This window comes from Colias philodice, chromosome 6 (assembly GCF_061535455.1).
Source record: "Colias philodice isolate Cphi_HAF_F1 chromosome 6, ilColPhil1 Martin Lab GWU primary, whole genome shotgun sequence".
In the NCBI taxonomy this organism is placed as follows: Eukaryota; Metazoa; Arthropoda; class Insecta; order Lepidoptera; family Pieridae; genus Colias; species Colias philodice.
In genome coordinates, this window is record NC_143091.1 from 12,893,030 (window position 1) to 12,996,471 (window position 103,442).

General features: G+C 33.4%; 1 protein-coding gene across 1 annotated transcript; it reads left to right on the forward strand.

The window, feature by feature from the left end:
* The first annotated feature begins 1,079 nt into the window (after nt 1-1,079).
* Nucleotides 1,080-90,562, forward strand: Corin (corin serine peptidase). Its single transcript, XM_089696859.1, has 16 exons — nt 1,080-1,158; nt 26,180-26,258; nt 36,285-36,486; nt 38,673-39,293; nt 56,450-56,590; nt 63,683-63,877; nt 67,630-67,762; nt 68,681-68,833; nt 70,744-70,962; nt 72,423-72,570; nt 73,162-73,373; nt 82,158-82,338; nt 83,700-83,853; nt 84,189-84,312; nt 87,005-87,153; nt 90,359-90,562. Exons 1-16 carry the CDS (start codon nt 1,143-1,145, stop codon nt 90,560-90,562), a joined length of 2,931 nt encoding a protein of 976 aa, XP_089552985.1. The 5' UTR covers nt 1,080-1,142.
* Nucleotides 90,563-103,442: the final 12,880 nt, after the last annotated feature.

Here is a 103,442-nt window from a genome sequence, read left to right on the forward strand (position 1 = left end):
ATTTGATACAAAAATCAGTTCGCCACAAAACGGACGGGAGGAAATGAAACGTCGGCCCATTTACACGAATGCCTCGATTCTGTTGAAATCTCATCATATTTCGGTTTGTTTATACTTTTCTTACATTTTATAGCGTCCTTGATAGGTTACCTAGGTACCTATGTGTTATTCAATTTCCCTAAAGATATGAAACTCGTAATATCCTTGAACGTGAAGCCTCCGTCGTGCCTAATATCATTTGATATGTTAATGTATTTGTAAGACCGTATAAAAAGTAGGACGACGTGAATTTTTGGAATTGTAACGTAACGTTTTATATTACGCTTAATATATATCTGTATATAATAAAGAAACGTGAATATTTGGCAATATTTACAACTACGAGCAATTCACTGTCTTCTTTATGAAACCTAGAGCCGTGTCTATCAACTTAAGTTCTAGGTTCAATGCCGGTAGGCTAACAAATATCACACGTAGTAACCAGAATGCGTAGGTAACTGTTTCAAAATATAATAATAAATAAATAAATAGTAATGTAAACAATATAACTAGCCAAGGGCGGGTTGATATTGCTCAGGCCAGTGCATTCAGATTTTTGCGAGATCTATATACCTACTTTCATAATAAAATTAAATTTTCATATAATATAAATTAACAGAAGCAGGTAATTAAAATTCCCATGAATAAAATGCCAATCGGTAAGCTTTTTCTACTTAAATGAAAATCATTTAAATGTTAACAAAACGGAATATAATAAACTGTTTGTTAAACGAAACATTTGATACAATAAAAACCGCAAGTCGAACTTATCTTTGATTTCATTTGTATTGTTTTCGAGTTCTCTTTTGTTATTTAATTTAAGCTCTATTGCTTGTAAAGTTCGTACCTGTTCTGTTATATTGTTGAGGCTTTGTTTTATTTTTCTCTTACTACCACCTTGGCCTTTGAATGTAACAAATGAGAACCTTTTATTGTACTTTTGTGTACAGAACATTGGACATTGAATATAACTATGGTTTATACATAAACAATGATGATTTATTTCCTCGCAGGTAAACAAGGTCGCTAGTCCACCGCGACTCAAGCTCAACTCGGACCGCCCGCACGTTTTCAATAGATGAGATCTACGGGGCCACAACAAGATGGCATCTTTCAAAGGTAATTAACTATTCTTTGCTCTTTACTCTTTATAGTATTGTCCAGTGGGATAGGGTAAATTAACAGCTATTAAATACATTAACTTTGCGGACAAGCTTAACTTGATGATGATAGATGTCATGCATATCAAAGCTTTCTAGATTTTCAGAGGAACTAACAGGATCGTTCAATTTTTACCAGAAAATAAAGTAAAAAGCAGGTCAAATATTTAGGCGTTTACTATAAAAACAAACACAACATACAGGCGAGGGACTAATAAGGTATTAGCTAATTAAGAATTGTGTCGAGTTTTGTGACAGGATGATAGCCAGCTTACGGCATCAAGCGGGTATCGTGGAATATTCCCACTGCCTACTTACGGTTGTTTGACCCGTGATGAAATATTACACTAACTTTATCGTAGGCCTTGTGATTGATAACTAAGATGGTCTAAGCTTAGTATACGATCGTAATTCTTGCCGGTTTTTTGTGGGGGAAAAGTTTTTGTGCTGATGCAATAATAATTTAGCGGTGAAGCTGTAACAAATGAACGATATTATCTTTAAGAATTTTTTAAGAATGGAAAAATATCGATAACGAGGCGGGATTTAAACGTACTACGGCACACTACGGCGTGGCAATGAAATTTCTTCTACGCTTTCAGTTTTATGTACCTTTTTTATTCTTTAAAAAAATCTCATTTATAAAGCATCTAAATGCTATGAAACTGAAATGAGATAATTCCTTTAGTTTTACTAGACACCTTCAATGTACTAGGTAATTATAAGATCCAGGACGCGATTTATAAAAGGGAAGTTTCCATTAAGATTGTAATTCAGATTTAGCGCAGATCAACAGACAGTGAACATTTAAATGATTAAGTTTTTGTTTTGCGATTACTCTGTGCTTCTTTTAATTGCTGTTAATTTGTTATCATGTACGGAAATCTACGTTTTATCAATAAAACGAGGAAATTAAAGACAAATGACTTTACAACAAATTGGTTAATATCAAAGATTGATAATGTTTGAGATCAAATAGCCAAATTAATTTGATTGGACGCCAACGAAGCGATGTAAGACGATTTAAGTAACTTCCCCTGTTAGTTTCGTAACAAAATACACAAGTTTCAAGTCATTAACTTTGATAGATTATATTGATAGGCTCTTGTTTTATACCGATTGAGAGCGGTTAGTGACATATCACACTAGCGGATTGCGAGCGGTTTCAAAGCGGAGCGGGTGCGCAACGAATACGTTGCGGGCGCGCAACGAACACGCCGCGGTTGCGCAGCGAATTCGTTGCGGACGCGTCATTTTGTATACTCTCGCACAAAAGCCAGCCCTTCCGCCTTGCCTAACTTCCATTCAATATTTCCATCGTTTCTGTAGCACTCAATTTTTTAACCGTACTGTGGAAATGCACTTACTTAACAGTTAACTAAAGATGTAATAACAACTGGAGTTGTTAAAAAAAGGTGCTATAAAATTGAATTACTAGGACTTTTAGAATGTACCATACATTCCAAAAGTATGTAACGACTGACCAGTATAATCTCTCCCATAGCAACGTATGTTATAAAGAGATTTTGTGAACCTAATTATGAGCAAAGTGATAGTGAGTTGCTGGTTGCTTGATAAAATTTTCTATTCACTGCTATTTATCTAATAATAAGATAGCCCTGTTTTAGTTAAGGAGCTTTAACATTTATTTCACTAATGAACTTTCTTAATGAGCAATTAAGTTATCTGATTGCATTTCGACCAAGATTTAATAGATAAAACAATACCCTAAACATTAACATGTTATGAAACTCGTAAAAAATAATGATCTCATAATTATTATACTATCACAAGTTATAAGTAACAACCAGCACGGATTCCATTTTGTTAATGAGTGTACATGACTGCGACGTAAACGTTGCGCATCTGCCACGCGTCCGCAACGAATTCGCTGCGCAACCGCAACGTATTCGTTGCGCACCCGCTCCGCTTTGAAACCGCTCGCAATCCGCTAGTGTGATATGTCACGATTATGATGGAACATTTTCTCGCGATTTACGAATTTTTTTACACGCTTTATATTAGCTTCACCTGTATGTTTGTAACCACAGACATGTATATACATTATACATGTCTGTGTTTGTAACCGACTTCTTTGGGCGCGATTTTGGCCCACTTTAAACGGCCAGATTTCGTTCAAACTTTGTAGATTTATTGAGGACCGATGACAATACACTAATTTGATAAAATAAATAATAGTTAAAAAAAAATAAAAAAACACGCTTTTTATAGAAAACCGACCTAAAAGCGTGTTTTTTTGTTTTTTATAAACTATTATTATTTTTATAATATTACAGTCTATCTTTTGCTACGTGCATTTTATGACTTGAAACTGTTTAACTTTGACTTATGATACCTAATTATGAAACAACACATAATTTAAATAATTCGTTATTTAATAATAAATTACATTACGTATACATTGCACTAACCTGCATACTTTTCAAAAATAACACATAGTACATAATATAAAAAAGGCTTAGTCAGTAGTTTGTGACTAGAATACTCGTAATACATGATACTAAATTTTACACATATCTTGCAGATGCCTACAACTTTTAAACTCCACCTATACAAATTATAAGTACCCCGTACTATCTCTATATAGTCTTGTCTTCCACATGGTCTGATATTCAATATCTACATCAGATATTATTCTGGCGCGCCGCCAACCTTGCATCAAGACATGCACTTTTGCTTCACTGTCACGAATCAAGATTTCAGAGGCGAAAATTTCCACATCACCGGTTTCTGATTTGGTCTGATTTAATGGGAATTCTGGTCTTGATTGTGAATATATAGATGTAATATGTAGATTACAATAACTGATGAATAATAGGAAATGTTACAGTAAGTATAGAGATTCTGAAGTAGCGATAATGAAAAATATGTTTTAACCAGAACAAATATAATCATATTGACGTGTCTTTTCATGAATATATTCAGAACAAGCTACTCGTAGTAGGCCAGTGGAAATTAACATTAAATTCGCAAAGCACGATGTAGATTTGAATTTTTGGTATGTTGTTTGGATCAGTTAGGGTGATGTAAATCCCAATTTGCAACTTCGAAAAAGTTGTGCTCGCTGCGCACCACGTGATAAACTGCGAAAATTTTGGACTTTTTTCACTTTTTGCTCTAAAAGTCATAAACTATGCGTTTCCGACAAGTATGATTCAGTACATAAATTAAGGTTATTAAATTTGCAACAATTTAAGCCTAACCGCAGCTCTCTAAACCTTATAACGACTAAACTGTGGCCATTCGAAGATGGTTCATTTTTCCCGAAATATTGAAATTTTTAGTTTTGCTCCCGTTTGAAGCAAAATATTGGCAAAAACCGCTCGTTCTATGAGAAGTTCGTATAATAAAGTTGTAGTGCATTTAATTTTCTTTCATAAGAGCATAGAACAAAGTCTGTGAGACAAATATTTCACACACAATATCTGAAAAACAAAAAGAAGGTAGAAATAGATTTTTAAAGAATTGAAACTGAGAGCATATAAAATCATAAAAAGAATAATACTTTTTCATTTGCAGGATAGGTAATTAACAAAATTACAAAATTTGGGAAAGTAGGAAAAAATATTATACGCAAATAATAAACTGCGAAAATTTTGGACTTTTTTCACTTTTTGCTCTAAAAGTCATAAACTATGCGTTTCCGACAAGTATCATTCAGTACATAAATTAAGGTTATTAAATTTGCAACAATTTAAGCCTAATTAAAGCTCTCTAAATCTTATAGCGACTAAACTGTGGCCATTCGAAGATGGTTCATTTTTCCCGAAATATTGAAATTTTTAGTTTTGCTCCCGTTTGAAGCAAAATATTGGCAAAAACCGCTCGTTCTATGAGAAGGTCGTATAATAAAGTTGTAGTGCATTTAATTTTCTTTCATTAGAGCATAGAACAAAGTCTGTGAGACAAATAGTTCACTCACAATATCTGAAAAACAAAAAGAAGGTAGAAATAGATTTTTAAAGAATTGAAACTGAGGGCATATAAAATCATAAAAAGGATAATAATTTTTCATTTGCAGTATAAGTAATTAACAAAATTACAAAGCTAATTAAATTTGCAACAATTTAAGCCAAACCGCAGCTCTCTAAACCTTATAACAACTAAGCTGTGGCCTTTCAAAGATAGTCAGTTTTTCCCGAAAATTTCAAATTTTTAGTTTTGCTCCCGTTTGAACCAAAATATTGGCAAAAACCGCTCGTTCTATGAGAAAGTCGTATAATAAAGTTGTAGTGCATTTAATTTTCTTTCATTAGAGCATAGAACAAAGTCTGTGAGACAAATAGTTCACTCACAATATCTGAAAAACAAAAAGAAGGTAGAAATAGATTTTTAAAGAATTGAAACTGAGGGCATATAAAATCATAAAAAGGATAATACTTTTTCATTTGCAGGATAGGTAATTAACAAAATTAAATTTTCTACAACTTTATTTTATGACCTTCTCATAGAACGAGCGGTTTTGCCAATATTTTGGTTCAAACGGGAGCAAAACTAAAAATTTGAAAATTTCGGGAAAAACTGACTATCTTTGAAAGGCCACAGCTTAGTTGTTATAAGGTTTAGAGAGCTGCGGTTAGGCTTAAATTGTTGCAAATTTAATTATCTTTGTAATTTTGTTAATTACCTATCCTGCAAATGAAAAAGTATTATCCTTTTTATGATTTTATATGCCCTCAGTTTCAATTCTTTAAAAATCTATTTCTACCTTCTTTTTGTTTTTCAGATATTGTGAGTGAACTATTTGTCTCACAGACTTTGTTCTATGCTCTTATGAAAGAAAATTAAATGCACTACAACTTTATTATACGAACTTCTCATAGAACGAGCGGTTTTTGCCAATATTTTGCTTCAAACGGGAGCAAAACTAAAAATTTCAATATTTCGGGAAAAATGAACCATCTTCGAATGGCCACAGTTTAGTCGTTATAAGGTTTAGAGAGCTGCGGTTAGGCTTAAATTGTTGCAAATTTAATAACCTTAATTTATGTACTGAATCATACTTGTCGGAAACGCATAGTTTATGACTTTTAGAGCAAAAAGTGAAAAAAGTCCAAAATTTTCGCAGTTTATCACGTGGTGCGCAGCGAGCACAACTTTTTCGAAGTTGCAAATTGGGATTTACATCACCCTAACTGATCCAAACAACATTCCAAAAATTCAAATCTACATCGTGCTTTGCGAATTTAGGGTTTTTTAGTGTCGATTTCTACTGGCCTATAGGTGTAACAGTGCGCTTTAAAAAATTCAGCGGATTTTAAAGTTATTTATGCACTATATTATTTAACCAGCGTTGAACACTTTATAGCGAGCGTGGTCACAGGTAGATTAAGCGTTTGCATGTTTTAATTTTATCCTTATATTTATTATATTTGCCACTTTGCGTTTGATTTTTTTGAGGTTTTTGTTTAACGTTTTTTGAACATATTTTTTTGTCTATGACAATTGAGTACACAAGCGTTATGATCAAGAAATCCTGAATTCTGTCCCCGACAAAAACTAATAAAAATGTCTTAAAGGAATATTATCAGATGTTTCTTTACATTATAACTTTCTTTCCTAATCTTTTTCCTGTTGGTTTTCAATTCAATACATTTGTCCCATTTCCCTTCAAGTGACTTTAAGTGACTTTTTACGCTATCATTTTAATGAAGATTAATTAATAATAATAACAAAAACATTCTGAAGTTGGTATGTTTAAAATTACGAGTAAAATTAACAGTACACAGTAAACTAAAATTCAAATTTTACGATTCTTAAATCTATTAAATTTGAATAAAACTATTTAATACCCTAAAACACTGGAATTTGAAAATTGGGCACTTAAATAATTTTCTTCTGTTAAACATTTGAGTGGAATATTCGAGGAGCTTTAAATTTAAGACAGGCCTTGTTTCCCAATTTCAAGTAAGAGTTACACTATAAATATAATTGTTTTACCTCATATTATTCAAAACAATAGAAAGACAGATGAAATTATAATTCCTTAAACTATCTACTGTATAATGTATTTGACTGTTTCTCTGATAAATGATTTCTTATGGTAAGTCCATAAAATGGACTAATAATTATTTTTACTTTAACATGATTCAATGAATATCGTCCATATGAATACTTTTATACGGTAAAAAATAATTTTATTATTAGTATTGATAACAAAGAGTTAGCATTTTATACATACCTTAGAAACGTAGCGAGTTAAAATTAATTTATTCGCCCATTCAATTCCAATTCTATTCCGTTAACAATAAAATCGAAAATCGACCCGCCTCAGCTTACGTAAGTCCCATTTAAATATTTTTATAAGCTCTTTTGATAAGTCCTTTTTGTACGTGTACGTAGCATCGGCTCAAAATTGCTTTTAGTAAACATAATGTTGTCGTAAAATAAACTTTAATCCCAATAAATACGAGCGATTGTTGTGAAAACAAATTACTTGATATAAACATAGATGTTTCAAAGTTTCGGGTTGTAGATAATGTGTGATGAATAAAAGAATTTCTCGTTCGTTTAGAAGTTCCAACTGGAACTTTCTGAGGGTATTAATGGATTTATTAAGCTATTGCATAGCTTCTATCGTGGGCCTTGAGCGCGGGGACCGAATCGAGAAATTCCGTAACGAAAAAACTTCACGGTCCCCACTCAGACGGACACGGAGGTGTGGCTTGAAGGCATGCTATGCAATAGCTTTACCGCGGCAGCCCCCGAGTGCCACACGTCTTTTTTTATATTATAGTGTCTGAATTTAGTTACAAAAGCAGATCTTTAGCTGATAGAACTTTTTTTCAATATTTTACTATAAATATTTCAGCATACACGTAAGAATAATCAATTTATTTATTGAACAATTAGTTTGCGTCACAAAGTAATAAAATTAAATTCCTAAAGACGAAAATTGACCATAGCTTTATAATAAACGAGCTTTCCGCTTACGGCTTCGCTCGCGTTTTCAAAGAAAAACCCGCATAGCTCTCTTTCCCGTGGGATTTCCGGGATAAAACCTACCCTATGTGTTAATCCAAGTTACCCTCTATATGTGTGCTTAATTTAATTGTAGTTAATAGGTTCAGTAGTATTTGCGTGAAAGAGTACCTAACAAACACACACACATCCTCACAAACTTTTGCATTTATAATATTAGTAGGATTATTATACAACTATATTTTAAACCTTTTGCTTCTCTCCATCTTCCCTCATCTATGTGTTTAGTTTGTATTTCAGATCTTCAGATGGTAATCATACATAATATATGGAAAGATGCTTTATATAGCCCATGTTTCTAAGGACAAAGGTTACATTTTATTGCGAAAGCAAAACTGAAAGGGGTGAAATATGAATCCGAAAATTATGAGCGCAATGACGTCGTAGTAATTATGAAGTGCATACGAGTGCAAACTTGAAAAAACCAAAAAGCTTGAAAAAAAACAGAACAAATATAAACATGAGGAACAAAGAAAAGGCACAGCGAACATGTTGAGTCTATATTGTAACTACGTAATAATATATGCGAAGAATTTAAATAATTTAAATAGACCGTTATTAGTAATGTTTATATTCACTTATCACGTCTTTGTACATTGTTAGCAAATTAACAACGCTTTGTTGAACACGCTTCAAACGCGACTGTGTACAGTGCTGGCCGTGTTCATGGAACGCACGGACTTTTTTTTCAAATATGATTAATTTATTTAGCAAGTAACTAGTCATTTTTTTAAGCTTAATTTCAAGTTCAAGAAACATAATATAGTTCTTATCGATATATTATTATAACTTTTTATTTGTGATTGGATTGTAAATTGTAATATTTTCAAGTAAATCATTTTATCTATAGCCATAACACTCTTTGACACCCTTCTAAATTCCTCGAATGAAATTCAAGCACGATTCCTTGAGGTTATTCATAAGGCATTTAAATAATTTCAAATGAAGATGTTATTAAAACGGCTATATCTATAAACAACTGAAATGAACATATTGTAATATTAAAGAAAACGTATATTTTAAGAGCTTCACCGAATTTTTCGTCCGTCCCTCTACATACACGTTCGGGAAGACTACGAGATAATCGCCGCTAATCTCCCGTCATCGCACGCGATTCTCGCCTTTATGTCAAATAATCGCATAACGCTTTTGTATAATTTCGCTTGCGTTTCGCTTCGTGGGCTCCGGAGATGTTATGTAGCTAAAGTTGATTAAGAATATAATTGAATAAAGGGAAAAACGTTTAAAGAGAAAAAAGTTGAGGTAATGAAGGTTCGCGTTCGTTTGTGAATAATTTATTTTAAAATTAATTACTATCTAGTATTTGATTACGATTTTAACGTTGGTATATTATTAATGGAATTTTTTTTTGTATTTATTTATATCGATGATTGTAATGGATATTTTTATTTCGATAATATATCTCCTATCTGGATATCTCCGGGCGACGCCGGAGGGTTACACCGTTTACATATTAACTCATCAATTCCCTAATCATTAATTAAATGGATTCACAAATAAATATACTTTAAACCTGAAGTTATAATATAATAATTGTATTCATTTGTATAAGAACTGATAAATTACCTCTTGTCGGATATTGGTCGAAATAATAGCTCAACATTTCAATCAAATAACACAATTGCAAGGAAAATAACGTTATAATTTGAGTAAACGCTTCAATTTGCTAAGTAAATACTCAAATCTGTATTTAGTAGTAAGTGCGAACACTGAGTTAAATTGCTCCGTCGATTGCGGGGGAACTTCTGTAAAGTTTCATTGTGTAGACTGTAGACTGTAGAGGGAATATACGCCTGACCAAGAGGAAACCGAACTAGTTGTAACAATGTGGTATTAATCATTTACAAAGATTCATATTGGTCTAGATTATGATTTTGCTATATTTGTTTTAGATTAATTCAAGGTAATTTTTTGGGGTGATGATAATGAATATAGTTCATTTTATGTGTATTCTGATTTCATAATGTAACGGGTGTATCATTATTTTATTTTATAACACATAGAGACAAGAAGTATTGCTGAAAATATTGAAGGCCTCGAATTGAAAAAAATTGTTTTTGAAAGTCTTAAATCAGTATCTAAAAGTTTAAAATAAACTCGTTATTTATTTTTCTATATGTTGAGGTTCTTATGCTAACTTGCTAAGCTTGAATAACAGAAAAACTATTAAAATATCAAGAACATTCACGAGGCATTTCAAAGTTTTCCTCGGTCAGCTAGTTGAACACAGTAAAAGACACTCCGAGTTCAAAAGCAAATAGAAATTGACCGAAAATTACAAAATTATTAGGAAGGATGGTTCAGTAGCTTATCTGCTTCATTATAAACTATGTTCAACACAAACTGTTATATTAAACTGTAAAGCTATTATTGTTTAAGTTTGAAGTGTTAATACCGCAACCTTTTACTACCGGCCTCGTTGTAAAAAGTTACATTGTGAGCACCTCTCTTAGTTTGTATGTGTTCAAAACATAATAAAATGAATAGTTTTATTTAACTATTTAGTTTATAAGGGGTTTAGATAGTTTAGTTTATTTGCATTTCCTTGAGTCAGATAATATTTAAATAAATACATTTTGTTGTGGTGTTAAATTGTTCAACAGCGTAATTTGATAGAAGCAATTTTAAGTCATGTAATTATTTTTTTAAATATCTACCTGTATGAATTGCTAAATTAATCATCAATACACTTGATATATCAAATTTAAAACAAAAATTGAGCTTTCGCTTTGATAGAAATTAAGTTGTAAAAATATAACACATACATAGGCACTGATATATATAAAGTTGCATATACTCATAAAAAAACTACGTTAAAATAATAATAGTTTAAAAAAACTAAAAAACACGCTTTTAGTTCGGTTTTCTATAAAACGCGTGTTTTTTATTTTTTTTTAACTATTATTTATTTTATCAAATTAGTGTATTGTCATCGGTCCTCAATAAATCTACAAAGTTTGAACGAAATCTGGCCGTTTAAAGTGAGTCAAAATCGCGCCCAAAGAAGTCGGTTACAAACATACAAACATACAGGTGAAGCTAATATAAAGCGTGCAAAAAACCGACTTCAAATACGGAAAAGTAAAATATGAAAAGGATTTGACATTATTAATTACTACATAATATTATTTAGACGTGCTATTTACTTAATAGGTTTGAAGTCGGTGCCTCCCGTTTTTTGAAGTCGAATATAAACATAACAAAATGATTTTACGCGCGGGTTTTGAAAGGTTAGAGGTTAGATCAGCCGCCATAAATCCTCGACATTGTCATTAAACTAAATTAATGTTCCGATTTACGGCAGTATTTATTGCAGGTGAGGAATTTTGGATATTTCATACTATTTGCTTTTGTTTGGGATTTTCGAGATAATAAACTATGGTTTGACAATAATGTTTACTTGCTCTTGATAAAATAAACTTTTTTATGTATTGATAACGTTATCTACTTATTCAGGATATTATGTATGTGTGTATATGTTATGTAGGATACTAGCGACCCGCTCCGGTTTCGCATAGGTACTATTATGTACTTTATAATATGATACAGCTTCCTCTTGAATCATTGTATCTATAAAAAATTTTGCATACATAATATGGACAGGCATTGAAAAGCGACTTTGCTTGAATACTATAAAGTGATAATTAAATTAATTTCTATTTTCAATATGCTGTGTTCATGTATTCTTAAAAATCTCTCTTTTTTTAAAAGTAACAAACGATCATTAAACTCTTGGAGATTCCCAGTGTCAGTAATTTGGCCACCCTTTGAACTCCTTACTCAATTAACTTCCATTTTCACTTTAAATTCCCACAAAGTACATTTCTTGATGGACTGAACGGGATAAGTCGATTTATATCTATTAAAAACATAATTATTTTGTTCAAAGACAAAGAGGAATTATTTATTTCTACAAAAAGATATAAAATGTTTGACCCACTTAAAATCTTTGAGAGAACTAAGTCTAAAGTGTTTGCAAAGTCTCTTTGATTCCCCGAGTATTCTGTCGAGCAATTCCTACATACCGTCCTTGTCTTACACGTGCCGTTTGATATATCTATCTCGCTTTAAAAGCTGTTTATTTAGGGAGATAGACGCAATGGAGCGCGCAAAAATGTTGTTTGACAACAAATGAGAGATGACCGTTTTTTTTTCGATGTTAATGAGTTTGTGTGTGTGTTTGATTAAAAAATAAGATTTAAATTGTTCTGTGAACAATAATATCAAAGCGTCTTTAAAAAATATGAGGAAATTGTCGTTTCGTGATAATTTAAAATGAATAATTATGACGACTCTTCTTGCGTTTGCTTGTGGGCAGGAATGAGTACCTACAAGCAAAGTAAAGTGTCTAAAAAGTATCTAAAATGTGTAAATCAATTTAAATTATGGAAGGACAGTGTACAATACATTAATTAAAATATAAGTGCACTCGAGGTCTAATGTTATTAATTATTGATTATAATATAATATGCAATAGAGCCTTATAGTGGGTGAACGAGCAATTTCATTAATTATAGCTTAATACTTCCTCTATTATAAAATAACTATCTAATGGTCAAATACAATAATGGCGTTCTACTGTTAAAAATATATTCACATAATATACAATATATGTATTATGTATTTATAATATTATATAGTTGAAGGAAATTAATACATTAGGCATTAATATTTTAAAGAAATGGAAACATTACCTACAAGGAAAAATTCAATTTGTTTTATTATTGTGGATATATTTGTACATTTAAATATTTTTGAAGCAATTCACACTCTCTTTGCAACCCAATATTCACCCAATATTTTTAAATGACTTTTGAAATAATTTCGTAAAAAGATCCTAAATCTTTAAAACGACAGGCACCTGCAACACCTAGTACAGTGATGAATTAATATTACGTGATCGGAATAATGCTTGTGTTCAGAGTAATTCTTTATATTTTATCATATATTTTCTTACAATGACAACGACCATTAGATTGGATCATTCAGCATCTAAGTCTGACTCTGAAATATGTTTTTCCCTTTTACAAAAAATCTAGCTCGTTGAGAAGATGTAAAAATGTGTGATGAGATGTAAAGATGTAAAAATGAATAGGTCAATATTAGCTGGCAGTTATGGGTGATTAAACGCGAGCTTTTATCTACCTAGAAGGGTAATTTCTATGGAAGTATTCAAGGCATATTTCATGCAAAATATTTTTATCTACAGTTAAACATTTTTAGCCCTCAAGGGACTTAGCCCTTCAGTCTTATAAAGATTATGATTTGAAAAATAGGCAGAAAGCTGCTTTTGACCTTAAGTCTGATCGCAGCACGCGTTTTCAGGGGCTGGAACTGGGTCAAGGGTACGTAAATGATTATGGGCTTTATTTCATTGAAAATATGATTTATTTTCCGTTATATTCGCATGAGCGGGACGAATTCGTTTTTCTTCGAAGTTTGGAGAGGTAACAATTTTAAGACGTTAACTCTCTCCGGTATATTATGTTTGTTCTTTATTTTCAATGTAATTTCAAACTGAGTCGTCAAAAATTTCCTTTTACGAGCAACATTTTATTTCATGGTAGGCATCGGTAGAGACTTTGTGTATGTAAGGTTTTGCTATGCATTTATTATTATTATCGATTTGTTGATAAAATTTTGTATACAAGAATTTATTTTTACACTTTTCAGGTATTTAATTTTGTTCATGTAGTTAATTATCTTTCCAAATCTGCGCCGTTGACCAAATACATCGTCCTGCGTGTAACAATAACCATGTAATTACAAAACGAAATGGCACATACAAACGCATAAATTTAAACCACTGACAGTTAAATAATATATGTTGATGATCGCAAAATGATAACATAAATTCATTAAATCCCGAATATAATTGCTTTTGGTCTACAGTAGATGATATTCAATCACAAGCACATTATTAATTTCAATTATGTTATCTCGTACAACTATTACATCTATTCCGTAATTTGGTAATGCTTACGAAACATTTTATTACCGTAATGTATTACCAATAATGTAATGATAACATTATAATATTATGGTATTGGTTTTTGTTAGCCGAGTTGCTTGTTATTCTTTTTTGAAGAGACTAGAAAACATAAAAATGAATTTGTATTATAGATTTATAATGGATTAGAGATGAATTTAAAAACATTTTCATAAATTTTTATTGGACAGTTATTAACTTGTGCACCTTCAGGTTTGGTGAAAAGTTATTACTATCACCATATTGTTATCAAGCATTATTTAAATTTTTACACTTCTTTTTTTGTAATAAAATGTTCTTGTAGCGGAATAGAGCTACGTAGCTTCGGAGCTACGTTTGTGCTACGGAGTCTGCTACGAAATTGGCTACGCAACAATCATACATATTATGGTTTTTATGTGCAGTGGGATGAATGTCTGTTTGTTACATTTAAACATAGCGATATATTATTCTCGTTAATAGATTGCCACTATTAGGGCAAAATATTGAGAAAAATATTCAGAGAAAATTTTGACTAATATCCAAATACCTACAAGGTTTATCCAAATGAATTCACTATATTATTATGTTAAAAACACATTTAGCATATTTAATTTTAATACGTATAGAATGTAGATTCAATTAAATTTATAAAAATATAATTGCTATTTATCAAGCTGTGCTCTTCAAAAATATTTTATTAATACATTGTACATGTATAATTCTTGATATAAAATGTAAAGTACCTGTAACATAAGCGAAGGAGCGTTCCCTTTAATAAACTTCGAATACCTGATACATATACACATACCTAGGTATATAGAATTACGTCGTGTATTGGAGTCGAGTCAATTACTGGATCGTCTTATTAAACGTCTCATGTCGAATGTTACAAATTGAAATGTACATATACTTTGAATTTTTATATTATTTGTTTGCAATTTCTTTTAGGGTTTAATATTTGGTATTAAATACGTTTGTTAGTATATATAATTTATTTCACGGCGATCTATAACTTGGTTTATTTGACTTAATATTAGAGTTCATTGTCCTATTATATACTCCTCACAATACTATTAATATATAAAATTACAAAATTACTAAATAAACAGAGTAACAATATTATTATGTATTGAGGTTATTTCCAGAAAATAGGTCTTGAACATCCAATAAAAGAAATTTAAAGTGGTAAAGAGTGTAAATGTATTTTGCGTTATATTAGTTTTATCCCCAGTCTATTTGTTGTATAACCTCTACGTATCTGAAAATATAGTGTGTGTTTCTTGTTAAAGTTAATAAATAAATTTAGAATTTATAAAAAGGGCGAAAAGATTGATCGTGAACCGAGATTTAAAGTTTAATAAATATTTTAATTTCATAATATAAAGTTTCTAAATCCTAAAAGCTTTTTCATATTATTTGTATCCACAATGTTATGTTAGCAGAAAAGTTTTAACAACTTATATTGAATAAATGTTTCGACGAATTTTTCAACAGAAAACGACATGTAAGTGGTAAGCACAACTTTGTATTATGTATAAAGTATATATACAGATGTCTGTATATCATAAAATACTCTCACAGTAATAAACAGAAGTTTTCAATGTATCTACAGTTGAACGAAAATGTTTTGTAAATATAATTATGATTTAATATAAACATGGTACACCTCAAAAGTAGATGACTAAAGCCGGCTTCTCACTTACCTGCCGCAGGGGCAATATTGGAATAATCTCTTTTGATCGGAGCAATTTCAGAAGTTCTCTAAAATTCTAAATTGCCCCTGCTTGCCAATGCCTATACACATAATATAACAATTAAGGAGCTAATTAAGTGTGCAATTCCAATATTGCCCCTGCTGCAGGTAGGTGAGTAGCCTGTTAATAAAAGATGTGACGTGAAAACAGCAGCCTCCAAGCCTCCAAGCAATCAATGACAACATCCCAAACCAAGATCATTAAACCAAGTACCTATATTAGGTAACTTAATTGATACCCAGTCGATTCAAAGCCCACAAACCTACGAATGAATATTGGATTTGAATGGATATAGCAATAAATCACAAGGGCATATTTCTCATACGTCTGCGATATAAAGATGGTGCAATTTAGATAATATACAGTGGTCTACGGCTATTCAACCCTTTACGTGAAGGTCGCTCGTGGTACAAGTTACGGGAGACGCAATTTGTATTGGAAATAAGAAGATTCAATAACGTTAGATTTGTGTTAACCAACATGGTATGCACTAATATTATAAGGCGCGGGACAGACACAAGCGGCGCGGCGCGCATCGGGCGCACTGCCGGCGTGCATCGGGTGCGCTATTGGCTATTTCCAAAGTTCTTTCATACAAAATGTAGAAGGACGTGGTGCAAAACAGGTTGAAGAGGTGCGCTTATGGCACGCCCGCGCCCGCGCCGCTTGTGTTTGACCTGCGCCTTAAGAGGAAATAAATGATTGTTTATTTATATTAAAAAGGCTCCGAAACTACTGAACATATTTAAAAAATTCTTTTACCTGATTAAAACATAGGCTATATTTTACGATTACATAGATGTGAGTGAAAATATGATATCAATATGAAAAATTAAAAGATATAGAAATTATAAAAAAAATGATTCTTTATATATGAAAATTATGGTCACCTCTCATACTGCACGTAAGTTCATGCCATGTACCGTACAGATGAAGGCCCGTGATAACATATACCTATTATTCTTGGTCGGGACTGATACGGTGACCATTATTTATGCCAACGTGAGACTGTTCCGGATATTAGGATTTGTAACATGTATTATTGCGTGTACATGTTATGTTGCATAGGCACTAAATGGTTTCAATTGATTATATTCAACCCGCGCAGCGGCCAGGCTCACATGCATTTAGCAGATCTAATTGACAATATAAATTTAGATTAGATTTCGATAAAATTTAAAGGAAAGATGAAACAGTTCTTTTCACTCAGAAAATTATATAATACAATAATATAATGTTTTCAGAGCATGACCAATAATTCAATCACATCACATTTTTCATTTAATCTATCATTTTAAATGGTTGATTCTTTTAAAGATAGACATTTTATTTCTAAAATATATTAAAATATCAAAGAATAATTTTCTTATTACGTTAAATCATTGTACTGATAAGTCCTTCGTCAAATGAAGCCTTCTTATTTTATCTATACATATAATAAATCTGTAGAAGGGTCAATTCTGTACATTGAAAATATTGAAAAAATAAATAGCAGGGGGTGTTACTGGATCGATACCAAACCCAAATATGTGATTAAAAAAATTTTTGTCTGTCTGTCTGTCTGTCTGTCTGTATGTGAAGGCATCACGTAAAAACTAACGGTTCGATTTCGATGAAACTTGGTATAATTATACCTTATTATCCTGGGCATAAAATAGGATACTTTTTATCCCGGAAAAATACGTAGAAATAAATAAATCTTAATTTTTCCGCGCGGACGGAGTCGCGGGCGGAAGCTAGTTATAAATATGAAAGAAGATCTAATAATTACAGTAATAATCAGATTGAGCAATCTTATATCAATACGTCAACGTCACAAAAGTAAACATTGGATGCGCAAAAATCATTAATGTAAATATAGTTTTAGTGCACAAAAGTGAGATATTTTTATTGGATATTGTTTATAACTGTGTGATTTTCCTCTGAAAGTGTTATCACAAATCAAATCAATGGAATTATTCAGCTTTTAGTGAATTAATACTCACGATAAAACTCAGTGTTAACACAAACAATCATTGTGTTTTATTTAGTAATAACAATAAAACTTTTAAACTTTTAACTTCAGTGATCCGGAACAGTGTGAAACAAATGCAAACATTGAATAAATTACTTAACTAAAAATAGACAATCTAGTGTGATATTGTGTGTAATTTGAAATAACTTTTACCCTCTCGCTAATTTATGAGAACAAAGTAGTGATCAACTTATGAACTTTAATTTCGTACTATTGAGTAAAACTTAATTGGCATAGTGCGTAGATTATCTCGGCTTACAACCGAAGTGACCAAGATCGATCCTGGGCCTTGTCAAGAACTACATAAAAAGATTTTTTTTTTTTTTTTGTTTTCATATTTTACACTAAAAAGAACAAGGAAGTTAGTGATAGGATTACATAATACATATAAATAAACATATATATATTTTTTTTCTTGCATAATTTTTTGTCATGGCGTCTAAAGTTAAAGGGTTTACATGCGCCGGTTGTCCAAACACAATCAAAGGAAAAGAATTTTTATCATGTTCGTATTGTAATGATCGTTACGACTTATTATGTGCTAATGTTTCTCTAAAAAAATTCAATGCAATGTCCGAAGTAAACAAGACTGCATGGAATTGCCAGACATGTCGTAACAAACACATTCAAAGAGGTGATAATACAAATACTCCAATAAGAACAAATTTACAAACACAAAGACACTTGAGCTCGTCCGATGATGAGGAATGTCAACACCATAACATTACTCAGCGCAAAAAATCTGCAAAGCTATCAAATTTTGCCGATGTTGAGAATAATGACCCCAATTTAATGTCATTTATTAAAAACGAAATTCAATTGGCGGTACATGAGGCCGTCAAATCTGCAATTCAATCTTGCATATCAAAAGAATTACATGAAATCAGAGAGCAATTGACAGTTTTTAAAGAATTTAAAAATTCTCTGGATTTTATGAGCGCAGACTATGATAAAATTAAAGGAGATTTAATAAATCACCAGGAAATTCTTTTAGGCTTGAAAAAAGAGAACTCCTTGCTGCAAAACAATCTCAACGATCTGTCTATGCGTATTAATTTGCTTGAACAGCACGCCCGTGAGAACAATGTTGAGTTAAACGGTCTGCCAGAGAATAAATCTGAGAATTTAATATCAGTTATGAAACAGCTATGTGCAGTCATATCATATCCTATTCAAGAATCAGACATTATAACTTGTACACGTGTGAGGAAACTAGATGACACCAACAAAAGACCCAGATCAGTTATTTACAAATTGCGAAGTACTCATATCAGAGATGGAATTATTGCTGCAGTATCCAAATTCAATAAATCTTCACAGAACAACCGAATTAATTCCAGTCATTTAGGTTATGGGGGAGCTTTATCGCCGTTATATATATCAGAACATTTATCCCCATTTTATAAATCTCTGCATGCAAAAACTAGAAATGTTGCAAAAGAAAAAGGTATTCGCTTCGTGTGGGTAAGGAATGGAAGGATTTTCACTCGTAAGGACGAGTATTCCCAATCTGTTCAGATAAAGAATTTCGAGTGTCTTGCAAAAATTCAATAAAGATTAAATAAAAAAAAGAAATCAAACTAGACCTATTTTTTTCTGTATTAACATTCAATATTTACTATCAAAATTTTCGGGGTATGAAGACGAAATTGGATCACATAAGACTTATGTCACTACAAAACCACTACGAAGTAATAATTGGCACTGAAACATGGCTCGATAATTCTATATATGACAAAGAAGTTTTTAATGAAAATTACATATTGTATAGAAGAGATCGAGAATCTACAGAATCTTCAAAAATCAAAGGAGGTGGAGTTATTATAGCTGTATCCAAATCTATTCATTCTGTTCGATTTCGACACTTTGAAAGTCCCCACGAAGATCTTTGGGTATCACTTAGGTGTAAGATTAATGGTATGGTAAAAGATATTTTAATATGCGCGGTTTACATAGCACCGCCAGTGTGTCCCGATATTTTGAACTGTGTTTTAGATAATATCAATAATGTAATTCAATCTAATTCTAGTGAAGTTTTGGTAATTGGCGACTTTAACTTAGGTTTCATTGATTGGGAGTTAGAAGATGACTTATTACGTCCTTGTAATTATTCCAATATTTTAGGGACATCACTGATTGACTTTATGTCTCAAAATGATCTTATTCAATTTAACAGTATTAAAAATTTTAAACAACGGACGTTAGACTTAGTTTTTGGACGTTTTTGTAACATTAACGTCTCAAAGGTTACTGTTCCCTTATCAAAACTAGATCCTTACCACCCCGCAATCTGTATAAAAATAGCTTCGATTACATGTAATTATTTGAGACACAAACCGCTTGAAATTCACAACTTTTTTAAAGCCGATTTCAGTGTTATTAACTCTGAACTGTCTAAAATTGAATGGGAACAGGAACTTTTGCCTTGTGATGATGTCAATATCATGGTTTCTAAATTTTATAAAATTATCTATAAAACTATTGATGCTCATGTACCCAAACGGATTATTAAAAGTAATAAATACCCAATTTGGTATACAACTGACCTTAAGAAACTAATATCTGAGAAGGAAAAAATTCGCAAGAGGCTAAAAATATATCACAATCCGAGGGACAAGCTAGAGGTAGGTATCTTAAACAAAAGGATAAGCGATCTAATTAAGATCCGTTACAAGGAATACATTTCTAGTATTGAGTCATCTATTATACAAAACCCTAAGAAATTTTGGGCGTTTATAAATAACCGAAAAGGTTGTTCATCAAATATTCCATCCGAAATGAAACTAGGCAATGTAACGTCTGATACGGGGCAGGGTATTTGCAAACTTTTCGCTTCTCATTTTGAGTCGATTTATTCCAAGAGTGATAAGAATTTTATTTCTGATACTGAGGATAAGTATCCCCAATTCTTTATCCACAATATCGCCTTGAGTCAGGACTATATAGCAAAATTACTCCAATCTCTTGATTCTAGTAAAGGTGCCGGGCCTGATGGTGTACCACCCTTGTTTATAACTAGAACATACACAAATCTGTCACTTCCTCTGAAAATTATATTTCAAAAATCTCTTGATTCTTCACTCTTTCCTAAACAATGGAAACTTGCTAATGTTATACCTATTCACAAAAAAGGAGATAAGAATGACACCAAAAATTACCGTCCTATATCTATATTGAACACGTTTTCTAAAGTATTTGAACGCTTGGTGCTTTCCACTATTATGCCATACTTCAATAATCTAATTAACGATTTTCAACACGGTTTTTGTAAAAACCGCTCAACGGTCTCAAACTTGCTACATTATGCTTTTTACATCTGCAATAATCTCGACAGTGGCAGTGAAGTAGATGCTGTATACACTGACTTTAGTAGTGCTTTCGATAGGGTGGATCATTTCACTCTCTTACAAAAATTAAAAAATTATGGATTCCACGGGCGTCTTTTGGATTGGTTTCGTTCTTATCTTCACAATAGAATACAAAGAGTTACCGTGGGGGGTTATACGTCCCATGAATTTGTTGCAACTTCTGGTGTCCCTCAGGGCTCGCATCTAGGCCCGGCCCTTTTCTTGATTTTTATTAATGATATTTCAGACTGTGTAAAATATAGTCAATGTGCAATTTTTGCAGATGATTTAAAATTGTACAGGACGGTAAATAGTTTAGCAGATGCATTTTTACTTCAACAAGACATAAATGCTGTTCATAAATGGTGTATTGATAATAGGATGGAAATTAATGTTGACAAGTGTTTACATATTAAATTCTCTAGAAAAATTAAAAAATTGAATTCAGATTATTACATTAACATGGAACTTATCAAGGAAGTATCTGTTGCTCGCGATTTGGGTGTATACTTTGACTCTAAACTTACTTTCTCACATCACTTTGAGGATATTATTTCAAAAGCATGGCGTATGTTGGGTTTTATCAAAAGGAATACTAAGGATTTTCACAGAACTGCGCCTTTGGTTATTTTATTCAATTCTCTCGTCCGCAGTGTGCTGGAATATGCTAGTGCAATATGGAACCCTCACTATCAACGACACATTGCACGAATAGAAAAAGTACAAAAGGCATTCACAAAATTTTTAGCTTTTAAGGATGCTCACATCAACTATAGGGCCCCATACAATGATAGGTTAGAGCATTTCAAACTTATTTCTTTGGAAAATCGTCGTCACCTTTTGGATCTTTATACTTTGCATAAAATCGTAAATGGCAATCTAAACACCAATCTTTTAACTTATATTAATTTAACTGTTCCCCGTTCAATCCCACGTTATGCGATAGTTAATACCTTTTCTGCCTCTTCGTCTCGTACAAACTTAAAGAAGTATAGCCCCATGAACAGACTAATGCGTGCTTTCAATAAGATTAATATAAATAATGATGTTGACATCTTTCACGACTCATTTTGGTCCTTCAAGAATAAAATTATCAAAATTATCTCTATGGACACTGTTATTGAATTCCTGTAAAAATGTAATTGAATTCCTATAATTATTTTTGACAATATTGTTTTCACATTGCTCTATATCTGACATTTTTTTTTCTGTGTATAATTATTTAAATTAAATTCAATCCAATTCTCAAGTAATGCTGTATGTACCTATAATTAGTAGCCAATTTAGATTAAGACTTTATGTACGATTACTTATATAATGTTACAAATTGTGTTACTGTTGGTGCATCTATAAATAAATAAATAAATAAATAAATCTTACAAAAACACACATTAAATTCGACTAAGAAAGAGCTAGAACTTATTATTTGATTTTATCGAAATACCTAAATAAAATATTATTTTATCTTTGACGATAAGAAACTGGCTTTATATTAAGAAGGACTTAAACAGAATACTGAATAGCTTAGCATGAAACTTTGTTTTTATAAGCTGCTTATGAAGTCTGCGATTAAACACATTCTACAAAGGAATAATTATGATTTTAAACAGACTAAAAGGAAATTATGTTTTAAAACAATATTAAGATTCATTTTGTTATTAAAATATATGGAAATTTGTACGACCCCTTATGAGTAGGTACTTCACTTGTACTTCATTATAATTTATGGACATCTATTTGTAAATAGAGTTATCGGTAATCCGATTTTTTTAAATTACCGTTCTTGAGCACCAAACAACATAATTGAGAACATGGACTATAGAATCACGTAATGGTGGTATGGGCACCTAAGATTTCTGGGGTAGTCATTTTATTTCTGAGGGACTTTAGTAAGCTATTTGAACTAGAAGTAAGACACGCTCAGGCGAGGTTGCGAAAACTACATGAACTACTATTTAGACATACACTGTAATAACATCACGATTAAAATCCCTCACGGATAAAAATTAGAAAGCTTTCGTACCGTACTTCCAAAGCCATATCAAAATAACAATCACACGCTCGAACAATTTAAATTAAGGCTATTTCCTCATAACTACGGGATCCCAAAAACAAGACAAGTTGCGGCCTGATAAATTAGACACACGCAAAAACTACAGTCACCCGCAGACCCTCGTCAGAACATACGTCAACTTTACATAATTCAATCATACATGTGATGCGTAAATGCTATATTTTTAGTTCCTAAATGTTAATAGAAGTATAGGTAAACTGTTTAATAGTTTAGATGTCTTAAAAAAAGTATTAGTTAATTATGACTTTTTTGCGAACCTCATGCATGCAATTAATTTATTTTAATTGGATTATAATTCGCTAATGCGGAAGTAAAAATGGTCGAAATGATTCAAATATGTGTTTTGTTAAATTGTGGTAGCCATTTTTAAACTTACTCTTATAAATAATACTATAAACATAGAACACGTATTATAATATTAAATAAATAAAAAATATTATTATGATTCAAACACACGAGCAGTTTTAAAATATATTTCACTAAATAAATACCTACTTTCAAACAATAAAATATTTCCTTAAAAGATTGTCTTATTTTTAATGAGTTAAATAAGGCAATTTTATTCTCTGGCCAATATTAAAATGCGGATGATTTAGGGGTCGTTAACTTTTACTCAATTATGTAAAAAACCGGTGAGATGGTATTTTGAAGAATGGATTAGGCGGAAGGATGGGGTTCTTAATTTTATTTACTTTTGTGCCCTTTACTTATACACAATTGCGTATATTTAGAAGACAAAGGAAATTTGGTTTACATTTTAGAGCTGTATAATTATTGATAACGGAGGAAATACTTTTTCGATACCTACGTTTTATTTATTCAATATCGAAAAACACAATCACTCTTAGCATAAATTTATGCAGACCTAATAAGATAAACTGTACTTTAATTAAACTTCCTACTAAAAAAATTGACCACAAAATGAAACAATGTCCTGAAAATTATATTATTAAGTGGTCCACAGGAAATTCGACTGTTACATAAATAATGAACGACAAAACAATTTCAAAATTTAGTTTTACGTAACAATTGAAATGTAGAAGTTCGTAACTACCATTATTAATTTTCAAATTACGACAAAACAATAGTTACCCTCCTTGGTACAAAACTTTAGCATCGTAATATTTTGTGAGCGACTCAGATAGCGTGACTGGCAATTATTGTAAATGATAACGAGAATATTCAGGTTTCTTTAGGTATTTTCCCGGTTGTCATGGCAACAAAGATGGATGATATGCGATATGACGGGCCTTGGGACGCGGAGCGAAAGAAAAAGTTTAACAAAACATCTTTATAAAGTTGGGGGTAATATTTTATATTATTTATTTATTCAATATCACAAATGTTATTCGAAGTTTTAATATTTCTTTAGAGATAATGGAATGAAACATCAAACTAGATCCGTACCTTCAGTTTCACGTTGGTTATTTGATTTGATATCTGTTGATACTCTATTTAAGCTCTAATTATTATCTAAGTATTCGTATGCTTTGAGGTGGTCTTAGAGGAAGGGGCGTGGATTTCTTGCAGCGCTAACGAAGGATTAAAAATTATTATTAAAATCCCTCTCCTTGGTTTGTTTTGATTGTGATTATATTAACTACTAGCGGTCCGCCCCGGCTTCGCCCGTGGTACATGTTTACGTTTTCTCTACATAAAAACCATCCTCGTACTTCAAGGAATATAATAAAAAAAGAATTATCGAAATCGGTTCAGCCGTTCTCGAGTTATGCGCTTACCAACACATTTTGCGATTCATTTTTATATATAAGATTATTATTTAAGTATAAGAAATGCGAATGAAAGAATAAATATAATAGTTAGTGTCCTGGATATTTGTTTTATAACTTATAATTATTCGTGTGGCATCTTGATTAAACTAATCTATATTATAATCTATCTCTAAGCGAAATATCATGCAGTCTGATCAACCGTTTTAACGCTTCACTTTAGAGCAGAAACAAAGTCACAAACTTTGTCCTTTTTACTTAGCAATATTAAAATAAAGCTTACTACTTACTACTTGTGCAGAAATATTTCTCCAGCTTGAACAAATTGCTTATAACTTTAATTTGTACTTGTACTAAATAAATACCCATATAATAACTCCCGGAGACTCAAGTAAAGTACCGTCGAGCCCAGAATTCACGTGCTGTATCGATTTATACACGTTTCCCAACCTCTTTCTGATCGTTGATTGCGTTAGCCAAAAATTGTAAGGAAAACTTGGGAGAAACGACGTTATGTAATTATTGTGTACTATAACAACTTGTATTTGAATTGGGAATTGATTTAAATTTATTATTTTGATTTCTTTATTTATTTGACTACCAATGCATTTAAAATTTTAGAAAGATTTTATTTAGTTAAAACGCATCGTCCTCATTTTTATTATAACAACAACAACAATTTACCACAACAATTTCATATGGATTCTTGTGAAGGCTCATGAGCGGTGATAATCGCACGCAACCGTGCGACCTCACAGTTCAATGTCATTTGACCGCTTTCTTTTTATAAAAAAGGCATTTTCGAAAATTTCCATCTCCAATCTTTTATATAACATAAAAAGTTTAAGTACCTCCAGTTAGGCATGGTATAAAGTGTTGAAAAAGAAGAAAAAGAGTTATCACGCTATATTACTATGCAGCTTTGGTTGTCTGGAACCGCCAATTGTAGGTACTTAGTTTAAGCTATCTGTAAGTTAACTGTTTAATTTTTTCCTCTCTTGTATAGAATAGTATGTATATTAAGTAAGTGCAATAAAGAAAAAAAAACTTCATTTGTATTGTTGCAGACTGGCTCACAGTAACCTGGGCCCAGAGCGGGATGCAGCTTCAACCAGACGCAGAAGGAGACGACTCGCTCAGGGGACGGTGAGGCTTTCATCTATTTCTTATACTATGGATGTGAAAATAATGATTTAGCAGTTCTGGATGAATATTTATCCTACCATATTTGCATCTACGATATCATGTTTTTCATGAAATGACCTCCTATTTGTATTAAAAACATTTAATTTTGAGTCTACAAACAAAAATACAAATAGAAACATGGTATTAGAAAAACGCTTTCCTGCGTACTTTCAAAAAATTTTCATTTATGAAATTTTTGCGAGGAAAAATACAACAATTTACATTTATTTTAACATACACGTTTGTACAGTTTTTAATATGAAATAATAACGAAATTTCGCGTGTTTTAATTACGCCCGTCAGGAATGCAATAAAATATGTCGAGCAAGCAAATACGGACTATGGAACTAATAAAGCGAATGTTTGTTAACGACAGCCCGTTTCCGGGCGAGCGCTTTGCGGGGTTTTTAGAGATCACGATATGGTTACGATACGATTGTCGTGTCCGGTTCTTGATATGTGATTGTAATGATAGGATGCCAACAAGTGTAAATTGGATGTTAGTATGTTTCTATAAAAATCATCCGCGACATTAAATCCTCAACGTGTTTTATTAATAATTACACCTCTAATTCTTAACATCACTTTTCATGTATTCAAATTCCATTTCACTGTATTTTTTTAATAACAACACCAGCAATTTATTGGTATTTGGGGAAGGTACTTATTTTAATTATAAGACCGACAACAATTTCACATGGATTCTTGTGAAGGCTCATGAGCGGTGATGATCGAACGCAACCGTGCGACCTCACAGTTCAATGTCGTTTGCCCGCTTTCTTTTTATAAAAAAGGCATTTTCAAAAATTTCCATCTCCAATCTTTTATATAACATAAAAAGTTTAAGTTCCTCCAGTTAGGCATGGTATAACTAAGGTTTCCCCCAAAAAGGCATATAATGCGGATGGTTACATAGGACGATCACCTAGATAAATAAAATGTGTCGTAATCGTAATGTGTAAACGACTTTTCCTTTCTAAGGCATATAGTTCTCCAACTCGCTGTACTCACATTGAAAGTTGTGAATTTGAATAATGACCTTATTCAGTAAGATTAATTAATGTTGTCCAATAGCAAAATCGACATTATACCGAAAAGTAAAAGGTAGTTACTTTTTCATTAGAGAATACTTTGGTGCTAACTATTCCTGTTACTTACTAAATTAGTCGAAAAATACATTACATCGCTACTTATGTTTTATTAAATCGTTGATTTTAACTCCTATTATATTGATTAATCTTTTAATTTATAAAAGGATAAACTATTTATATATTTCACTACTATAGTTTCACACATTACGTACAATGTACATGACGAATATCTTGTCATACTAATTACTCCTTGTATGGAGTAATTGTTGAATAATGTACTTAAACCTTGAAATATGAACTGTAATATTTAACCGAGTAAGTCTATTTAAAACTTTCAAAGATGATAAAAGTTCCATGGACTGTAACCTAAAGGTAAATAAAAAAATGCTTCCAAATGAGATAGAATAAATTGTATAAGGTGCTATAAGAATTAAAAAAAAAATTAATATGAAAAGTTGCTGAAACCAAAAAAAAAGCTTACTAAATTACAATTAGTAGTTCCATTTGCTCCATGTATGACCTGTATCGATTTTTATCAAGGTCATCTAATAACACTGATCAGCATATTTTACCTTTTTCTTGTCACACAGATTGCCTCGTTGTTATTATTATAGTTATTCTTAACGATTTTAAATTTAACCTAGAAAAGTTTTATTCCTTACAAAATGACTTTATATGTCTACTTTCAACAATAAAATAATAATCGACTCAAAATAATTATTAACACAACTAAGCACAACCAAAACGACCGTTACGTCCGAGAGCCCAACGCAAAGTGTGTCAAATCCGCTGTTCAGCTCATTTTTATAAACACCCACTCGGTTCGGGTTGCCAGTTGGGAATTAATTTATAACACGGCCGTTCCTGACAGTGCGGCGTCCTCGACCGCAGCATGACTTCTACCACTAGCAAGTAACATCAGATCCATCCAACCTGCTTGCTTCATCCCTTGAAATCTACTCAACATCGCCTTAGCGCTGTCTCAGGAACATAAAGGAAACTTGTTAGCAATCAACCTAGTTTCGCGTTATAGTCTGAAGCGTATATCTTATGCAGGGGAATGAAAAATGACCTTCATCTCTATTTTACCATTACCAGTGCCATGGACGCAAGCGTGCACTCAAGCGGCCATAGACAAGGTGTATTAAAAAGCAAATACTTATTACAGAATTAGATACCTTCAGACTTAACACGAATATAGATAAAACTCAAAATGTAATACACCGTCGTAACGACAGTGGCTCCAAGTGCTCTCATAAGCGACAACCTGTTAAAAAACAGAGACCCATACATTTTGCATGTTCTCTAAGTGTTAGTGTCTCTGTGTGTTTAGGCCACACATTAGCACCACAAAAATTTAAAACAGAGAGACCCATACCTTTTGTACGTTCTCTAGTGGTCTATAAACAATAGCACCACAAACTTTCAAAACAGAGAGACCCATACCTTTTGTACGTTCTCTAGTGGTCTATAAACAATAGCACCACAAACTTTCAAAACAGAGAGACCCATACCCATGTATGTCCTCTAGTGGTCTATAAACAATAGCACCACAAACTTTCAAAACAGAGACCCATACCCATGTATGTCCTCTAGTGGTCTATAAACAATAGCACCACAAACTTTCAAAACAGAGACCCATACCCTCATATGTTCTCTAAGTGGTCTATAAACAATAGCACCACAAACTTTCAAAACAGAGACCCATACCCTCGTATGTTCTCTAAGTGGTCTATAAACAATAGCACCACAAACACAAAGTCTTCGACAGCAGCGGTGAGTGGCTACCGTCGTTCCTCGTTCACGCATGCATCCCGGCGCCGTAGATTGGTTGCAAGCAGCCCGGAAGCCCGTTGTCAGCAACTGCAGCGGCGCAGTGGATGTACAGCGCACGTGCCATTGCCAGCGCACAGCACATCGTACCACTGGGAACCCTTGTTGCCTCCTTCAACACGTAGCATGTTGAGAACTGTCCCGTAGCACCTGTTATTATCATAGCAACTAGTTATTTTCTTAACAACTTTGCTTCCCCGACTCGGCCTAACCTGACCATGACTAATCAATAACCCCAAGGTACTTAATGACTCCCGCTCACAGGACGCAACGGATGTTATTTCGCTACGGTTGAGATAATGTTCTTTCAACACTGAACAACTGAACTGAACAACAACTAATAAGCACTAAATTTAGATGGCAAACGGTCTAAAACGCGTGGCAATCCCAATTCTGATCTTAACGATTTTAAATTTAACCTAGAAAAGTTTTATTCCTTACAAAATGACTTTATATGTCTACTTTCAACAATAAAATAATAATCGACTCAAAATAATTATTAACACAACTAAGCACAACCAAAACGACCGTTACGTCCGAGAGCCCAACGCAAAGTGTGTCAAATCCGCTGTTCAGCTCATTTTTATAAACACCCACTCGGTTCGGGTTGCCAGTTGGGAATTAATTTATAACATTATTATAACAAACGAATAATATCGTGATCAATCAGTCATACAAGCTTTGTAAAACACTAATAAAAAATAATATGTAGTTAAAAAAAACTAAAAAACACGCTTTTTATAGAAAACCGAACTAAAAAATAGAAAATTTTTATCAAATTAGTGTATTGTCATCGGTCCTCAATAAATCTACAAAGTTTGAACGAAATCTGGCCGTTTCAAGTGGGTCAAAATCGCGCCCAAAGAAGTCGGTTACAAACAAACAAACATACAGGTGAAGCTAATATAAAGCGTGTAAAAACACAGAAGTATGTTTATTACTAACCGATTTGTTCAAAGGATATATGAAAGATGAAAGATGTATATGAAAGTTTAATGGAACACACAAAACAAAGAATCATAAAATAAATTTACAATGCCAACCAGCTTCAAAATCGACAAAAAAATTAAGAAAATAATATCATTGTTTGCAGTTTATAGCTTGCCCATCTTTTGGAGATAAAAATATTTAACTAGATTCTATTTCTCCGTAGAAATAGGCAGTATATAATCCATAACCCACTAGACATTACGGTAATTAATTCAACGGGTAATTATACTCCTACCAAATAAAGATGACAAGCGTGATACAGCGCACTACGTAACGTCGGATAATACCGCCCGACGGGAACACACCTGCGCCCGGTTCGATCATACAAAATTAATTATTAATTTATGGATATTAATCTATTGAATTATGCAATGCGGAGAGGATATTTAATTAATTTTAAATAATTAGCGTTAACTTTATGTGAGAAAAAAAAATGTTAGTAAAAAAACTAAAATGTTTAAAACAACTTGAAAATGGCTTGTAAATTGTACGATCGATTACTTCTTAGTAATCCATCATTTTATTGTGCTTGTTACATTCTCTTTAGTGTTCATAATAGTGGGTTTACTATTGCTATAATGAATAAATTATCACTATCACTACATAGTATAAAACAAAGTCGCTTTCCCTGTCCCTATGTCCCTATGTCCCTTTGTACGCTTAAATCTTTGAAACTACGCAACAGATTTTGATGCGGTTTTTTTTAATAGATAGAGTGATTCAAGAGGAAGGTTTATATATGTATAAAAACATCCATTAAATAGTGGAGAAGTACTGTTATTTTTGAGGTTTCTAATGTGATGTCGTAAAAACATTACATTTTTTCCGCTTAAATTGCAGACGCAGGCTGAACCCTACGAATTTTATCAAAATAATGTACTAAGTATTATAGACATTGAAAAGGTCTACAGAAAAGTCCGCGATGGTATATGTCTATCTCTTATGGATAACCCACAATAACTTTTTTTTTGTCATTTACTTTTTACGACAAATAATGGCTAATTTTCGATGCGATTTTAACCAATACAGCATTAATCCTTAACCAATTAAATACCTTGAATACATTGTTCATTTAATATAGATCTATATAGCCCTTTACACCGTATGATTTAAGTGAATATTTTCGAAGATATTACAGATTTAAAAATTGCGGGACGTAGCGTTTGCGGCGGTACCGGCCGGCCGCCCGGCTATCTATTTTATACCCGTGCGAAGTCGGAGCGGGACGCTATGTTTTTATATACAACGTTCACAGTTTCAACGTTCACAGTTAGTATCAGCATTGCACCCGTGCGAAGCCGGGGCGGGTCGCTAGTATTTAATATTTAGTAGTCATTTAGTACCTACACTACGACCCACAAAGGACTGTAATGGTCTTAAGCTTCATGTATGTGACTGGCTTTATTTCATACATTTACATATTATAGTACCTAGATACCCTTAGAATATAATAGACCCTTAGAATTTTATCGATGAAATCTTAAATTTATATATATAAGTTGACGAACTGCTTCTATTCTTTCACAATAAATTTTGTTTATTAAAAATTATTAAATTATTATTTATATTTGCATGATTAATTAACAACAATCCAACCGCAAACGTCAACGGTTTTGGAGTGGAAATAAAAGGTCGACTTATTTCATGAATTTAAGGTCTACCACAAACATTATTCGATAAATAAATGTGCATTAATAAATTAATATTTTCAATGTGTTTATTTCAAAATGCTTATTGAAAACATTTGAATGTAGGAAAAATAGTCAGATTTAGAGTTAAGGTGCAATCCATACTAATATTATAAATGCGAAAGTAACTATGTCTGTCTGTCTGTCTGTTACTCAATCACGCCTAAACTACTGAACCAATTTGCATGAAATTTGGTATGGAGATATTTTGATACCCGAGAAAGGACATAGGCTACCTTTTATTGCGAAATATGTACCACGGGCGAGGCCGGGGCGGACCTCTAGTAAAACATAAATAAGAGCTTTAAGAGCTTTAGAAGCAAGAGTCTTCAGGAATCTTTAGTACTAAACATTCAGATTTTATTCCACCAGGCACACGAAACCATCACGATATCATGTAGAACCAATAACTAAAAAGACACTAAAGAAAAGAAATACGTGTCTTTATCCTAATTGAACTGCACTGGAGCTGACAAAGCATATTCTTTAATTAAAAAGCGTTAAAAGAATCTGCCTTTTGCCGCGTTTAATCCGCTTATAATAAGAAGTTAAAGGAGGGAAAATATTAAGCCTGTGTTCGCGAACACGTCCGCTCAAATTTTCTGCATAAAGTTACCTAATTTGAAAACCTTTCTTTATTGCGTTCATATTTTATACGTTGTTTTAATTTGGTCTTACACGTGGTATAACTTGAGCAAATAAATTTATATCCCACTAACGTTTGAGCTGTGTAATATACATATTATAATAAATTTATAGTGTATTGTAAAAGTAATTGCTTTAAGTACCGTATTAATTCCTGTAATTTAACTAATAATTAGAATTTATTTAGAGCGCTACATTAATTTAATGCATAAAGAAATGATTTGTCTTTTGTAGAGATGCTTTTTATCTTCAGTTCACTTTCCTTGAGTTGAAAAAAATATTTATAAACGCATGTTCAACACCTCATTCCGTATTTCTGTGAGGGATTTTATCTTCAGAGCGATACAATTAATAATATTCAATTTCAAGCGGGGTCAGGTTAAACAGTAGTATAATAACAGCAAAGATCCGATTCACTCGATTAAAGCAATTTGGTCAACAGAAATCGGGCCCACTAGCCGCTCAATCGCCTCCGATTAAATGCAAAGAATTTATTTTTTATTTTTCCAAAGTCCCACCCGTTTGGAAACTACGGAAACCGAAAAAGAAACAAAAATCTATTGCGTTCCATTTAATCTGTTGCAATTTTTACTGGTTTTAACGACTGAGATTTCGTAGTTCTTTCTCTGGCTTCATTTTTGAGTACATTCCATTTTGTGGCAAGAATATGATGCCAAATGTATAAATTGATGGGTCGCTTTATTTTTAACCGACTTCAAAAAAAAGGAGGAGGTTATCAATTCGGCTGGTATGTTTTTTTAATACGTGTACACAATACTTTATAAAATATATTTTCGTAAAACTCGATGTTCACTAAACTTATTGATAATAATTTTATATTTATGAAAATAATTAGAATTAGCTGGAACATGTTAATTTATTCTACTCGTTTTTAATCACTAAAAATGTTTCAACGCATAGTTTCCTACAATTTTTGTAAAGTTATATTATGGTATTTAGTACGTATAAATATAATGGACTAAATCGTAAAGTACAAAGAACAAAGAAGGCAATATGGAATAAATGACTATTGATTATTTTATCAAAGGAACTCCGACTCGGTAATTATAGTTAACTAGCGGTCCGCCCCGGCTTCGCCCGTGGTACATATTTACGTTTTCTCTACATAAAAACCATCCTCGTACTTCAAGGAATATAATAAAAAAAGAATTATCGAAATCGGTTCAGCCGTTCTCGAGTTATGCGCTTACCAACACATTTTGCGATTCATTTTTATATATAAGAGAAGATATCTTTTCACGAACAGTATCTTTTCATTAGGTTTAGTTAATTAAACATTTGTAACAGAAAAATACTAAATTAACCCATTGACCACCGTAAGCCCCGATCGGGGCGCGACACAATAGATTTTCTATTGTGTCTGTGATTCCGAGGACTGATGGATTAAACGACAGATTATAGGATGAAAATATTAAAATACTAGATTTCCGCCCGCGGCTTCGTCCGCGTTATCAAAGAAAAACTCGCATAGTTCCCGTTCCCGTGGGATTTCCGGGATAAAACCTATGTGTTAATCCAAGTTACCCTCTATATGTGTGCTAAATTTCATTGTAATCGGTTCAGTAGTATTTGCGTGAAAGAGTAACAAACACAATATATATACATCCTCACAAACTTTCGCATTTATAATATTTGTAGGACGTTACTTCTGAGAAACATGATATAATGGATATATTTTTCTCGTAGAATACATTACTTATAAGAATTGCATTTGATATGTTTCATGCAATTTGTTCAGTTTTAGTCCTATTGTGCTAGTCGGAAGGTCAATTTGCATTGCGAGATTGGAGAAGAGCTCAATTTACCTATGATCTTTCTAATCGTTAAAATATTACGTAACTAAATTAAATAGATAATAACATTAAAAATTATACATTCAAATTAAGAAACATCTTAATATATATAAATCTCGTGTCACAATTGTTTGTCCTCAATGGACTTACCAACCACTTAACCGATTATAATAAAATTCGCACACCATGTGCAGTTCGATCCAACTTGAGAGATAGGATAGGTTTTATCCCGGAAATCCCTCGGGAACGGGAACTATGCGGGTTTTTCTTTGAAAACGCGGGCGAAACCGCGGGCGGAAAGCTAGTAATATTATATGGACTCATACTGCCTTTCAAGGCAGTCCAAAAAATAAACTGATTTCTCCATTGAGCACTTTATTTTCAAACAAATCTTTTTACAGCAATTGGAGCAAGAACTTAAAATAACTGTCAGAGGTCAAAATTTTATTCTAGGCCTATATTTTCGTAGCAACAATTTGTTTTGGAATATCTTGACGTCAACTTACTCATTATAATTGAGAAATATGTTTGTCTTAACGCGCCGCTCCTCTGTCTCCGTAATGTCATAAGCTGACAGTTTATTAATTTTCCTTCCCTCAGGATCCGAGGCATTTTGTATAATGTGTTCTTAAACTTGATGAGATTTTTATTTGAACCGTTTTGAACGGTCTTTGGAAAATATGATCTAATTTCTTAGGATCAAGGTCGATAATATTTCTGTGTTATTTACGAACACGTGCCAGTATTTCATTGTGTTATGGATTATCTATTACGAGGATTCGATTGTAAACGATATAATATATTCGACATGAACATATTAGCATAGGATTTTTAATCTTATTGTAATATTAATGTATCAACTTATGTGTCCTTCATTATGTATAATACTTTTCTATGTTTATTCTTTCTTCTTTCCTTGTCTTACTCTACTCTTTAATTCTTGCTCACTGTATCTTTATCTACATCGAGTTGCTTGGAAGAAATCGCTCACGAGCGATAAAGCCGCTCTTTGTACATCTCTACTATAAGCTATCTTAACTATGTAACTTTATCACTGTGTATAATATGTACAATAAAGAGTATTTCATTCATTTCATTCATTCATTCATTAGCATTTAAAATATTACTAGCACACCCGGAGTGAATGATAAATACGTTTTATAAGTACTGTAATCAAAATTATGCTCATCCTCTATTACCTAAAAGTTTTTCATAATTTTTCAATACAAGATGACATCACATGGCGCCTAGTATTGATAGTTTAATTTTTGTGAAAATAAGAAAATATATCAAGTGCTACTACTACTCATGTAGTCATCTCTATAAACTGTTTACCCCTTCATTATAATGGATGTTTGTTCTTGCTCTTTGAATTAAGTTTGTTAGCTGTATCTCAATCAACACATTATAGTTTCCTTTTCTACTAGTGATTAATTCAGGGCACATTGTAACAAAACGCATCCATCATTGAAACTTCCATTGAACACCAGATGGCAGTACTTGAAAGCGGGAACCGATGTTGCTAATCAAACCCCGGTAATTACTTGTCAACGTAATGAATAGGCCCTGAGCAGTACCTAATTGTACCGGGAACACAATGATGGAATTATTTTTAATTTATTTAGTATCGTGACGGTGTGGTTTGAGAATTGTTTCGGGTGAGCGAAATGATGGGAAACGAATTTGCAAGTAATTTCTCGATTTAATTATGCTTGTTAAAAACTTTACTATAAAGACTAATGCCCTTATTGAATATATAGATTTGTTAATGATGATTAGTTTAATGATAACAAAGAAAAAAATAAATCTCCTCTAATTTTATATTAATATTAATAACAGGCATACCTACTAGTCCCTACCACTATAGTTAAAAAAACCATCCACGATAAAACCATCAACAATATTTAAACTATAACATTGTCGTAGGTACGGTCGCGCCGGCAGCCTAGCGGCGACCCCTGGTGAGAAGCTGATGGAACTGCTTCGTCCGAGTGTGGGCACCCCTCGGCGGCACTCCACGGCGGCCTGCGCGTCTGCTCAGCCACGGCCCTCGGGCTTCGTCTACTGCCCGTCGGATGCGCTGCCCTACTGCCCGCCCTCGCGGCTCGTGCCTCCTAGACCTGTTAAGGTATGCAATAAGGTAATTGAACCTTAAGAGATCTTTCGGTTGGTTGAACGATAGTCTCATGATCTTCATCATCATCACTAGTATAAAATAAGTAGAAGAAGGTGATGAAACTTATGTGTTAAAATTAGCATTGGTTGTACGCGCTAATCTTTAAGAAATACTAGATTAAATTATAAAATAATTGTAGTATTGAACAGTTCCTTCATTATGGGGCATTTCTCGGCTATAAAATATTGCGCTACAAATAAAAATAATTTGGAAAATCCAAAAGTGCACGCCTCATAATTTTTTTTTAATAAATATTTATTAATTATTATTTTTGTTTATTTAATAACAATTAAACCACATCGAATCAGACCCTGAAAAATGAAAGGGTTCTATTCCTGAGCATACTCAAGCGTAAGAGAAAAAAAAAGACTCGATTAGTAAAGTATTTCGGTCGCTATCGTGTTAACAAGAAAAAGGATCCGCACATATAGACACACGGACGTCCAAGACAGAACTTTTTTAAACTGTTTTTAACTAGTTTAAATAACAAAAATGACATCAAAAATATCATGAACGTTAAAAATAGTGTTTTTTCTTAATATGTGTGTGTATGTATTATCTTACAAGTGCAATGTATGATACATAAAGACATTTTAAGTTTGAAAAATCAGATGTTTTGCGCGAAGTGACAGTAGTACCCACCTCAACGCTTCGCTTATGAGGCGTGCAATATACATAGTATGAATGTAGAATCGCACCAAGCCGAAATAGCGGGTGGCTTCTACTACATTAGGGAAAATTACGTTAACACAAATTCGATGTTCAGAAATAGTGAGCAGCAAAAACAATGCACCACGTACCTTTGAGATGCTGCAGCTCTCGATGAATTTACGTCAATTATCCGATTGCGATACACGTGTTTCCAATGGCCGCCGCGCGCGCACAGCAGATGAGCGGCCCGATCGGAGGCGGAAGTACAAGTGTCGACTGTCGTGGTGCATGACAGTTGCAAAATAATTTGACAACCTTTGTTTCCATACTCTATGCCAAACATCGATAATAGACACCACGAACAATTACACGGTAACGAAACAATGAAAGTGTAACAAACGAGGTGGGAAGATCCGCGTGTAATCAACTCCCATACATTTCTAGAGGAAGCACTTTTGCATTGCCTTTAGAACTATTTAAGGACTTAGAAAAATGGGCATACATTTCATGTACTTAGTATTGGAAATTTCTATTGACTTATTCAGACATGGAAATAATAATTTCTATGTTTAAAATTAAGTTTCTCGTGTAAGTGACTTCATGTCTTAATGAGAATAAATGTCTTTAAACCTTATAATTATGAGTTTTGCAAAGGCTTGGCTTAATTCGTCAATATGAAATACTTTGTATATTGATAATCGCATATTATAAGAATAAACTTTGTATACAAAAAAGGATGTCAATGCCTTATCAAAACAGTTACAACTACAATCACAACATTTACCTAGCTACATCGCTAGTAAATTCAAAGAAATATTTGAATGGCTTGCCGATAATACTATTATGAACGAAATACTTTTTCTGATTTGGCCCTTAGTTTATGTGGTTTGTATACTCGGAAGTTAAATTGAGGTTATCTAAAAGAGCCACGTACAAAAACTTTTCACACGTGCCCTGCGTCATCAATACCGTAGGATCCTCCGCTTTTTACGAGATTTACAATATGAACACATTATACGAAAGTTTCTTCGTAATACGGCATGCGTGTACTTAATATCTTTCTTTGTTCGCCTCGTTATAAACAAAAAATTCTTAGCAAAACTTCACAAATCGATACTTCGACGAATAATTATTACTGAGGAATAAACCATTGTTGTCGGACAATGTTTACTTGAGATTTATTATAACTACCTATTAATTACCAATAAAATACACATTCTATATTTTCGAATAATTAAATTTTCGTAACATTAACCAACTAATTTATGCCTTAGATTTATACAGCCTTTCTTTATGACTTCATTTAATACTTCAAGAGCTTTTATTTCATTATCATCTGCATTTCGATATACTGCATCAACCGCTTAAATTTACGTCAATATCTAATTAGTATGTAACAATCGAATTAATTACGCACGTAGAGAGCCGATACATCGAGTTCCTAACGCAATTAATTCCCTCAAGTTAGTCAATTTCCCTTGTTACAGTTACCGCCGCCGATCCAGCCCGTGCCGCCGCCGCAGCCGCCGCCGGTGCCGCAGCGGACCGCGCCGGTGGTGACGCCGCTGCCGGTACCGCCCGCGCCGCCCCGTAGGTCCTCACCTCAACCGCCGAAGCGTGTCCCTCCACCTACACCACCACGGCCGATATCAAATGAAACAACCGGGATCCGAAGGAACCCGCCTCCCCGAATTGACTGCAGCCGCAACCCACCACCACCACAGCAAGCGCAACCGCCGCTGCCCAGAAGACCGCCGCAAAAAATGCCAGACAACCCGCTACCGCCACCGCAGCAAAACCAACAAATAAAGCGGTCCCCGAGCTCCGGGTCTAACATAAGCGTGCGGCAAGACTCGAACGTGTCGTCGGACTCTTTCAGTCAGACTTCCTCCCCATCGTATACGACGAAAACGATGGAAGCACCATTGCTTCCTCAGCAGCATTTGAATAAAAGCCTAAACGCGAAGATAGCGCGTGGCCTCTTGTTGAAGGAACAACAGGAGAAGGAGAATGCAAATTCGTCCATTACCAAGAGCATGTCGACGCCGGCCTCGCTACAGACTATTGTGAGATTTCAAAATGGCAGCAACATGTCACTGCATCATCGGGTAAGTTTACACTTTAATAATTTTTAATGGTAAAGTTGTGCATTGTGTTTATGTGTGTATTTTAAATACTACTACTTAAACGTATCATTATTCTTAGTTATAATTATATTGGAAATCAACTGCATATTACCGAAGCGTATGCTCTCAAGTAGTTAAGATTAAACTGAAACAGACTACGAATTTCTTCCACTTATAAATTAAAAACTTATGCAAATACGAAACCTTTAATATGTGTGTAAACCTTTAACAAGTTATAATTGAGGCACTAACTTTAACTCACGGGCACGCAATTCGGTACATTAAACCGAAGCACAGTATTTTTTTGACCCTTCTTTTGCGACAGCCTAATTTTATTGAATGAATGTATGGATATATACATGACAAACGCAAGAGTAAAACTCCCATGAAGCTCACTATCATACTTTTCGAAAAAATTCAATCTGAATAAAAAGTACCGGTATTTTATATAATTCAATTTTAATTTTTTATTAATTTTTCTACCATTATAACACATTTTTTTGCATTGCGAGCGTCAAGGCTAGCCATAGGGCCAATTTTCGATCCATTCGGGGAAGAGCTGTGACTTCGCAATTTCGAGATAATCGCATAAATAACAAAATTTCATTTCTTTTTTTGTGACTGAACTTTTAAGAATAGGCAAATTATTTTTACTTCAAAACATAGTTATATGTATGGACTACTTCCACAAAAAAAACCGATCGCGAAAAGAGCGGGATTCGCGAGATATTAATTTCTGAAAAAGTACCGGTTCTTTAACGATTTTTTTGTATAAAATCCTAAATCACACTTTATCAATATTTTTATTTCATACTTTCATATAAAGGTAAGTAGGTACCCCAATTACTATTTCTTTTCTTTATTTATATACTTATACCACATTATACTATGAAGAGGATTACATAAATTTGTAAGTTTCCTTGTTTGTAAAATTATTAAAATAAACTTGACCTTGGATTTGGCAGGAAAAAATATGTAGCTAAGGGAGTGAAATGAAATGTGAAAATGTCTAAACTAAAAATACGTCATTTTCATTTGTTAGAATGAGTGAACTGTCTTCAATTTCAGTACAATATGATTCTTCTTCGTTGTGTTCATCTTCTTCTTCATTAAATTGAAATGGTTTCAACATTTCGATAACAGCAGAGGGCAAAGGCAATTTTTTCATACTGTTTTGGCGCATACTCAAACGTGTATTCGATATAACTGGATCGGACGATTCCAATGCCCTATGAAATAAGTCTTCCATTGTGTGTTTTCTGTCGTCTTTTCGGCTGTGATGTTCGCGGTCATATCGCCAATATTTATTTCTGGACTCTCCAGCTTGTTCGGATAAAACACCTACGGGCAGTACCGAGTTTTCTATAATTTCTTGGCCGTGAATAAGGATTTTGTGCATTGTCGTCGTCATGGGGTGCCAGTTGTAATTAGCTACATATTTTTTGGCTAAATTTCTGCAAAAAATTCCGAACTTCGTTGAGTCTACCGGTAGACCGCAGTTAATTGCCACTAAAATTACGTGTATGTCATCTACAAGCCATCTACTTATTCCTAATATGTCTGCAAATATGCCGCGACTTTCCTCATTAGCGAAAACTCTTCGAGCAGTATTTCCGTCATTAGTTGTTCCAGAGTTCGGACGTACAACATCTACTAGTATACCCAGACGATCCCGTATTTGCGCCTGAATTGTTTTTTTTCGGTCTTCAGTAATTATGCCCGCAGGTGACAACTTTGAGACTCGCCACTGTCTTACTCGGGGGTCATTTTTGTATCCCAAGTGGAGTAAGAACTCTAGAAATCTTATAAATGCATGAAGAGGGCTCAGACCATTTTTTATAGCTTCTTTATTAATTTGTGTAGAGAACGCCAAATCCAGGTCATTGAATTTAGTTGCTGTCAACCCGCAAATTGGACACCTTAGTTGAGAAAAGGTATTGTTGATGATATTGTACACCTTGCCATCTATTATACTTAATGTAAGATTACAAATAGTTTTTACTATGAAGCCTTTTGATGTGGCTGCTGCGATAGGGGACAAATTTTTTAATTGTTGTTCAACGTACTGTTTTTCTCTGAGAATAAGAGACTTTGACTCTTTTCTATATTGAATATGTAGAGGCCTGCAAGAGCGATATGATTGAGGTGTTGGATTTACCCAGAGAATTTGACTGCTGCACGTTTCCATGACCTTTAATGGTACGAAGGTTGTGGCAAATATAGTATTTTCATCATACAAAGGATCTTGGGGTGCCTTCTGCTTATATAATGATTGGCCTGTGCTGCCGTCAAAGCCCCAAGAGCCTTCAAATTTACAAGACAATTCGTCCAAATCCATTCGTTCGCAATACGCATTAATGACATCATCACAGAGACTTACAATTCTTTTAAATGTGTGTGCAAGCAGACCTTGTAGCGAAACAGAAGCTTCAACTTCATTTGCCAAGACTCCATCCTCTGGGTAACACTCCAGTTTTGCTTTTGCTACAAGTCTGTACGGTGGAAAAGCTTTAAAACCTCTTTTATTTAAATCTTGTTGTAAAAATTTATATGTTTCGACACTATATTTTCGGTCAATAAGTATACCAAGCGCTTCTTCTGGAGAGTATGGATTACTGTACTGATTTATTTTTGCCAACACTTCAGTTGATTTATTTGCAGACTCCAAACATATCTTTATCACAGCTTCTAAGTCATGGGCACTTTTTTTGCTTAGTTTTTTGTTGTCATGAGATTTAATGACTTTAGTAAATGATGAAATCAGTTTTGCTGATGGTTCATTCTGAATCAATAATTCTAGTGATTTTTGTTTTCTAAGTTGCGTTCGTTTATGAAGTTTTGCATATTCTTCATCTTTATTACAACAGGCAATTTCACGCAAGACCAAGCGATGAGGATCGGGAACTATTGGGTGTTCATCGGCTACCTCAGATGGCACGTCCAAAACCATAGGCGATACATCCAAGACGGCAGGTGGTACATTCACAACCTCAGAAGGTTTCGAAATGACATCTTGAGGAAGATCATTTATAAAAGGCTTATTCAACCAAGCGTTATTTTTTTTTCGAAATTGTGACAAAATTCTGTTGCTATCGTTATATCTTTTCTCAACTTTGTTGATAAAACGGTTTATAGCAATGTTAAAATTTTTCTCCTGTGGTTCTGAAAGGGGTGTATTTAATATAGTTGCAAAAATCGATTTTACAAAAATATTCCTTTCCGATTTGGATAAGTCAAACGGTTTTCCATAGCGACCATGGAGTTTTTTACTCTCTTGATCCAGATATATGTATATATCATATCGAGTTAGTGTATGGCAGCCTGTTTCTACATCTAGCCTGTATGAGGCCACCTCCGAAGGATAAGAGGTTCCAGCTACAGCGTTATCCATAGCCTTTACGTATACAAAACTGTATGAATGGCAGTGAAAGTATTTAATCAAATAAAATAATTGGATTAAAGAAATTAAAAAACAAAGTAAAAAAGAAAAGTCAAAAATCAACAACCAATAAATGGCTTTACAAAACGAAATAGAAGATTTAATTAGGGTTTTGACCCACAACCAACCAACTGAAACGGTTGGACCGATAAAACCAACCGATTTTTCGTTTAAAGCGGATAAAACGCTAATTCAACCAACCTTACTTTTCAAACTACCAACTTTACTTTTTTTTACTTATTTCTCCAAACCAATTAACCCAACTCATGGAAATCAGCTTACATCTTATATGTAACTAACAAAACATTTCAATAGCGCGATTCAGCGCGCAAAAGCGCCCTCTAGTCTGGATTGCGAAAACTCCACACACCCCGATAATGTCAACTAATAAGTTGAAATAAATAGTCGTAATCTTGATATCTAGTGCCTAGAGAAAGCAATTTCAATTGATGGATGAGTTGAATAAAAAAAATTTGAACTATTTATTTTTATTTATCTAATTAAATGTCATCCGACCAAACAAATAGAGAATTTATTGAAAGTCTTTTAAAGCAAAAACATTTTTATTATAACACCTTATGTCGCGATAAACGCTAAATAACATCAATAAAAAAATAATTAAGATTAATTTGTAAATGATGTAATTTTACTGCATAAAGAAATTTTGTTTAATTTTAACTCAATTTTTTTTATAACTTTTTTATTTTTTATATTTTGTTATAGACACTTCAATTTACTAACAATATGTCTCATCAAATTTTCTGTAGTATTCCGTCATCTGAGAAACGCAACTCTATATAAGTTCAATTTATATTGTGGATTTTATACAAAAAATTCGTTAAAGAACCGGTACTTTTTCAGAAATTAATATCTCGCGAATCCCGCTCTTTTCGCGATCGGTTTTTTTTGTGGAAGTAGTCCATACATATAACTATGTTTTGAAGTAAAAATAATTTGCCTATTCTTAAAAGTTCAGTCACAAAAAAAGAAATGAAATTTTGTTATTTATGCGATTATCTCGAAATTGCGAAGTCACAGCTCTTCCCCGAATGGATCGAAAATTGGCCCTATGGCTAGCCTTGACGCTCGCAATGCAAAAAAATGTGTTATAATGGTAGAAAAATTAATAAAAAATTAAAATTGAATTATATAAAATACCGGTACTTTTTATTCAGATTGAATTTTTTCGAAAAGTATGATAGTGAGCTTCATGGGAGTTTTACTCTTGCGTTTGTCATGTATATATCCATACATTCATTCAATAAAATTAGGCTGTCGCAAAAGAAGGGTCAAAAAAATACTGTGCGAAGTTTTAACGTGGTGCGAAAGTTTCACATGCCGTACAGATCTGGTACAGCCGTGCCCGGATATGACACAATGGATTTATATTCTCTACGTAAATCCAACTTTTATGAACGGCGAGAATTCACGGAAGTTCGCGAATGCGGAAGGTGTTTTTGTATTGCTGAATGCTTAATTTGTTTTCGAAATGATGCAATTATATGTATTTGGAGGTGTGTGGCAATGATTACAGGATTCTTTTTTTATCTTGATTGATTTTGCAAGAGTAAATGTATTTTTGAAGTGAAACTTCTTTATCGGGGGTGGACAAAAATTTTGTGAGACATTTTTTGCGTTACGCCGCGCGCGTTACATTTTTTGCGTTACGCCGCGCGCGTTACATTTTTGCGTTACGCCGTACTCGTGACATTTTTTTTCTTATCCCTACCACGCGTGATTCGACGTATACTTTCTCCAGCGGAGTAGGGATATCGTATCGTTTTAACGTACGTCCTACCACTTTACTTGACCGTTTTTCTATTGCACTCGTATTTATTTCCAACGCTCTATGGTGACGTGATAATATTATATTAAAGTGATCAGCACAATCAAAGTGTTTATTTTAATTATTCTAATTCCAGTGAATTTAAAAAAAAAGTAAGTAATTACATATCTTTTTCTAATACTTAGGTGTAATTATGGTATTTATTTTTCTAAGTTATTTAAAATTAACCTCACTTTTTGATTGTATTTTTCAATTTTTTCAATTTTATTATAATATGTATAGATAATATGTATAGATACACTAGCACGTGGGTGGAATTATGTATAAATTTTTTCTAATACTTGAATGTTATTGTGGTACATATTTATTTTTCTAATTCTAAAATATTTACAGTTATTCTCAGTTTATGATTGAATTTTTTAAAACACCAACACGTGGGCGTGATCATGTTATTTATTTTTCAAGTTATTTAAGCTTAACCTCTGTCTTAATATGTATATATTATGTACTATGTGCGTCATTAATTTCTGACTGTTTCGAGATTTGGTGCAAAATAAAACAGTGTGTAAATAAAATTAAACAATTGAGTAAAAGTATAATTTCATAGTTAACACGTTGAGAAGTTCCCTGTATAAATATATAATATACATATCTTGTATAAATACATACATAATATGCCTATAGATCTTTACTCAATTATTTTATTTTATTGATTTTTTACAAATTTTATTTACACACTATTTTATTTTGCACCAAATTTCGAAACAGTCAGAAATTAATGACGCACATATTATATATACGTTTTAATATAGAATATTTTTTATTTTACAACCTTTACAACTTGATCATTAGGAATTTATTACCTCTATTGTTCGAACAAAAATAAGTTACCGACTTTAAGAACGTGCCGAAAATGTAAGTACACTATTGTTTCTTAGAAAACATTTTAGGAGTATACGATAATAAATCTATGACTCACGTAAACACGTGTTTGCTTGATTGGTGTCAGGTGTTCAATTATAATTTTATGAATTCAAAATTTATAAGAATAAACCTCAAACTCTCTGTCCAATCAAAATCCGCCTAAGTCGAAATCCTTTATAAGCTGAAAACGGCGTAAATATTCAAATAGGTAGCGAGGAGCGAAGTGACGAGTATCTTAGGTTAACTTTTGAACTACCGCACGAGCCGAGCGAGCGAAGCGAGCGAGTTGCAGCAGCGGCCGGTGTAAATATTTAAATAGGTAGCGAGGAGCGAAGCGACGAGCATCTTAGGTTAACTTTTGAACTACCGCACGAGCCAAGCGAGCGAAGCGAGCGAGTCGCGGCAGTGGCCGGCGTAAATATTCAAATAGGTAGCGAGGAGCGAAGCGACGAGCATCTTAGGTTAACTTTTGAACTACCGCACGAGCCGAGCGAGCGAAGCGAGCGAGTTGCAGCAGCAGCCGGTGTAAATATGTAAATAGGTAGCGAGGAGCGAAGCGACGAGCATCTTAGGTTAACTTTTGAACTACCGCACGAGCCGAGCGAGCGAAGCGAGCGAGTTGCAGCAGCGGCCGGTGTAAATATTTAAGTAGGTAGCGACGAGCGTGTGACTAACGTATTTCTTTAATATTGTATATAGTAAATTATTTTTTGAAAAATAAGGACATAAAGAAGTTTCACTTCTTACGTGTGTACTCTAGTACACGCACACATTTTTTTTTTCTTCAGATTTTCAGTATTTAATATGAAAATTTGTACGCTCTGATAGAGTATAATGCCTTTAAATTCTAATAATATCGAAAAAGCAACACAAAAGCATATTAAATTATTTTGTGTTGATTTTCTGACATTTATTGGAAATATCATCTTAATAATATATTATATAAATCTCGTGTCACAATGTTTGTCCTCACTGGACTCCTAAACCACTTAACCGATTATAATAAAATTCGCACACCATGTGCAGTTCGATCCAACTTGAGAGATAGGATAGTTTACAAATGTAGGTACCACGGGCGAAGCCGGGGTGGACCACTAGTATTTTATATAAAACTAGCGGTCCGCCCCGGCTTCGCCCGTGGTACATGTTTACGTTTTCTCTACATGAGAACCATCCTCGTACTTCAAGGAATATAATAAAAAAAGAATTATCGAAATCGGTTCAGCCGTTCTCGAGTTATGCGCTTACCAACACATTTTGCGATTCATTTTTATATATAAGAAGATATGTGATTGCGGTTTCAAAGTAAAAACGCAGAACTTACTGCTTGTAAAGAAATAGTTTAGTTTTTTTACAATTTGGGAATCATGGTCTGATAGCAAAATAAAAATCGTTATTTAACCCGGCGTCATTGAGGTTGGGTCAAAATGACCCGGCTCGTTTATAATTTCCAATATCTTAGTAATTACGTGCACGATTGTGCTGTTCTTTGTAGTAGCTAGAGCTAACAATTTACATTAAACGTTTTGGAAGTGAAATCCTTTCGACGTCGAGTGTACTGGGAGATACACGCGTGTATTTTCGAAAAAGGTAAATATGACCCATCCTCACAATTGATGTAACAATTTCGCGCCATAGCTAAGTTATCGATTTTTACTGTTGTGTATGATTTCTTGGTGTCTGCAAACATTTTTTTTGCTTATTTCTGTGAATTTAATGTTTTTGTTTGTCCATCAGGTACTTATTATAAAATAGGTACTATAAACGGATAGAATAGAAAATTTCACGTATCATGGCGGGTTTAGACTCTTGTCTTACTAGGACTTATCTTATTATGATGATGAAGTTGAAGAAAAGGATGATGTTAGAGTGCGGAGTGTGTTTCAAGCGGAGAAAAGCGAAAACCCGAATTCAATACCTTTTACAATAAAACTAAATATGGGGTTGACGTCGCTGATGAACTTTGCGCCTCATATGATGTGAGTCGTAACTCCAAAAGGTGGCCCCTGACAATTTTTATGCCATGTTGGACACACAGGAATTAATGCGCTTATAATACGTCGCATAAATAAAATTAAACCAAGCGGTAAGCGACGTAATTTTTGAAAAACTTAGGTCTTGCTCTGGTATTAGAACATTTGAAAATTCGCCAGGAATTGAATCGATAGCAACGACAAATGGGCAAAAGAATCAGAGAATTTATTGGTGGATCATCAGAGGAGCCACCTGCAGTTCCGCAAAAGATGTTAAATGTGTCAGGAAAAAAAAATAGTAACTAAAACAAAACATTTTTGTCAAGCTTGCCCTAAATTTATTTGTCCTGAACGCATCATGTCTTTCTGTATTGATTTCATTCACAACAAAGATTCTAATTAGCTTTGTTAAAGTTTTTTTCTCATATATTAGACTTAAGTTTATAAAAATGCTATTTGTAACCAAAAATACTGGTTAATAGCATAGTATTGATATGAAAACGCAAGAGGTCTATATTTTGTTCCTATTTTTATGAGTTTATGTCAAAGTTGATTAAAATGAATAAAACGTTGATTAATTATTATTTTTATTTTATAATATCAAAACCAGAATACCTTTATCCTATAATAATAACACATAATACTAATTTTCTTAAAAAGTTTAGAAATACAAACTATAAAATATATGGGTAATATTGACCCACCTCAACGTTCGCGTATCTGTTTTCTACCACAATGACGCCGGGTTAAATATTAAAACCAATCTTTGAAAATTTTAACTAAAGATAATTTAATGGACTGTTATAAAATCATACAATTTTCATTAGGAAGTATGAATTTCATAGTTAAGTATGTCAAAAAATTCTGATAATTTTTGTTATAATAGTTGTGTTGGCTCCACCCGTACTAGTTATTATTCTGTGACCCGGGTAAAAAAAAACAAGGTATTATCCTGTTGTTCGGTGACACATGGTCACAAGTAGCTTTCAAATACAAAAATAATCTTAAAACTTTAAAAAGTACAAAACGTAGTTAGTTTTTAGGGTTCCGTAGCCAAAATGGCAAAAACGGAACCCTTATAGTTTCGTCATGTCCGTCTGTCCGTCTGTCCGTCTGTCCGTCTGTCACAGCCGATTTACTCGGAAACTATAAGTACTACAGTGATGAAATTTGATGGGAATATGTGTTGTATGAACCGCTACAAAAATATGACACTAAATAGTAAAAAAAAGAATTGGGGGTGGGGCCCCCCATACATGTAACTGAGGGATGAAATTTTTTTTTTCGATGTACATACCCGTGTGGGGTATCAATGGAAAGGTCTTTTAAAATGATATAAAGTTTTCTAAAAAACATTTTTCTTAAAGTGAACGGTTTTTGAGATATCAGCTCTCAAAGTCGTAAAAAGTATGTCCCCCCCCCTCTATTTTTATAACTACGGGGTATAAAATTCTAAAAAAAATAGAGGTGATGCATGCTAATTAACTCTTTCAACGATTTTTGGTTTGATCAAAGTATCTCTTATAGTTTTTGAGATAGGTTGATTTAACTGTAATTTATTATATTTGCTGCTACGGAACCCTTTGTGCGCGAGCCCGACTCGCACTTGGCCGGTTTTTTCATTTAAAAATAACGTTCATTCTTGGAAGTATTCATGAGATTCGCTAGGATATTAATTTCTATTCCTTTTCCATTCGATTCCTAGGAACCGTCTTTAATAGAACCATAATAATTTTGTTATATCAACCCCAGGTTTATATTATTTGATTTTTGTTCCCTTAGTTATTTATATAATTGTAAAACGAAACATTTTTTGCTCGCGGTATGCTTTAAAATTTTATCTATATTCAATTGTTTTCAATATCGCTTAATCTTTTCCGAAGCTTTTTTTAAAGATTTTTCGACCAGTAGAAGAAAGACCAAAATAATAAAGAACTACTTAATTCTTGTAATTACCTTAAACGTTATGTTGCTAGAACCGTAAGTACAACAATATCAGAACAGATTTAGATTCAAGATTCAATTTGTATTTTGCAGTACAAATTCATAAAAACTAAGAAACGGCTATATAGGACAGAAATCTCATACTCCGCTTGCAAAAAATAAAAAAAATAAACGCTCGTAAATTTCATTTTCATTTCCTCATAGAGCCATGGTGCATATTCCAATGTTTATTTACAGAAAGTGCACATTCATCATTGATAGTAATCGTAAAACAAATACAAAGTCACGACCAACAAGTTAAAACTCAATATAAACAAGTTATAATCGAGAATGTGGAAAAGGAAATATTTAGAATAACAAATAAACGTAGCGAACGTTTAAAACGTAAACCGTGGAGTAAAATAAAATGTCACACGCAGCGCGCTCGCTGTGCAATTAAAATAAAGTGTAGTATTACTAACACGTGGCGCTGACCATGCAGCGGAAGGCATAAGCGACAGCGGGTATAATAGTGGTATGAGTTATGAGCGGTAGCGGGGTTTAGATAGTAATTAGTACTGTTGTAAGCTTCAACAGCTTAAACTGTTTTTATAGTGTCTGAAAAAGGTTGCACTATTTAGTATGTTATATTCCTCCTTATGTCCAAAATTTTGCCGTCCAAATTTAGCCTAAAAAGAACGTTCACAATCGATTATTTTGTGGATGACTAATGTATAAATTACACCACACACCAATCCTATTTCGTTTCAACAGTCGCTAGTATCTCACAACTCGTCAAAGAACATATTTTTATTTCACACTTGAAATGTACCGTAGATTGCAGTTCAATTTGATCTCGGGCCACGATCGCAAACCGAATCAAATTGAAAATGCGGACTCATTCAATTAGAACATCGGATTTGTCGGTAAACGGCCGGAGATGGCCTCTGTTCGGGATTTACTTTAATTGTTAAACATTCAATTTATATCGGCGATTGCACGTGGAACGCATTATGATGTGGACGCTGATATGACATAGTTTAGAAGTTATATTGTAGGCTGTTAGATGGATTGTTTGGTTGATGTATGAAATTGGACTCAAACTTTTGAATCGTAATAAAGTTTTACTATTTGGTATCGGTTCGGAAAGCAGTTTTTAGAGAAGAGCTGGCAAGAAACTTAGTTACGATATTCAACTTAAATCAAGTTCAAACGTAATATTAAGTTCAAAAGTAATAGTACATATTAGTGAAATTTTAATCATAACTTGAACTTTTTTGTTAATTTTATTGAATTGTTGGTTAATAAATAATAAAAACACACACATACACTTTTGCAATGAAATTAATATACATTGATACGTATATAAAGTTTTGCTAACAAATATTTAATATAATTTATCTACCTACCAACTTAATATTTGGAGATTATAAATCTCTCAGTTGGATAAATTATTAGTTACCAGAAAACTATAACGATAAAGAGAACCTAGGCCACTACTAGGGCTTCTTATATAGATTAACTCTATAATTATTATCATTGTAAGAAACCTTAATCCAATTAATAAAATGATAATTAAAGGATTACATTTAGCAATTTCTTGCTCAACGGGGAAAAAGAAACGGCAAATAACGAGAGCACAGAGCATGTACTTACACTGATTACAAACATGACTATTTAGTATAGTTAGTTTTGCTTGGATAATATTTTTTCATAGATTTCTCTTTTATTTAATTTTTGGATTTCGGTTATATATTTTAACGACTGAGAGGGGATTTTACGTGCTATTATTACATTATGTGTATTAAATACAGTTTTTTCTTATTTTTTTGTTTCGTCTCTTAGTTAGTTTTTATTGCAATGTAGATTTGTCAAATGTATATTTTATCGTGATACCTGCAATGAAATTTGCAAAAACTGTGCGAAACTAGTATTTTAAATCAGACTTCTCTTAGCTTTTCCTTATGAATAGAACAGTCGTGCCTCATTCCTAGACAATTTCTCAGATTTTAAGATTCCGGCAGGCAAACTTATTAAGCAAGTAAAACAATAATTATAATGATTATTTATTTATAATTATATAGAATAATTAATTTAGACTTAAGAAAACATAGAGCTAAACGATTATATAGTTTGAAATCCAAACAGACAAACTCAATTTAATATCTCCTAAACATGGCGTAGGTACCTATATAAATACTTGAGCATCGAGCACGTTGTATTAATTATAGTGACAAAGGAAGGGTTCGAGACGGGAGTTTCACGAGAATTAAATGGATGATAAAAATATTTTACAGATAGTTAACGTTTAAGATCCTTGAATTGAAGGAATTACTTGTTTATTCTTGAATTTAATTTACTGTAACTCTGTTTGTTTATGCTTTATAAAGGTTTTTGATAAGTAAATAATATAAACTACGGTGTAGTAGGTAGGACAGGCTACGTTTTCCTGGAAAATATAAGACTTAAAAGGTGAAACAGAAAATACATTGAATGGTCAAAGTATATCGCGCGTAAAGGTGGAAAGTATTCTAGTAAACCAAGGATAAATACTTCCTTGAAAAATAAAATGCATTGCATTTGAGCACACTTATTGTTTTGATATAACTCAATAAGAAATGATTATGAAGAATTCCTTCCCTATTTTGCTTCCAATAACAGTTTCGTTGTTTTTTCTCAGTTAAAGCTTAGTTCTTTTACTCGTTTATTGGGACAGGTTATTAGTTATAGACCATTCTCTGGAAGCCAGATTTGACCAAGTGATTATTGAAATTGCAATTAAGCGCTCAGGCACAGTTTAGATAATAGCTCAGGGTCCCCGGCGTTAGCAGTTGTCTTTCTGACTTATGTCCTTGCGACATACCTAGATTAATTTTTACATTCCATAGATATTTCTAATCTGCTTGATCTTGCAAAATAAACATAACCAGTTATGGATTCATAGCGAGAAGAAAAGGATTTCTATAGCAAAGCAAACAGTAGTAATAGATAATATTATATCGCTCGCACGTGTCGAGCGGAGCAACGAACCGCACTGGAGTAAATAGCAATATGCGATGGAACGGGGCCGGGAAATGAAATTTTCTTCACTTTTCTTAGCTACCGTACCTAGTTTCGAAATTTAATACACGTTATTGCATTTTAATTTTAGTCACCGTTTTGTGTATGGAATGTTTGTAGTTGTTTGTCAAATGAATTAACAAAAGGAGGTTTTGTTTGTTGCCCCAGAACGGATGAACCAATTTTTATGATATTTTTTTTATTGAAGTGAAACTTCTTTATCGGGGTTGGACAAAAATTTAGTGTAACATTTTTGCGTTACGCCGTACGCGTGACATTTTTGCGTTACGCCGTACGCGTGACATTTTTGCGTTACGCCGTACGCGTGACATTTTTGCGTTACGCCATACTCGTGACATTTTTAAGGTCATAAAGAAGTTTCACTTCTTACGTGTGTACTCTAGTACACGCATACATTTTTTTGAAAATGGTGTCTCCCGTGTGTTCCAATTTAAATTTTGTTTAGTTCTGAAAATTAGGTACAAGTTTGAGTTTTTTGTTAAAAATAATTATCAGAACTGATCTTAATGTTCGATCGTCGTTGTTGGAGCAATTTTCGACGACTGCCTGTTGTATGTAGTGTAGTTATTTATAAAAATAAAATAATATAGGTTCTGCATTATTCAAATCAAAACAAAACAAGTCTCAGCGCCACTTGATTCCTAAATGTTCTAAAAACTATAACGAAAACTTGCTAGCTCACACTAACACACCTCCAGCGCTTGATCGCTGCACAATGTTGCACTAGCGCACCTGAACCACTTTTAGAAAGCGCTTTTTAGCTTTCAAAAAGGCGCTTTCCTTACAATCCTTTGAATGCTTAGTGGTCTCTTCAAGGAACGTCGCTTGAAGTTTCCGTGGATATAGTAACAATGGATTTTAAGGAACTTTTCAAAACTGTAAGGTAATTTTTGTACAGTTTTAGTGTTCATTACTTACTTGATTGAACGCTTTGTTTTATGTGTTGTTTAAAGTTGAAATGTATGAAAGGCCACGATATAGAAATATATTAAATTTACTACAAACGGAAACAAAATGCTATTTAAGAAACCAATATTGAAGAAATATTATTTAACAACTTGTTATGAATTACCAACTAAAAAGTACATTTTATTTTATACATTAGAAGATGGAATTGTTTCGTAATGTTTAATTTTAATCAATACGTTTAAACAAATTTACCTACCTATAGAATAAATAATGATCATTGAAACACCTAGTTTTTGCGAATGAAAATTTAAAAAAAATAATTAAAAATAATTATGTTTACTTTTCCAAAATCCTAGTATCAAAGGCCTTTTTCCTGTAAATTTGCTTTTCCTTGTAACAGTTACGAGTGCGAATCAAATATCAAAACTATTTGTATTCTCTCGTTGTTTCTGATGCAGCATTAAATAAATAATTTGATGTTTTATTGAAGTAAAGCTAGCTAAGATCCAAAATACTTTACTAAAATAAAATTAGGAGTATTAAAAAAAGTCACCGTATATTATATTTTATATCAAAAAAACGAATGTGCTATGTGTCGTGTGTAGCTGCGATAAATTGATTTTTCCCTTCGAAATGCCTATTTGTCGATTGTTAACTATCGTCCACGATTCGATCGCCATCGATTGTTCCACATAAATACCATAAATTCAAAAATACATATCTACTCATATTGAAAACGATGGTACATCTTTGAAGATGAGATCACCTGACACACATCATATTGTCTTCAAAATACAATTATCTATCCTATCTATCCGCAGTGAAAACTATTTTAATTACAGCATTGTCATTCAAAAAGCAAGCCATTGAATACGCAACAACGTAAACCGTATACCTATATAAATGGAAAACACGTTACCAAAACAAAATACAGAACGCAATCAAAACGCATACAATAGGAATGAATGAACAATGAATGAATATTGTCTACCGCTTGCAGCTATTATTACCCTTTTGTTAATGAAGATTATTCCCGGAACAGCTCGAGCGGTAAAGATATTTCTGCATTAATCCAGAATAGTTTGCACAAAGCGAAGGAGCTTATCATTCACTCGAAAACATGCATTGTTTTTTGTTCCTTCATTTAGTATGCTCAAGTATTCTAAACGTTTCGTAATACGTTGTATAGTTATGAACTAATATACTGAACATAGGGGCTAGAAATTTGTTCAGATTAAGAAGATTAAACATTAAAAAATTATAGGTAATCTCATTATGGTTTTAAAACTTTATTCACTGCTACCTCATCAGATTATCCAACTCTTAGTCAAAAAGTAATAAACATGCCGACAAATATCTACCCGCAAATTTTACCCGCTATTTAATATAAATAATTTGGAAAATCCAAAAGTGCACGCCTCATAATTTTTTTTTTAATAAATATTTATTTATTATTATTCTTGTTTATTTAATAACAATTAAACCACATCGAATCAGACCCTGAAAAATGAAAGGGTTCTATTCCTGAGAATACTCAAGCGTAAGAGAAAAAAAAAGACTCGATTAGTAAAGTATTTCGGTCGCTATCGTGTTAACAAGAAAAAGGATCCGCACATACAGACACACGGACGTCCAAGACAGAACTTTTTTAAACTGTTTTTTAACTAGTTTAAATAACAAAAATGACATCAAAAATATCATGAACGTTAAAAATAGTGTTTTTTCTTAATATGTGTGTGTATGTATTATCTTACAAGTGCAATGTATGATACATAAAGACATTTTAAGTTTGAAAAATCAGATGTTTTGCGCGAAGTGACAGTAGTACCCACCTCAACGCTTCGCTTATGAGGCGTGCAAAAAAAATCATACGTATATATCGTAATAGTTAGATCGATAGCACACTGTCTGGCGTATAAGGACTTAATAGCTAACCCTTCTAACCGTTAGATCTGCCGTTGTTTTTCATGTTACGCATCACGACCCATCCAGACCCATCACGACTTCAGCTATTTAAAGGTTGTAATCAGATGTTCGGGTGCTTGTTATTGTTATTAATTCTTATACATATTCGGTCTGATCATAACACAATAGCTAAAAAATAATCAAAAGTTTCATACGTGTTTCCTAACATACAAGAATCTCATACCTACTGGTAAAGCAAAAAAAAATTATAGCTGGTACAAATACATAGAATAGCGATATTACATTTTCATAAAAGTACCTACCTTATAGAATATATTTCATTCATAATATTTAATACAGGACGATGTATTTAAGATAGATACATAGAAGTAGGTACATGTACAGTAGGTATATTCTATACCTAATGAATTTATTTTATAATTATTAAAGTTAACAAAACAACCGTCACTACAATATACTACGAAACAACAACAATGCAACAATTGACAAGCAACCCTTGATAAATTCCCTTATGGATTGATGTAATCGGTTTAACCTCGTTATAGTATGAGCAAGGAAACAGCAAACGTTATGTCAAGGAAATTAAGCTAATAGGAGGGTTTGAGCTCAGCTGCTTGTGATTGGATCTTTAAATTCAGATTATCTTTGTCGAAGGTTTCGCTTTGAAAAATAAGATGGTTGTATAATGAGTTGTTTAATTATAGGATTGAATGAATAGTTGGAAGATATGTATAAATATGTTGAATTTTAAGAAATAGTATGTTAGCGATCAATTACGTTATTGCAGCTTATTATATAGAGGACTAGATTGCCTGGGTTTTGCCTGGGTTGACGATGGCTCTGGTTTAAAATAAAAGAGATATAGGTGAACTGGTGAAGCATTCCAATGGTACACGAAAAATAAAAATATTTTTATATCGATTGAGTAGTTTTTGAGTCAACTGGTAACAAGCAAACAAAACTCTTTATAATATTACTATTAAGAGTATACATAAATTAAATATACTTAAGTATAAAAACTAAAAACTAAAATCGGTTATACTTAACCGATTTTAGCTTTGGCTCTTATCCATAGTTTTTGAGTTGTACGTGTGATATAGGCACAAAAAACTTTCCTCTTCGAATATAAGCGTAAAAATCACGAAAAAACAACGATTACAGTACTATTTACTTCCAGATGCTTCGCGACATGAGAGGGCCGAGCACAGAGAGTTCTGCCCATAGATTCAGAATGATGCAACTGGCCCTCAACGCAGTAGCCTTACTGGCTATCACTGGTGCCCTCTTCGCTTACTTCCGAGCGAACCCGGCTGTACAGGTAATGGTAAGGTATAACATGTTATTACGTAGCACATGTAGATGTAGAATAGCTATTCTACAGTTATCTGCATTCTGCGCTTAAGGCTGCTTCGTTTCCACCAGAGATGTGCAAGGATGCGTTGCGAAACTATGAAATGTTATTTTGCTCAAAATTAAAAATATCATACACATTTTTCGCACACAAATCACGCTTGTTTTGTATGCGCAAAAACCTAGCACCACTGAGCCGTTTCCATCAGAGCTGTGCTGAGCGAGACGAGTTAAATGAAACGATACTATTGGTTCTTTACAAACGCATCTCTCGCTACGCAGCCTCGCATATCTCTGGTGGAAAAGCAGCCTAAAACTGTAACGTTGATAAAGGTAAGTTATGACATTTTTAACTCGTCGTCGCTATGTCGTATTTGAATTTTGTTGTGCATAAATATTTTGCTACATTAAAAATATTTGTTGGAATTCATAATACAAATTTGCATAATGATAATAGCAACAGACTTCTTAATGTAAAAATTACGGTTCAAGTATATCTTACAATGTTTTACGACATCTAAGCTCTAAGCTTTAGATGTAATTTTAATCTTTATGAAAAATTTTCAAACATTTTTAATAAATTAGGATTGTAATATGAAGTAGAATAAATATAATATCACATTTCATTTCTTTTTAATAACAAGAACAAATATTAACCACGGATAAGCATAATTGTTTCGATTCTTCTTGTCTATTATTTGTGATAAGAATTTTAACAATTCCTATAACTAAGACTTCTGTTGCTTGAAGAAACGTAGACATATACGTATAACATAGACCTATCCATAATGATATAATTTCGTAGTACATACATTTTATAATTTTGGTGGTATTACTAAAGTGATAACCAAGAGCAAACTATCTAAAAATATTCTTATTTTCAATCAATTCTATGTTACAAACCAAGTAATTTAAATACACAAAGACCCTTACCAATATGTGGAAATGCCTTAACTCTCGGGCTTCATCTATTTACGTGTGCAATGTAAGTCCAATGTCGAACTAAACTTGAACGAACATATTTGTAACTAGCTGCTCCGCGCGGTTTCACCCCCGTGGCTCCACCCCTGTTGATTGTAGCGCAATGATATATAGACTATAACCTTCCTCGATAAATGGGATATCTAACACCGAAAGAATTTTTCAAATCGGACCAGTAGTTCCCGAGATTAGCGCGTTCAAACAAACAAACAAACTCTTCAGCTTTATAATATTATTAGTATAGATTGTTCTTGTACATTAAAATAATCTATTGTTTTAACTGAAGAAAAACAGTTGCTTAAATGCAGAACAAAAGAATAGTGACTTTTCCATTTTGAAACCTTAAAAAATTCCTCTTTACCGCGCAGCAAAGAAAAATGGCAGTATACGCGTCAGTTTAACAGATGCAACGAGAATTTTAATTTAGAACGGCCGCCATTTATAATGGTTTGTCTTCTGGACGATTGTGACGGACTTTTGTAGGTAAGAATGAAGTGTTTAAAGAAAACGTATTTTAAGAAGAAGCCTGCGAAGAAATGGTACCTATCGCCTATTCGACGCCTTAAAATTCAGTACATAAAATTAAGGTACCTAGTAGTATACACTTTGCATAATACCATCCTTAGGTAAGAAAGAAAGAAAGAAAGAAAGAAAAACATTTATTTGACAACACAGCGTGACACATCAAAAAAGTAGACAATAAAGAAAAGAATACATACAAATAACACAAAAAATTCAACACGAAAAAAATAAAAAATATTAAAACAAATTGTGCCCGCAGTACCGCCAAAAAGGACCTAGTTCAGCTTGTGCCAGGCATGAGCCTAGCGCTGGTTTTCAACTAGAACCTAGTTTCGACTCACGGATGTGAAGCGACGCAATAATAATAATTAATTAAAAATAATGTGATAAACATAATATTACATACATATATATCATACCGTGAAAAAACGTACCCACACAAATATCCAAATAAAAAGTTCTATAAAATAAATAGACTTAAGATAGGATTGACCCATACCAATAGATAAAAAAAAAACAAAAACGAAAAAATAAGCATTGGACATTAATCTAACCTTCGCTGTTCATCGATTAAGTAGTTCTTAAGATGTTTTTTGAATGTATTAATGTTTAACAATAACCTAATCGGTGGCGGCAAGTCATTCCATATTTTCGATGCTGCATAGCGGAAGCTGCCTCTAAAAGTGGAAGTACTATGTTGAGGAATGATAAGTGGCTGAGCACAGCTTCTGCATGCAACATCTCGACTGCTCGTTGTCCAGCTGAGCTTTTCGTACAGATATATAGGCATACGGGTCTTGGCAATACCGAACATGAGACAGGCCAGATGTAGTTGGCGTCTTGCTTGTAGTTTAAGAACACCCTGCTTATTTAGGAAAGGTGTGACATGTCTACGTGGTGGTATAGTGTAGCAGTACCGTGCACACGCAGGTACACATCGAACTAAACGAGGAAAATGTATCCTTTGTTTAAACAGCCTCGTGTAAACGCAAATACAGAAATACGGCCCACTGCTTATAATTGTATGGTCATAACTTTTATATTTTCGAGTTGTTATATCGAATGAATACACAACAATGTAGTGTTCTACTTTCGGCCTGTTTAAAAGTAATTGTAACATTAAAATATAATGAAGCCTAAGACGGTAATTGTCGTATTCTCCACAATAGTGGAGGCCCTGGAGGCTTTCCACACGTTGTTCAATGTTTTGTTTTCTATTTCATTCCAACTTCACAAAGAACAGAGTAATGGATGTTGTTTCGCGAAGCTTTGTTTTATACGTCAATGAAATACTTTGGGGCATTTTCCCTTGAAGCCTTTTGTTTTTTTGAATATGTACGCATTGGATTTCGCCGCTTTGTTAACGTTGTTGCTCTTCGGCGTAGAAACTGAACCGGTCGGTGGTACCTATGCCATATATAGCCATGTAACAGGACTATTCTAAAGCGCTTTAAAATACATCAATGTGCTTATCACTACATAGTATAAAACAAAGTCGCTTTCCCTGTCCCTATGTCCCTATGTCCCTATGTCCCTATGTCCCTTTGTACGCTTAAATCTTTGAAACTACGCAACGGATTTTGATGCGGTTTTTTTTAATAGATAGAGTGATTCAAGAGGAAGGTTTATATGTATAATAAGATCCATTAAGTAGTGGAGAAGTACTGTTATTTTTGAGGTTTCTAATGTGATGTCGTAAAAAATTACATTTATTCCGCTTACATTGCAAACGCAGGCTGAACCCTACGAGTTTTATCAAAATAATGTACTAAGTATTATACACATTGAAAAGGTCTACAGAAAAGTCCGCGATGGTATATGTCTATCTCTTATGGATAACCCACAATAACTTTTTTTTGTCATTTACTTTTTACGACAAATAATGGCTAATTTTCGAAGCGATTTTAACCAATACAGCATTAATCCTTAACCAATTAAATACCATGGATACATTGTTCATTTAATATAGATCTATATGGCCCTTTACACCGTATGATTTAAGTGAATATTTTCGAAGATATTACAGATTTAAAAATTGCAGGACGTAGCGTTTGCGGCCGCCCGGCTATGTATTTTATACCCGTGCGATGCCGGAGGCTGGAGCGGGCCGCTATATTTTTATACCTATACAACGTTCACAATTTTTCTGTAGTGTATTTAGTATCAGCATTGCACCCGTGCGAAGCCGGGGCGGGTCGCTAGTTAACTTATAACAGGGGATTATTCATTTAAATTTATTCAATATACATTACTGACACGCCAATTGATATTATTGGTACTACATAGATGATTTTTTTTATTTAGCGTCATTATTACCTAATTATTGTCATCAAAAGGATTAATAAGGAAACATAGCTATTTTTTATCATTTGACCCGTTTAAAATATACCCAAATTTATAAAGTTCAGCCAACGGGATCAGAGGACAATTTTAAAGATGCCAATCTGTACGAAATTAAAATGAAAAGGTAATCCCTTCGGGTGTTCTTGGAAGTGGGATTAAAAGCTGACTTCGTAATTTGGGTCTACGTTTGCAGGTCTGACTCAATTATAAGGTTTCCAGGACTTATCAAAGGCTACTTTGTATAGGAGATACGTTACTTACTTTTGTGTGACTTTGATTACAATATGCTGTAAGCGTATAATATATTCTGTTGATTAACTTGTTTTAGATACTGTTGTATACTGGTTTATTGGAATTATTTCTTGGATAATCTTAATAAATTTTACACATGTGTTTCTTGACAGTATTTATCAACGAAATAAATTACAAACTGCTTTGTTGAAGTTATGTATTGTAATATAACTGTATATTTTAATAATATATGTTATAAATATAAAATACATATTATTAAATTCAAATCGCTAACATAAACCATGTTACGACAAAACATACAAAAGTACTGAAAACGTCCTTTTGAAAGGACGACCAAAAATAGCAACTCGGAGGCGATAATCATATTGACAAATATTCATTGCATGAGAAAATATATCGTGTAAACATCATTAAAGCAGCCCAATTATATTTGATCCCGTCTATTTTTGTACCTTCATAGATTATTTATATAAATTTATCATGCTAACTGAATTGTATAATGGTTGTACTAGTATTTTTGAATACACAAATTATGCATAGTTAATCGGATTTCATTCAATGTAAAAAGTCGCTTTCCACTGTTTCTCTGTTTTGGTTTAGGTTTTTACTTTTTTTAATATATAGAATGGTGCTAGAGGAAAGTATATAATATGCATAGTTGCTTTCGCTAGTAATTAATACAATTTTAACTACAGCGAATGAGTTTTAATTTTAAATTTGTTCATCACTACATAGTATAAAGCAAAGTCGCTTTCCCTGTCCCTATGTCCCTATGTCCCTATGTCCCTTTGTACGCTTAAATCTTTGAAACTACGCAACGGATTTTGATGCGGTTTTTTTTAATAGATAGAGTGATTCAAGAGGAAGGTTTATATGTATAATAACATCCATTAAATAGTGGAGAAGTACTGTTATTTTTGAGGTTTCTAATGTGATGTCGTAAATTTTTACATTTTTTCCGCTTACATTGCAAACGCAGGCTGAACCCTACGAGTTTTATCAAAATAATGTACTAAGTATTATACACATTGAAAAGGTCTTCAGAAAAGTCCGCGACGGTATATGTCTATCTCTTATGGATAACCCACAATAACTTTTTTTTGTCATTTACTTTTTACGACAAATAATGGCTAATTTTCGATGCGATTTTAACCAATACATCATTAATCCTTAACCAATTAAATACCTTGAATACAATGTTCATTTAATATAGATCTATATGGCCTTTTACACCGTATGATTTAAGTGAATATTTTCGAAGATATTACAGATTTAAAAATTGCGGGACGTAGCGTTTGCGGCGGTACCGTCCGGCCGCCCGGCTATCTATTTTATACCCGTGCGAAGCCGGAGCGGGCCGCTATGTTTTTATATACTACGTTCACAGTTTTTCTGTAGTGTTTTTAGTATCAGCATTGCACCCGTGCGAAGCCGGGGGGGGTCGCTAGTCGGTATATAAAACCGTTCAATAGAGCATATTTTGTCATAAATATTTGTAAACAAGTTCTTTTTTCCATTTTTAAGGTTGTACAATTTTATTTATTACCACACTAATTTGTACAAAAATTAATAACAAACTGATAATACGCAAGGAACGTCAGATTCACTTATTCAATCGATCCACAGGCAGGTTTTCAAAATTAACCATCAAAGACTACCCAGTTTCATTATTCTTAAAATATTACATCGCTATTCGGAGCTCACAGAGGCAAGGTTAGGCAAAATTAAGTTTCCCCTCACGTGGCCACAGCGACCGATGAGACCGCAATTAATCTCGCCTTTTGTGAAACTACCCGTTAATTAACATATTTCCACCGCCCAGCATCACGCCGGAATGGGGTTTCATTATAAATGTTTATTGACGAAACAAATGTGATATTAATTTTTGGTAAAGAGTTGATCGAAATTAATACGGGAATGATAACACCCGATTTTACGCGATCGTTTTTCAATAATTTTTATTAATGGTCTGTTAAATAAAGGGCTTCTGAGCTCTTAATTTTAAAGTAGCTTCTTGAAGGTCTTAAAAATTCAGTTAAATGCTATTTATAGATTTTTAGAACTGAAATTTTTCTTACGAGAATATAAATGAAAAGAAGCTTTGTTTATTACAATGTCTCTATCGAAATAGATTTTCAAGTCTAAATCTAATCTATTATTAAACTTATCTCATACAGTTAGTGCAGACGTCTAATCTCCTCTATTATGTGACTATGTCTATTATATTATCAACTATAGAGCAGAAGTGACTTAGAAATTCAATAATTTAATTAATTTCCCCAAATCCGCATTCTAAGACAAAAAAAAGCAAAAATGCATGCATTCTCCATTATCTGCACAATAGTGCACTTCTCTTAAGACGATAATAATATTCATGAAACGTCTATATTAGTATACCAGCTTTTTGCCCGCGACTTCGCCCGCATAGTTCCCATTCCCGTGAGATTTCCGAGATAAAGCCTATTCTTTCTCAGGAGTCAGGTCTTAAGCATCTCGTTACCAAAGGTACAGGGAATATTATTAAATAAAACAAAATATAAATAATAAATACTGCGCCATAATTGCGGAGTAAAATAAATAGAGAAAACTCAATTATTTGTACGGTTTATAATTAAATTACATGCATTGTCATGTTTACTTCGTTTGTTTATTTTCAATTTTAGCTTTAAGTAACATTCGTAATTACGTGTAATTTATAGTGAATATTTTAAGTGTTAATGAATTTTTGCTATTTTATTAAGGAAAGAAAAATAGATATTATGTGGTAATTGGAGCATTTGATGCAACTATCATCAAAGTATTCATATCGTCAGTGGTGCAAAGGAACGAATTTTTACGTGTCTCAATGTCGTCATGCTATCTAATGATTAAACAAATACTTTTACGTGCTCTCGCTTCTACCAACGAATATTTTTTCTCTTCTATTTTCCTTCTACCCCACTAAACCACCTGTGTTCTACAGTACGTATCCCAAGTGGTGAACCGTTCCACCGTGGTGACCTGGCCGGCGCCGACCGAGCCGCCCGGCGCGCGCAACCCGGCGCCTGGCGTGTGCCTGCCTGTGATCGTCAGCTTCTGCCACCAGCATCGGATATCGTATAACTTCACGGTGTTCCCGAACTATATTGGACACTTCGGGCAAAGGGATGCTCAGCAGGTTGGATTTTATTTTTTTATTTTTCTAGCATTAAATATTATCAAAAAAATTAAGACTACAAAAAAAAAAACGTTCGTCAGGTGGTTCTGAATCGGTCTTTCGCAAAAAAAAAGACGGATTGCACTCCGGGAGTGCCGGCAAAAGTGAAAACTTGATTATTAACGTTGAGCATGTTTGATATTTTGGGATGGTATCCGTCTTACGCTTTTTCGATCAGGTCACGTGTACTGACGCGAGTTTAAGATTTTATACCGATTACAGAAAAAGTGCTCAACGCCGCTAAAGAAGTTTTCACTTCAAAAATGTTTGCAGAGAATTTAACGTGTTAACACAGAGATTATGTTTTATTTTTATAAAATTGGGGGAAAAAAATTAAGGAACTTGTAAAATAGCTATCTTGCTTTTGATTACCTCGTTGATTTTTACTAACAATGATTTCTAGCATTTTTCAAACAATTTTAAAATCACTGTTCATCCTAAAAATTCACTAATCAACTATATTTTTATTGTATAGCATGTATATGTACTAGATAGGCATTAGTGTCCAGTAATATCAGATGTGGTACATGAGAACTGAGAAGCATGTACTATTGCTTGTATACACAAGTGTTATCACAGATTACTCGTGAGATGAGGCTTCATGGCTAGTTGCACTTTATCATCGATGTAACAGCCTAACCCACTAAGTCTATAGATGGGTGACTGCTCTTTGGTATTTCAGCTCCTATGCCTATATTTCATCTAGCGATAGTCATTTTCATAGATACTTTTGTAGCTTTAAGTCATTCTTGAAGCCAGGCAACGAACTCAATATTGTAAACAGTTTGACTTAAATAAATATAATAAATCAAGGACTTATCGTACTCATGCATCCACGTTTAGAACAAGGTACAATCCAATCCTTCAATGACCTGCAGCTGTAATAAGCATTACAGATTAAATCTGCCTAATTAAGGTAATTCCCAGGAAATACGGGCTTGCGTTCAGTAATTGTACCTATTTCTAACTATTATTATTAAGTGGATATTCATTAATATCTCATAAGCTTAATGAAGCATTCTCGAGACGGCATAATAACTTGTTTACGGTGTAATTAAAAGCAGAACTTGACGGAATAAATCTGAGCACTTTTATTGCAATCATGCCTTAAATATTAATGATCCGTATTATTCGCTAAGTTATTTATGGTGAAATTTTAGCTCGAGTATTTTTATTTACGGTTTGATAAATTTCTCCTCTTGTAATAAGTATTTTATGGATTATATTTTCAAAGGAATCGCCTTTGTAATGTTAATTATTTAGAGTGTTTGATGTCAACCATTCAATGGGATTTTTTTAAGGAGATTTGGGTCAATTAACTTGCACATCAATATGATTGAGAAATGTCGTTATTTCTGCTTTGAAATCAATCGGATGGGGGGAAATTAATTTTCAAGAAGCTGTATCTAATTAAAATATAAAAAAACACGCAAAGTGGTTTTTGGACTTTTATTTATTACTTCGACTTTGAAACTTTTCAAAATATTGTCCAGTAATAACTTACCTTTATATGAAAAACGAGAAAGTAGCCTTCAGCCGAAGGGTTTCCCTAATTATTGTACGGCGTACGTGAGGCGACACCGCGGCCGCCGATTAGCAGGCCGTGGAGGGGGGTATATATACACAAATTAATTGGTCCTGAAGCCATTTGCCTTCGATCCGCTTAGCTGACTCGTCAATTATCTACACGTCGAGGTCAGATGTCAGCGATCATTATGTTTTTATGGCTTCCCTTGAAGTTAAATATCGTTTTCACTTTGATGGTTAAGTGACTTCCGAGGAGGTTCTGACTTGACCGCGTTCGGTGGGACACTAAATATGATTGAAACTGGTTGTTATGTATTCTTGTATGAAATGATTCTAGGTTTTGCTATAACTACAAACATCAAAATTAATAATAACAATTAAAAATTGTAAAACATCGGAAAACTTAAATTAACGCGTATAATAGTTAGCGCAAAGACAGGTCTTAATGACAAATACCTAAAAATAACACACAGCGTTTATCGTTTATCGTTTATCGTATGTGTATTTGTGTGGCCATTAATCATTCAATTCCATCTAGTTGTTTCAGCATTTACATACACATAATAGCGTGATAATCGAATACAATTAACTATGTAACAGACTACAACAATATCTAACTAATACAGCGAAAGCTCGCAGGAATTCAGACTATGTTTTCGGCACTAGAATCTATCTAGATACCTTATCTACCGCAAACCGGCTGTAATGCCGACGTTCCTACAGCTATAGTATTGTTCTATTGTCTGATATTTAAGAGCTTATGTGCGGTATGTACGATTATATTACAAATGATGAAAGACGAAGCTATTATTTTCATATTGAACTAAATATTACAGGTTGTTGTGTGATGTTTTAAATGATTAGACTTACAAAATATATAGACAGAATCGATTCAGTCGTAATGATAGTTGTATGAGTAAATGTAAATGTTCAAAAGTTTGATATCTATTATTTAAACGTATTAAATTATAAAACATTTTATAACCCTTTCACTACCAATAATTATCTCATATCGTATACCAATTGTTTTCTCACAAAACGTCACAAAACACAGAAAGAATAGCGTCGTCTGTCCCGAAATTATTTCTTCATTATCCATCGATTTACCCCTAACAATGGAATAATGATTAATCTATTAAGCTAGCAATTAAGGCGGTTTACTCACGAGCAACTAGCACGCTATTATAGAAGTCAAGGATTGATAAGTTATGGAACATATTATACGGGATATACAAATTATAAATAATTAATTTATTCAAAAATGTAACGCTCTACATATTTTGTTAGTAATTACTGTGATATTTTATTTTCCTTATTAATGGTAATAATAAATTGCTAAAAATGTGATATAAAATTATAATTCTGCACCCTACTATATTATACGCTACATCTTTTATAATTTAAAATATTATTACTTTAACTCTCATTTGTAGATTTAGTAACAGATCATATTAGTAAACATAAAATATTGAGAGCTCTATCTCTATACTAGAACCTTCTACAACTACAGCGTTAAGTTTTACTCAACTCTCGAGCATTTCACAAAACTTAACCCGAACGCTGCACTACACACCGCCTAAGTCACCAAGGCGGAATCAATCTTAGTCACATAACAATAGACTTCACCGCGACACCTTGTCGTCTACAACAATACGTTATTTATGACTTGCATGCTTTAATTGAACGATAATTCACTTGAGAAACGAGCTTGTACTAGCCTGATTGTTTGAATCAAATCAAATTGGATCATTAATTTTGCGAAAGGAGTGGTTAAATGTTATAAAACCGATAAAATAGAGTTTAATCGTATTTTAAATTGAACCCTCTACATAATAGAATCGATAATTTTGTTTTATTGATTTATTGTACAGATTTGTAGATTGTATGTATCATCGTAATGCGTGGGATCCGGGAACATGAAAATAACAATTTTAAGCGTGGGACATGGAAGGTCCGCGAACATGTTGATAGTGTTCGTGAATCGTGACAAAAATTGCAGATATATTTTCTCAGGCAATGACAAACAATAGATGTCATAATAAATACCGGAATATTAATTAACAACAATCTTTTAATTACTGTCACATTACGCTAATTCTGTGTAAACATAATTTTGATTTTACGTAAAATAAATATTCCCGTAGTTAAATAATTTCCTTCTTTAAAAGCCTCAATATCTCGTATAGGATTTAGAGATCTACGATGCAGTGGTGGACGTGCGCTGCTACGAGCTGACAGCGCTGTTCCTGTGTTCCCTGTTCGTCCCCAAATGTGGGCCCTTAGGCCACATGGTGCGGCCCTGCAGGAGCTTGTGTCAAGGTAATTTGGACTTAATTGTAATGTCAATAAATTGAATATTAGGTATTTAAAATGTTCGCCTTTCGATACTTTAGTTAAAGTAATAAACCAGGAATACCTGGATGGTTAATTTCTCATCAATTTGTGAAAGTGAAATTTTATAATATAAATGGCTTACTTTAATTGTTTATTTAAAAAAGTTATAAAATAGGGTGAAACATGCATTTATTAATACACATTAGTTTTTGAATTAAAATACAAATGTCGATAATTCGAACCAAATGTAGAAGGTATATTTTGTGAAAAATCATGACTGTTAATTAAACGTATATTTTTATTGTCTTAAAAAATAACCAGTTTAGTTCTAACAACAGAAATAAAATATTGTTGACTACCAAAACATTCAGCATTGGTTGAAATAATTCCAACCGTAGTAACTCATAAACTTCCCCTCACAAGCCCCAACGTTTTCCCATTAATTGTTACCTGTTACCAGTTTTCCAACTTGAGGAAATTAATTTTCCCATTACTTGAACCACAAGTGTACAAACACTTAAGCGTAAAATGTCTGAATTGTGAAAAATTTGCAAACATACTCATTTTCAAAATACAAATAGGATTCTTTTTTTTCAATAAACTTCGTTCAGTGTATTTTTCTTCACAAAAAAACAAGGTTCTAGTGGATACGAAGAACTGTTTGACAAGAAAATTTTAATCATTCTTATGAATAAAGCTGCGCTCAATTGTGACATTTATTTTGATAAAAAAGTGTGTACCTAATATGTAGAACCTTCATCCAGCAATAAAAGCAAGCTATCTAATGGTAAAACAACGTATGAATTTGGTCTAGCAGTTACAAACAATCAAAACTTTCGTCCCTACGATAACAGTAACTACAAACTACACATTCCTATTATGGTTTACTGTAAATTTGTACAGAAACAATGCGCCGCTGCGGCTTCTTCCTGGAAGTGTTCGGTCTGTCGATGCCGGACTACCTCCAGTGCGACATCTTCCCGGAGTCGACTGACACCGATGTGTGTCTGGGGAACAAGGAGGTGAAGGACGCTAAGGTTCGAGCTGCTAAACCAGGTGAGTTTATTATTTAACACACGTTGATTGTAGAAATGCCTATGTGGCAATTTCTAGTAGATATCACTGCAATCAATTAGTTTCGATAAATATTGAATATTAAAATCTACTCCGTGTATCAGTTATATATTGTTCATCTCTATTGCGAATTATATTCATTATATATAAATAGGATATTATAGATAGAATTCGGCAAGATAATGTTGCGGTTTTATTTTTAGATCTATGAGGATTTATGACATTAATAAATGTTTGAAAAAATTAACACATTGAAAAATATCAATTAGGTTACGATGACGTCTCTATGAAATGCACTGTCCCATTATTATATTTTCTGGACTTACGGTACGATGAGCGCACATCTTGGAGTCAGCAGTTTCCAAGAAACCTACCAACTTAGGGTAGATAGCTCGCAATCAGTTTATATCTTCTTATATATAAAAATGAATCGCAAAATGTGTTGGTAAGCGCATAACTCGAGAACGGCTGAACCGATTTCGATAATTCTTTTTTTATTATATTCCTTGAAGTACGAGGATGGTTTTTATGTAGAGAAAACGTAAATATGTACCACGGGCGAAGCCGGGGCGGACCGCTAGTTTTTTATAATAATTGTTGTAAAACCGATTATAGATGCCGAGATAATAATATTATGTCATTGTTTATTGCTTGTTTCAATGTTGCATAAACATTTCACATACTTTCATAAAAGCCTAACAACTGTAACCCTGTATTGTGTAAATGGATATTTTTCGAGATAACACCTATCGAGAGCAATTAATCACGCTCGAAAATCTCACATATTACATTATCTTCATCCACGTCAAGCTCAAACAATCTCTTTCTATATTTACTTTTTGATGTTATCTCGTAACATACGTTATGGATTTTAAGTTTTAACTTGATATTGTTCGTAGTGTTGAAAGTTCTTGAATTAATTATAAATAATTTTTATGTTTATATTGTGTGTACTCTACTTATAATTTACTAACTGTGTCACGCGGTTAGATCCGCGTACAAATCAAAATTTCTAAAGCGTATATGTTATTTTTGTACATAAATTACGTCACTACAGAGTATCATGAAAATCTGCTGTGTGATTTTTGCGTGAAATAGTAACATACATCAATCCATCCTCAAAAACATTCTCGTTTATATAAGCAACACAGTCTTGTCGTGTTTACAGTGCATGCACTTTTGGTCCGGGAGCCAGCAGCAGATTTTATGACCAAGTTCCTCTCAAGCGGTAATTAGTAAAATGCATCAAAGTATAGTATTATGAAGCCTCGTGAACGTCAGCTGGAGCTCGGTTGGGGGGAAGAGCGGTTGTAGCCTCCCGTATCAGCTGACGGTTTTTCCACCAAGATACAGCCAGCTGACATATATATTTATCCACAGTTACATATAAGCTATCATCAGGTAAATTTTTGTTTGAGAGGAAATAACGGAAAATAAATTTTTCTTTAAATTTAACTTTCATGTTCGAGACACCAGCTGACGTATAATACACCATGTTGTAACCAGCTGACTATTTTTTTTCGTTGAGATATTGGGTTAGCTACAATTTGACAAATTTTTAGCTGAGAGGAAATGAATGAATGAATGTATTTTTTTTCCTATGTGCGTGGGAGGCTACAACCGCTCACCCCCCCAACCGAGCGCCAGCTGACGTTCACGAGGCTTTATAATACTATACTCTCATGCGTCTGACGAATTATCTCTTGAGAGGAAATAGTTAACCAAATTTGCACCTGGCTCCCTAACCATTTCATAACCGTTATTATGTTCTATCACTCGATGTGGAGCCAATATTTTCAAAACCCAGAACCATCTATAGGCCACAATCATTCACATATAAACTTTGCAATCTCTTGAACCGTCCACCCCGTTAACAAGACTACTTTTCCCAGTCTGCCAATCCGGCTTCCAATGCGACACGAACCGCTGTATCCCGCACGACTGGCGTTGCGACGGGCACGTCGACTGCGCGGACAGGTCCGACGAGCTGAACTGCCGCGTGTGCAAGCGCTCTGGTGACGTACACTGCGGCAACCAGCGGTGCATCTCGCAGGCGCATCTGTGTGATGGCAAAGTGGACTGTCCGTGGGGGCAGGATGAGCGGAATTGCTGTGAGTGTATTTTGTAAACTGTTCACGTAATTTGATGATTATATGATAAAGGTTAATGTTGTGGGAGAAGTTATAATAAATGAATATAAGATGTACAATTTAGCTATCGCGTGAGTAAAAATAAAACATATTGGAGTCGTGCTAGTATCCTAAATATGTAGATCTATTTGGACTATAAATAGAATAAGTGGTTGTTATGTTGAAAATCTAATATATGTACAGATCTCTATATGTACAGATCTTTATATGTACAGATCTCTAATCTAAGCTTCTGAATTAACGTTCTGTTTTGATTCGTGGGGTCAAGAGGGAAACAAGAAAATACTTTTGATTGGAACATATTATGGAACTTTTGTTATTATTAATGTACTATATATTTGTTAAACTACTAATATAAGAGCCCACGACGGCCAGACTTTCCTTTCTTTCGGAAAGTTGAAAGTTTCTCTGTATATGTCTCCTATACAGATAAGAACGACCAGCGACTATCAAGTTTGGGTTGTGGTTACTTTGGCAGGAAACAGGTAGTGAAGGTGTATAAAATAGTACCTAACTTTCATTATAGTTTAAAAGCTAAATTTTATATATGTTACTTGGGGACCTATAAAAAGACATTACCTTAAGAGCCAGACAGTTTTCATGGTTCTTACATCTAGCCAGACACATTTAAAAAATAACTAACATATCATCAAATTCACATAACTACCTAAAAGCGTAACAAATATGAAATAACCCACTAAAACATTAGTTAACTATAATTATTAAAAAAATAAAAGTATAATATATAAGTAATAAAGTTATTACTTATCTTTTACGGGGGTTTATGTTGATGAAATTTCACGTATCTCGATGACACAATAAAAAAGTCATCGGGATACGTGAAATTCCATCAACATAAGTCTAAGTAAAAGATAAGTAATAACTTTATTACTTATATATTATACTTTTATTTTTTTAATAATTATAGTTAACTAATGTTTTAGTGGGTTATTTCATATTTGTTACGCTTTTAGGTAGTTATGTGAATTTGATGATATGTTAGTTATTTTTTAAATGTGTCTGGCTAGATGTAAGAACCATGAAAACTGTCTGGCTCTTAAGGTTATGTCTTTTTATAGGTCCCCAAGTAACATATATAAAATTTAGCTTTTAAACTATAATGAAAGTTAGGTACTATTTTATACACCTTCACTACCTGTTTCCTGCCAAAGTAACCACAACCCAAACTTGATAGTCGCTGGTCGTTCTTATCTGTATAGGAGACATATACAGAGAAACTTTCAACTTTCCGAAAGAAAGGAAAGTCTGGCCGTCGTGGGCTCTTGATCTATACCTTTTCGCCATAATCGGTAATGGCATTATCGTTTTGGAAGTTCGTACAATTGTTTTTGCACAAAGATATAACATTAAAAGGTACACGCCATCCACATTTTTTTTACTAAGCCGTGCAATTCCTACAGTACGGCTAAGCGAGTCAAACGGAGATGTAGGCGCCGGCGAAGTACAAGTATACCGCGCGGCGAACCAGTCCTGGTTCCCCGCGTGCCTCGCCGCCGCGCCCCTGGACAGAGACACCGCTGCAGAGATCTGTTCCATGCTTGGATACACGTATGCGACATACCTTCCACAATACATCATTGCTGTCAGTTAGCTAACTGCCTTAGGCCAATAGAAAACTTAAAAACACGAACACAAATAATAAACATAATAGTTGACGTCCGTATTGCCAAATGTTAGAAAGCTATCGAATAAGGGCTACGGAGCTACGCCGTAGATGTTTCTACGAACCTACGAACTGAGGACTGAATACAGTAGTAATAACGTGTAATCAGTCGTTCTAGTTAGTACGTTCGTAGTAACGTCTACGGCGTAGCATTCATTTGCTAATATGCTATGCTACGGTTACGAACCACGAATAATTTCGTATATTGACTTGGATTAACCTATCTCAATCGCTGCTGCTTAAAAATATTGGTAATATAAGATAATTTCACTTATATATATATACTATAGGACTACCACCATTGGTAGTAATATGAGTATTACCAATGAGAATACATCTAATTAAAATATTGACGATTAATATGTAAGGGCAGATTTATTCATTGAATTTAAATAAAAAAGAGGTTTTTATTTATATAAGATTCAATAAAAAAGTTACATTTATAAGATAGATAAGGATGATTTTATTTTGACAAGGATCGTCAACAAGAGCAGAGTAATAGGCGGAGCAGCCAGAGCTAGTCGCACGCACCCTCTCACACCGAACGCCGTGCAGGCGGGGCAGTCGCTCGTCCATGGCGTGGCGCAGTCCTACAGAGCCTTCCAGAGGAGCGAGGGCGGCTTGCTGCGCGAGCTCAAGGATTGCAGGCACGATTCTAAGAAGATACACCTCATTTGTAACAATTATGGTAAGTTTTTCTTAGTTTATTTTGAATTATGTATTTGCGCTTTCTTGAGTTTTGAATTATTTTACGTAAACTGTATTAACATTATTTGTCTTAACTCCTAATTAGATTACGGTCAAATCTTGTTACATGAAAATGTAGAAACAAACATATGTGTTAAATTTTTACCGAGTCATATCTTCTAAAATTGTTATGCTTTATAAAACTTTACAATAAAACCATACCGTATTAGATTAATATGCGCGAAGCAGAATGCATGGTCCAAAGTACCATACAGTATCGTAAAATCAAATATATTCAGAGGAATCTCATCTTAAAGCGCATTAAAATAAAAGCGCGTCCAATCACACGCAAGAGTGGCCTGATCCCCGTATCAGATGTTATTACGGGTTCGGCTTTATGCAAATTGCGGCTTCTTATTATAAACTACTTTTATATATTTTTAACGATTTCCAATGATAATAGATTCTTTAATAACTGGCAATGGTTAGTTTAATGGTCTACGGAGACGTTGAAAGTTGTCTGTAAAGAGTAAAATGTATATTCTACTTTCAATAATTTTATAAAAAGGTAATGGCATAAGTAAGGATCTCTGCTTATGTTTATATTTTTTCAAATTAAAATCCGTTTTTTATACGCTTGGAATGTAATAATATGATAAAGAACAGTACCTATTGAAATAGTTAAACTTGAAGCCAAATATTAAAGAGAAAAGTCGTGTAAGCATAAAATTTCCAACTGTTTAGGGCTGTCAAATTATTGTTCTATGTTTAGAAAATAAATTTACAGTGCCTACTATAAAAAATGAAATAGGTAACTCAAAGTACATAAATAAAAAGATTCGGAAATCCCGTTTTTTACAATTTAAGTTTTTAATTACTAGAAATTCCATTATAATATTTCGATAGAGTACATGAAGATATTTATTCTAATTTGTTTGCTAATTAAAACAAAGCAAGTATTATGTCGTTAGCTAACATGTTAGTGGAAACCTTAAAACTTACCCGTGGCAGCCCTAAAGGTGAGTGACCGCAAGGGCGTGTTTTATTAAGCAGACTTGGAATGCTATACAGTTCAAATTATGTAGGAACTCGCCGGCTTACACATGTTTTTTCAAATAGCTGGCATTCTTTGCTTTGCCCAGAACAATCTCGGACTGAAATGAAAAGCTTTGTGGCTTTTATTCCACAGGGATTGAGATGTTTTAATAATTACATTGCGGTTTTAGAAGCAATTATTATTATACAGGTGAAAATCCTCGACTTTGTTGCTGTGTTTTATAAAATTTAACAATCTATCTTCTTTAAGATCTATCTTTGACATGTTGCCCCTTTATGACTATTTAGAGATAGCTGTGCAAAGTTTCTAAACGCTTATAAACACATATAAAGCAATGGTTTACCAGAAAATAATAAATATTCTATTCGTTCTTTGCTTCTCCATAAGCCGATAAGAGTCCCAGAGTCAGAGCGAATGCGACGCGCCGTGTCGAATTCCGACAGCGCTGTCAATATGAATATTTTCAACGTTTCACCTTTTCATCCCGTGAGCATTAAAACATAAAGGAAGATCTATTCCTGTACTTTCTTCGGAAAAAGTACGCCCACGCGAGCATCTTATTGTATTACTTTTTAACTAGTGAAAGCCGTGGGGAGGTATCTCTCTGCCTTTGAAAGTTGACGGCTTTGCGATTTTAATGTGTCTTTTTGCAGAATATTGAATGGATTAATTTTGTTATTTTTAATGGTACAAGGACTTTGTTTATTTTGATCTTAGTGACGTATTTTATTTAATAAACTTCCTGCATTAAGTGATATTTTAGTAGCCTTTTAACATAACAAAACAATGAAATATATTTCTTATATCATCATATTATTACACATAGGTATTATATCACATTACTTATTAACTTGTACCGTGTACCTACAACAGATTTGATTACGTTACATGCGTATTCAAGTTATAGTCCATTGAATAAAAAGTTCTAGAGTGCGTGAGTTAGGAACGTAAGATGTTTTTTCGGAAACATGTGAAGAGTCCCTAGGTAATAAACATACTAAAACCCCGGGACACTAGGAGGAGCCCCGGAGTGGGGGGAGGGGGGAAATGGGTCCATTTTTTCATTTTTCGCTTAAATCTCAAAAACGGTACATGTTAGAGAAAAACTTTCAAGGAAAAGTTGAAAGGCCATAAAATTATCTACAAGTTGTACCTAAATCATTTTTTCCTATATCCTACCGTTTCTGAGTTATACGCAGTTAAAAATGATTTTCGCTCAAACAATTTCCCCATACTACACATCAATCGATCAAAAAATATTTCTTTCTTCCAAAAAACTCAAATGTGCAACTTGTGACTGGTACTGATAGATTGCTCTTAATTAGGTCTATAATTGGTAAAATAAACACATTCCTCCATGGAAGCCTTTAGGAGGAATCGATTGTCAAAATATTATATTAGGGTAGTTTGAGTTACTGAACTTGATCTTTTTATTTTTTTCTTCCAAAAAACTCAAAAGTGCAACTTGTGACCGGTACAGATAGATTGCTCATAATTAGGTCTATCATTGATAAAAATACCAGATTCCACGACGGAGGCGTTTACGGGGAATTGAATTTTGATTAGGGTAGTTACTGAACTTGATCTTTTTATTTTTTTCTTCCAAAAAACTCAAAAGTGCAACTTGTGACCGGTACTGATAGATTACTCTTAATTAGGTCTATAATTGGTAAAATAAACACATTCCTCCATGGAAGCCTTTAGGAGGAATCGATTGTTAAAATATTATATTAGGGTAGTTTGAGTTACTGGACTTGATCTTTTTATTTTTTTCTTCCAAAAAACTCAAAAGTGCAACTTGTTACCGGTACTGATAGATTGCTCTTAATTAGGTCTATAATTGGTAAAATAAACACATTCCTCCATGGAAGCCTTTAGGAGGAATCGATTGTCAAAATATTATATTAGGGCAGTTTGAGTTACTGAACTTGATCTTTTTATTTTTTTCTTCCAAAAAACTCAACAGTGCAATTTGTGACCGTTACAGATAGATTGCTCATAATTCGGTCTATCATTGATAAAAATACTAGATTCCACCACGGAGGCGTTTACGGGGAATTGAATTTTATTAGGGTAGTTACGATACTTGAACTTTTTATTTTTTTTCTTCGAAAAAACTCAAAAGTGCAACTTGTGACCGACACCGATAGATTGCTCATAATTAGGTCTATCATTGATAAAAAAACCAGATTCCACCATGGAGGCGTTTAGGAGGTATTGAATTTTATTAGGGTTGTTACGATACTTGAACTTTTTAACTAACTACACTAATAACATTCAATTCCCCGTAAACGCCTCCATGGTGGAATCTGGTTTTTTTATCAATGATAGACCTAATTATGAGCAATCTATCGGTGTCGGTCACAAGTTGCACTTTTGAGTTTTTTGGAAGAAAAAAATAAAAAGATCAAGTTCAGTAACTCAAACTACCCTAATATAATATTTTGACAATCGATTCCTCCTAAAGGCTTCCATGGAGGAATGTGTTTATTTTACCAATTATAGACCTAATTAAGAGCAATCTATCAGTACCGGTCACAAGTTGCACATTTGAGTTTTTTGGAAGAAAGAAATATTTTTTGATCGATTGATGTGTAGTATGGGGAAATTGTTTGAGCCAAAATCATTTTTTACTGCGTATAACTCAGAAACGGTAGGATATAGGAAAAAATGATTCAGGTACAACTTGTAGATAATTTTATGGCCTTTCAACTTTTCCTTGAAAGTTTTTCTCTAACATGTACCGTTTTTGAGATTTGAGCGAAAAATGAAAAAATGGACCCATTTCCCCCCTCCCTCCACTCCGGGGCTCCTCCTAGTGTCCCGGGGTTTTAGTATGTTTATTACCTAGGGACTTTTGACATGTTTCCGAAGAAACATCTTACGTTACTAACTCACGCACTCTAGACCCCCCTTGGAGGGACTCATTCAATGGACTATTATTGTTCCTAACCTTATCATAAAGAATAATCATTTATGCAATAGCCAGGAAACTTATTATGAACTTATAGAAATTCTGAATATTGTAATCAAAGAAAACGTCCGTCACTTACAACTGTCGGCCGACGAAATGAAAATTTTAACTTTTCTAATTAGGAATATTGTTGTCCTCGCCGGCGCGGCGTCGTAAATCAAATCTCGAATTATTGTAACGGGATTTATTAGACGTATGAAGCATTGATAATATTAATGTTTCAAAGTCTTTTAATAGTATCATTGTAAAAGTTTATTAATTACGTGGAATTTCGCTGGATTTGGATTTGATTTTGTATATAATATTCAGAGTCATACAAATTGTCTCGTTATAAATATCCTCGAGAATTAAGGACTAGGGAATATAAGTGACCCAAGAGCCATATTTTTCTGGATTAAATCGCAAGAAGACTGCCCAGCAAAATCTCCGCGGTAACAAACTATTATTATCCTTCAATCCGATTTTAAAACATTTTTAAAATCGGGCTGACACACAAATACACATATTTTTTCCTCCGTTTTTTTAATAGGAGCCTAAATAATCTTATATATTGTACCTATGTAATATATTACATGAAATATTTGTGTATAATATAAACATATGAAACTGATGTCATGAATACAAAAAGATGATTCTTGCTATTCGGGTTGAATTTAGTTTATTTCCGTCGAACATCATTGTATAAATTCAATAAGATTTATATTCTCAGAAATACAATGCTTGCTTTGCAAAAATATGCCTTATTTCATAATTGAAAAACCCTAATTAACCATTAAAGCAGCTTACAGCTTTCTTTAGTACCCATAAATATTTAATATGAAGCAGCAGATAAAAAACGACTTTACCGTCCACACAATAAGTGCGATATTCGGTTACAACACCTGTAACGAGGGCCATTACACGCGGCGATTTAGTTGTCGTATCGGTCACGTCTCTTTGTGTTCTTTACGAGTTCAAATAAAAATGTCGAAAGAATGTTTTCGTGATGCGACGAGGTGGGGACGGGAAGAATCGGTTCTGATTTATGAGGTCGATCACGATAATGAAAACTTTCTTAACTGAAAATGTTTGTTTTAACGATTCTTAATATTTTTCGGGTAGATTATTCTTTGTTCCCATAAAACATTTAATTCATGTGGGAACATTTTAATTCATGTTATTGCACTATATTAATTGAGACAACATGTTAAAAAATTAATTAACTAACGAACCTAAAATTCATGCATAGTCCAAGATATTATATTCCAAGAAGTCTGTTACCTTTCAATTGACAACCAAGACCTTAATTTAATTTCTAGAGGGCAGCGAAAGGCGCACATATGTAAGAGATCACTCTTTAGTGATAAGGCCGCCCTCTGTGCTAGTTTAGCTATAATTTTTAGTTTTAAGTAATTTGTATAACTAGCATAGTAAAGTGTTATAAATAAATAAATGTTAAATATGATATTGTCCTAGGCCCATACAGTACCTCCATAAGTATACTTATTTTGCATCATAGTTTTGGCGGAGTCTATTCTTTTTTCCACATAAAACTTACAGACGAAATAAGTAAAATATTGTGATAATCTACTCAGTATTCTCGTATCAATTTCACACATCTCCATAAGAATATTAGCAGGATAAATTAACCTGTCATTCATATAACCAGCTAACTTTGCTAGAAGTTAAAATTTCAAACTAATACCACCTAATACTCAGCCGTACGGGGAGAATGTGAATTAATGTCGATTTTTATTAAATTCTCCGGAGGGTTTTGACAGGCTGTATAAATTACGGCACCTCGAATATCGTACAACTCGTTACGGGTCCCTTTACATAGTACGACGGGATAGTAATCGTATGCGATTACCTGTGGCTACAAGGGTAGAATAGGGTTTGAATTTAACGATAGATTATATAGAATGTAAATTATTGTATTTGACAGGGTCAAAAATTTGTTAAATAAATGACTTAAGTTGGGTAGGGGCAAAATATTATGTATACTTATAAAAAATGTGCCTCGGTATAATCGTATAATTTCTTAATTTATTATTTATATCTTAAGCTTTTGTTTAATCCACCTCAAAAACAAAGTGAAATATTTTGTTATAAACCAACACTTAAATAGACCGAGAAAATTTAAACAAGAAGCAACCAACACGCTTGCTGAAGACACCTACTAAATACAAAAATGATTTACTTAAAACAGCAACAACTAAAAACCAAACATTTACTATCATACAGAATATCGTACAGAAAAATGTCGTGCACGTGTCCTATAAAGGCGCTCAAATATATTACGTCAGTATTGTGCTCAAGTAATCTTTCATTGTCCACCTGAGAAGGTCGCTTTGTTATCTCGTACAGTGGCTACACGTTCTGTGGAACTTAAAAACGACTAATGGTGGGTAGTTTGATAAAGAGCTGAGATTTCTTTGCTGGGGATTTTCCTTGAAATAAAGACTGTTCGTCCTTATGTGTCTTCTTTTGTCGCGTTGTATGTTGGAGAAGATAGTGCTAATACTTTTATAACTTGGAAAATAATATTACTTACACCTTTAATTATTGGTTTAGGTAAATCATTTATGCATAATAACTCGTTTTATTCAGATTGATTCTTATTTATTTAATTTTACGTTTTTGTATAGGCTATTTTTGGAAGTGATTTCCTTCAATAAGAGAAAAAGGCCAAACCAAAACAAGGCAAGAAAACCTACTCAAGCGAACCCAGGAAAATCGTTTGTCGTTTTCTAAATTACGCCGCACAATAAACATAACGCAAAGACAAAGAATCTACGTCGTAATCTGTTTTTCTTAATTGTTAGCCCGCTGAGAGGCGGGTGGCAAAAAACTTTAATTATCGAATTTATATTTTTGGTTTTATGGCATTCAAATGCTTTATAAATATAAATTTATAAAGAATAGAAAAAATTCGATCACGAGGCGGGACTCGAACCCGCATCCTTCGCGCCATTCCGGGGCGGATGCCTGACCAACTCAGCCACTCGTGACCCGCCCGAGCAATCGAATTTATTCTATTCTTTCAGTTTTATGTGTCTGAAGGGACACACCGCGCGCCATCTATTGAGATGATTAACAACCATTTCAACCAATATGAAGCACTTTTCAGTGAATACAATATTGTAACGATGGAACACGACCTTTTTTGTTGAATTTATATTTTTGGTTTTATGGCATTCAAATGCTTTATAAATATAAATTTATAAAGAATAGAAAAAATTCGATCACGAGGCGGGACTCGAACCCGCATCCTTCGCGCCATTCCGGGGCGGATGCCTGACCAACTCAGCCACTCGTGACCCGCCCGAGCAATCGAATTTATTCTATTCTTTCAGTTTTATGTGTCTGAAGGGACACACCCGGAATGGCGCGAAGGATGCGGGTTCGAGTCCCGCCTCGTGATCGAATTTTTTCTATTCTTTATAAATTTATAACTTTAATTATCTCTTATAATGGTACGGCTTTTGGGCGTGGGTGCGGTACGCGTGACTGGCGGTAAACAATTATGTTGTTTACTCTATCAATATTAGATGAAATGGCCGTAGATTCGATAGTTATGCTCTCGAAAGATTAGTACCTACTGCCTACTTGGAATGGAAAATTCAAAGGATTGTATCTATGAGAGTGAGTTGTTTTCCATATTGTACAAATTTCAATGATTGGGTTTTGCTACCAAATTAGATAAGATCTGGCGTAAATTAAAAATTCTGTATTGACGTGAGACGTGTGATAGATATTTCAGGAAGTTTTTCACATAAATATAACCAAAAGCGGTTTATTTATATAGAAGCTGATAGACAAATCGATACACATAATATAGTGTACATACATGTCCATCTTATTAGATACCTGTTTAACGTCGTGGGTAAAAATCTCATAAACTATACGAGCACACAGTAATCGCCTTACCCTCACATCTTAAAGCGCTTTGTTTACTCTGTCCCAAAAGGAGTTTTGCTTAAATTTCAATTCAGAAACCGCAGGACGTCAAGGTGAGGCAGAGAAAGGTTATTCCGAGGGTAATTTTAAATTCTCCAACAATTGTGCTGAGTCATCTTGTAAACGAGCGAATAACTCGGATTTATAACATTGTTTCTCACTAATTGTTATCTGGAATAATTACTGGGAACCTCTAGTTTTGTAAACCCTTACCGCTGTTTTGATTACACTGGCATATTCTGATTCACTGTGGTGGTGGAAAAAGGTAATAATTGTTGTATCTAAATAAGCTATAAATAAATACAACATAAGATATAAAATTGTATATAATTTAATTTTGTTTAAAATTATGAACAGTTTAAATCAAAACTTACTTTAACAGTGTAAATTCAGTATATCGTACCCAGGCAAGCAGTGATTCACGTGCATAATTTAGTTGAAATATTATTATTGTTGGATTTTAGACGGAAAATTTAAGCCAGGTATAAGAAGAAGAGATTTGTGAATTATGAGATTGCTTGGGATATATATTTATAATTATACAAGTTCCATTTTTGTTTCCAAGATCCATTCTGTAAAAAAGAACTAAAAATTTTTACTCTTAATAATTAACATTATTTAAATCTTAATACACATTATTGATATTCTGCATATAACCTGAATTAATTAAAATAGCACTTTAAAGTGCTCCAATTATTATACTAAATACTAATGTTTACATAAATACACAGAATCAATTGAACACTTTGTAATCTAACATTTTCATTACATCGTTCATAAATAGATCTGTTTCTCATTAATACATTTTCCAACAGAATGCGGCAAGCGTAGAACCATAGCATCAGCAACGAAACGTATAGTGGGGGGTGTGGAAGCGTCGCCCGGAGACTGGCCGTTCCTCGCGGCGATCCTCGGCGGGCCGGAGGAGGTGTTCTACTGCGCGGGAGTGCTCGTGGCCGACCAGTGGGTGCTCACAGCTTCGCATTGTGTTGGCAAGTGAGTGGAATACAAACCTGTTATATTGAATGAATGACTGAATGAATGAATGAAATAATACATTTATTTCTGAAATAAGGTACACACTTAAGAAGAAAACACAAAATTGAGGAAGGGAAAAGAAAGTAAGATACATAAAATTAGACATTATATTTGCTGAGAATTTCATATCGTGTGTCCACTGTATTTCTAGAAAAGGGACTTGACTCAGCTTTCTACTATAGTTATAATAATATAATATTGAGGTGGTGTATGGCTTGATGATCGACTGTTTTGTGGAGGAGTACTTTTTTGTCGTAATTTGTTGGTTGGTTGGTGTTTGATTGAAATTTGATTCTCAATTGTGTGGTCAGATGTAGGTGTAGTTAATGATGTCGATGATACTGGGACTGATTTGTTATTTTGAAATAAAAAAATGGCTTTAAATTAAATAACCAATCAATAAATAAATAGGGACACATTTTATTTGATGTTCAAGGATTGAGGAAAACTAAGTTAGTATAAAGCTGACCTACAAACAAATATGAAAGTGAAACAATTTGCTCTCCATTCATAAAATTTTACGTCGCAATAACAACTTGATAAATATAATTATTGGAAAATCTGGAAAAATCCCTAGTACATTTCACGGTAAAATATATCGATTATCGATCGTGTTTTCCTTTGTGTACAATCGTGGGAATTTTACTCAATGGCAACATTTATGCGTCTTTCATTTGGTTTCTAATAAACATGTCGTATGTACGCTAAATAAACTAGACGTGACATTTTAGGATACAATATAATTTCACATATGTTGTTTGTTTGTACCATTGGTTGTTTTTTTTTTGTTGACAGCGTTTTCAATATATTATCTATTAGTAATTAGAACATCTTAAAAAACTAATTTATCTGAAAACAAAGCCATGCATAAATCGTAAGGTCGTCAGACAGCATTTTATGAAAAATAATATTAAAGCTCAAATCTCTATTTTATTCATATTAATAGATTTGTTATGTTGTTAATAAATTATCAGGATAAGTGAAGAAAATATATCTCTAAAACAAAATCTACTTCCGCTTAATCCTTTAGACTTTTTTCTACATTCAATTCCATCTTAAAATATGTATTTATATTAAAACGAGAGTTCAAAAAGCTAGAGCCTTTGTGAAGGTCAGCTATTAAAATAATAATAAAAACGTGTGGCACTCGGGGACTGCCGCGGTAAAGCTATTGCATAGCATGTCTTCAAGCCACACCTCCGTGTCCGTCGGAGTGGGGAGCGTGAGGTTTTTTCGTTACGGAATTTCTCGATTTGGTCCCCGCGCTCAAGGCCCGCGAAAGAAGCTATACAATAGCTTAAAACCATTTTATTTCCTAGTCACTCAGATGTAAATGGCTGGACCATACAACTGGGGATCACGCGTCGGCGATCGCACGCGTACTACGGCCAGAAGGTGAAAGTGAGGAGAGTGGTCCCCCATCCGCTGTACAACGTGGGAGTCGCTCATGATAACGATATAGCACTGTTTCAGGTAACATTGGCAGGATTTTCCTTTGTAATAATTTAGTCTTTAGGTTTTAGAGAAGTTACTTTTTTGAGTTTTATTTGGTAGGTACTAGTGTTGTGTTCATAAAATATGATTTTCTGTCTATTTTGGTAAAATGTTTATCCAAAAAAGTTCCGACATGATTACGCTGATTTTAAGGCAATCAATTCAAAATCAGTTTCTGGTTATTATAGCTGTGACTTGTAAGTCATAGTTGCATCATCTTTCATCTACTTTTCAATAGCATCGTTAAGTATGCTTCCATTTTTATCATTGCAAATAAATTCCAATACGACTTGAAAATGAAATTATTCCTATAGCTGGCAGTGCGAGTCCGCTACCACGAACACCTATCGCCCGTCTGCTTACCCCCTGCGCGGCGAGCGCTACAACCTGGCACATTATGTACCGTCATCGGTTGGGGCAAGCGGACTGATAAGGACAGTGAGTATACTTACAATATCTGGAAGTAAATAAAATGTAGATGGAAATTCATTGTCACTCATGTGTGGTTGTGGCTACTTGTATTCGTACGTATTGTGAACTAGCTGCGCTCCGCGGTTTCACTGGCGTGGCTTCGCTTCTGTTGGTCTTAGCGTAATGATATATATATAGCCTTCCTCGATAAATGGGCTATCCAACACCGAAAGAATTTTTCAAATCGGACCAGTAGTTCCTGAGAATTCAAACGAACTGCGCATTCAAACGAACAAACTCTTCAGCTTTATAATATTAGTATAGATTTAGAATAAATTACAAACATAAACTTGAATTAAATGGTCGATAGACTAATTTTTATTATTATAATTATCATGACTATTCTTGAATCTAATAAAGACAGAGCTCTTCTTTGAGTAGTTCATTAACTACTAGACTCAGCGCTTTGATGAAGCCGATATTGTCTCAACAGATGAATACATAAGTTTTAACCTTTTATTTGACGACTTACGGGTTCCATGAAGTTCCATTCACTGTTGAGTATCTAATTGGTTTTGATGGTATGAAAATAACTTCAGTACTAAAGTGAATAAGTATAGAATTGCCTGTTAATAAGAACGTATTCTGAACTATGAGTGTTGTAAGTAGCATGTTTTTAAATTGATTGTTTATGTCCCGAAAACAATTCGTCTAAAATTATCTGCATCGTTCTACGATAGATCATACAAAGGATTATATTTCAATTCCATGTATTCTTTAATCTTGTTGTTATATCTCAGCTAGACAAAACAAAATTTCCGAGTACGACGCGGACGACCGGAATTCTAAAAACCGGCCAAGTGCGAGTCGGGCTCGCGCACAAAGGGTTCCGTAGCAGCAAATATAATAAATTACAGTTAAATCAACCTATCTCAAAAACTATAAGAGATACTTTGATCAAACCAAAAATCGTTGAAAGAGTTAATTAGCATGCATCACCTCTATTTTTTTTAGAATTTTATACCCCGTAGTTATAAAAATAGAGGGGGGGGGACATACTTTTTACGACTTTGAGAGCTGATATCTCAAAAACCGTTCACTTTAAGAAAAATGTTTTTTAGAAAACTTTATATCATTTTAAAAGACCTTTCCATTGATACCCCACACGGGTATGTACATCGAAAAAAAAAATTTCATCCCTCAGTTACATGTATGGGGGGCCCCACCCCCAATTCTTTTTTTTACTATTTAGTGTCATATTTTTGTAGCGGTTCATACAACACATATTCCCATCAAATTTCATCACTGTAGTACTTATAGTTTCCGAGTAAATCGGCTGTGACAGACGGACAGACGGACAGACGGACAGACGGACATGACGAAACTATAAGGGTTCCGTTTTTGCCATTTTGGCTACGGAACCCTAAAAATGATGTGTACTTTTTGTATAAAACATAAAACAACGTGGATCTAAACTGCATTGAATCTTTACAGTGGCTGTGATGTTAACTAGGTATCTACCTTAAAAAAAACATATTATTTTTATAACGGAGAAAATTATGTATTTTAGTGTCAAATTAATATTTTATTTTAATTTTCTTGTGTGTCTACTAAAATACTTCTGTACCTACTTAAAAGATTAGTTGTCAAAGTATAAAATGGCTCAATTGTTAAGTTGTATCATTACTAAGTCTATAGTAGTACGGTATATTATAGAGAACATATGCCATTTGATTGAAATCTTCATCAGGCATTCAAAGTCTACATAGTGCACGTCAATTAAGCTTACCAATTACTATGTACGAAGTTGTTCCGATTTCAATTTAACTAGAGTAAATAATTTGTTCTCCTTTGAATATTCATCAAATAGCTTTTTCTTTTTCAAAATGAAACAATCTATCTATTTTGTGAATGATTGAGATTTATTATAATTTGTATAGGGACTAGCCCTAAGGCAAGAAGTTGTTGCTTTTGGTTCGTCTGTAATATTTACAGACGAACATTCCTTTGAGAAGTCCTACGTCTGATCTATTTCTAGCTTCAACCTCTATCCTATCATAGTCCTGAAAGGCTGCATTGCTTGCGAATAAAAGCGTTATATTCCTATTCAGTTTAATAATTTCTATCGAATTTACTCTGCAAATACGTTCGAACACTCGACAGAATAGCTCACTGTTTCCATAATGCCGTTTTCAGCGATAAACTATCACAAATCAACTGTCGAGCTGGCAACGATACGTCCTGTGGCCTGTAATGTGCTTACGGGTCATTTGAGACGCAGTTAGTCGCTTGAGCGACGCTAACGAGTTGAAAACTTACGATTTTATTGCACATTAATCCATCAGTCCTCGGAATCACAGACACAATAGAAAATCTATTGTGTCGCGCCCCGATCGGGGCTTACGGTGGTCAATGGGTTAAACTGTCTAGCGCTGCCCTTGATTTATTCTTGCGAAGGGACCAATTGATTTTGTATCAGATGATATTTGCGGTTTCGCTAGTTAATGCCTTTGGGAATTGATCTAGTCGCCAAGTCTGAAAGTGAAGAAATAACTGTTAGTTTTAGTGAATTTAGCACCATGTAGGTAGAGTTATTTACCCATTATTTTAACTACAGTAGAAATTGAATTTGTCAAATAAAAATAAGTTTAAGTTTTATATAACTACTATTTTTAACAGAAAACTTTACACAATTTTAAATTCACGTCATGTTACCCAGTGTCAGAATACGAACCAGCAGTAAATGAAGTAGAGGTTCCCGTTCTGAATCGGGACCTTTGCAACCAGTGGCTGGAGCACCGCGACCTCAACGTCACAGAGGGGATGATCTGCGCGGGCTACCCGGAGGGCGGCAAGGACGCTTGTCAGGTAAGACGATGTTTTTTTTATGTCAGAGCAAGCAAATTGGCAGGTGGGCCACCTGAGTGGTCACCACCGCCCATAAACACTTGTAACACTAGAAGTGTTACAGGTGCTTTGCCGGCCTTTTATGGACAAATAAGCTCTTTTCTTGAAGGCCCCAATGTCGTAGTTGTACGGGAACACCGCAGGTGGTAAATCGTCACCGTACAAAGTTTTACCGTACGCGGAAGGAAGTATTGTTTCTCTTTTTTCTTTCCTACTTGACTAGGCGTGTACCTACTCTGGGACGCTTTTGGTACATAAAATGGTATATGCGTAAATGTTGGATAGGTGTAATACGTTATCTATACTATCTATACTAATATTATAAAGAGGAAAAGTTTGTATGTATGTAAGTATGTATGTATGTATGGTTTTCACGCATAAACTACTGGACCGATTTTGATGAAATTTGGCACAGATAATCTTTAGACCCTGAGAAAGAACATAGGCTACCTTTTATTGCGAAATATGTACCACGGGCGAAGCCGGGGCGGACCGCTAGTACGTTATACGTATACGTTGGATTTGTACGGCGTTTGATTGATAACTTACAGTTTACTGCGTAAATCTTCATCATGAAATATTTCAATGTTTATACGTTCGATAACGTGAAGACGTGGAGAATGTAGGAATAGCAGGAAAATTTAAGTTGTAACTTTCCGAATACTAGGCCCGTACATTATTCTGGGTTTATAGTTTATCCATGTTTCTGCAGTCTATCTAACTTAAAAATAAAACTAATAACATATAATGTGAGTTTATGATCAATTTAAGTATCACTGATAGACCGGGAGATACTGACACAAAATTTCGAGTCATTTGTAACAGGATGGCGGTTCTACAGGGTTCTTAGTACGCAATGACAAAAAGAAAAATGATAGTGTGAACGCTGGTACCGGCGGCTTAGTCGCGTGGGCGTTAGTCGAACTCGTCGGAAAATAGCGAAAGTCAAACGATTTGTAACAGTATGGCACTTATTTTTCCTGGAAGTTTGAGGATCAAAGAATATAAATACAAAATTTCAAAGATCTAGGTGTTGGAAATCTCCACTTATATAAATTAATACTAAATTAATTTTTCAAGTATGACAGCACTTTTTCCCCCTACTAGAAGTATGGCAAATATAATAATGGTCACATTTTATCAAATACTCTCCAAAAATCCAAATGCAATACTGGTACAAAAAGTTTGGCGAAATAAATTTTTTTTGCAGATTTTCGGCGGTATGGCGACCATTTGGAATCGTCCGAAAAGTATGGCATAGCGATTTTCGTAAATGGCTGCACGACGATGGTTACCTGTGCAAAAGTTAGCCTGGTACAAATGGTTGAATAATTGTTTTATTTAAATCAACATATTCGCGTCGGTATGGCGGGCTGTAAGTCACACCGGAAAAGTATGGCATGACACTACCGCCTACTTCTTTTTTATGGGCTATCGGTAAATACTAAAATTTTTGTGTTACAAATCGTTTGACTTTCGCTATTTTTCCGACGAGTTCGGCTAACGCCCACGCGACTAAACCACCGATACCAGCGATCACACCATCATTTTTCTTTTTATCATTGCGTACTAAAAACCCTGTAGAACCGCCATCCTGTTACAAATGACTCGAAATTTTGTGTCAGTATCTCCCGGTCTATGATTAGTTTCCCCATCTTGCTTTTATTGAGTAATTTTCCTCATAATATAATAATAAGAAGTAAAAATATATTATTCGTTTTGTTAGTTGTTCAAATACGATACTCATCCCAATATGAAATCAAATAAATTTGTTATGCCTGAATTTGCGAGAGGCCGACTTTATTTACTTTTTTCCTTCATAAACTTTTATTTATTTAAGAAAATTGTATTGACTTGGAGATTCCCATCTTTAATGAAATTTCTGATAGCCAAGATGCTACAATATTATAGTATTGTGTACCTTACATTTTAAGATTAAATTGTCGGATTTCTTTTGTATAAAATGTTTAACAATATTTTTCATTTACTGAAGCCATAGCGAATACAGTTAGTAATAGTTAATTAATTGTATTCTTTAACAAATTTCAATTACATTGTGACTTAAAGTTCAATGTACAACTACAAAATTCGAATAAATTTTCCATGAAATCTAAATTTTTCTTTACTGACTTCAAACGAATTTCGGCGATATTCTGAATTATTAAAGTTATTTAATTTATAATTGTTTTAAATAATAGCTTACTTTAGTATAATATTATTTAGTTTTGAAAGCAACGAAGAAACAGAAGGCTACAATTAATGTCAAGTATGTTAACACATACCTCTGCAAATAAATAAAACAAACAATATTGTTTCGAACGTATCTGCTTGAAAATTTTAAGCTTTAAGCTTTAGCTTTAATAGCTCGAAGCTTTATTTTGGCAATGATAAATCATGGATAATATTATAACTTATACATAACTTTACATTATATTAAATTACTCAGACAAATTTTGCTACAACCATTATCAACGTCTGAGCTTTATGCAATAAAGCTAATTTCTTTCCGGTTTAACTTCACTGCCGATAAAATAGGCAAAAATGGACGCAACGTCCGTTCTAGGTCTTAGTAATATTAGCCCGCTTGTTACGCCTGAGTACTGCCGCAAACATGAAGAAAAGATATTGCCTTCAGCTCTGACTCGCTATTTATTGCACCAAGCTTAATACTCCGCTGCATTTTATTGCTTATCTGTTGAGAATGTATTTTGTTTTCTTAAGCAAGTCCTTGAAGATTTAAATTGTGTTTCGACTTTCTTTTCTCTGGATTTTATAAAGAATTGTTTACATTGTTTTATTGTTTACTATTGAATGTTGATTAATATTGTATAATGAAAAGGTTACCCGAAAATAAATTATGAGTAGAAAATAACAAAAAATAATCACTGTATTTCATAGTATCATCTTGTGGGTTATATAAAATTCACTTTGATATAATAACGTGTAAATCTCTAAATTGAGCAATTTGATTGCAAATTGTTTGCTAAGCCAGTCTTTCGCGACCAGTCGCGATGGTTCATTTCCAAACCCTTTTTATAAGAAAATTTTCTTTCTTTTTTCTTTCACACTTTAGCTTACATCATAGCCTACGGGTCAGCTTTTACAGCGAAATCACTTTTCCTATTGATACTTCGACATGTAACATAAACCTAATTAAATTCTCCAGGGTGACTCGGGCGGCCCTCTGCTCTGCAAGGACCCGGACGACCAGTCGCGGTGGTACGTCGGCGGCATCGTGTCGTGGGGTATAAAGTGCGCCCACCCGCGACTGCCCGGCGTGTACGCGTACGTGCCCAAGTACATCCCGTGGATACAGAAGCAAATCAACTTGTATAACGACGAAAATGCCCCATCAGAACCTGATATCTGAGGCAACCACGGATAGACGAATATACGCAACTCTGCTAACAAACTTGAAGTGAAGACAAAGATTGTAAGACATTGAGGGAGAAAATTGATCGATATATTTCAAGTTATTTGGAGATTTTATTTATTTTATACTAAGATATATTTATACACGTAAACTTTTAATTATACAGAATTTTATGAGAAGATGAAGTATAAAGGCAGATTTATTTGTTATGTGGTAAATATTTATGATAAGAAAACGACGGCTTGTAGAGCAATTTTTTAAGTGTTAATCAAGTGACAAATATTATATGTATTAGTATTATTTGATAGGATATAGTATATTTTGAAATGTGGTCTATTCAGAAAAGATTTATTAACAGAGTTGCGAATTGAAAGAAAATTGAGACAATAAAACTCGAATTGCGACAATAAAAATGTATTAAAGATAATGTTAATGTATGACAATAATTTATACTATGACAATATACTTAATATTAATGACAATGATTCTTCTAATGAATATGACATATTAATATTTTAATGTCTGTCGTATGATAAGGCTGTGGTCACACTGGGCAATAAAGGGAATTTTAAATGTTTAATAATATAAGTATCTACTACTTCAATTATTATTATTAAAAAATAGTCCTTTAGATCTTGCAGGCAAGATTCTCAGATTGCAACATAGTCCGATTCAATGAACGAATTCTTAATTTCAAAATTGAACATTTTATTAATCCACGATAAATGTTAACATATACAATATGTATTTTAAATTAAATTCTTTCTACATATTAATATCTATTCGGGATAACTACAATTTTTAAGTGATACCAAAAACAGCTCTTCCGTCGTCAAATCTTCCGAAGACGACTTTTATGAGAATATACGGATAGACGAATATGCGCGTACCTATATACATATATACGTATTGTGGCATTTTATATACATGACATGACTCTGTCACCCAGTGCAACCGCAGCCTAATTCCGATGCTGTGATACTGCGGAACTCTTATTATGAAGAAAGGTTTACCGTAACGTGTCAAAAACTTTTTTTATAAATCTTTAAATTATTTATTTCTCTCGATACTTTTATCGATCTAGAGTCGTATTTACATTAAGGCGCTTATGATAAGAAGTAGGGTCCTGAAGCTTTAGCCTTGAATAAGATTTTATATGCATCCTCATTTCTTCGTGCTCAATGTGTTTATTTGGTGTTTGGTGTGTAGGATTAGTGGGAAGTGCTTCGGAAATTTGTTTTGGATGTACATTGTCGTAGCCATCGTATATTACTTATGACTTGCGCTGATAAATTAACGAATTGAAAACAGAATGATCGCAAGTCTCACTTGCACACGCGCTGTCTACAACGCAACGTGCTGTCGCGATCTAACTCACATTTTAACATTCGTTCCATTATTGGCGCAGACTAATTTCATAATGCTCGAGTGTTCTTTCGACAATAACTCGTACTTTACATTTTTTAGAACATGTTTAAGTGAATTTAGGATTTGCTTTAGTGTTGAGTGTTTATATGGAAAATATATAAAAGATGCGGTGTCCGTGTCATAGTAAAATAGCTTTAATAGACAATAAGACTAGCTACAGATAACGTAAATTAGTGGTGTGTAGATGTGTCTATATAGAATAAATGTATCTATTAGTCTCATTTTCAAAAAAAAATCTTACCAGTTGTATTATTTTATTTAATTCTCGTTTTGTAAATTGAAATTGAAATCTTTATTTTTCTACTCTATAAATGTTAACTGTGCTCAAACTTACTGTAATAGGTATTGCATTTTAACATAAAAATATATATGTAATGACGTTTTTATGTACAGACGGCAACTGTTATAAAAATCAATTATAAATAAAGTAGAGGAAACGAGACAATAATGAGTCAGAGCGAAAGATATTATCTTATATATATGAGGAATTTAGTTCCGAAGGATGTGGAGCTAGTATATTATATTATTATAAATTATAGAATAAGTGTTGCCGTGTGTACGCTGAAGGTTGTCGACTACTAAGTCCCTTTCTATATAACTCGAGCTTTGTATTAGTGTTAAAGGGTTGAAATTTTTATATTGTACTTGATAAATGTTTTCTACTTAACTATTGGACAGATCTACGTTGGTAGACTTCTTTAGACAGTATCTCTGAGCGTTCTTTCTCTCTGAGGCGTAGTGACTGAATTAGAATATAAATGGCAATCGATTTATGTATTGAATACATTGAATATTTATTAATAAGTTATCTTCGTGTATGTTCTATATCAAAAACAAACTTTACATTATAATATTCATATTCTATCGTTTATTTCATAGTCATTTTGAGTTCATTAAAGTTTAACATACCTATAGGCTATATTGAAATGCCGTCAAAAGTCAAAAGGAGAAATAGGTAGTTTCCTTTTATTTTACATATGACGATTGCCATTAAAATAATATATCTTATATAAATATTGTTAAGGAAACATTAGTATAATTAGATATGCTATAGTGTCCTCTAATCTATTGAAATCTTCATTTATGTTCGTATAAATGTTATTTTTAAATATTCAGATTTATATTTACATAATATTGTTCTTAAAATTATTTATTTATTTGTTATCTTCTACTTCAATGCAGTGAAATGTAATTTATCAGCATAAGGAAATACTTAGATATGTACTAGTGAATAGAATATTACTTTATACAAATTATAACAATGCCTTCCAAAAGAATAGATTATGTAGTTGCTACAGACAAAAATGTTTAATGATGAAATTATTTATTTAAATAGGTATATGTAATATGTTCGTGCCAGCATGTTTTGTGTAAAAACCAAAACTAAATAGTGCCTTCTAATGGGCTAATTTTCACGAGACAGGAAACTAGGCAATCGTTTATGCTCTCAAACAAAATGTAAGGTTGATTACATTTCACTGTAGGAACCTCTTCTCCCTTCTAGTCGCTTCTAGTGACAGGTTAGTGCAAGCACTAAATACATAAATTTTATAAATAAAACGAGAAATGCATTGGTATTTGGCTTTATATTGAACATTACATGTTCGTCACTAAATGTTTATACATACGATGGTAGAATTATGTCGTATTTGTACCGTATATATTGTGTAGGTATTGCTGTTACACCACTGCACACTGTAGTGACACGTGTTCAGGCTAACTCTTTGGGTCAGCTGGTATGACTCTCTAATCTAATATAGCTAGATTTAATAAATGTTATCTATTAGTGACAATAAATATTTTGATATATTGAAATTAAATTCTAAATAGATTGTATTAGGATCTTCTTGATATTGTTTTGCGTTAATATTATAGATTATACCTACGTTCCTGAAGCTTTGCTTTGAATTCGATGAGTTTGTTTCGCCTTGTTATGGAGTATTTATTATATGGGCTATGATAATGGTTGTGTTATAGATGTTTACAGTTTAGTGTAACGTAGGAGGTTTGGTGTCGGAGTTAGTAAATGGTAATTGTTGTAAGTACTTTATCACAGAGCGCATATCTTTTACAAATTGAACGGTGTCGTCATGGCGAACGATGCTAGAAGATACTGTTCGCTTTTATTTATGCACCTTCTTTATTTTTCTAAACAACATCAAATATAAAATAACACGGAGGATCATTTTTCATGATGTGAATAAGAAAAGAAAATCGATTAGTGTACCTACCATAATACTGTGTATTTTTTAGTGCATCTACTATTCCCTTAAAGTTCTATATTTTCGATTTTTATGACTTTAAATTCCTAAATCGCGTCTGAAGATTTATCAAAAAATACCTCCTCTACATTTTACTCTAGCATTGTTCGTTACGCGACACATCCAAATCATCCGTATATCAAATAGTCAATTCTGTCAACGATGTCGTACTTAGTTCATTTTATCAATTAGGAACTGGCTTTAAAATCTTTTTACACGTATCGTATATTACTTACAAATGTAGATAATGCGACAATAATAAAATTATAATATACATACTCAATATATCTATACTATAAAGTGATAATATAACAAATTTTGTATTTTTTCATCGTCTAGGCTTGTAAACCTTTGTAGACTAGCTTTTAAGTCTTAAGACCACGTAATAATTGTGGGTGAAAATGATACTTATGATAGCTGTGAAATTTATATTAAATGTTAGACCTTTTCCGAGAAATTGGTTGAAAAATTAAGGCTCTATAAATGTTAACTAAAATAACGTTAAATATCAGTTTGTAGGGGAGAGCGGGGATGAAAGTCACATTTTTATCTTTTTTTATGTAACTTCCAAAATACGTTGTTTAGGAATGATATTTGTATACCAAAGGATAGTGTAATTATTCTGTTACAAAATAAATAAACGTATTTTTGTGTAATATTATCAGTTGTAGAAATATTTTGTATTTTCACTCTAAAGAAAAATGTGACTTATAACCCCGGGTCAGGCATGGTTGTCACAATGCCTAGGGTAGGTAGTCACGTACTAAATAACAGGCAATTTATAAATAGAAAGTCACACTTTGGTCTTATAATTTTACGGAATAATTTTTAATTAAGAACTCTTAACCAAATGAAACCGTGTCTACGGTCTTTATTTCAGTCTGAATATTAATCAATCACAATTTTAGCAAACAATAATAATCGTGAGTCAATATAGAGTCATCAAGGGCAGATGGACTTCCAGCAGGTTTGTTAGGGTGATTTTCCGGTGTTGATTGAAAATTTACGGCTAAAACAAACAACCTCAAAACGCAATTAAAGTCATCTCGCATACAGGGGGCTGGTTGATAGGTGACAACCAGCCCCCGAAAATTTGTGACAACGAGCCCCATAACACGTTTCATGAAAATAAAATTGAAAATAAATTCCGATCAATGAATATCTAAAAAACTATACTACGATATTATAAAACACATTTCATCATCATCAAATGAACTGAAAGATTATTACTGTAAAACAAGAACGTATAATTACGAGGTTCGACACAGCAGCACAAAAATTTACTTTTGCTGTGCGAAAACAATAAACACGTGTGAGGCCCTCACGGCAGATCGGAGCGGTCTGCCGCGAAGTTGGGACAGCGTTTTCACTGTATCGCTCTTGCCACGCTGTTCAACAGACTTATTCGATAGTTCAGTTTTGTGTTAAGACCGCTGTGACAAACAACCCGTGAGACAACCAAACCCGGTCTCCCCTAAATAAGTCCATTTAATTATTATTTGGTCTTATGAAATTTAAGAATTCCTTAAGTAGACGGTACTAGACACGCACAAAATACTTATCTATACTTATACAACAGACGTTTAGACTTCTGTTTATATTTTAGAGCAACACATTGTAAAAGTCGATAGTAACGAAACCTGTGAACGAAACGAATGTCAATATCGGTACCTAATTTGATATTGATTGCCAGTTATAAAGTGACTCGTCGAATTTCCCGAAAATGTTTCTTCATTTACTTACTTTTTTTCCACATCAAAAATATTATACCCACCCATCTGATGTGTTGCTCTAAGATTTACCTATACAGAGTGTTCCACAATGCGTGCCTAAATCAAAGTGATAGAAATATCTTGAGAAATTTAATTTTTTACTTCCATAGTTGCGATTTTATTTGTTTTCCACTTAATATTTATTTATTAGCTATATTTAGACACAACATTATAAACATCTTATAAAACTATCACAAACTTATACAGTCAATTAAAGTTAATTTACTTTTAAAGTTCTGATAATTTTCAAATTAAAGTCTAGTACCTACTTAGATAGTTTTAGTAGAAATAAGAGGACTTTTGATATTTATTATAAGGTATTCAGATTCATTGCGGAACATTCTGTACTTTTATACCATTATAGTATTAACATAATATTATTATAAACTCGATATCATGTAATTTTAATGCCAAATTGTTTTATACAGAAACCCAATTCTTCTAGAAGCAAGGGTCGTATTCGAAAAAATATAATTAGACAAATATTGAAATATTACCTATTTATGTTAAATCATAATATTATAATATAGTCTATAAGCTCCATTTTATTTGAAAACTAGCGACCCGCCCCGGCTTCGCACGGGTGCAATGCTGATACTAAATACACTACAGAAAAATTGTGAACGTTGTATAGGTATAAAAATAATACACTACAGAAAAATTGTGAACGTTGTATAGGTATAAAAATATAGCGGCCCGCTCCGGCCTCCGGCATCGCACGGGTATAAAATACATAGCCGGGCGGCCGCAAACGCTACGTCCTGCAATTTTTAAATCTGTAATATCTTCGAAACTATTCACTTAAATCATACGGTGTAAAGGGCCATATAGATCTATATTAAATGAACAATGTATCCATGGTATTTAATTGGTTAAGGATTAATGCTGTATTGGTTAAAATCGCTTCGAAAATTAGCCATTATTTGTCGTAAAAAGTAAATGACAAAAAAAGTTATTGTGGGTTATCCATAAGAGATAGACATATACCATCGCGGACTTTTCTGTAGACCTTTTCAATGTGTATAATACTTAGTACATTATTTTGATAAAACTCGTAGGGTTCAGCCTGCGTTTGCAATGTAAGCGGAATAAATGTAATTTTTTACGACATCACATTAGAAACCTCAAAAATAACAGTACTTCTCCACTACTTAATGGATCTTATTATACATATAAACCTTCCTCTTGAATCACTCTATCTATTAAAAAAAACCGCATCAAAATCCGTTGCGTAGTTTCAAAGATTTAAGCGTACAAAGGGACATAGGGACATAGGGACATAGGGACAGGGAAAGCGACTTTGTTTTATACTATGTAGTGATATCTATACTAATATTATAAAGAGGAAAAGTTTGTAAGTATGTATGTAGTATGTATGTATGTATGTATGGTTTTCACGCAAAAACTACTGGACCGATTTCAAAAATTCTTTCACCATTAGAAAGCTGCATCTTTACTGAGCAACATAGGCTATATTGCATTTTCAAAAAAATTAGAGATCCTTACCAAAAATGCAATAATGTAACCCAAGGTGTAAAAAAATCCTCAATAAAACTTCTGTCATCGCGTGCGCTGCGGAATCTATTGAAGATAGAACAAAAAAATGTTCTACGGTATTATAGAATGGATCAATATCTACAAGAAAGTCCGCGATACCATATGTCCATCTTCAGTAGTTATGTTACTACAACAACTTTTTTACGTTTTCAAAGTAAATAGAAGTGCCGACAGTAATCAAACCATGTTATCCATACACATATATTAATCCTTATCCCATTAAATGATGTTTTATTATAGACTGTTTCAATACCAGCAAAATACTTTTTAAATGAAAGGAATTGGATATTCCATTCAAAAGATATAACGAATTTTTAAAAGTGTCAATCTACAGAAAATAGTAGGTATACTGTTCGAGCAGGCCGTAATGCGGGGGTCACGGAGGAATTCTACCAATATGCGTCTTGACGGAACACAGTGGGGTTTTGGTCGGTAGGAATCCGACATAACCCACGGCCCCTCCCCCGGAGGCCGTGGGTATCTATGAAAGATTTCTCCACTAAAAAAAAAAAGGCCGTAGTGCGGGACGGGGTAAAGGTGATTTCATGTGATTAAAAATTAAACCTATAGTCCGACCTATAGTAGACTTTTCACTGTAACGATATCGCTATCTATGCGGGTGAAACCGCAGGGCATTGCTAGTGTTTAAATATTGTGCGTATTAACGAGAGCTTTATGAGTGTTGGTTCATTCTTGAACGTTGAATATCAAGAGCTAGGGATGCTCTAAATATTTTCGTCTGTCTCTGTTCAACACATAGTATAAAAAAGATGACGATTAGTAAATGAAGACAATACAGTACGTACTCAAAGTTATTTACCATCTCTCTCTTGGATATTTAAAGTAAAACATAGCTATGAAAATAAACATAGTTAAGAATTATTTTTATTGATTGTTAAATTAAAAACACGTTTTTGTTAATGCGCTCAATACAAATCGTCTGAACTAATCAGTAATCGAGACAATAATTTTATTAGGAAAAATAAAATAAAATTTTATAACTGTTTAAAATAAAAATATTCTATGAATCATATTTATATCAATATACTAAGTTAATAGTTAAAATTAGATATTGACATCTAGTCAGTTGAGTTAATAAATAGTTTTAACAATCTTCTGCCTTAGGGGCCGGCGCCCACTGCCGGCACGGCGTGGCATGGCAGGGCAGAGGATTTTATTACTAATGAAGTTATTTTGAATCTTATTTCAATCAGTTTAGAATTCAAGTTACTTTATTTCGATGCCACGATGCCGCGACGTATCGCAGGATGCTGCAGCATGACGCGGCACGCCGCAGGATGCGGCGGCATGACGTGTCTTGCTGTTTCATTCCAAGGAATGCCGCGGCGCGCCATTGCATCCCGCGAGGCGTATGCGTCACTTTGGGGTCGAGGAATTATGATTGCTAGCTAGTTGAAATAAGGTTGAAACTTATGCAGCATTAGTGGGGCTTTTAGCAGGATGCCATGGCATGCCACTGAATGCCGCGGGATCACGCAGCACGCCGCGGGATGCCACTGCACGCCGCGGGATGCCATTGCACGCCGCGGGATGCTCTGCCGTGCCATGCCGTGCCGTGCCGTCAGTGGGCGCCGGCCCTTACTGAGATCTGATTTCGTCTACAAAAGAAACTGTTAATAAAAGTAACCGTTGAACATGACATTTTGAACGATATAATAAAAATAACAGCCAATTAATATTAATAAATACATTGATTCATTTGTGGAGGAAATTGGGTCTATAAAAAGCCAAATAATTATTATATAAACAGAAGTTTCCAACATGTATACCTACTCACCCTTATAAGAGATTACCATTTTATGATTCCTTTCTGTATTTTGTATAACAATGATATTGTTTTTGTATTCAGTAATCACTATATCAATCGAAACAACAATTTGTTTATACCTATTAGATCTTTTTAAGCTTTTGCATAGCTTTTATCTCAGACTTTGAGCGCGGCGACCGAATGTAAAAATTCCGTAACGAAAAAACCTAACACCCCCTACTCCAACCAGCACAGCGATGCGATGCTATGCAATAGCTTTACCGCGGCAGTCCTCGAGTGCCACACGTATTTTTTGTCATACTCACGTTAAATTTATTTCAAACCAATGTTAGGTAATGTATAAGCAGTGGTAGTACGTAGGTACTAATCTGTTACATTTTATACTGATTGGATGTAAAATTAGGGCCAAGCTATACACTCGTTTTAAAATTATTCTGTGACTAATTGTTATCATTGACAAGGCGAAATAGTAAACGTGTAGAAGTAATTATGACCTTAGTTTTTACACCTAAAAGTTGTGGATAAATGGGATAGATGTGGCTTGACCTTTACCTGTGAGTTTGAAGTATTGTAACATGTTACTACATGCTCTTAATTTATCATAAGTCCAGCGTTTTAATGTTCTTCGGCTTTCGTTCGTATTTACTTTAGTATAAGTTATTTAAGTCGATGTTTTGGTGTTAGCGCGGCGTGTGAATGTCGCTTGGTAGGTTATATTGTGTAGCTGTCTTTTTTCCACGCTTCGATTAAACGGTACAGTAACATTGTTCTTTTATTTATTCCCTGTATAATCTCTCCCTTTAAGAAAAAAGACGACATGTACTTTGGAATATCAAGGTAATGTAAGATATGGTACTTTTAGTCCATATACTTAAATCTTGAAAAAATATACTTATCAGACAGTATACACTATCACACTCGACGACTAGCTTTTAGCAATATACAAGGGTTATGTTTGAGGGTGAAAAATGAAAGACATGTATCGGATTTACAATTTTACTAATGGATACAATTCAGTTACATAATCAACAGTTATAAATAACTAGTTATCAACCGCTAATATTATTGTAGTTAGGTATACATTCAACTCGTCGATACAACACACGGAAACAACAAATATCCATTCTACTTCAATTAGTTCACAAATTAGGCTACAATATTGGAAAATTATTTAATTGAAACTACAAGAGAATAATATGAGAAAGTATTAAAAGTTAAAGAGTTGGGTAGAATTATTTATGAGCATCAAAAAATTAAGAATGACTTTGTACAGATTTGTTTGTAATGTTTTGTCTCTTTCGCTCTGATAGCAGTTTGCAGACCAAAATATATTGTTCAACGTAATCTAATAACTAGATAACTATGGATGGGGTTTTATTTTCCTATGAAATGCTTTTACGCTATGACAAGATAGAAAAAGATTTCATTTATCCGCATTGTATTTTACTTTGTTTGGACAAAATGTATTTGACAATACACATCGTTAAATTAATCTAAGTTTGAGACTTACTGGTTTAAAATTTGTTTTATTAGAACATACAGTATTCGTTGATTCTTTAGAATAAAACGTAAACCGTAAATAATAGACAAGTAATAAAATACAATGCGATAAATCAATAAATTCTAACTATAACAGACACTTGTACTATTTTTAAACAATTTGAATTATCTACTAGATGCTTTTACTTGCAATATATTTGGTCATTCATTTTCCATAGCTTACCTACAACACCAACAAACGGTCAACTCGAATACAAAAAAACATACAATAGCTTATACCGACACCTATTACATTTCTGAATATACATCGATAATTGGACGAACAAATCTTGATCTATTGCTACTTACTTCGATCATTAATGACAATTAGATACACAATCAGTCAAAAAATTCACTCAGGGGTTTAATATTGTGTAAATCGGGCTTTATGTCATCCCAATAAGGTTGAATTTACTTTGGTGCATATGAACCAGCTAGTTTACGTTTTTTGTAGGTACGTCTGTAAGGTGTATTCACTCCTGAAATTAACGTTAGTAAGATGGATTCTGTTGTAACCATTGTTACATTTGAGGACATTTTGAATTTTTGAAGTGAAAACTTCTTTAGCGGCGTTGAGCACTTTTTCTGTAATGGGTATAAAATCTTAAACTCGCGTCAGGACACGTGACCTGATCGAAAAAGCGTAAGACGTAATATCAAACATGCTCAACGTTAATAATCAAGTTTTCACTTCTGCCGGCACTCCCGGAGTGCAACCCGTCTTTTTTTTGTGTAGGATTGTGTATCTATTTGTTTTGAATGATCTAGGCTACCTATTATGGATATATCGCGTATTTACACGGAACTAAAGTTCAAAATCACACATGGGGGTCACAACACGGGTTGATTATTTAGAGGGAGTAGCTTATACATAATTAGAAGTAAACATGTCATCATTGAGTCGATGTTGAAATATTATTCAATTTTACGTTGTTTTGTAGTAACTTAGATATGCAGACTGTTACATACAATATTTTTCTCTTGTCCGTTTCTATATTGAACCTTAATAAAATATTAGACTTTTTGACCATTTTTTTGTTCTAGAGTAGTTGTAGTACAAAAATCGATTTAACATAAAAACGGGCATGAACAACAGGTTTTTGCTGTTAGCTACGAGTCAAAAAAACTCAAAATTTCTAAACAATACAAATATAATAAGTTTTAGAGTAAACAATTTAACACCCAATTAATAATATTCGATTAAGTTTTTAATAATACGTTGATTAACAATGAAACGTTTTAAAATATGTTTTATGTAGACGACCTAGAGTACATTTTTCATTAACACAAAAACGCCTAATTCAGTCTTGAGTACAACTCTTAAATTGACTAAATACGGCCGTCCGTCAACTTATAACGTATTTACAACGCTAAATATTATTATATTCCACTATGAGTATTATGTAACGAATCTTATATTAATATTTTCATGCAACTACGATATAACAACACGAGTTTAATATGAGCTTTTTATATACTAGATAAGGTTCATTTTTGCTTAATAGAATTCGTTAGTATTTCGTTAATAACACGCAAAAATGGGTTTTAAAATAAATACAGATGCTGATTTCCTTAGCAAGATAATTGTAAATAATTGCCCTGAAATTGACAAAGGACAATCATTATTTATATTACAACGATTTGTTTGCATAGGTAGAACTAAATAAAAATTATAGCTTGTCGTCGATTTCTAAGTGTAGATTACTTATCTGCAACTGTATAATATATTAGAATGTATAACATTAGCAGCAATGTATTGCAAGTTAGTTAAAGTCACTATTCAGAAGTTTTTATTCAGTAAGTGTTTGTGCTTATATCGGGAAAGTGTGATGTGTCGAATTATAGAATATATATCCTAAAAAGTGTTTTAAAGTTTACAATTCGACTTGTAAGTATAGCGTCTTACTAATAATTACCTGTGATGATGTTATATAATGAAATTACGTTAATAATTTTATTAAGCTTTTGGGTGTAGGGATATAATACAAATTATGAATGTATGCATCGGGAGCATGTAACGTAATTATGAATATTTTATATTTATATTCATATATATTATACTATAGTACAATTTTATATTTATTATGCTATATTTGATTCTGAAAATTACACACAATTTTTAGCCAGAAGTACAAGTAAATATTATTTAAAAATGTAATCAATATAGGCCGTTTAATTGATTTTATTTTAGCAAAATATTTCTAGTTTGAAAACTTCGTGGGAAAATATTTTGTGGATCTACCTAAGCTATTGAAATTGGCTTTTCTAAAATTTACTGTAAAAACGCTGACAAAAATAATTAATTTGATTAATTGTGAAAAGTGCAAATAGCTTCTCCTAATTGACATTACAATAATTCTGTTGTAAATATAGTTTTAGAATTGACACCTATATAAAAGCACAGAGAAAATGATTAGCTTACTATATACAATATCTAATAAAACTTATTATAGCCTCTTGAATGTAAAGTCTACAAACTTATAAAGCTATTTAAAAATACTATATCGTATCGCATCTTGAAACAGAAATTA

Excerpts from the sequence above, each read along its gene's own strand:
- Corin (XM_089696859.1), top strand. Across the intron at positions 68,834-70,743 it reads GGTTCGAGCTGCTAAACCAG|TCTGCCAATCCGGCTTCCAA; the intron begins GTGAGTTTATTA and ends TACTTTTCCCAG. Across the intron at positions 87,154-90,358 it reads GCGGCAAGGACGCTTGTCAG|GGTGACTCGGGCGGCCCTCT; the intron begins GTAAGACGATGT and ends TAAATTCTCCAG.